This window comes from Mustela erminea, chromosome 19 (genome assembly GCF_009829155.1).
Source record: "Mustela erminea isolate mMusErm1 chromosome 19, mMusErm1.Pri, whole genome shotgun sequence".
Lineage (NCBI taxonomy): Eukaryota > Metazoa > Chordata > Mammalia > Carnivora > Mustelidae > Mustela > Mustela erminea.
Window position 1 is genome coordinate 3,156,380 of NC_045632.1, and position 138,877 is coordinate 3,295,256.

Below are 138,877 nucleotides of genomic sequence, written 5' to 3' on the forward strand. Positions count from 1 at the left end.
TAAAAGGGTGGGGTGGGAACCAAGGAGAAGATGCGGGGATGGGGCTGGGACCATGAAATGAGTCACAAGACGGGTGATGCCACTGATACCAAGAGAAATTGTGAGCAGCACCGGTTGACTTGGGATCGGCAATATTTTGATAGCTGGAAAATCTGGGTGAGTTCAGTGAGGAGGTGGTTCCTGCCATTAGGGCTGTTACTGTGTCATTTACCACATGAAAGTTTCCGGAGACTGAGTCCCCTGCAGGGGCCGTTAGGGAAGTTGTGAAAGGAACACATAAATCCTGATTCACTAATGGTAGGGATAGGGAGAGTTTTGTTGTGACGATCAAGTGGTGATTTGGGAGAGGTCTTTGAGGGGACGGTGCTCAGTCCATCTGCAACCATCCTGTTTCCAAATCAGGTCACATTCCGAGGAATTGGGGGATAAGATTTCAGCAAACTTTTTTTTTTTTTGGTGGGGGGAGACAGAATTGAACCCATAACAGGCCCAGAAACCACTGGAGTCACGTTTTAGTCTTGGGCGAAAGTGAAATTAACGATCGGATAAATTCATTCCATGGATAAAGTTAGCCTTCAGGTGCGAAGTCATGTCCTAGATGGCGTCCTTGTGACCTACGTGATTATAATCCTTCCCTAGATACCTGTGTCCCTGTGAGCAAGGGCTTGGGGTAGGTATTGGCAGAGAGTGAGTTCAGCAAGGGATCATCCACATTTTGGATTCAAGGGATATTGCAAGGGAAAACCACGTCCTGCAAATTAGCCTTCAGCGTCCGGGAAAATTAAGCAGGGGCTTCAGTGAACCCTTGAGCCCACCTGTCCCCGTGTATTGTTGACTTTCCCAGGTGAAAACAAAAAGATGATGAACCAGACGTAGAGGGATATGAATGTGTAGAGGAGGTGTTAAAGTGGGGGGTGCTGGAAGGTAGAGAAAGGCCAGGACGTGTGTGGAGTGGGAACTCTCGGGAACCTAGGTTTGACTATTTTATTTATGGCCTTCGGGTCTTGGACTAACCATATCCCCCATGGTAGTCTGGAGTTCTAGATGGGCAAGGCAGGAGTGCTGCAAGGGCCAGGAGCTGGGATTAGGAGACCCCAGGTGATGGATGGAGGCACCTGAAGTCAGTTTCAGGAAGAGCAAGAAGTTTCCATTTCCACTTTGAGAGAGGGTCAGCCTCCAAGATTCGCCCTATGTTGTTGGGGCCCAAAGAGAATCCAAATGCGGGGCAGCTGTGTCTAGAATATGTGGGCTGAGGGAAAGGTTGATGGGGTTTTGGGGGGAGAGGGAGGGAGCAGGGGAGTAGGAAGGGTAAGTTGTTAGATGGATCAGAGCAGTCTGGGACTTCCAGACATAGGCTCTCATGTGAACATGAAATCTTGACATTCTGGATTGAAAGAATAACCCTTCCTGAAAGATTTCATGGAGGAGTTTGGGTATAAACCGTGCTGGGTAGTAAGGGGGCCTGTGAGTCACAGAGTGACTTAGACAAGCGTAAGCACATGGTGAACTGTGGGATTCATCATAATCATTGCTGTGTACTGGGGCAGGGGGAAAGGGGAGGGGGGTGGATATTTATGGGGATGGTGTGGCCCATGTCTAAAATGGGGCAGGATACCCAGTAATGGGGATAATCTTTTCCCCCTGTGGCTTGAGGGGTATTTATAGGCACAGAGGAGAAAGCGTGCCAGGAGAGAATCCTTGGGGAGACGAAATCTTACCCCTCGAATTTAGTGTCCCTTTTCTTTACAGTCCCTACAAATGCCTCTGTCAAGATTAGGGTTGGCAGTATCTGATGACCCTGATAGGATGGGCTTTTTCCATCCCTGAGTGTTTAAGTTGCGGGACCTTAAGTGACATTCTTGGCTTTGACTTGCTCTGCCATGGCATCCTAATGGTGTTGCACTGCCTCATGGGATTCTGCAGTCAAGGCATTTCCCAGCTGACGTCATGAGGTTTTTAAAGATTTTTTTTTTTTGGAAGAGTTTGTTTATTTATTTTTGCACATGCGCGCATCAGCATGATGGAGGGAGGGGCAGAGGGAGAAGCAGACTGCCCACTGGGTGGGAAGCCCGCTGCGGGGCTTGATCCCAGGACCCTGGGATCATGACCTGAGCCAAAGGCAGACGCTTAACCCACTGAGTCACCCAGGCACCTATGGCGTTTTGGTTTTAAGTTATCAATTATTCATTTAAGTCATCGCTACACCTAACGTGGAGCTAGAACTCACGATCCGGAGATCCAGTCTCCTGCTCTCCCGACTGAGCCAGCCAGGAACCCCTACCATTATGTTTATGATCATATCTCTGACTTCCCGTCTCAGGGTGTTAACAAAACTGTTGGCCAAGATGGAAGCCGAGTGATTATTCAGGATCGGGCCTGGATAGTCGGTCCATACATTCCCTAGCTTGCCTTTGTCACTGGAGATGGAGTTGTCCCTCTGTTGCTTATCCTCTTGGATCTCAGACTAATCAGCATCAGTGGGAGAGGCATTCAGGATGCAGTCCGAGAGACTCCAGTATTTCCCAATATTATTAGCTCGAATTATGCCTTCAAGGCATTCTTGTTCATTTGGAGATCTTCACTGACTGAGGTTCTTCCTGGCTTTCTTAAAAAAAAAAATTTTTATTTGCTTACTTGAGAGAGAGCAAGTGTAAGAGAAAGAGAGAGAGAGAAAGCACTGAGGCAGGGGGAGAAGCAGGCTCCCTGCTCAGCGGGGAGCCTGATGCAGGGTTTGATCCCAGGACCCTGGGATCATGACCTGAGCTGAAGGCAGATGCTTAGCCGACTGAGCCACCCAGACACCCCTTTGAGCTTCTTTATTCAGAGCTGTAGCTCTGGAGCCAACCCACAGATGGACTAGGTGACATACAGCAGCAAGCCTCAGAGAGTAAGCTCCCTACACTGGCCTGTTTTTCCAGGCTTCAGGAAAGCCTTCATGGTGTGTAAGTCTGAGTGTTTCGAGAGACCTTGTTTAGGTGCACCCTCCAATCACTTGCCCTCAGCTGCAGGGTCACAAGTCTGGGTGACACTGAGGAGCTGGGGAACAGGAGGGCAGGGAGCAAAGGTGGAGAGATATTCGTTCTGCCTACAACCTCCAGGCCAGGATGAGGCTTGAGAAGTCAGCTCAGAAGACCCGCCTTCCTGACCCTCTGGCTCACTGGAGGATGCCCCCCTTCCTGGACTTCCCCACCCCAGCCCCACCTACTCTGGGTCATCACTGACCCCAGACAAGTCTGTCTCTCCACTGGATGATGCACCACCTGAGGGTAGGATCTGGGCTGTCTCAGTCACCACCGTGTCCCCAGCATCACCCAGGCCCCACCATAACAAATGGGTGAACCAGTCAATGCGCACATTTGGTGCATAGGGAAGTCATCCCATCAATTGAAAAGAAAACATTAAATATTGTGGATCGAGTTTCTGCTGTGTACCAGACCCGTGCTAATGGCATGTCGTTATCAGTAGTTATGTTAGAGGTGGCATGGGATTACTTTGCTCTAAATCTCCTTCCCTCCAGTCATGATCCTCCATCCATCTTCCCAGCCTGGCATCCTTCTTCCATCTGCGAACTCTTCTTTTCTCTTCCCTGTCCTTAGGCTACCCTTTGTGTCTTCCCCCTTCTAGTCCTCCCTCCAGATTTCCCACCCCAGTCAGTCCTCCTTCCGAAACTCCTCGGCCTTCAGCCTCCTCTCCCATGCCCCCTCCCTCCTGCCTTCTTCTCAGACAGTCCTCCTTCCAGGGGAACTCCGTCTTGGTGAACAACAGACTCCTGATAAGAGAGTGCAGTGTGGCCAGACACCGAGGCCATGGGGCCAGAGATGAGTTCGTTTTAATTGCTGGGGAATTCAGGTTGGAAATAACTACCCCTGACCCGCCAGGGACCCCCACTTCTCCCAGGGTGTGTCCCATCCGTTTGGGGCAGAAAGCCGCTTCTGTTTACAACAGTTCCTTGCTGAAATGGTGCAGAGGGCTGCTCTCCGGGGACCGGAGGACAGCAGCACGGGGCAGCCAAGACGGGAGCATGGGGCCTCAGAGGACACTGATGCGCTCGGCCAGCCCCTGCATCTCATGGTCCTGCGGCAGGAGGGTCCCTTCGAAGTCCCCATCAGCGGGCAGCCCAGGCCCGGGCAGCGGGTGCTCTGCCACGAACTGCTCCCAGCGCGCGTCGTCACTCTCGTGCGTGATGTACCGCTCGCCCATCTTCCCCTCCAGCTCTCGGAGGTCCAGCCATGTCTGGTACTCCTGGGCCCGGGAGAACAGGGGTTAGCTTGCAGAGCAGGGCCCACAGAGGCTGAGTTGCGCCCCACGTTATCCTCCCTGAAGCTGACAGGCCCGGGATCAATGAAGGTGAAGCCACACCCTCTGCAACCTGCCCAGCCAATAGATATTCAGCTCCGCCTCCTTCCACAGCCCAGCCAGTAGGAGGCTCAGCCACGCTCGGAGCCACGGAAAGTGCACCTGCAGCCTTCACTAGCTATAGAGCCAATAAGCCATCGGGTTCCACCCCTTCCTCCAACCCAGCCAATGAGACCTCCCTCCCCATCCTCTCTCAAGCCCCGCCCCCTGCATCACCTGTAACCAGGGGTGGCTGAGAGACTTGTCCACGCTGTAGCGCTTGCGCATCTTCACCTGCAGCAGGTTGTTGATGAGGTCAATGGCTGCGCGGGGAGGAGACGGACAGTTCAAGCCCTGCGCGGTAGAGGCCGCCCCTCCTGCAACAGGCCACTCCAGGCGACCTGCTACCATCCCGGCCTGCCTTCCGCACTGGCCCAGGTAGCTTGGAAGCCTCACCTGCACCAATTGCTCACTCACCCATTTCCTCATCAAATTACCATTTTGTCCACCTATCCTCCGACGCTGCACACACAAACTAGTTCCTAAGTGTCTTCACCAAGCCTCTCCCTCAGTTTCCCCATTCCTATGTCACCTCTGTAAGTTTTGTCATACAGAGGTATACACAGGTACACCTGTCTTATTCTTCACTTAGTGTTTTTCTTAAAGCCAGGGATGCCTTGGTGGCTCAGTTGGTTGGGCCACTGACTCTTGATTTCAGCTCAGGTCATAATTTCAGGGTTGTGGGATCGAGCCCTGCATGGGGCTCTGAGCTCAGCGTGGAGTCAGCTTGAGATTCTCTCTCCCCCTCTCCCTCTGCCCCTCTCCCTGCTCACACATGCTCTCTCTCTCTAAAACAAATAAATAAATAAAATCTTTAAAATATTATTTTTTTCTTTAAGCCAAACCATTTGTCCAAGATAAACTGTGAAGAGGACAAGGCAAGTTAAAAAGCACCATGTATAGGACACTACCACCTGTATCAAAGGAGGAAATAAAAGAATATATGTCAAATGCACGTATTTAAAAGACTTTGAATAGCCAATGCCTTTGGGAAGAATGGCAGACAAAGGAGTGAGAGAAGATTTTCACTGCAGACCCTTCTGTATATTTCAGAATTTGAGCCATGTCACTATTTGTATATGTGCTGCCAAAGCGAGTACGAGCCATGTCACTATTTGATCAAAGCAAAAATCGATAACATTTGGCTATAAATCACTTCATTTTTAAAAAATTCATTTTCCGGGGCACCTGGGTGGCTCAGTGGGTTAAGCCTCTGCCTTCGGCTCAGGTCATGATATCAGGGTCCTGTGATTGAGCCCTGCATCGAGCTCTCTCTGCTTGGCAGGGAGCCTGCTTCCCCCTCTTTCTCTGCCTGACCCTCTGCCTACTTGTGATCTCTGTCTGTCAAATAAACAAATAAAATCTTTAAATAAAAACATATTAAAAAAAATAAAAACTCATTTTCCCATTGAAAACCTTAAGGGGAAAATGAATTTATTTATAATGGAAATATCATATCACCCCAGTCAATGAAAATCCAAAGATCACTTGCTATGTCCACAAAAATAAGATGAAAATAAGCATTATTAGAAGGCAGTCAGTCAGAGGGAGGGAAAAATAAAACAAGACAAAACCAGAGAGGGAGATAAACCATAAGAGACTCTTAATCTCAGGAAAAAAACCGAGGGTTCCTGGAATGGAGGGGGCTGGGAGGGATGGAGTGGCCGGGTGATGGACATTGGGGAGGGTATGTGTTATGGTGAGTGCTGTGAATTGTGTAAGCCTGATGAATCACAGACCTGTACCCCTGAAACAAATAATACATTATATCTTAATTTTAAAAAAGAAGAAGGTAGTCAGTGGTTTCCTACAGAGTCTCAGAGATAGACCTGTTCTTTAGGAAGAGGAAAATTAGCAAGTATCAGGCATTCGAGACAAGCCGACACTCAGGAGAGACTGTCTCCTTGATCAGAAGCCTTGAAGGACAAGGCCTCACTGTGTGAACCCCTCTAAGTATAGGCCTTGTCCACATGGCCACCCTCACACACGTCGGTCTGCACCAAATTCACTCTCCTACACCCGACACACTTTTACTGACACTTCTGAGCAGGTCCCAAAAGACAACGCTGAGGACCTCCAGTATTACTCCAGTACGAATGAATCCATTCTTACCACTTAGTGCTTACCTCTCTCCGGCCCACTGCTGTCACCTTTTCCTGCACTAACCCTCATGTCAATCCCCTCTCCACCTGCTCCACGAAGCCATATCCCTACAGGGCCTTTCCCTGCTCTATAACCTTCTCCCCACATGACCTCTTCTCTCCAACTGTTCCCCAACCCTGCCCTCCGGTGCCACTGCTTTTGCAAGGCTAACCGTTTCAGGGTCGTAACCCCAAAGATTCCAGGCCCCAGCCCATGCCTTGGGAGGAAGGCTCCGCCCCCTCCCCTGGCCACCCCCAGCTGTATGGCTTCCACAGGTCCAGTAGTCCCTCTCCTGGTCCCACCTTAGACAGACCAAACCTCGCTCAGCCCCCAAAGCACCAGGTGCCTGTCTGTCTTTCTGGAGTAATTCGTTTTCTGTGAACTAGGAACCAGGCCTGACCAGCTTCATACACATCCCTGAGTCCCTGCCCCAAGGTTCTAGGTTCAAGGTACCTCACCGTTTAAAGGACCGCCCTCCCTGCGGCCCCACCCACCATTAGGCTCCACCCCCACACCCTAGACTTTCCAGGGCCCACCTCTCTATGGCCCCGCCCACTCCCCCCTTCACCCGCCCCCGACCCACCTCCCGAGGAAATGCGGCTCCAGGGGCAGGCTGGGTACATGAAGGCAGCGTTCTGGATCTGGTCTTTGATGTCCTCGTCCTCGTTGAAGGGGAACGTGCCACTGAGGCTGACGTACATGATCACGCCCACCGACCACATGTCCAGCGAGCGGTTGTAGCCCTGGTTGAGCAGCACCTCGGGCGCCAGGTAGGCAGGGGTGCCCACCACCGAGCGCCGGAACGACTTCTCACCGATGATGCGCGCAAACCCGAAGTCACACAGCTTCACCTGCAGGGGGCGTGGGGTGGAGGGGCCGAAGGAGCGTTGAGGGTGCACCTGCCCAGCAACGCACCCCTACGCCCTCTACAGCGTTTCAGAGAAAACCGAGCTTCGACTCTCACTAGTTGAGGAACCTGGGCAGTGACTTACTCTCTGTGCCTCAGTTTCCTCATCTGTATGAGGAGGAGGATCAAAACAGCACCTACCTCAAACGGTCGTCATGAGGATTACATGAGTTTCTCCATCTAAGGCTCAGGGGACCAGAAATGCCTCATACGTCATGAGCGCTTAATATATGCCACCTGTTCCTGTATTTCCGCCACACTGAACAGGTCTCTTAACATCTTGTGCCTCTATTTCCTCTTTTGCACAACGGAGATCCGAAAAGTCCCTACCTTAAAGGGTGGTTGTATGGATTGAATGAATAAATACATGGAAAGTGCTGGGAGCTCAGAATGAGCCTCACTGGTCTCAGGGCCGGGAGCTAACTTCTCCCAGCCACAGCGGCCTCATCTGTATCTCAGATGTTAATAGCAACTTCCTCTGGGGCTTCCCTGGGGATTAAATGGGATCCTGAGTGCAAACTGCTGACCGTGATGGCCAGCAGTCAGTAACAGGTGTTCGGCCACTTTTCCCTTGATGGTGGAGGCAGTCTAGGGTCACAGACAGGCTTTGGAGCCAGCCACACCGGGGTTCAAGGTCCTGCTCACCTTCCTACCAAGTCCATAGGCAGCACCACCTCTGTGCAGCCATCTCTGTTCATATATGGTTCCTCCCTGGCTCAAAACTGTTCTGTGGCTCACTTTGGCTCTCCAAACCCTTGAAGCCCCAAGTCTCTGTTGCCTACCCTCAAAAACAGCCACACCCAACCACTGACTCAATGTGACAGCCATACCATATCCTGTCCTAAAATCCTTTTCCTTTTCAAAGATCCACCCTTTTCTCCAGATGTTATAATGGAATATTACTTGGCTGTTAAAAGAAATGGAAGGACTGATCAATGCTACAACATAAGTGAACTCTGAAAACATGAACTTAGATGAAAGAAGCCAGTCACAAAGGGCCACATATGCTATTACTGAATGTGCTGCTTATACGAAACACCCAGAATAGGCAAATCTACAGGATGTCGATTCATGGTCGGGATGAGGGGTGTTAGGTTTGGAGGATGATGTCTAAAGAGTACAAGGGTTTGTTTTTGGGGTGATGAGATGTTCTAAAACTGATTGTGGCGACAGTTGCACAACGCTGTGAATACTAAAAGCCGCTGAATTGTACACTTTACTTTTTAGTGTGGAGCCCAATGTGGGACTCGAACTCACAACTCTTGAGATCAAGACCTGAGCTGAGGTCAAGAATCAGATGCTTAACGAACTGAGTCACCCAGGTACCCCTGAACTGTATACTTTGAATCAGTGAATTACATGGTGTGTGAATTATATCTTAATAAAGTTGTTCCCAAAAAAGTACAGATCACCTCGCTACAAAGGGTCTTTGCCAGGGCTGTTCCCACTGCCTGGAATACTTGCCCATCCAAAAAATGGACTCCTACTCTTTCTTCAGAGTGGGTTTTTTTTTCTCTGACCGTCCAAATGGGCTTTAGAGTTACGTGAGCTCAGAGAACCATGTCACAGAACACAGTACAGATATAATTCTATTTTTGTGACAGCATGATCAACATTTGCTCTTGATCTGTGATCTGTGCTGACCAATATGGTGGCCACTGGTTCCCTGTGGCTACTGAGCACTCAAATGTGGCAAGACAAATTAGTTTTTATTTTATTTAATTTTCATTAATTTACATTTAAAAACTGATCCTATGTTCCATCCCAGGCTGCCACTAACAACTGAGCGACTTCCAGCAGAAAGAAACCATGAGGTTGATATAAGTTGTTTCGACAGCAATTCTTAGTTGACTAAAATGAACCCCTGGCTTTTGAAATGAAAGGAACTCAGTGTTTGCAAAACACAGATCATAAAGCAAGAACTTTCCAGGACATGGAAGGGCTACATGAGAACCTGTAGCTATAGGTCCTTAAACACAGTAGGCACTCAATAAATTGTATCTGTTACAATTGTCACCCCTACTTACTCTGCTTCTGCCCCTGGGGGTGGGGGGAAGCATTCTCACCGCCCAATCCAAGGCTCATCAGAACTGTTTTCCTAACAGACCTACATTAGAAATTACCACTTGTCCCCTAATATCTGTTCTCCGCTCTCACCCTTAATAATAAAAATCTTGAATGGAATGGACCACATGGCCACGCAGAATAAAAACTACATCTCCCGCCCTCCCTTGCAGCCAGCCACAACCACGTGACCTTGTCCTGGCCAATGGGATACTAGAAGACATGCCTTGTAAACTTCCATAGGTTCAGAGAAGGAAGGGGGTGTGTCCATTTCCTCCACCTGTTTCTTTCCTCCTCCCCTCTACTATCTTGTCACCTGATGGGGACTATCAAGAACCATGACGGTCTAGAACATCATAGAAAGGCCAGAACAAGACATCCAGAGCCGAGTACCTGACTCTAAGAAACCGCTTTTTCAGCCTCGAAATGCTCATGCTGGACCCTACATGAGTGCGAAACCAGCGTCTGTTTTATTTAAGTCATTGTTATCTTGAGTCTCTGTGTCCAATTTTCCTGATTCATACAATCCCCACCCGCCTCCCAGGATTAGCTGCACTTCCCCAAATCAAGCTGCGGAACATGACTGACCTGAGGAAAGGGGTCGGCTGATGCCAGCAGCACGTTTTCCGGTTTCAAGTCACAGTGGACAATGTTCTTGAAGTGAAGGTGTCTCAGAGCCACCAGGATCTGAGGGGAGGAGATGGAGCCGGTAAGAAAGGTAGGAAGCTACCTGCCCCAGATTCTGCCGCCAGCCCTCCAAACCCCATCCATGCCCTTCTCTGCACCCCTAAAGATATCCCCCAGGGCCAGGGGATGCATTGGAGCCCCAAAACCATGACACCTGAGATAGGAGTTGGATAATTCCAGAAAGACTAGACTGGAGCAGTGGGTTTGGGAAGAGACGGAGACCCTCTGGCATGTGGTAAGCTGTGGTGACCAAAAAGAGCTAGGAGTGAGGTTCCTGGCTGGCTCAGTCCACAGAGCTAGCAACTTGTGACCTCCTGGATCATGAGTTTGAGCCCAACCTTGGGCCTGGAGTTTACCCTAAAAGCTGGGGGCAGGGGTGGGCTATTGGTAAAGTAGCATCCTTTAAGAAGGTACTATTGTGTGACTCCATTTTTTAAAAAGTACGTTTCATCCATTAAAATCTCTAAGATGAAACACTACAAATACCAACATGATCTACATTATATATCAAATGCAGTACTGGTTGGGGGTGGGGGGTGGGATTCTAGAGCAGGCCTGCCCAGGTGGAAAACGCAGCTCTACACTCACTAGCTCGTGGCCTCGGGCAAGCCACTTCAACTCTCTGGGTCTCAGTGTTCTCACCTGTAAAATGGGGGGGGGGGGTAATAAAAGTACCCATCCTCAGGGGTCGCTGTGAAGTTTAAATGTGTTGGGGCATAGAAAGTGTTTAGGACAGTGTCCAGCACAGAGCAAACAGGACATTAGCTATTACTGTTGTTGGTACCTGTTACTCTCCTCGGGATGGCCTGTGGATAAACATATTCCTGTGCATGTTTCAGATAGAGCTTTTCCTGCTCTGTTAATTCAAGAGTGTTCTAGGGTGGCAAGGTGAGCTGATTTACGAAGCAAAAAGCAAAAAATCTGGATACAATTTCCAGCTACTTTCTCTGGGGACACCATGATCTTCCTTGATTCTGTGTAATCCTCGGACTTCGGCCAGGGACACTGAGATCCACAGTGTGTAGGTACCCCTTTTTTCCACTTCCTGTTTGTTGACCACCTCCCTCCCCCACTAGGACAGGAGGAGAACAAGGAGGGCTGGTTGGAAGCTAGACAGATCCGAGTTCAAATCTCAGCTAGACCGCCACCTAGCTGTGTGACCTTGGGCAGGACATGGACCCTTCCTCTACCTCAGTCTCCTCATCTTTAAAATGGGGGTGCTGGTAATACCTACCTCGGAGGGCAGTTGTGAAGCATAAACAAGCCCATGAGGTAAAGGGCCTAGCACAGGACTTGGGGTGGGGCAGACAAGAGGCGGAAGGCAGAAATCTGCAGAGAGAGAGAGAGAGGAGCAGAGGCAAAAAGGGAGGGAGTGATAGAAGACCAGAAAGAGAAATCAACCAGTTGCTGAAGGCAGGCAGTTCCCTCTCCCCACCTTAAGTGTGGATGAGCCTGCCTCAGTGGGCTTCTCTCCTCACCCCACAAGTCAACCTGATGAAGGCGCAGTGCTGGGGACAGTGAGGGGGCAGGACCTCCATAAAGGAAGCACAGCACAAGGGACTCTGCATCCAAGAGAACAAGTCCCAGAATCAGGTGAGGGACAAGCTAGATGGGAAGGCCTTTCTAGGAAGGCTGTAAAACCCAGAAGCTACAAAAGGCAACATTTAACATTGTAAAAGTTAAACTCTTTTTTTTTTTTTTTAAAGATTTTATTTATTTATTTGAGAGAGAGAGACAGTGAGAGAGAGCATGAGCGAGGAGAAGGTCAGAGGGAGAAGCAGACTCCCCATGGAGCTGGGAGCCCGATGCGGGACTCGATCCCGGGACTCCGGGATCATGACCTGAGCCGAAGGCAGTCGTCCAACCAACTGAGCCACCCAGGTGTCCCTAAAAGTTAAACTCTTGATGGCAAATAAAAGCCAGGAATGAAATGAAAAGGAAAACAAATGCTGGAATAAAAAAAAAAAATTGAACAACACAAGTGACAAGGATCCAGTGTCCCTCATATACAAAGAGCTTTCACAATTCAACAAGAATAATCCAACTGAGAAATGGGCAATGGGAATAAAAAGCACAGGCCAATAAACATAGGGAAATACACTCAACCTCACCCATGATTTCTATTTTATTTTTTTCACCCATAATTTTTAAACTGCTAAATGAAGCCACATCTCCACCTGTAAGACTGCTGATTGTTTCACCCAGAGTTAGCTGCTGTTAAGAGCAGACCGAAGGGATTTTAGAGAACAGCTGGGCAGCGTGTTTAAAAAACTCCTAGAGCACAATTTCCCTGGACTTAGGAGTCTATTGTCTGAAACGTGTTCTTTGGAAATTCTCCCGCCAGAGCCCAGCAATGTGTGTGGACAGATATTCACCAGATGTTGTCTGTAATGGCGGAAAAGTGGTAACAACCTCTGTACTCAGCAATTACAGGATTTGGTGATATCCACCATGGGATCCAACTAAGAAAAAGAGGCAGCTCTGCTCACTACATATGGAAATAGAATAGCCTTCCAGAAGTACTTTTAAAGTGAAAAAGTAAAAAAAAAGTTAAAAAAAATAAATAAATAAAGTTAAGAAAGTAAGAGGCAGAATGACACACAGGTGAAACCAGTGATTTTGACCTTACTAGTTAAAAGCTCAGATCCTAGGGTCTGCTCCCACCAGCTGTGTGACCCTGGACAAGTTACTTAAAGTCTCTGAGCCTCGGTGTTTTCCCACTCAAAAACGGAATTGATCACAGCCACTACCACATGAGTTGCGATGCAGACACAATGAGTTAAAACATGGTTAGCATCCCCCTCCCCCACCCCACCAACTCTGGGAGATCACTGTCCAGTCCTGGGGCTATCTCGGTCACAGCTGTGTCCCCAGCACTGCTGGCAACAGAGCAGGGGAAGACCGAGAACTTGGCGAACCACCTAAGGAATGGATGAATGAGGTCCCCACAGAAAGGCCTCCCTCCCCTTCCCTTTTCCTACACGAATATAGTCAGGCCTTAGGCAACCTCATTCTATAAAGGAATAAAAATTATACAATCATCATTTCTGATTTTTCTATACTACTAATATAATTATCACTACTGCTCTCTCCTTACTGTTTTCTTATTTTCTACTGTTATTACTCTTATTACTCTACAATCTGTTCTATTATTACTCAATTATTTCGAAATTATCATTCTATTATTTTTTCTATTGTTATTATCACTATTTTTTATTATCCGCTAGGAGGACTCCTGCCAGTGTCTGCGGGAGCTGGGTTCAAGGCAGGTGGGGAGGCGAGTGGAGGCAGGCAGGGGGGTGGGGGGCAGGCGCACCTGGGTGATGAGGAACTTGGTGAGGCGCTCGGGGAGCCGGCCCTTCTCACTGGAGAGGATCATCTCCAGCATGTCCCCGTGCAGCTTCTCCATCACCACAAACACCTTCTCAGGTGTCTCAAACATGCAGTCCAGGTTCACGATCCCAGGGTGCCGCAGACTCTGGGGTAGGGGTGGGGAGGAGAGGGTGGCAGTCAGGGTCCAGGTCGCCTGTGAACTTGGGATCCCAGAGATGAGCCACGGGAGCAGACAGACAACAAATGAGGAAGATGTCCCCGGAGGGTCAGCAGCTCCTTCCCCAAGGCTGGCTCTGGGGGAGGGGGAAGGAGCTTCAGACAGAACCACATCCCCACACCACCAGGTATCTAGAAGGATCTTCATGTCATAAAGCTCTGTTGAAGGTCCAGGATTTTGCGGGGGTGGGGAGAGGGAGGGAGCAGAAGTATGGAACAACGGGATCTTTGTGCATCTCTATGTTGTAAATTCTCCTCCCTCTCCCCGGCACACCCTGCCTGGCCTAAGCCCATTTCTACCCTCCAGGTCTCCACCCAACCTCCTCCCTGGGTTCTAGGCTATGGTCCTACCACTTTCCACCCACCCTCTGGTGGCAGCCTCAGAGATCTTCTGAAGTACACACCCAACCCTGTCCTTTCTTTGCTAAAAATCTTTCCTGGGCTCCCCAGTACCCTCAGGAGAAAATCCATAGGCCTCCTCCCTGGCCTCACCTCCCACCACCTCCCCACACATAAACCATCTAGTAACCTCAAACTTCAAATTCCTAGAAGGGTTCATGTTCCCTCTTACCTCCAGACCTTTCTTTGCACAGGCTGGTCCCTTTGCTCAGAACACCTTTCTACCCCCTAAGTCTCAACATGCATGTTCTCTCCTCCAGGAAGCCTTCCCTGACCACCTCCAGCCTGGGTCAGTTGGCCTCTGAAAGGAGGAGGTGGAAAAGGAAGGTCCTTCCTAGGTGGGGCCTGAGCTGGGCCCCAGAGTCCGGTCACCTGCAGAATGGCCACTTCGTTCCGGAGCTGGCTCTCCTGCTTCGTGGGAAAACGCAGTTTGTCAATGACCTTTACTGCCACATCCCGGCCTGTCTTCCGGTGCTTTCCTGGGCAGGACACAGGGGAGACTGGGGATGAAGGGAGCAAGACCTTCCAGTCCTGGTAAGAGAGAACCTCGCCCCATCCCCCGCCAATGACAGAGACACATAGTTGAACAAAGGTAAGCAGAAAGCATCAAGATGGCTCTTTGGGGTGAGAGGCCTTGGGAATAAAGAATGAAGAAGGTAAAAGACAAGAGCTTCGAGGGAAATCTAACACATGGGAAACTAGATTTATGACCCATCAGAATCTAGGAACTAGCTCTGTGGCCAGAGTGCAGAATGCTCTCTCCTTTATTTATTATTTTTTTGAAGATTTTATTTGTTTATTTATTTGACCGGCAGAGATCACAAGTAGGTAGAGAAGCAGGCTGAGAGAGAGGGGGAAGCAGGCTCCCCACCAAGCAGAGAGCCCAATGCGGGGCTCGATCCCAGGACCCTGAGATCATGACTGAGAGGAAGGCAGAGGTGTAACCCACTGAGCTGCCCAGGCGCTCCTGCTCTCTCCCTATTACGAATGGGAGAAAGCCCATTGGCTTTTCCCAGTGAGAAAAGGAGAGGCTTGCAACCACCTGCCTGGAGGACCTAGCTTTCCAAGTCAACCAGAACAGGAAGTGAGCACACAGAAGGTCTGGAGCCCAGGAACCGCCGGGACCCCCTCTGGATCAGCTCAGAAGCATCCGTACCTCCATAGACCACTCCAAACTGCCCGGAGCCCAGTACCTCATCCGGGAAGATCTGGTAGACGGTGGCAATGTCCTGCATGGTAGGGATGGGAAGGGTTAAGGGGGCAGATGGAGCTCGGGCGCTGAGGAGACTAGGGAGGGCAGCAGGCTGCATGGGAGGCATAGGCCATCCATGGGACCATGGGGTGTGGGCAGTGTCTCACCACGTTCTCTTGGATCTGGCTGTTAGACACGGAGATGCTCAGAGAAGCCTGTCCTGGGAAGAGGAGAGAGGGGGAGGTGAGGGGAGCCTGGGCTCAGGACTGTCTTCACCCATGACTACAGAGGCAGCCTCTGGAGCCACACCATCCGGGTTCAAGAATGGGAATAATGACAGGTGCTTCCTCATAGGCCAGTGGGAGAAGTAAACGTGATGGGCTGACGGGACTGGAGAAGTGTCATGAACGATTTTACTGAGCACCGCACCCCAAGATCTCAGGGTCAAGGGATGCACACTGATCCCATTTTACAGAAGAGGACACTGAGGCTCTCTCAGGAGGAAAGTCCAAACGGGTTCCAACATCTTCCCCCTTGAACTTGCCAACCTACTACCCAACCGGAGCCACACATTTCCAAGGTTCTGAGCCTTCCACCGCTTGAACATCTGCCCCCTTCCCATTCCAGGCCTGGCCCCTTGTCCTCCTCCCTGGTCTCTCTGCCCCTGTTCTGTTCTCTCCTATTCACTGCACAAACCTGGGTCTGTCCTTCCCCTGCTCCAAACTCCACCATGGCTCCCCAGCACCCCCAGGAGGAAGCCCAACCCCCTCCCATGGCCTTCTAGGTACTGGTCCCTCATTTACCTCTTTGACTTCAACCACCACCTGCTGTGTGTCCTCCTGACAGCTGGCCTCCTTGCCGGGCCTCAGATACAGCCAAGTCCCCTCCTATCTCCTGCCTTTGTGCTTGCTGTTCCCTCTGCCAGTAACATGCGTCCCTTCCGCTGGACTTAATTAAACCCTCCCCATTCAGTCTCAGCTCAAACTTTCCTCCTGGGGCCACGTCATGTTCTACATTACATCTGTCATTCATGCAGGGTGATCTATCACACTGGACTATGAGCTCCAGAAGGCAGGAGCCTGAGACTTTCTGATCATCTTCTACCTCTGCTTGAAATCCTTCCCTTCTGTAATCCCCTCTCTCAGCCCTCCTCAGCTTTCTGGTCTCAGCTCAGATGTTGCCGCATCCAGGAAGCCCTCCTGGATACCCAGGCTGGATCAGCTATCCCTTCTGAGCCCCCACAGCTTTCTGGTCCCCTGTCCCAGCCCCATCACTCTGGGTTGTCACTGCTTGGGGACAGGTCGGTCTCCCTTACTGGACTGTGAGCCCCGTGAGGACAGGTCCTGGGCTGTCTTGGTGACGACTATGTCCCCAGCACTGCCCAGCATAGGGTGGGCACAGAGAAGACACTCAGTAAATGCCTGAATGAAACAGCCTGAACTCACAACCTGGAGGAGTTGTCACCACCCGGGACAAGACTCAGAAAAGAGAAGTGACATGCCCAAGTCCACACATCAGGTCTAAGGCTTAATGGAGATTTGGACTCATGCCAGTTGAATCCAGAAGCCACATTCCCCACTGTGCCATTCCCGGCCTTCTCCCTGGCTCTTCCCTTCCCTGGGAGCCCACACAAGCCATTCCAGACCCATGCTCTCAGGATCCGGGGCAGGGTGGGGGGAGGACTTACTGTGGGGTGTGTGGCCTGGGGCACTGGGTGCATCCTGGAGGATGACTGGCATCAGGGCCTGGCGGATGGCTGTTTCCCAGCCCCTGGCAGCTTCGGCCCCCTGCCCGCTGGGCCCTCCTGGGGCTCCACCAGGTGTCTCGCCCACAAAGTAGGTGACATTGGCAGTGACGATCTCAAAGCAGTGAGGGTTGGTGCCTGGTGGCACAAGGCTAAAGTTCTGGGCGGGCTCCACAGTGAGGATTTCTGACAGTGGAATTTCCTGGCAGGATACAAAACCAGCATCAGTGAGGATGCCAGGCAGACCCTGGGGCTCCCCACTTACTCAGAACAGCACACACAATCCAGTGGCAATGGGAAAGGGCCTGATTTGCATATTTGCATAGAGTAGTCAGAAAAGGCCTCCTGGCAGATGTTAAATGAAGCAAGAGATCAGAAAGGTAAGAAGAGGCCAGCTGGTGGAGGATGGTGAAAACAGCATGTGCAAAGGCCCTGAGGTGGGAAAGGCTTGTGTTCAAAGAATATGCTCTATTCCCATTACATGGGTGGTACCTAGCACACAGGAGATTTGCCATGTTTGGTGAACAAATGAAGTTAGGCCATGAAGGGCCTCATGGGCCACAGAGAGGAGCCTGGGCTTTGTCTCCAGGGCCCTGGGGAGCCATGGAAGGGTTTAGAGCAAGGCAGGGGTAGATGTCTGGCTGTGCGTGGAGGGTGGACAGGAAAGGATGGGACTGAGACAGGAGACCAGAAAGGAGGCTGAGAGGGCCAGGTGGAGGGGAGGGGACAGGGAGAGAAGGGGCAGGGTCTGTGCAGAAGGAAAAGAGCATGCTTTGAAAAGTGCTGGAAGAGAAACTCGGGGGTGGGGGGGCAGGACACATTTGCAGAAGGGAGAGAAAAAAATTAAAGTAAGGAAAGAACGAAACAGGGACAGACTGACACACCTTATAAAGGCAGGAGACAGAGACGTGGTGGGGGCAGCATCTAAGGGTGGCCGAGAATAGGGGCAGGCTGAGAAGTCACCCCCTCCTCCACCCCGTGGGAAGCCGCTGCGGAGCAGGGAACCCCGAGGCATCCGAGTTTTATTTTAAGGGCAAAGGGAGTATTCTGATGGTTTTCTCAGCCTCTCTGGCTGCTATGTGGGACAAGGCTGTGGGGGGAAGCGCAGAAGCTAGGCCCCAGAAGGAGACGGCCCAGAGCGCCTGGCGGCCATGACGGGTGGTGAGGAATAGGATAAATGATCCAGTATTTCATTATAAAGCAATAATGATAACAGCGAGCTCCACACAAGCCGGCCCTAAGCTAACCGCTTCGCGGAGGTGATCGCTGAATTAGGGCAGCGGCCCTGCGGTGAGTACTAGTCACTGAGGCCTTTTACAGGTGCCAGACGGGAGGGCAGAGAGGTCAGGTAAGCCGCCCCGGGTTCCCCAGACAGAAAGTGGTGGGCCCAAGTGGGCCCATTTGCCGATGACATGCAAGCAGGCAAGCAACGGGGAGAGGAGTGGGAGGAGGAGGTCTGGGGGAGCTGGCGGCCAGAAGGCCCACCTTGTAGTATCTGTTGGTCGTGTTGTTCTGGAAGAGTGTGATGCACTTGCAGTCCAGGCGCCAATAGTGCCGCTTCCTCTGTTGGGAGAGGTGCTCCAGAAGGTGAGGTGGTCCGTCCTTGGCGCAGTCGGGGATCCAGCTCTTCCCGGAGCCAAGCCCCGCCCCCAAGTCTAGCCCCGCCCCAGAAGGCCCCACCCCTTCCGTCTCTCATCGCCCGCCCTTCTAACTCTAGCTCCTTCCCCAGTAAGGCCCCGCCCATCTCTAACTGCAGCCCTACCCCGCCTGGTCCCTTTCTCAAATTAATCCCGCCCCTCCCGCCTTAGCTCACCCCACCTTGCCCCGCCCCATAACCCCTCTCCAACTTTAGGTCTGCCTCCAGCCACACTCCTTGGCCCCTAAACCTGCCCCACCCCTATCTCCTATCTGCCCAGACCCCTCCAGTATAAGCCCTCCCCACCTTTCATCCCAACTTCGCCCCACCTGGCCCTACCTTACTTCACAACCCCACTTAATTACCTCTAGTTAGGCCTCCAGCCCCGGCAAGCACCCCCCTGAGTCCATCCTCTAGAACCTGAGCCCCTCTCGGCCCTACTCCTAACTCCAGCTTCCCCGTTCTTGGTCTCACGCTTCCCCTGACACTGCCCTTAGCCCCGCGTCTTTCCCGACTTCTGCCCTACCCGTCCACTCTCCCTTAGAACCCATCCCTCTAATTCTAGCTCCGCCTCCAGATGGGCCCCGCCTACCCCCCCAACCCCACCCAGCCCCACCTCCTAAAGCGGAGTTTGCCCCGCCCCTAACCTTAGCTCCGCCCCACCTAGCCCCATCCCGCCCACTCACCAGCGTGTCCTTGTTACTGTAATGGACCACCCAACCCTCGCGCAGGGTGGTGCTAGATTTCCGCGTCGTGTGTCGCACCGACTGCACCACCCTCATTAGGGGGATGTACCCCAAAGAGCTGGGAGAGAGGGGGAGAGGAAGAGGCAAGAGGTTACAAGTGGAAAATACCCATTAGCACTAGGGGCCTCAGAGCGCATTTCTGGGCAGCCAGGAGTGGGGTTGTTTTTGGCCACACTTTTGTGGTTTCCACATTTCCCATGAGGAAGAGGACGCTAGATAGGGTCACATTACAAGGCTGGGGTCCGAAGTCACGTGGCCTGGTAAATCACCTAACCTCTAAGGTACCTCTGTTTCTCCATCCAAAGGGGTTGCTGTAAGGGGTGAAAACCTTTCTTAGGAGTTTAGCACAATGCTTGGCACCCAGTGGTCCTCCCATAAGTGCTAATCAGTACTGAGCCCAGTGACTGTGGAGCCAGCTGTGTGACACTAGGCAAGTGACTCAAACTTTCTGTACCTCATTGCCCTTATCGGTGCACATGCTATTATTACAGAGAGGAAATAAACGCTTAGAGAGATTCACAGACTTGCTCAACCACCTCTTGATCCCTGCACTAAGCCAGGACTCGGGTGGCTCTGGCACTTCCCTTTGCCTCTCTGAGACTTGGTTTCCTCATCTGTGAAATAGGCTGCCTCTCCCAACACCCCCACCCCACCCAAGTCCATCAAGATCCAACTCTTACAGCCTCTTACTCTGTTACTAAACACTTCAGGAAAGACCTGGCAGAAAGGGAACTTGAACTTCCAGGCAGCTCGAGTCAGGTAGAATCAGTAAGAAACTCTCTGTAATTATTGTGACTTGCATATCCATCTTTCCTTCAGGGTGGTCTCCCATCCCCTTCCTCTGGCCCTCTCTGCTCCAGCCACACCAAACTCAGTGTTGTTTCTGGAACATGCTTGGCCCTACCACAGGGCCTTTGCACTTGCTGCTCTCTTTGCTTGGCAAGCTCTTCCACCAACTATCTTCCACATGTCTCCTTTCCTCTCCTTTCTCCCGGCCCTCCTTCAGATCTCTTCAAATGTCAACTTCTCAGAGAGGCCCCCTTTAATGGCCCTAAAACAATGTATCTTCATTCTCTGTCCCCCCCCCCTTGCTTTATTTTTTTAAATGTATCTTTATTTTTATTTATTTTTTGATAGCAGTCATCAGTACCTGATGCTATGGATGCATTTGTTTACTGCCTGTTTCTCCAGTTAAAGTGTCGGCTCTATGAGGCCAGAGAGTTTTCCTGGTTTGGTTCACAGCTGGGTGCTTGGAAGTCCTAGAACCCAGCTGGTGCTCAATAAGTGTCTACTGATGCACCATGGAAATGGCTCACCCTCCTCACATCAATGCCCCCTTGGCCTCATGGGGTGAAGTCTCAGCTCCTTTCTCTTAGTAATGACCGGCTGAAGCCAGTAAACTTCAATCTTCTAACCTAGGAGTGGGGGTGGTGTTCCTTACATTCCTTCTGAGAAGGATTTCATTCAAGGATAAAGACTTACACATCGATGACGGCTTCAATCCACAGGTTACCCTCATTTACACATGTCTTACTGTATTAGTACAATATACCAATAATAGTGTGTTAATATTATTCTAAAACATGCCAAAAGAGCGAAAACATCTAAAAGATGAGATTAAAAGTAAAGAGAAATGGAAAGGCAAATATTTGTCCCCATACTCCAGAATGGATCACCTCCCACCCTCCGCGCTTTGGGGACTCAAGAACAGAGTACCAGGGAGGATTCTCTTTCCATCTGCTCAGAGTTTACAACCCAGCAAGCACTTGACCTGCGTGATCTAAAGGAATTAGAAAATCGCCCTACAAGACAGGTGGCATCATCGGCCCAGAGAACGTCATTCACTTCACCCTTAGGACAATCCGAAAAGGTAGGTCCTACTTTTATCCCCATCTTACTGACGAAGAAACTGAGGGCCCAGAGAGGTTAATCTCCTGCCTAATGTCATACAACAGATTCCCACGTTCTTACTCTTTGCTCTGTCACTTTGCAACAAGACTGTTTCTGGAAGGGCCTGCCAGCAGCTGATCCCAGAGACATCCTCGCGGGGGAGGAGCTAAGCAGCTGGGAGACGGGAAAGCAGGGAAGCAGAGGGTTTGACTACTGTTTGAATGACTGGATTAGCAGTTCCAAAAGAGAAATATACTCTAAATTAGAAATCCGCTTCTATGAAAGCTTTTCAAAAAATGTACATTTTGGGAGCGCCTGGCTGGCTCAGATAGTTAAGTGTCTGCCTTCAGCTCGGGTCATGATCACAGGGTCCTGGGATGGAGCCCCGCATTGGGCTCTCTGCTAGATGGGGAACCTGCTTTCCCCCCTCTCTCTGCCTGCCTCTGTCTACTTGTGATCTCTTTCTGTGTGTCAAATAAATAAATAAAATATTTTTAAAATGTACATTTTTTAGGAAAAAGGTATAATTTAAAAACAAAGTGTGAGTGCCTGGAAAATTTACAGGGGACATCAAGCTATTGTAGAGATAGGACGGGCCTTTCCCGGAGGGTGCCCCAGGTACCTCTCAGCCTTGCCTCCCTCGCCTTCCTCCTCCTCACTGGCGTGGAGGGCATTTTCTGAGTGGGAGCCCGGGATGATTCCTGAGTCGTCAGACTCGTCCATGAGGGAGCTCTTGTCAGCCTCGCTGAAATCGGTGGCCTCCTCCATCGGCACATCTAGCAGGATGAGGGCATCAGAGGAGCCTCTGCCCAGTACCGCCACCACCCCCCTCCACTTCCCTGCTCACCCCACAGCCTCTCACCTCCATTGATGAGTGCTTCCCCTAAGCAGTCGTTAGGGACGCGGGTGGCACAGCGCTTGTGACAGTTAAACTTGCAGTCTGGTATGACGACAGGGAGCAAGCAGACATGTAGGAGGGGAGAGAGACGTCACCTGTAAGGGTTGAACCTTAACTCCTAACCCCCAGGCCCAGAAGATTCTGCTTTTGCTGTTTTGGGGTTGGTTGTCTCTCTTTGAGTCTAGAACATTCGGGGCTGGGGAATCTCTTGCTGTTGGGGGCTGGTCTGTGCGTCATACATGTTTAGCGGTCATCCCTGACCTCTACCCACTAGATGCCACTAGCACATCCCTGTAAGATTCTATTTTTTTTTCTAATTCTAGAGTTCTAAGATTCCAAATTTCAATGTCCGACTGTCTAGAACTTGACACATCTATGATTCTACAGTTCTAAAAGTCTAGACTGCTAAGATTCCTTTATGTCCAAGGTTTTAGGATTATCGGTAACTTAAACTCTAGATATCAGTGACTCTATAGTTCTACAATTCTGGACTTCAAACCATCCAGAATCTGATGATTCCAAGGTTCTAGGATTCCACACACCCAAGATTCTAGAGTTTGACTCTTCTGATGAATTCTAGAATTGGACAGCTCTAAATTTTATGGATGTCAATGTCTGGTGTTCTAGAATTTGATAATCCAGAGCTCTGTGTTCTGTGTGTCTAGGACTGTAGGATCCCATGGCCCTAAGGGTATATGATTCTAGATTTCTAAGGTTTACATTTGATGCTTCTAGGCTTCTACCATTCTCAAATCTGATGGTTCTAAAGTTCCAGTATTCTGAGAATCTATAATCTGGGAGTTCTAGGATCTCCAAGTCTAAGGTTCTGTGGTTCTTTTCATGGACCCCCATAATCCAGAATTTCTGAAGCCTATGGTTCTAGTTATGTGGTTCCAGAATTCTCAAGTTCTACGGTTTAAGAATCCCATATGAAGTGGCTCATAGATCTAAATCTCTAAGGTTCTAGGATTCCAAAATTCCAAAGGTTCTAGAACACCAGGATTCAGGGCACTCTTCTCCTGAGGCTCTGGGCTCCTAAGGATCAAAATACTGGGATTCTTTTTCTTTCTTTCTTTCTTTCTTTTTTTTTTTTTAAGATTTTATTTTTAAGTCCTCTCCATACCCAGCATGGGTATGGAGAAATCACAAACCCAAGATTGAGAGTCTCAGGCCCCACCGACTGAGCCAGCCAGGCATCCCCAGAGTACTGGGAGTTTTAGTTCCTGCCACAAGCCCAGGTGAGAGAGGCCCCAGGTCCACTGAGTATGTGTCTGTGCGGGCCTTCTGACCCCATCTGTCTCCCCCAGGGGGGTCCCGCTGACCTTTGCACTGCAGGCCCTGGCGAAAGAGACCCTTGAGGAGTTTCTTGCAAGCCTGGCAGACGGTGGGCCGCGTGTAGCTGTGGATGAGGAACGTGTGCGGGACCTTCACCTTGGAGAGCAGCATCTTGTCCAGCTCGATGGGGCGGCCCGTGTAGGAGGAGGCAGAAGAGGAGGAGGAGGAGGATGGGGGGCGGCGAGGCAGGAGCTCGGTGGTACTGCGGCTCTATGGTCAGCAGGAATGGAGGGGACATATTAGTGCGCGGCCCCATGCCTGGGCCCTGTTGTCCGACCCCAACCCCCCAACTCCCCGCCACTAGCCCGCCCGCTCCCCAGCCCCTCACCAGCTCATCAGCCATGCAGGGCAGGGACTCGGAGGTGCTGAGGCGCACAGAATGGCCACTGGCCAGAGACGTGGACGACAGGCGCCTCTTCCGTGCGCCACTGCAGTTGTTAGGGATGCTGAAGGCACAGCGCTTGTGGTAGTTCAGTCCGCAGCCTGCGGGGGGCGCCAGACGATCAGAGACATCCTTGCACCAGTCCTGGGCTCTAAAACTCCGCCCCGCCCGCTTCCCTTTCTGTAGATTAGGAATACAGCAGCCCTCTCAGGAGAGCCCCCTGCGAGCGCCACTAAAGCCAACGAAAAACTACAAAAACCCAAATCGGGTAGAACCGCTACCGGACTAGAAGGTTCTGGGCCAGTCCACCAGGCAAAGAACCACGAGCAGGTGAGGCCCTTGCTGAGGTCCCGGGGAATGTGGATTCGGGGGCAGTAGCAGAACGGAGGGACCACGGGACCAGCTGCACAAAGGAGGCACATACTTGGCAATAACTAGTTCTTCCTTATCTGTGTGTACACCAACTATTTGTGCTTTCTTCCTTCTATCTCCCATCATCTGACATAACTTTTTTTTTTTTTAATATGTAACGCTTTAGGAATACATGTGTTATCTGTGCCCAGGGGCCATGCTATTATTCTCTGTATTGGCCCCATTTCAGTACATGTGCTGCTGAACGGAGCACTGTATTCGTATTTAAGTTACATGACATTATAAAAATAGAGATAAAAAAATTACAGGACATCGAAGGAAATGAGTGAACAAGCATCATCTCCTGGGGAAAAGGGTTAGCATGTTTTCAGTTGTACTTGGGACAATTCTACTGAATCAGATGGAAATATGACTCTATTGTCATTTCTTCCTTAATTTATCATTAAAAAAAAAAAATCCAAAATCCTCTTCCATGAAAGAATCAGACTCAGCTTGTTGTCTTCCTAGCAGGTTTCCTGAACACTTGCTCCCATACATCTCCAGAGATTCCAAATGATTCCAGGAAGGCTCCCTCTTCTGGAGTGAAGAATGTTCCTCCAGGCTTTGGAAGCTTCTTTGGGACTGCCTCATGGAGCCTATCTTCTGGCAGCCTGGCTGTCATAGGCTTTCCCAAAGGTGGTGGTATGAGAAGAGCTTCGGGATGGTCCACAACCTTTGCGAACAGGAAACACTTCCCAGCACTAGCCTTTGCTCCCTCATGTGTTTCACAGGACTTCAAAATCTCATCCGTGACTCTCTGAGTATCAAGGCAGAGTCAAACTCGCATTGGAAGATGTTATGAAGGCATTAAGAACAGTCATTTGGGGGTGCCTGGGTGGCTCAGTGGGTTGGGCAACTGTCTTCAGCTCAGGTCATGATCCTGGAGTTCTGGGATGGAGTCCCATATCAGGCTCCCTGCTCAGCGGGGAGTCTGCTTCTCCCTCTGACCCTCCCCCTTCTCATCCTCTCTCTCTCTCAAATAAATAAAATCTTTTTTTTTAAAAGATTTTATTTATTCATTTGACACAGAGAGATCACAAGTAGGAAGAGAGGCAGGCAGAAAGAGAGAGAGGAGGAAGCAGGCTCCCCGCGGAGCAGAGAACCCGATGCGGGACTCGATCCCACGACCCTGAGATCATGACCCGAGCCGAAGGCAGCGGCTCAACCCACTGAGTCACCCAGGCGCCCTCAAATAAATAAAATCTTAAAAAAAAAAAAAAAAGTCACTTGGGACTCCTTTGGAACCACATGAACGAGGACCATCATCTGTGTGGCTGAACCAGTGAAATCCGTGCTAAGGGTGCCTGTTAAAATCGACGATGCCAGGGGCTTCTGGGTGGCTCTGTTGGTTGAGTGTCTGGCTCTTGGTTTCAGCTCGGGTCATCTCAGGGTTGTGAGATCGAGCCCCGAGTGAGGCTCCTTGCTGAGCATGGAGCCTGCTTAAGATTCTCTCTCCAGAAGCGCCTGGGTGGCTCAGTGGGTTAAAGTCTCTGCCTTCAGCTCAGGTGATGATCCCAGGGTCCTGGGATCGAGCCCCGCATCCGGCTCTCTGCTCAGTGGCGAGTCTGCTTCCCCTTCTCTCTCTGCCTGCCTCTCTGCCTACTTGTGATTTCTCTGACAAATAAATAAATAAAGTCTTAAAAAAAAGATTCTCTCTCCCCCTCTCCCTCGGCTACTCCCCCCTTACCCCTGCTTGTGCATGGGCATGCATGCATTCTCTCTCTCAAAACAAAAAAACACAAAACACCTCCCTTTTATGACACCAGGACTACACGTCAGGATGAAGGTTACAAATGTCAAGACACCAAGAGTTGGATGTGGTTTGCGCACGATGGCAGTACTGACAACAGCCTTGAATGTGCTGAATTGGTTTTCCACAGACCCAATGTGGCTATCATCCCTCCAGCCCTTAAATGCCACAGGTCTCTTTAGGGCTGCATGGTAACAATCCTGGTCAATGCTGCAGGTCTTCTGGAACACAGGGTCCGTATGAGCGCCAATGCCGTGAAGCTGGAGATCCTTGGATGGTGGAACATTCAAGAATACACTTCTGATGGAGGTGTGGTCTTTGCAGAATGGATGGTCTTCATCAGGGAAGAGTGGACCTGCAGAACCTGACCCTTGGGCTTCACCTTGAGACACACTGGTGTGTTCCTTTATATTTTAAGTATGATCGAAGGACATGCGTGTGGGTGCTTGTTGTAGCTGAACATGTGTCCATCCCCCAAATTCATAGGTCAATGCCCTAACCGCCAATGTGACTGTATTAGACTTTAAGGAGGTAAATAAGGTTAAATGAGGCCTTAAAGGTGGGGCGCTGATCCAACGTGATCAGGGTCTTTACATAAGGGAGACACTTGAGAAACTATTGTCTCTCCTCACACCACGGGAGCGACACAGTGAGATGGCAGCTGTGTGCAAGCCAGAAAGAGGGTTCTAACCAGGAAACCACGCCCTGTCCGACTCGTGATCTTAAACTTTCCAAGCTCTGGAACCGTGAGTTCTAAATATGTGTTGTTTAAACCACTCAGCCTGTGGTATTTTGTTATGACAGGTCCTTGCACACTGAGGGGCCCAGTCAGTGAGGAGGGGACTCTGCTGGTCAGCTTTCTGTGTCAGCCCCAGTAATTCAGATGCTAATGTAGGGGTTGCTGTGAAGGTATTTTGTACGTGTGATTCAAGTGCACAATCAGATGACCTGAAGTGAGGGAGAGTATTCTAGTTAATCCGGGTGGGCCTGGTTCAATCAACTGAAAGGTTAGAAAGCAGAGCTGAGATTTCCCAGATGAAGAAACTCTTCCCTGTCCAGCCTGCCCTTCCTGACGTGTTGCCCTATGGATTTCAGAGTTGCTGGGCCAGCCCCCACACTCCTGTAAGCGAATTCCTTCCAAATATCCCTTAATATTTACCTCCTACTGGCTGTTTCTCTGGTGATTCCTGTTACAGACTCCACCTTCTTCCCTAGGCACCGTCCCCTTCTCCCCCAAGCTCTCTGCCCCCTTACCTCTCCCTGGGAGCTCTGCATCAGGCTCCACCTCCCGCAGCTGAGCCCCGCCCTATCCCCCCACCCATCACTCAATCCCCGCCCCCAACTCCTCCCCAAAGCTGTGTCTCTGGGCCCTTACCGCTCTCTCCGAGCCACACCCCTTATCCCTGAGCTCCACCCCACCCCGCCCCGCCCTCCTGACATTCCCCCCTTCCCCACCCCCCCGGCCCCGCCTCCAGCCCCTCTCCCCTCACCATCACACTTGAGGCCTTGGCGCACAAGACCGAAGAGCATCTCCCCGCAGTGATCGCAGAAGGCCGGCGCTCGGTAGGAGTGCACCGTGAGGGCGTGCGGGCGAATCTGGAAGTCCTCGAAGGTGGCCGAAGCTGCAGGCAGCAGGGAGGGGCGGATGTTTGAGGCGGAGCGGTGAGGGCTGTTCCTAGGTTTCTCACAGTCCTCCCCGCCGGGAGGTTTGATCTTGCCTGCCTTCATTTATGCGCATATTACATGGTACGCGGGTTTAAATCCCAGCGTCACCGCTGGGCAAGACACCTGTGCTGTGGACTGGGGAGTTGTTTAGTGGGTACAGAGTTTCAGTTCCGCAAGATGAAAACATTCGTGGAGACTGTTGCAGGACAACGTGAAGGTAATTAACATTACTGAACAGGAGCCTTAAAAATGGCTAAGATGGTACATTTTATGTTGTGTACATTTCACAATGAAACATTTTAAAATAAAATTTAAAAATACAGATGCCTGGGTCCCACCCTCACAGCTGCTGATCTGCTTGGTCTAGGATGGAGCTTGAGCGTCAAGAGAAAAATACCAAATCCCTATGTATCTCAGTTTTCTCATCTTTAAAATGGAAATACAACAAACACAGAGCATTGCCCTAGGTGTCAGGGACACCGCACAGAACAAATTCCCTGCCTGGCCTCTAGTAAGGGAGGCAGCCAACCAAAATAAAGAAAATAAATATTCTTATTTAACAATCACCCAGGGGTGCCTGGATGGCTTAGTTGGTTAGTCTGGTTTTAGCTCAGGTCATGATCCCTCGGGCCTGGGATCCAACTCTACACTGGGTTCCCTGCTGGGCAGGGAGTCTGCTTCTCCCTCCCCCTCTGTCCCCTCCCCCTGCTGTGCTCTCTTGCTTGCTCTTTCCATCTCTCTGTCAAGTAAATAAATAAATCTTTAAAAAATATAGATATATATGTCTATGTCTGTGTGTGTGTGTGTATATATATATATATATATATATATCTTTCTTTTTTAAAAATCGCCCAACCTAGCAGTTACCTAGTGCCAGGCACTGCTCCAAGTACTTTAAAATACTAGTGAATTCAGTTCTCTCAAGAGCCCTGGAAGTACATTGTTATTACCCCCATTTTCCAGATGAGAAGATTATAGCACAGAAAGGTGAAGCAACTTGCCCAAGGTCACACAGCTAGCAAGCTGTGGAACTTGAAATCGAATCTGAGCCAGTGTGGCTCCAAAGTTCATGCTTTCAGTACTGCATTTACTGCCTTTGGAAATGTTTAAGTAATAAAATATACAGCATATGTCTTCTATAATCAAATAAAAAAAAACTGTCAAGCAGCTGTTTCTTATCTCAATAACGGGACGAATATTTACAGAGAACCAACATAAACTGGGTTCTCTGGAAGACAAAGCCCGGCTGAAACACTTGCATGGTCTTATCTGATGTTCTTAGTTTCTATACGTGTCATTTTACATGTTTCCCTAGGGTAAGATTATATATTTATATATATTTGCACATTATGCATATACTATGCATATAAGTATACATATTTGTACAATTTGTATATTTGTATATAATGTAAATTATATATTATTATTATATACTATATTATCTATTATATATTAATATACTATAACATATATAACATGTTATATATATTATGTAATATATGTTATGTATCATTATATATCATACTATATATTACATGTCATTATATTATACAGTATATATGTGTTATATATTTATTTAATGTAAATATATATAATTTTATTATTTATTTATATATTATATTTATTATATATTTACATTATATAAATATATAATATTAAAACATATGATGTAAATGATATAAATATTTGCCCATTATATATATAAGTATATGCAATATATATATTCCAGAAATAAAGTACAACTCCAAAAAAAATATATACAGCAGACTAGAAGTCAATAAGTGCTTAGGAGAAAAATTAAGCAGAGAAGGGAAAGTGGGAAGGTACACGATGTACAATTTTAGAAGGTGGCTGAGGAGGGCCCCCTTCAGTTGTTGTTAGGGCAAAAGCCTGAAGGAGGCGAGGGTATGAACCATGCAGGTTTCCAGGAAAGAACATGCCCAGTATCATAATAGTAGTCTCTACAGATTCTTTCTTCAGGGCTAAATGCATTATTATATGGAAAGCTTTTAAGACAGAGTTCTTGGGGCGCCTGGGTGGTTCAGTGGGTTAAGCCTCTGTCTTCAGCTCAGGTCATGATCTCAGGGTCCTGGGATGGAGCCCCACATCTGACTCCCTGCTCAGCGGGGAGCCTGCTTCCCCCATTCTCTCTCTCTGCCTACCTCTCTGCCTGCTTGTGATCTCTCTCTCTCTGACAAATAAATAAAATCTTAAAACAACAAAAAAAAAAGGGGTGCCTGGGTGGCTCAGTGGGTTAAAGCCTCTGCCTTCAGCTCAGGTCATGATCTCAGGGTCCTGGGATTGAGCCAAGCATCTGGCTCTCTGCTCAGTGGGGGGCCCATTTCCTCTCCTCTCTCTGCCTGCCTCTCTGCCTACTTGAGATCTCTGTCTGTCAAATAGATAAAATCTTTTAAAAGAAGAAGAAGAAGAAGACAGTGCTCTTTATTTCTTATCTTATTATTTTTTTAAGATATTATTTTTAAGTCATCTCTACACCCAGTGTGGGGCCGAAACCCACAAGCCTTGACATCCAGAGTTCCATGCTATACTGACTAAGCCAGTGAGGTGCCCCATATTTTTTTTTAATTTTTAAAATTTATTTTTATTTTATTTAATTTAGTAACGGTTTTATCTATTTATTTGTCAGAGAGAGAGATAGGGCACAAGCAGGGGTAGTGGCCAGCAGAGGCGGAGGGAGAAGCTAGCTCCCCGCTGAGCAGGGAGTCCAATGTGGGACTCGATCCCAGAACCCTGGGATCACGACCCCAGCCAAAGGCAGATACGTAACCAAATGAGTCACCCAGGACTCCATAATTTTTTTTTTTTTAATTTTAAACAATGCTTTTTAAACAGAGCACATAGGGGTGCCAGGGTGGCTCAGTGGGTTAAAGCCTCTGCCTTCAGCTCAGGTCATGATCCCAGAGTCCTGGGATCGAGTCCCACATTGGGCTCTCTGCTCCGCGAGGAACCTGCATCCCGCCCACCCCCTCCCCCGCCTGCCTCTCTGCCTGCTTGTGATCTCTGTCTGTCAAATAAATAAATAAAATCTTTAATAAATAAATAAACAAACAGAGCACATAAAAAGTCCTCAATAAATATTGGCTTTCATTTTTCAAGTTTCATTTTTGCACTAAGCCTCATCCTCTTTCCTACCCTCCCCAACCCACCCCCGAATTTCAGTCTAATATTGAGCTATTGTCCTTGTTAGCGTGCACAAGAAAGGGGTTGTGCCCTTCTATGTGCCAAGCACTGCTTACACAGGGTAAAGCTATGAACACTCCGCTCTCAGTGGGCTGACATTCTTTTGGGGAGACAGACAGGAAACACATACACACACACAGAAGGAAATTTCAGACACTGGAGGAAATGGCATTGAAGCTCAGATCCAGCTAGCAAGAAGGAACTAGCTATGAGAAGAGGCGGGGAGGGAGGCACTGAGAACTAGTACACACACCTGGAGATGGGAGGAAGCTCAGTTTGTTCAAGGGACAGAGAACAGACAACCATGGCAGGAACAAAGAAAGTTAGGGGGATAGTGTAACAGGTGAATTCAGGGAACTGGCAGGGGCCAGATCATGGGCAGCCATTTAAGGCCATATTGAGGAGTTTGCATTTTATCCCCAGGGTAATGGGGAGCCATGGGAGGATTCTGAGCAGTGAAGTGTCGTGATCTGACTTGTAACAGTCTAGGCAGGAGGTGACCGCTGCCTGGACCAGAGGAGGCAGTAAGAAACAGATTCAGGAGGTATCTTAAAGGTGAGACTAATTGGTTTGATGCAGATCAAGGGAAAGGGTGAGAGAAAAGGAGGAGTCACCAGGATGTCCCCAGGACATGTGGCAAGAGCACCTGAGTGAATGGTGATGGAAGAAAGGAGGACAAAATCAAGATTTCTGCCTTGGACAATCCATCTCTGAGCTGCCTGCAGCTGCCAAGTAAAAGTGTCGGGGACAAGCTACATGACCAAGATTTGGATGTAGCAGAGGGGGAGACCAAGATGAATGAAAATCCAAGAGTAGCCAGCCTATGGGAGAGGATTTAAAACCTAAGTTAAGGTCACGAGGGCTATAAATGCAAACTTCAAATTGTCATCCGTCCATTCAACGCATTTTACTGAGCATTGCGCATGCAAGGACTGGGGGAGGAGACACAGCCAAGAATAAGGCAGGTAGTTCCCACCCCTCACCCTTCTAGAAGCATCCTAGGCTCTCTACTCCTCTGCAGTGCCAAGAGCTTCTCATCTCTAAAATGAGCCTGGCCAGTGGGTGACTAGATTCTGGCTGAAAACACATGTTCCCGGGCTTTCTCTGACCTTGCAGAGTCTCATTTCCTTTAGCATTTCAGCGGGAAGGACCAACGGGCATCAGAACATTTCAAACTCTGTATCAAAGTACAACATACATCTAGAAAAAGACGTATCCCCAGTGCCTGGTTCAGTGACCGGTCACACTGTACACACTGTGTCACCAACACCCTGATAAGTAAAGTGGCAGTTTAAATCAGTCCCCAGCAATCTCCCTTGTGCCCCCCAGGTGATGGTGGTACCCTTCCTGACCCCTGCTGAAGGCTCCGCCTTCCTCGCTCCTCACTGTATCCCTCTCTGGACTTCATAAAAGGAATTAGACAATATGTAGTCTGATGTGTAGGAAATGCCTTTCCGCGTTAGTTTTTGTGAGATTCACCCACGTGGCTGGACATGGCCTGCGTTCAGTGCTATGCGAATTTCACGGTGTGCACACGCCACATTCATGGTGCGCACACGCAACATATTTACCCATTCCCGGGCCGTAGCTTGTCAAAGCTCCATGCGTGACGCTAATTTGCGACCAGGGCTTGGAACCCACTAGCCCTGACTTTAAGAAGCATGTTTCTGGACCCACGTCTCCTCTCCCGGCACCATAAGTCCCGCCCCCAACTAGGGGCGGCGCCCCCAGGCGGCCCCTGGCTCACCCGACAGCACCACCTCCACCAGGTCGCCCTCCTGGATGTCTCCAACTGAGCGCACCAGCTGCAAGAGGTTGGCCGACGTGGGGTCATGTTTGAAGAGAAGGATCTTGTCGTAAAGGCCATAGAAGCCACACTCGGGGAACTGAGGGGCGGGAGAGAGAGGTGGTGACGGGAAGGCTCAGAGCTGCTCAGCGGCAGCGGTCTGGAACACTCCCAGGGCAGGGCCCACAGTTTCCCCCGGAAACAGAGACCCCACAGCCCTGCGTTTCCTGCCTGCTCCCTCCCAAGGGCAGCTCGAGCGAGTGAGTGAGCGGGCGGGCATGGTGCCAGGGCCCCAGGTGTGCTGGGAACGAGCGCCCATGGAGTTTGGTGGCTGGACCGGGAAACTGGAGTGGCAGGGAGAGTGGCTCTGGGAGCGTGAGCACCTAGAATTTTCCGTGGGGGTGGGGGGTTAAGTGAACACCCCCTCCTTTAAGCCCCCACCGCAGCTTCCTTCCTGGATCTATAGTCCTTGTAACCTGGTTCCAGGCCCAGCACTGGGGTGAGGCCAGTTGGAAGAAGGGGATTTAGGACTCCTGGGGGTGGGGGCAGGGAGGCATTGAAGGCTAGGACTCAAGGGAGATGGAGGTAAGGAGGGTGCCCCCCACCCAATGTCCAAAGGACCCAGGTGTCCCTAGTTGGGGCGGGGGGGGGGGGGGCAGGAAGTGAAACCCTGTAGAACAGAAAGTGAAACTGCCCAGGTGGAGCCGCGGGAAGGACGGAAAGGGGCCCCGCCACACCTGGACAGAAGACAGAAAACAAAACTGGGGTGAGGCCTGAGGAAGGAGGCCCAAGTTTGGGCACCGGACAAATTACACCCAGGGGGCAGTCAGGCCTCTACCCCACCCCCATCTGTCTTTCCAAAGAGCAGGCTGAGTTGGGTGTGACAAGTGGACCTCTGGGCTTGGGGGCTTGGTGGAGGACCAAGGAAGCCCCATATTGTTCTTGTCTGCCGGGAGAGGGTCCACAGCTCACAGGGACTGCCTAGGCCTTGACTGCCTTGGTAGTGGTGGTGGTGGGGTCTGTATCTAAGCTTCAGTTTCCCTGTCTGTAAAATGGGGGAGTTGGCACAGTTCCCCCATGTTTCTCTGAAGCCCAAAGAATTCATTTCTAGGGTTCTGAGAAGATGCTGGAATTTTAACATTTTGGGATTCTAACATGCTCACATGCTATAGGATACGGATATCTTAGGTTCCAGTGCATTATCATGACGTTTCAGGATTTCAACAACCTAGATCAGGAGCAATCTGGTATTTTCATGTCCTAGGACTCTAACAAACTGGGGTTCATTTGAATGTCTTACTATTAAAGGATTTCAACAACCCACCATTCCAAAATTCTAATACTTTAACATTCTAGGTTCCAACAATCCAGGAATCTAATATTCTATCATTTTAATGTTTGAGGATTCCAACAACCTAGAATCTAATGTTGGAACACTCAGAGGAGTTCGATTATCTAGCAGTGGCCTATCCGAACAATCTAGAATTCTAATTCTATTAGTCTAACATTTGATTGTTTTAGTATTCCAACAGCCTAGGATCCTAATGTTTGGACAATTTGTTTGTCTTTGTCTTTTTTTTTTTTAAGCAAGCTTTATGCCTAACATGGGGGTGGAATTCATGACCCTGAGATCAAGAGTCCCATGTTCCACTGACTGAGGCAGCCAGGTGCCCCCGGACACTTTGATATCAGAGGAGTTCGATTACCTAGCAGTGGCATAGTCGAATAATCTAGAATTGTAATATTCAACATTTTTAAAGTATAGAATTCCAACAATAGGAAAGCCCACTCTCCTAACTTTCAACATTCAATGCAGGCACTGAGTTCCACCTGGATTCTCCTTGCCATGATCCCCAGCTTCCCACCCTGGTGTCCAAAACTAAGAGTAGGGTGGGGTTGGGGAAGGTGGGTTTTAATAGGCCAGCATCAGACCTGAGGGGTGGGGACACTGTGATTAGGAGAGGGGACAGAGTCCCCAGAGTCTCTGGGGGTTCCAAAGAGGTGCCTGCCTCTTGACACACATCTCTGGCCTGGGGGAGGGTAGAGATTGGACTCGGAGACCTCACTTGCCCCTGGCAGCTGTGGCAGGCACCCACACCCACACATGTCACCCGATAGCCATGGCCAGGGCGGCTTCAATTTCTACTGTTTCCACCAAATGGGAAGTCGGGGTGGGCTTGAATGGAGAGGTTCCCCCATCTGCCCCCCTCCCCGACCTGTCCCTTCCTGCTCACTTCCACACCTAGCTGGCCCCTCCCTTCCTCCCTGCTGGCTGCAGAAAACAATAACACGCAGGGACACGCAATTTGGGGAGGCCTTTGGAGCACCCCGCCCCTGCCCAGGCCTCCCTCCAACGGGTAGTGGGGTCAGGAGCCAACTGGAGGCTAAACACCCCATCCCCATCCCCCCAGTCGCCCAAGGCTTAATCCTCCTTTTCTCCCCTTCCTCTATGCCAAGCTCCTGGCCACCTCTGCCGGCACCCCCACCCCCTCCAGACCTCTCCCCAAGCCAGTTGGGAGGAACCCTGCGCTCTCACCTTCTGGTCCACGATGGAGCAAGCCAGCTGCTTCACATGGGCCAGCTCAGAGGCGGTGGGGAGCAGCACAAACTCGCGGGTCAGGCCGATCTGGATGTGGAAGGAGACCCCGGAGCTCGGAGCTGGGACCTGGGCCAGTTGCGGTGGCGGCGACTGCAACTCCAAGCCGCCGGGGGGCGGAGGAGACCCCGGCCCGGGAGAGCCTGGGAGACCGGCGAGATGGGAGGGGGAGGCGGCCATGGGTGGGTCGGGGGGAGGTCCCGGGACTGGTTTCCCGGCGCCCACCCGGGATGCGGCTGAAGGAGCCCGGGGAAGCCGGGTCACTGGATCCGAGGGAGCCCGTAATCTGGTGGTGGAAGCGCGGGGATTCCGGGGATACGAGAAAAGAAACCTAGCAGGTTGAGGGCGCTCGAGGATGGCGAGACCCTGGGAAATTAAAGAAAGGCAATCCTGTGGGTCAAACGCCCGGGAATCATAAAGGAGAAATCTAATGGTTTGAGGGACCCAGCGCTTGAGAGATTCCAAGAAATCAAGAAAATCCAGTAGGTCGGGATCTCAGGGATCAGGAGAACCCAGGATCCAAAAGCCCCTTGGGGAGAGAAAGCCTTGAGAAGGCAGCAGGGGGAATCCCACAATCCAGTGGCTCTAAGACGAGAATCCAATTAAGAAGGGGACCCGAGGGATTCATCAGACCTTGGGGGTGGAGGACAGGAGTCTCTGAGTCGGTGATCGAGTAGATCCCAAGGATCCGACGGGCCCGGGGATAGGCAGAGATCCCGAGGGCCGGGCTGCTAAGCAGGGAATCTCACGGGTCTCAGAAGTTGGAGAAAAATTCGGTCGGGGGCCGCGGAGAAGGGGGCATTGCCCGCGGCGGAGCGGGGGCGGGGGGAGGGAGGGTCGCCCGGCGCTGGGCGCCCGTGGCTCTTTTTCCCCCCTCCAAAGTTTAACTCTGCGGCTGCGGCCCAGAAGGAAGTGTCTGGAGCGATGGCGCAGTCGGCCAATCCGCGCGGGCCTCGGTGACGTTGGAGAGGGGCGGAGCCTGGTGGGGGCCGGGGGCGGAAGGGGAGGGCGGGCCCGTCACCTCCGAGTCGGGGGCGTCACCAGCCCCGCCCGGGTCCGGGTGTCTGGGGTGCGAGATACCCGGTAGGGATCCGGAACTGATTCCTTCCCCCAACACACCCAGGTCTGGAAAGTTAACTATTCCCTGAGCTGGAGAGGAGGGGCGAGCCACCGGTCGCGGGGCCGGGGCTGAGGAGGCGCCTGGCCCTTTAAGGAAGGGGACCGTCTAGGCTAGCCTGGTCTGCATCCGGCGCCCACCGCAGGGGGAAAGGTGGGAAACCAGTGTCAGGTCCAGCCCGCTTTGCGACCTCTGGGTTCAGCCTGTCTCTTCGCAGAGCGTCGTCCTCCTCACTCCCCTACCCTGCGCAGGGGAGGCAGTACTGTAGGTGCTGTGATGTAGCCCATTACACGGGTGGGAAGACAGAGACCTCCTGATGGGCGGGAAGGACCTTGCCTCCCGTCTCTGGCAGCCTTGACGAGGTGCTCGAAGGCAACCGGAGGGGCCGGGGCTGGGTTATCTGCGCAGGGCCGCTCAGACACACGGCCGGTGGGGCAGGGGTGCCGTTTCCTTCAGTGAGCTCCCCACTCTGCCCCAGGCCTCAGAAGAGTGAAGAGCCACAGACCTGGGGGGTGGGGGGGGTAGCTGAAAGGGTCCCCAGGGAGGACAGCACACCCATCCCACCTTCTAGATAATTGGTTGTTGGCGGGGGGCAGTGTGCACGTGTCTGACTGTGGCTTTAGGTAGGTGGCTTCCCCTCTCTGGTCCGGTTTCTTAGATAGGACAGTGACAGGACTGTGCCCAGACGGTCTTTGGGGATTAATGAGATGGTGGCACAGGGCTTAAGTCCAGTAGGCGGTGGCCACCACAGAACCCTTTAGAGATAAAGGGGTGGGCACCTCAAGCTCTCAGGTGTTTAGGAGGCTGTTCGTTCAGTCATCCAGCCAGCCAGTACTGAATGCCGACCTACTACTATGTGAGGTGCTAGGCTTGGGCTAAAACAGCTCTTCAGCACGTTCAGGAGCCCCTCAGGCTGGATTTCTCCTCCCAGCTAATAATGAGAGAGCGGCTGCCGTTTAGTTTACATTCAGGAAACTGAACCCCCTAGGGACAAAATGACTTGTCCAAGATCACCACGAGAGCTGCTGCCAGGCCCACCCCCTTCACTGAGAGGTCAAGGCCTGGCTTTGAGCTTCAAAGGCATTCTGGCAGAGACAGGCCACCTGCCCACCTGGGTTCCCTGCTAGTGGGGGATAGGGGCCTAGAGAGGAGCCCCCCCTTCCGCTAAAGGGCTGCTGGGGGCAGCTGAGGTCGGTACAGTAGTGACTCTGCCACCACATCCGGGGGCTGGCGGGGGCTGGGGAAGGAAGTCTGAGGCTGGAGTGAAAACCCAAACCACCACCTGGGGAAGATGCTCAGAGCTCAGAAGGATGAGGGGGGAGTGGGGCCACGTGGAGCTTGTAGCTAGGATCCTATCAGTGTTCACCTGATGGCCATCTGGCCACCTGCGTCCTTCTTCAAATGTTCCCAGGGCCCTGAAAGGGGCCAGGTCCTATTCTGGGCCCAGGGGCACAGCCCCTGGCAACCCAGAGGGTGGGCATTAGCATCGGGGCCGTTGTAGAGGATGCTGAAGCCCCAAGATGTGCAGAGGGAGCCCCACGGGACTGGCTACAGATTCTGATGACCCGCTGGGGGCCCTGAGTGGCGCCTCCCCATCTCGTCTTCTGTAACTTGTGTTCCTGATCCTCACTTCCTGAGGTTGTTGTGAGGATCCAGTGAAGCAGCGTGTGAGGAACTGAGCACAGGCTCTGGCTCCTGCTAGTGCGGAACTGACCTGGTGGAGGGTAGGGGCTCATCAAGGCACCAGCAGCTAGGGACTGGGTGCCTCCATAGCCGGTGCCCTTGCAGCCGCTCCCCGAAGGGTAGAGGCATTCTGGGGGGCGGGTCTCGGGGTCTCCAGTCCCCACTCCATATGAGATGAGGCTCCACGGAAGCCCAGGCCCACATGGGGAGAGAAGGGAAGGTGGGGGGTGAAGTACTTGGGGCTAGCTAGCCCTTGGGCCTCCTACCACCCATCATATGGGGGGGGGCGGGTGGGGGGAAGGGGAAGGCCTTGATCTGTCACCTCACATCATCTGCTTGTCAGGGCTCTGTCCCCAGGCTGCTTCTGAGGTCCCTGGGGAGGGAGTACTTAGGAACAGAAAGGAGGGGCACGGGAGATTCGGTCCTGTGCCCCATTTCCGGGCCTCCACCCATACCCTGCCCAAACTCTGGGCCCCTCTCTTCCCGCCCCCCACCCTACCACAAAACCCCAGCCCACCATATCCCCTCCGTGAGCTCCACCCAGCCCAGGCAGAGCTCCAGACTCGTCTCCCAAAGTCCCGGCCCCCTCAGTCCCCTCGACAGTCAGCGCCACCACCCATCTTACTCCAAAGGGTTTATTGAGACGACTCTCACATCCAAGTCCAGGGCATGGGGGATGGGGGCTTATAAACAGGAACCTGGAAGGGGGCCCGAGGGCCCAGGGTGGAACCCAAAAAAGAGTGAAATAAATAGAGGAAGAAAGTGGAGGGCCAGGAGAGGAGACAGACTATCACACAGTGATAACGACATGGGGGTGGGGGCAGGGCTCCATTAACATCCCATTTATTTATACAGATATACAGGGAGTTGTGGGGGACCCGGGGGCCCCCTCCAGCCTCCATGCCCCAAGGAGGGGCAAGAGAAGGCCATCTGTCCCCATGGGTGACCCCATGGGGGCTAGGGGGCTGCCTCTGGAAGAGTGCTGGGAGCGGTGGGGGAGGTAGGGGTAGGCGCCTCCCCTGAGGGCATCACCTATTCCCCAGGCAGTTACTGGCCCTGGAGGCGCTGGATAGTGTCTGGAAAGCTGTGTTGAGGGAACTGGAGGGGAGGGTGGGAGACTGGGAGTGCTTCTGGGGTGGGCCAGGCTGGGCACTCCCCCTGAGGACAGCCCAGGGTCCAGCCAGCTTCCATGGCTTCCCAGGGTACTCAGAGTAGTGGCACCTGGGGCTCCTTCAAGCACAGCTCCCACTCAGGTCTGGGAAGATGGAGAAGCGGAGTCGGGGGTTCAAAGAGAGAACCTGGCACCTTCTGGCATCTTGGAAAAGTTGATCCCCCAGGACACCCAGCCTTGGCTGTGCTACACCCGAGACGGCAGCTCTGATACCAGGACTGGGCGTCAGGGCACAGAGAAGAAACTCCCTGAGGCCATCCTGGAGGGGGATTCCTGAAGGAGGCTGCTCCCCAGGCTGGATGCTTGGGGAAGGACAGGCCGTGGGGGATGGCCTCCTGGGGAAAGGGCCGTTAGCACCACCAGGTTCCCAGGCAGGCGGGAAGAGGCCGGGCCTCCAGGGAGGCTGGGAGTCTCCTGAGGTAGAGAGAAGGAAGGCAGGCTGGAGCGTGATGCCCCAGGTACCAGAGCTCAGGCCGCCTTGGCTACCCCCCACGATGCCCAGGGGCTGCTACCTCGATGATTCGCACAAGGTGCCTCAGCCACCACCCTGGGACACAGAACCCTTTAGAAGGGCCAAGCGAAGGGACACATGTGAGGTCCCACTTGGGGTGAGGAGGCGGGGGTTTCTACCCACCCAGGCCGAGCCTCCCTCCTGTCCCACCCCTCACCTCAACGCCACCTGCCCGGCCCCCTCCCCAGCCAGCGCGGCGGCCAGGGCGGGGCCAGGCGGGCATCACACGAAGACCTTGGCCAGGGCGTCGGCGCCAGCGCTGGCGATGAGGGCCTTGCTGGGGTGGCAGGCGACAGCGTGGATGGCCTCCTCGTGCTTCTTGCGGTGGGCTGTGATCTCTTGCACGCATGTTTTGTTGTCCAGGCTCCACAGGCGCAGGGAACAGTCGTGGCCTGTGCAGGTGCGGGAGCAGAAAGGGCTGTCCCCCGGCACGTACCCTGGCTCCTCTGACCCTCAGCCTCTGGACGGACCAGCCTCTTCTCCAGCCATCTTTGGATGCCCACCCCGCCATCCACCCGAGCATTCACTGGGCATCTGTGTACTCAGCCCTGGGGGGCACAGTGAACGTACCAGGCCAACCAGGCCAAGCTCCCTGCCCTGGGGCTGCTGACATGCCAGTGTGGCAGGGAGGAAACGAGACAGCAGAACGAATCCTGCAGGGGCTCAGCAGTGCTGTGGGCCCTGGTCAGTGTGACAACAGAATGGCCAAGGGGGTATCGGGAGGAAGAGCCTGGGAGACAGCGGGGTGGGCCAAGGGAAGGTTCTGAGGACTGGCGAGAGGTGGGTACGGCTGGCGGAGCCCAAGTAGGAGCACTGGGCCGGTGGGGGAGGGGTGGTCCGAGAGTGGGGAGCAGACAGGACTGGGCCTTGATGCACGAGCTATCTACGGACACGGCCTGACTCAGGCGTTAGAAAGACTGGGCCGGCTGTGGTAGAGGCTGGCTCTGTCTGTCCCTCACAGAGGGGCCCTGGGCCTTGTCCCAAAGCTTCTCCTTCCTGGACTCGATCTCACTGACCACTTCCTCTACCATCAGCTGCTACTATCACAGGACAGATGGAGAACAGGCCACAATGGGTCCCCATCCCGTGTGCTCACTCGTCACCTCCCACAGGCTCTGTCGGTGGGGACCAGAGGTGAGTGGCAGGAGGCCCCTTGCCCATGGCTTCCCTGATGAGCCGTGCACAAGCTTCAGCTCCCTGGGCAGCTACAGCCCCTTCTCCATCTGCCCACGTGCCACCCCATCCTTCTGGGGCCCGGCTGCACAGGAGTTGGGCTTCTGCGCCCGCATCCACACACAGCACATGCTGCCGAATGCTAAGGACTCCGTGAGGACCAAGACCCAGACCCCAACTTCACTTCTGCACCCAAGTCACTACGCTGTAACCAAAGTCTGTCCCTTTTGTGAACACGTCCACACGGCAGGCACGACACCCCCACCCGAGAGGGTTACCTGTGTGAACTGAGATGCAGGCAAACGCCTCTGTGTGCAGGATGCTTTGCTGAGAGGCCCCCTGCCCCCGCTCCCCCACCTCAGGGAGCCCTGGAGCAACCCTCCATGACCATTGCCCAAGTCTCCTCCTCTTCCACTCCCACACACCCTCTCCTTAGGAGCCCCGAGGGTCCCGACTTACTTCCCGACATCAGGAACACACCATTGGGGTCCACGGCCAGGCAGGTGACCGCGTCCAGGTGGGCAACCATGGAGTGCACAGATTTCCCTGAGGAGGAAGGGTGGGTGGCAGGTTACTGTTCCTTGCCACCTTGCCTGGGAAGGCAGAGGCCCAGTTTGGATGCCAAGAGCCTGCCACGTGGGCAGTCCCCCCAGGGGCATGAGGGAGCGGGGGTCGGGAAGGCGGGGCCTCACCTGTCCGGCTGTCCAGGAAGCGGATGCCTCTGTCATCATGGGCGGTGATGGTGAGGGGCTGGTTCGGGTGACTCACCACCTGGTTGATCTGGGTTGGGCCTAGAAGGCAAGAAGGGAAGAACATGGGGGAAATCAGGGAGACCAGGACAAAGACAAGAGGAGAACCATGGTCCATAGCCCTGCCCCGCCGCCCGGCGCTCTCCTGCTTGGGACCACAGTGCTTCATCTGCAAGACGCGCACCACGCCCTCCCAGGGGTGGCACAGGATAGGGAACAGCCACCCACACAGGCTACCCACTCCTCCAAGACGCCTGACAGGTAAGTCCCTGATGATCTCTCTTCCCTTGGCCTTCCTGAGAGCCCCGTGCTGGCCACAGTGGTGGCAGCTGGGGCTTTTCTCCTTCCCACCCAGATCCCCCGAAGCAGGTATGGAAACCATCCTCTGCTCACTGGATGTTGGGTCACCAAAGCCACAGGAGGGACTGAGGCCCTGCGGGCACTCAGACACCAGCCCTGGGCACTTGGGCCCCTCTTACCGCTGCTCCCCCGGGATTCCAGCGAGAGGAGGGCACTGCCAGCCTCCAGGTCATACAAGACGGTGTCGCCAGAGCGGAAGGATGCCACAATGTGGGCAGGCTCGGTGCTGGTGAAGGCCACTGAGGTGGGGATCCCATGATCTGAGGACAGAGGGAAGGGAAGGCTGCTTAACAGACCCAGTCCTGCCCTGGGGCTACAGGACAGGACTTGGGAAGCCTGCGCCCTCATGCTCCTGTTGGGGCCTCCAACTCTACAAGGCTCCTCCATGAGGTGTTGCCGTCCTTCCAGGCCTGTCCCACCACTCACCGCTGGCTGTGAGGAAGGTACAGAGACAGGCTGGGCTGCTGCTGGGATCCCAGATACGGATGGTGCCATCGGCAGAGCAGGAGGCCAGGCGCTGGGAGGCAGGACTGAAGGCTAGGCCCCATACAGCATCCCCATGGCCCTCCAGGACATGGCTCAGCACGCTTGGGTCTAGGCGCACCGAAGGGAGGAAACAAGCCATATCAGGTCCGCCAGCCTCAACCTAACCAGCTCTAGAGCACAACTCTACTGAGAACCAGGTGGCTGGGCTGGGGACCCCCCATTCGCCCAGCTTTGTCCCCAGCTTCCTCATGGCCTTGAGCTGTCACCATAGGAACCTGACCAGCCAGCTGCTCATACTCTGACCACTGGCGGTTCTGAAAAAATCTGAGGGCTCCAAAAGCAACCCAGGATGGAAGCTCAGAGCGTAGGGATGCCCCCTGTTTATTGCCAACCCCACAGGACCCACGAAACAGGCGCTTGGTACGTGATTCTCAGTTAAGGGGAGAAGGGACAATGGTAGCTCTGGGGTCCCCAGACCCTTTGCAGTCTGGACCCTCCGAGTTGGACCGGCCATGCTCCTTGCAGCCCTCCCCAACCCCCCTAACCACCCCCCTGGCCCGGCCCCAGGCACAAGCCCTGCCTCCCTGGTCACTCAAGTCCGCACAGACCGCTCTGTTCAGGCCCCGCCGACCCCCAGTGTGGGGCAGCTTGCCTAGCCCAGAGCGCATACTCCCTGGGACTGACCCCTGACCTTTCACAGGGTGGGGACCGTTTTTGAGGAAAACAGCGTAAGATCCTCAAGGGGAGATACAGACCTTTAAACTCCACCTGACAAAATGCCACACAGCCGTGTGTGTCATTAAGAGAGTTATTGAAAGAACCGTCACCAGGGACGGGACAGACACTGAACAGAAACGAGTGTGGTCACTTCTGCACTTAGCTGTTAAAGGTATACCAAGGATCGTGCAGATTCCCTACAGCCCCGCCCAACTAACTTCCCCTTTCCCTGCTCGACTTCTTGCTGCCACCTCCCTGCGCTCAGCCCCCAGAAGGCACCGCCAGAGCCCGCCGTGCATGGGCTGGGTAGCTCACCCCCCAGATCCCCTGGGAGGCAGTCCCCCCAGGCCATCTCTTTCCTGCCTCAGCCTGTCCGACCCCCATCACGAAATAAACACTCTGCTCCATGCTCCCCTGGGTTGGGGCGCACGGTCAGGCACAGGGGGATGCAGGGGGAATGCAGGGGCTCCCATGGACACAGTGAGCAGGTGGGTGGAGGGAGCTGTCCTCACCGTAACCATCGTAGGGGTCCATGTTGAGGTCTGGAATCTTCCAGCTGTGGATGCGGGCGTCTGCCCCCCCACTGTAGCAGCACTCACTGTTGCTGCCCATGGCCACTGCCAACACAGGGCCCCTGCAGGACGCACAGGTGGTGGAGGGGCGATGAAACACTCAATCTCACCCCTCCCCAGGCCCCCTGCATGGGACCTTCAAGCCCTATGCCAGATTTTTCAAGGATGGCCAAAAGGAATTCAGCATCTGGGGCTTTGGTTGTCCTCCCCCCAGGCCTGCCTTCCCCCATCTCCTCAGGCCCGTTTCCAACTCCAAAGGCTAGGCTGAGAACCAGCTATGGGGCACCTCAGTCTGCAGAGCACCAGGAGCAATGGGGTGCGTGTGCAGAGGGCCCCCCTGAGGTAGCAGTGGGCAGGCCAGGGGACAGACTCCCTTCAGGGGCACTGCCCTACCTGTGAGCCCGGAAGGCGTGGATAGGTTCCACATCGAGCGCAGCGTTCCTGCGGAAGGAAGCCCAGCGTTACCAATAGCCCCTCCTCACCCTGAACCCAGATCCCCCTCCCAGCCCTCGGTTGCACCCTCACTTCTTGGCTGTGACAGCCTTTTGCAGGTTCCACAGCTTGAGCGTGCCGTCCTCAGAAGCGGTGAGCAAGGCAGACTGGCTGTGGTGGAAAGCCAGGGAGCGCACGCCATCGTAGTGTGAGCGGAGAGTGAATTTGGGGTTCCATGTCTTCTTAAAGGCATCTTTGCTGTCAGAGAGCTGGGCCAAGGGGGGGAGCTGCCTCAGTGCCCCCACATTCCCGCAGACACAGACTGGCATCCAGGATGTCAAATCAGCCAGAGCCCCGTGGAGCACCCCCAAACAGCCTCCAGCCCCGGGCTCCCCGCCTGCAGCCCCCCTCGCTCACTGAGTCCTACAGAGTGCAGGCACGAGCTGCCTTCGGGGCAGACAGTCAGTTCAGAGGGGGCTCGGGGAAGACTGTCAGATCGGCCCCCCAGTGCCCGGGACTATAAACTCCGAGCAGCGCTAGGAATTAAAAACGGACCGGGAAGAGGTGCCCAAGCAGCCTGGCTGGCTGGCTCTGTGGCCGTCAGTGAGGCTTTCCTGAGAAGACACCAAAGGAGCAGGCCTTAACCAGATCAGGCGAGTTGACTGAGGAAGGACACCACGTGTGCCAAGTCCCCGCAGCTGCCAGCGCGGGTCTGGAGCCTGAGAGGAGGCCCGGGTCACAGAGAGCAAGGGAGCGAGTGGCCAGAGCTGAGGCCGGAGCTGCGTCCGGGAACCTGCATCTCACCCCGAGGGAAAGAGAGAGCCTAGGAGGGTTTAGAGCAGGGAAAAGACGCGGACCGGGGAAGATGTGGGTGGCTGAGGAAGGCTAAGGGGTCGAGAAAAGCCTCTCAGGGAAAGAGAAGGGCACGCAGAGCACATGCTGGGGAGTGGAAATGGGGACAGGTCCACACAGTGGGAGGAGAATGGGGAGCAGAACCAGTGACCTGCGGGGGAGGGGTGCGTGTGTGTGCCAGAGACACTGCCCAGGCCCTGGTGGACAGTGGTGGACTCTCTGGGGGGGAACCCAGGGGCAACCAGCTGGCAAAGAGGACGAGCACAATGTCAGGAGAGACTCGGTGTCCTGCCCCAACATGGGATTCACACCTGACCAACCCCTTCACGTGGACTCCACCCCCTACGGTCCCCACTTGTGCCGTCACCCCTGAGCCTCCGCCGCTGTGCGGGTATGCCCTCACGGGCACACCCCTGCCCAAAGCCTACACCCTGGAAGCCCGCCTTCCGGGCATCCCACAGCCGTGCCCCAACCTTGCTGGGGTCACCAAGTATTCAAGATCTGGCTAAGGGCTGTGGCAGCTGTTCTGCCACGGGGAAACACACACGCACACCTGACACACAGAATCCCAGATGGCCAGAGGGCCCGCTGCGGGTGCTGGGCTCCGAACACTTGGCCCTGACACCTCCTTCCTGGCCCTTCTGCCCACCGGCCCCGCTCGCACCTGCTCTTGCGGTTTCTGACTGCACAAGTCAGCTCAGTGCCCACCGTCCCCCACCCAACAGACCATCTTCCCTGCGCTGTGCCGCCCCACGGCCCCCTTCCTCAGATGCTGCCCCCTCGCCCTGCACTGAGCCTGTGGGGGGCCTGGATGCCAGACGCACATAAGCCGGGGTGGAAGGGTGCAGCACATGCAGGAGCCGGGCACCAGGTCCCGCACCTCAGGAAGCCCCTCAAGCCCTGCACCCCCCAGCCATGTCCACAACTCCTGGTAAACCAGGGCGAGCTGCCGAATGACCTCACAGCACCCTCCCACAAGGGGGCCAAGCGCAGGCAGGGCACCCAGTCAGAGCTCAGCGAGAGCAGGCATGATGCGGGACACCCAGTGAGGACCCACGGCGGGGGGGGGGGGACGACCCCAGAACTTACATCACAGCTGAGGTCGTTGTCGTTGGTAACGGTGAGATCTGCCAAGTCCCCCAGGCTCACCTCCCCGCCCCCGATAGTGTCCATGATGAAAACGTCTGAGGAGAAGCCAAAGGAACCTGGTAGGGGTAGGGGAGGGAGGGGGCAGAGAGGGGCAGGGAGAGAGAGAGAAAGACAGAAAGAGGCAGAAAGGGAGATAAGCAAGAAGTCAGAGAGACAGGGAGAGCACAAGATCAAGAATCACAGCTGGAAAGAAAGAGACAGGGAGAGACAGACGGACAGACAGGGCAGGACAGACGAGAAAAGGGAGACAGACAGACAGACGAACTTTTGCGACAGGGAGGCTGCAGACTAGAGGCCAGGCTCTGACCCTGAGGCCACAGAAGCTCTGGGCTTAGCTCTGCAGCCCCCCTCTGCCGTGGGCCCCAGGGGACCGGGCTTTGGGGAGGGGCCTCTTACCTTCGTGTGGCCGGGGCTGGGGTGTGCCAGGAGGGGGACCAGTCACTTTAGGGGGCAGCCCATCTACATCCCGAAGGTCGGCCAAAATGCCCTGGAGTTTGACCCGCCGGCTTTCTGGGGGAACAAAAGCAAAGGGCTGGAGTTGCCCACTAGCCCACCCCAGCCACCAGCCTCCCCTCCTGCAAATGTGGGGCAGCCAGGAAGGGCTAGTCCCACAGAGGGCTCAAGGTGGGAGTGGGGGATGGGCGGAGACGACAGACTGAGCTGGGGCTCTTGTCAGTCCCAGCATGGCAGGAGCCTTTCAGTCCCTAGCCATCCTACGTGACCACTGAGGGCCTCGCAGCTCAGAGTCACGGGGCAGGAGGAAGGTGCGGCCCTGCCCTGTCTGCCTCTCCCCACAGGGTCCTCATCCTTTTCCTCCCTGCAGGCCACCAAGGACTAGCCACTCTCAGGGAGGGCTGGAGGCCCCACTCCAGGAAGAGCTGGGCTGCTGCACCCCTGCAGGGATTTTCCAGGGAAGGGGTGAGGGCCTGGCCACCACGGTATGGGCCTCCTGCTCTCCTGGGCCAGCCTCCTCTCAGGAAGCGTATCCGTCCGGTGGAGACTCCGGAGCAGGAAGCAGCTGCCGGGGGCTGCGTGCGCCCCTACCTCGCCCGGTGAGGAAGGCTGGCCAGGAAACCCGCCGCTTACCCAGCTCGTGGTGGGTCCCCTCTCCAGTGCACCGTCGAGGGTCCGGGGAGCCCTCCCCCTCCTCTCCTGAGCCCAAGAAATCGAACTCATTGATGGCGTCTTCAGAGTCATCCTCCTCATCCTCGTCCTCCATCTCAGGCACCAGGGCCTTGGAGGGCAGCTGCACATGGAAAAAGCCAGACAGGTCAGGAGGCTCTGGCTGGGAGCCTGAGCCCAACGGGTTTCCAGGGCAGAGAAGCCAGGGCTCCCGGCCTTGGCTTTGCCCTGCTCAGAAGCGTCCTGCACCAGGGGCGGCCCCGCTTCCCTTCTCCCAGAGCGCCCCCCCCACCCCCTGCAGGGCCCCCCTCAGTACACTCAGGGCCGCGTGCTCCCCCTGCTGGGCGCCAGCGCTGCCCCCTCCCACAGGGCCCCCCTCAGTACACTCAGGGCTGCCGTGCTCCCCCTGCTGGGCGCCTTCAGAGGCAGCTCCTTGCCAGCCCCAGCGCTAGGAACCCATCCTCCCGAGTGCCTCGATGTGTGCACTGGGACCCCCGCTCAGACTTGGGGTTTTGGGGCGGCATGGCACCCGCACTTCCCCACATGGATGCCTTTCACGCACAGCCTTCCACAGTGACGTGTTCCGCCTGATGTCACCACATCATACACAAAGGGCCACCCAGGAGCTGTGTTCTCAGAACCTCAGAGACTGCAGAAAATGGCTTAAGGGAACCCCAGAATTCTCACTAACAGTTTCGAATGCTGACTTCTGCTTCAAGTGTTGGCTTATGAACATACCCCCTCCCTACACTGGGGCTCTGTCCACCCCCGCCTCAAACGCCGCCTCTTCAGGGGAAGCTTGTCCCTCCTCAGCGTTCCCTAACTGGACCGAGGCCCGGGTACCCCCAGGACCAGCCACACTCAGACCACAAGCTCCTCGAGGGCGCGGCTCACCCTCTCACAGGCTCAGCAGTCCAAGCCAGGACTGCAGAGGCCCGCCTCTGTGGGAGGACAGGAGGGAGAGGGACAGGACACAGTGACCTGCCCTTCCTTCCCCATGGAAGAGCCAGGGTCCAGGTTCAGCCACCATGCCCGGAGAGGCAATGGGGGCTTCGGGCTCAAGAGGAGCATGGCAGTGTAACAGGCATCCTCCCGGGTCCACAAGACAGGGTTCCTGAGTAACCCTGTTCTGCCCGCTGTGCCCGGCTCGGCTCACGCTGCCATCCCTGAGCACTCGGTGCAGCCAGACCCAGCGTAGCAAAGGGCGTTCTGGGCATGAATTCATGTTAATTAAATCTTTAACAACCCAGAGGCAGGGATTCCGAAACTGCAGCTGAGACAGAATCACATGCCCAAAGTGCCAGACCAACGGCCACTCTCACAGGCCTTTGGAATCAGCCTGATCACTGTAGCTCTGCAGGTGAGAGGGGGCCTGGGGAGGCTCGTGACCCCTGCACAATAAGCCACCCCACTGGGCCCGCGGGACAAGAACGGTGACAGACAAAGGCCTAAGAGAGCACGGAAAGCCAGCGATCGTCTCCACTGGGAGGAGCAGAGAGGAGCGGGCAGGCTTCCCAGATGAGGATGAGGTAAGGACTGAGAAAGGAGTGAAAATCCCAACAGGGGTGGGAAGGAGCAGGAACAGGGGTAGAGGCCCAGACTCAGCGCCATCCCGACTTTCCCATAACCCAGCTCTAGCACGCTGGCTCTGTGTGTTCCCTGAGCACCCATACCAGGCGGGACCCTGTGCTTAGCCATACTGGGGACACTGGAGACAGGGCTGGTCCCACACAGCCATGGGGCACCAGGCAGGGTGGACCCAGAGTGGTCTAGGTGAGAGGTCAGAGAGGGCTGCCTGGAGGAGGGGTGCTATGGTGAGGCGGAAGGAGGCAGGGAGGGGTTCTGATGGGAAGGCCACACACAGGGTCCCTGCATGGGCATGCCGCTGGCCACAAGCTCCGCCAAGCCAGGGACTGGACCTCTGTCTCCACGTTGCCACTGCTGGCTCAGGGCTAGACCCACAAGGCCCAAACTGACGCTTATTGGCCAGAGCAGCCTAGGCCATGCCTCAGGCTAGTGGCACTGAACAGCAGCAGCACGGTGGCTCGGGAAGCTGAGAAGCAGGGGTGAAGCACAGTGGAAGCCATTACCGTGAAGCCACGCTTAGATCTGCACTCTACCCTGCAGGGTGGCCCTGGGCTTAGGTCCTGACACAAGAGCAGACAGGACACTCGCGCCTACAAAGTCCCCATGGGACCCCCATCCTGGCCCCAGACTGAACCCAGGGCCCCGCCACATGCATTCTGGGTGCTGGGGAGAGAAGAGCAAGGAAACCCCCCAGTCGCTGCCTGGCAGAGCTCACGGTCTACTGAGGGAGAAGACAGAGAGCCACAGCCACACCAACAATATCTCAGCACAACAGTGATGAGGCTAGGCCAATGGAGCGCGCTGTGAGAGGGCAGCGCATGGCCAGCCCAGGCTGGAAGGTCCAGGCCTCTGGGGAACGTGTGAGCTGAAGGGAGGACCAGAGAAGATGGGTGGGGAGGGAGAGGCGGGCCCTGACACAGCACTGAGGCAGGGGCTTGGCCGAGAGGGGCCAGGGACCCTGGGAAGGTACAGAGTCAGGTCACACAGACCGGGCCATGAAGGGAGCCCAGAGAGCACCCTCAGGGGCAACTCTGTGCCCCCGGAGGGCAGAGGGGAGGGGGCGCACCTTCACCCGCGGCTTCCTGTGCTGCGTGCCGTCCAGCTCATCGTCCTCGTCGCTGTCCTCGTCCTCGCAGTTCTGCAGGAAGGGGATCTGCTCCAGCACCGAGCCACTCATGCGCTCTTTGCCATCTTTGCTGGCCGCATTCCTGCCCACGACATGGGGGCAGAGGGGGGCATTAGTCCCACTAGGTGTCAAAGTTCAGATGGGAGGGTGCCGAGGGGCCATGGCCAGAGCCTGGACTCCACTCTTAAGAGGGCTGAGTCACAAGGGCTAGACCCTTGTGACCCCACAGGAGCCTGGACCCCAATCACACAGGGGGCACCGGTCCCAGCCTCCTCCTGACACACACTCACCCCAACCAGAACACCCTCGCTCGGACCCCACACCGGGCCCCTCCTCCCTGGGCTCTGAGGCCCGGAGCACGAGCCCCCACCCGACCATGCATCCGTGGGCACGTGCTGAGCCAGTGCTGAGTCAGGAGAGCAGCCAAGAAAGCACCACTGACTTGACAGCCCACTTTCCCACGGCCCGGGCAAACCCCGGCGCAGGTCAGACAAGTGGCAGACACGCCCGGCGGGAAAGAGGAACTGGTCACTTCGCAAATGCTTGCGCCCCTACTGCCAGCCTCGCCGTCAATGAGCCTGTCCCCTCCTGACTGACAGATGGCCTCCCGTTTTCACTCCTGGCCGACTGTCCAATGCCTCCAACCGTATGACAAATCTTAGCAAAGGACATATCTGCCAAACCTGAGTCCAAGGTAGAAACGCAGGTGCAATTCGAAGTTCAGATAAATGAAACATCTATCTTTCTTGCCACTAGGTCGGTCCTCTAAACGGTTCCTGCCAACTGCTCACAGTCACTGCTCGGAGGACAGATCTCTCGGGTGTTCCCTCCCCAGCCACCATGCGCACAGCCTCCTGGCGGAGCACGTATGCTCAGGTCCCCCCCACTCCCCAACGCTGGCTGTGCCCACTCAGCCTCCTGTGCTATGCCTCCAGCTTTCAGATCCCACCTGCACGCTGGTGAACTGGAGGGGAGTTCAGACTGCAGCGCTCCCCCCACGCTCCCCGGTCGAGCTCCAGGCTGGCGGCTCATCACTTGTTCTGGGGGTGACCCACCACCACAAACCACCTGCCCCGGACAGGCCCCTTGCTATTCCTTCCACCCCTCACCCTCCCCACTGTAATCAACGCCACTCCTGTTGCTTGGACCAAACCCCAGAGCCACCCCCTCGCTTCCTTCCTTTCCCCCACATCCATTTCTTTAAAAAGCAGACCTGCGGAGAGGCCCTCCGCCACTCGCATCCACCACATCTTGCAGACACAGGAGGCTCCCGCTCTGGCCCCAGGGACCCTCCTTCTCCAAGCCAACCAGCACATCGGACTGTGTCACACCCCTGCTCAAAACCATGGGCTTCCCACAACTCGCAGACTCCAAACTGCCTATCGCGGCCGCTCCAGCCCCATTTGATCTGACTCCCGAGATTTCAACCTCACCACAGACCACAAGCCCCATGTGCTCACTCGCTGTGGGTTCCTAAACGTGCCAAGTAGAACCCTAACAATCATCACTCCTTCTGCCTAGAACATTCTCCTTCTAATACTTGTGTGGCCTCCTCTCCCCTTTCCTGTGGTTCTCTGCCCACTGTCACCTCCGTGAAGAATGCCCCTCACCATTGCCCATGTCCCTGTCCTTCCTCCTTTCCACCTTTCCCTGCAGCACTGAACATCAGCAATCATTAAATGACTTGTTTTGACGAGTAACAACTACGGAAAAGAGAAGGAACAAGGAAAAGCCCCTGGGCCGGCGGCCATGCATTTTGGCTCCCCACTGGACCCCGGCGCACTACCCAGGGCCGACCTCCGTGTGCTGAGACACTCCATGTACTAAGCAGCGTAAGGCCTAAGCCTCCGGAGGGGGGCTGGGCTGGGCATGAGCTGCGGCATGATATGGGCATGAACACGATGCCATGGGAGAGGACACGCAGGGGGACCCAGAACAGGATCCAAGGATCCCACAGCGAAGGGACTGAGGGCTCTGGAACAAACCAGCCCACAGTACGCTTCAGGAAGGAAGTGGCCACCGCAGCACCCGGGAGCACTGCTGACTTTATGACACTGGCCATCACCAGGAGGAGGGGCAACAGAGGACCAGACCTGTCAGGACGCACCAAGCGCTCACCTCTTGATCTGCTCTTCGATCTGTTTCACCAGCAGTGACTCCCCACCGCTGAGCCCCCCGGGACCTGGCGTGGCCCTGGGCCCCCCTTCGCTGGGCTCCACGGCCCCGTTGAGCTCCAACGAGCGGCCCAGGAGGGAGCGCACGCGTTTGGAGCGCATGTCCAGGATGGTGTCCGTGTAGCCCACCTCTTCCAGGTACCTGCAGGGAGACAGAACCAGGGCAGCTCGGGTGTCTCCTGGTTTCTTTATATCCGACAGGGGCTGAGGCAAACGGGGACAGGCTTTTTGGAGAAGCAATTTAAGACTACATGCCTGAGTTTTAAATAAGCACACCCCAGTCCCCAATGCGTCACTTTCAAGTCTATTTCCAGGGTAAACCTTTACATACAGGCACAATGCGGTCACACAGATGCCAGTGGGGATGCCGTACGGAAAAGCCAAGACACAGGAGCCACGCTACATGCCCACTGCGGACGACTGTGGCCGCAAATGACTGATGGGGACACGAAGCAGAAAATAACAGAGGCACAGGGCCAAGATGGCCACAATAAGCAGCTTAACAAAAATCCTGTTATGAGAGCCACACAATTCATGTTTATTTAAAAAACTAAAAAAAAAACAAAAAAAACCAAGAGTTAACGTGTGTACAAGTACAGGCCACACGCAAACACATATTTGAAACGTGCCCCCCATGAGGCCTGGAAAGATACATACTCGGTGCACCAGCAGTGACCTTGGACCTTTGGAATAAGGGATTAGAGACGTAAGAGCGACCTTTACAGTTCACTCTACTCGCTTCTACAAATGAGCATTTATTACTTTCACAATTTCAAACAATGAAAGCTAGCTGGGACAGGTCTAAAAGTTACAAACAGGGAAAAAAAATTAATTATGGATATCCGGCCCTTCAGAAGCCTTTTACATTTACCATGACCTGGTCCCTTTGGGACCCCTGAATCCACCTCTCACAGGCTGGAGCACACCTGCCCTCACCTGCTGTGTCACCCCGCGTGCCTGCCTGGGGCCGAGGAGAGGCAGGGGAACACGGTGGTGAAGAGCTTGGGCTCTGAGGGCCAAGTGCCCAAGGTCACATCTCAGACCCCCTCACTTACCAGCTGTGTCATCTCCTGCCAGCACACGCCCTCCCTGCCTTTCTGTGTTGGAGGGGAATACTGCTGCGTGGGAATTTCCACCAGGCATCAATGCACGTACGCAGCAGTAACAGGCACCCCGGCAAGTGCTGCCTATAGAACCGTTCCATCGTTAAGGCTGGCACACACCGTCAGCTAGCAAGCTTCCGGACACTTGGCTTAGGGAAAGCGGGAATAGGGACAAACACCTTCCTGGTGCTTGTCATGCTATGGAAGCATCTTCAATGAGATGATGTCTGAGCAGTGACTGGCTACGGAAGGTGACGGTCATCCATGGGACAGACGACCCCACAGCTCTTACGATGATGCAAGCTAACTAAATTATGTGGAAGGACGTCCACAGCACTTTGAGAAAACAAGGCAGTAGAAGACACAGAGAAACACACACCTGCTTTTATAAAACACACACACAGCCCCACCAGAGTCGCCAAAATGTTTACAGGGGCATGAGATTCCTTGGGTGGTGGAATTATGAGTGATTTTCTTTGTGTTTCCCAATAACTCTTGCATTCTCTAAAACACATGGGTCTCTTTAATAGTAAAACATAACACCTTTTTTTTTTTTAAAATGAGCGATATCTGGGGTCACTTCCCAAGAGTAGAGAGCCCCCCCACCCCCCACCCTGCCTCCTGCAGCAAGTGTGCCCTCCCTCCCAGGCTGGGCTCCACCCACAGTGTGACCAACAGGGGTCCTGACAGTCCACAGTCCCACCCCAAGGGGGGACAGGAAGGGCTGCAGAGTCTTCAGGCTTATCTCCAGCCAAACACGTCCCTCTCCCTGCCCCACCCCAGCACCCCTGTCCTGCGCACTCACTGTCGGAGAAGCTGCCGCCCCTCCTTCCACACCAGCGGGCTATTCTCCAGGGTGACCGACTCCACAGGGCCATTGGAGACTGCAGAGTGGAGACAGAGAGGCAAGCTGTCTTCGGGGAGCGCTGGGTACCCATCACCTCCTTCACCTTCCTCCCTTCAAACCCTCCTCAGTCACTGTCACACGTCCTGCCGAGTCCCTTCCTGAGGGCATGTGAAACCTACCCTCACCCCTCCACACCCTCTACTCTCCTGAAGTCATTCCCCAAACCACCCCCCAGCCTTCCTTCAGATCCCACCAGCTTATGTTACTCTGCCATACGGGGAGCTGGCCCCGTTCTGAGAGCGCAGGCAGAGCGGACTCTATGCTTCGAGACAGGCTCTGCCGCTCACCAGCTGTGTGACCTTGAGCAAGGTGGTTTACCTCTCTGAGCCTCAGCTTCCCCTTCCGAGAGGAACAGTTAATAACAGCAGCACCTAGCATTTAGGATTCTTGCGAGGATTAAATGAGATCATCTGTTCATTTTACTCATGAGCTACTTACTGGGCATTTACCAGGCACCTGGCTGGGTGTCTGAGCTACAAAGAGCCCTGCCCTCGTGGGACTCCCATCCTGGTGGGAGGGGTCTGATATGAAGAACAACATCCCTGTTAACCCAGCCCTGAAGGCCTTGATGGGTCGCCAGTCCCTCACCTCCACTGTCCTGCACTGTGTTCCAGCCACACCCAGTAACTCCCCATCCCCTAACACACCACCCTCTTTCCTGTTGCCACGCTTCTATACACGTGTCCCTCTACCTGGAACACCTGCCCTACCCACTTGTTGGTGAACAAGGAGCTTAGAATGTTAGGGACAGTGTCCATCTGTGTCAGAGGGACAGCAGACAGGACTGGCCTTCTTCATCACTATCTAGCCCCCTCCCCACTCAGGGGCCCTGCAGAGCAGCCCATGCAGGGGGCACTGAGAGTGAAGTTCACGCCCTCCCCAGCTCCCAGGTCAAGACTGCATTCTGTGGAGCACAGTACAAAGAGGTGGCCCAACTTGGCATGGCGCCACCACGCTGAGCTCGGTCTGGTGGGGTGGGCCAGATGGGCAGGTCTGGGGGTGGGCACCTTGTTCTGCCGGTTCTGATTTCTTCTCCCCTGGGTTCAGGTCCGTCCCAAACTTCAATTTATGGTATTTGGCCCTAGAAGAGCAGATGATTAATGATGACAGACGCAGAGGAATAGACAGGGCCAGCCCTCAAATCAGGGGTCCCAGATCCCAGGGCCTCCCACAGTCCGCTCCCCAACTGCTAAAGATGAGCCGACCCCCACCCCCCAACCCCCACCTTTAGGAAGCCACAGTGGTGGTAGAGGCACCACACACAGCATTATGCAGAACCCACTCTTCGAAGTCCGGCAGTCTGGGGTGCGACCCCAGCTCCAGAAGTCCCAGAAGAAGTCCTCCCCCTCTGGAAGCTTCCCCTGTCCCCATGAGGGGACTGGGAGGGGTCAGTGAGGTAATGAGTCTTCCGTGGGGCCATCAACGCTATGAATGTTGTTACTAGTGCCGATCCTGACTCCATCTACCGTGTCTTGTTCTGTCCCCCTGTGTTAGAACCACAGAGTACTGGGCGACGGGGAACGGAACGCCGGTTTCCAAACCTCCCCAGGCTGGAAGGCACTGCAGGCGGCCTCCGGAGCCTCCCGCTTGGGACTGACCCGGGGTGGCAGGGCTCACCTTTCCTGCTTCAGCGCGTATTCCAACATCTTGATCCGCCGCACCAGGTCCGTCTTGAGATTCTCTTGCCCTTTCCGTTCTCCCTGGAGGAAAGCCACCTGAGCCTGGGGGGGACAGAAGGGAACAGGAAGACAGCAGGGCTCAGGCTCACTGACGCGTGTCCCTCGCTCACGCAAGGACAATCAGCTCCAGCCCCCACCCCCACAATGACATGCAGCGGCCACTTCTTCAGGCGTGAACACCCTGAGCCAGGGTTCAATGGAGCAGCGACAGGGCATGCTGGATCTGTTTCCAGAGTCCCCTGCCATGTGACCCACCATGAAAGAGCTGAGGAGGAGTCCTTAACCCTTGACATTAAAATGGGTAACTTGGACCCTGCCTTTTGGGGAGAAGTCAGATAGGGGATGAAAGTGGGGGATGGAGGCACGAAGAGCTCCGGGCTCCTTCTCCCCCACCCCGAGGCAGGTGCTGTCCCCTAGGTTGCTGGTGGAGGTGGTGTCTCACTATTTCTACCAGAGCATCTGTCTCTGGGAGGCGTAGGAAGCTACTTCGGGAGCTTAGGGACAAGAGTGGGTGGCTCAGCTCAGCTCCCGCTCCAATGCAAAAGCTTTACCACCCAACCCCCACCGCGGGGACCAAGCGTCCCACTGGAGTCTGCCCAGGGTGAGCGAGACATGCCACAGACATGACCCAGGGCCCCTGCCAACCACTTCACACCGTCTGCTGGCATGGGCTACCCCAGTCTGCTCTGGTCCGTCAACAGGTCTTTTGGAGACACTGGGCCAACGGCCTTCGAGGCAGGATCCTGGCCCCTGACCATGTTCCAGAAGTCCTGTGCCAAAGCCCTGAGAGCAGGGCTCAACCCTGGCTTCTCCCCAAGTGCTCCACTGTTACAGGCTGGGACAGCCTGAGCTCCAGGCCGGGCTCGGCCACTTACTTGCTGCATGATCTGAGGCAGGTCATCGGCCTTCTCTGAGCCTCCATTTCCCCTTCTAGAAAATGGGGCTCACGAGAGTGCCTGCCCCTCATGTGTTAAGTTCTTCTCAGTCCGAGGCCTAGCACAGAAGAAGGGCTAATAAATGCCAGCTCCTACCTCTCCGCATGTTTCTTCTCCCTGTCTGTTCTTCCACAACACTGAAACAGGCCCAGTTTTTTTAAGACCCAAGCCCCATCCAGCAGAGATGTCCGTGGCAGGCAGGCCTCCTGCCCCCACAGGCAGCTGCATCTTCCTGGAGCCAATCCCCAAACACCACATGTTCACTGGCGAACTTCGGTAACTCTACCAGAAGCCCTGGGTCTGGCCACAGACCCCTTTTCCAGGCCGTGCCCATTTTCAGAGCCCGGCTCCAGGACTGCAAGTTCTCGGCAGCCTCTCAGATGCACACCTGCACTCTCTCCCTCTCCTTGAGGCTCGAAGGGCCCAGAGGACCTACCTGCCCTGGACACTTGGGAGTGTGGCACAGCTCTGTGCCTACAAGCCTCCTATGGCCTCGGCCCTGCTCTAGGGACCAGATCTCTCCCTCGGTTGGCTGAGAACTGAGCACGTGCTAATTAATGCCTGCCTCTGGCCGGGAACTCGGGAAACGGGCACTCACATACCTCTGGTGGGGGTCATACATCGATGCACCCTTCCTGGAGGGCAGTTCCGTCACATCTATAGAAATATTAAACACACACTCCCTTTGCCCTGACAGGTCCACTTCCAGGGACGTAGCCTACAGGCATAAGTGCAACGTGGGCTTCCTTCCAGAAAATAAAAAGGAGCATCCCTGCCTCAATGTAAGACAAAAGTATCATGCACCCATTCGCTTACAACACCAATATTTACTAAGCCCCAGCTCTGTATCAGGTACAGGTGCAGACAGAGGATACAGCACTCAAGACAGACTGCATTTTCCAGAGGGGGGTGTAGGACAAATAATGAACAGATCATTATATGTCACCAGGTATGGCGTTGGGGTGGGGGTGGGGGGACCCAATCTGTCCTTTGTGGGAATGGACTTTTTCCCCCTTCTGAACACCGTTTTCTCTCTACACTTTAAATCAACACATACACGCATAAATACCTAAGGCCAGACAGGCAGACTCACATGTGGTCACCACCTTAGCAGTCTGATTTTCTGTCCCTTGTGTATCATCTCACTCACCCAAAGCCACCCTGTCCAGTCCCTTTAGAAGGTGGGGGGAGAGGTGGAGAAGAAAAGGTCAATCACCAAACAGAAGCCCCAAGTTTCTACCTCCTCACTGTCCTCGCTACCCTCTGGGGCTTCCATAGTGAGCCCTGTACTTCCCAGCGCCGGAACAGCCTGCTGAACACCCACGTTCATTCAACATCCCGCACTGGTGACTGCCTAGACAGCCAGATCCCGAATGAGCCACTAGAGAGTCACGGAGAAGACGACTGGTTCCTGGCCTCAGAGCTCTCAGTGCAGTGTGGAAAACAGGCAGGAGCATCCACAACCAACAAACCATGTGACTGGGCACTGCGAGGGAACAAAGGGTGTTATGGGAGGAGAACACCCAACCTGCTCCTGGGGAGGTAAGAAGCACAGCTCAGCCAAGACCTGAAGGCTGTTAGAAGTTGGCCAGGGAGGGGCACCTGCCTGGCTCAGTGGGTTAAGCCTCTGCCTTTGGCTCAGGTTGCTGGCATTTTCGAGTCATGATCAGGTCATGATCTCAGGGTCCTAGGATCGAGCCCCGCATCACGCTCTCTGCTCAGCAGGGAGTCTGCTTCCCCGGCCCCCCCGCCTGCTTGTGATCTCTTCTCTGGCAAATAAATAAATAAATAAAATATTAAAAAAAAAAAAAAAAAAAAGGAAGAAGTTGGCCAGGGGAGTAGCATGTGCTGCAGGCAGAGGACAGAGACAAGAGCTACATGGCAGGCTTACGGAACGCTAAGAAGGCCAGTACAGCCGCATGAGAATGTGTAACAGGGTTAGCGAGAAAAGGCAGAGAGGCTTCTCGGGGTGTAGGACAAATAATGAACAGATCACTATACGTCACCAGGTATGGCGAGAAGGACCGAGAAAGGACCACAGACCAAGTAGGAGTTTGAAAGTTGTCCTCAGAGCATACAGGAAGCCGTGGAAAGGTTTTAAGCAAAGGAGAGATGTAGTCAGTGCATGTTCCAGAGACAATTGCAGCTATACTGCCGAGAACTGACGGCTGGGGGGTTGCTAAAGTCCAGTCCAGGAGGCAGTCCCAGAAATCCCAGGGAGAACTGACAGTGGCCCAGACCAGGAAGGGGGGCTGGGTTAGTGGATTTGCAGTAATAAGGAGGCAGGACTGATAAGACAGGTGACTAAGTCTGTGGGGAGAAGAAAGAGAAGGCAGGAGCATACCAGGCCCTCAGACTTGCTGGGCCTGGCCCCTTAATCTCCCTGCTATCACCACAGCAAGCCCTGATCTCCCTTCTAATTATGGTGCGGGAACCTGACTCAGCCCGCTCTGCTCTGTTGTCCCCTTTCCAGCTCCCCTGGCAAAGGGAGAAATGAAAATCAGAAACATGTGGCTCAAGTGAACCAACTGGGAGGAATCCCACAGAGAGGGGAAGTGTTGGCGGCCAGTTCCTCCTACCGCCGAAAATGCCAGCAGCCGGCGCTGCCTCATCTCTGAGTGCAATGGTGGGCTGGCAGGTAAGCCCAGGATCTGGAAGTTCTCCACCCACCATATCCACCCACCACCACTCCCCCCGGCCAGAATGTTAGAACACACACACCCCGGGGGACTGTGCCCAGGCGCAGCTGCGGCTTCACTGCGGCTGCTCCCTCTCTACAGCCAGGAAGCACTAAAAAGGCTTCCCGAGGACCCAAAGGGTCTCAGTCCTCCCAGGAGCAGACGGATGCCTCTCCCTATCTTACTGTGGACCCTTCCGTCCTGGCCGCCAGTCCTGTGTGTTTCTCTTCGGGACCACCCAGCCCTGTATCTCCTACGCTCCTTCTCCAGCAGCTCCTGGCAGGGATTCCTGCCCCCAAATCCCTCAGAGCCCCTGGGGAGGCTGGCAGTAAGGGAGGGGCCGGCCCCACACCTGCTCTGCCCCCACCTCGCTCCCTACATCCCCCATCACTGCTTCTCCAGGAATGTCCAGTTGAGATTCCCCTGAGAGGGTCCCCCATCCTTGGGGAGCTCCCCTCCCCAAAAGGGCCTCCTATCTATAAACTATATAGGGTTTGCATGTGACCTTTCGTGTTCATCCTGTGTTGTTTTATCTTAAATGTATAGCGTGCATATCTTTGAAATCAGAAATATTTATGACCTTAATTTACGTTTTCATTAAAATATCTTATGCTTACATCCAAATAATCATGGGGCTTCAAGCAGAGCCACACAATCGAATTACTCCCCTAGGGTGCGAGTGTGCCCAGTTCTCTGCAGGTTCTCGTGCAGACCAGCCGCCTCTGTTAGCCTCAAAGCTTCTGAAGGGCAGAAACCTCACTGCCTGCTTCTCAGAATCTCCCACCCCACAAAATCCTACTTATTGTTGATGGCATCTGAGCTACCTCCTTGCTCTGATCTCTGGGTACCTCCTGGCAGGACCTCATGAGGGGCTGCCTTCCCTGCCACGCCCCGCCACGCCCTCACCCAGCGCACCACCGGCGCAACATGTCCTGTGCCAGGAGCAGCCGGACTTGGCGATCTGGAGAAGACACATTCAGGGTTCCTCGCAAAGGTCTGACACGGGCCAAGCCTCCAAGGATCTCACAAGAGGAGTCACACCTCTGTTAAGCGGTGAGTGTTCGAACAGAGGTGTGTCAAATGAGGTGCCCCGGAAGGGGGTGTGTGGAACCGTGGGGGCACCCTGCACCGACCTCCGTTTCATGAGCACAGCTGTTCTACCCTCCCGCCCCCCAAGGCCGCTTTACACTCACACGGGAATATACAGACGTTCACTGCAGCCATTTCTGACGGGGGTGGAGGGGCAGGGAGGGGAGTCTGGAAAGAAGCTTAAAGTCTGTCACCAAGGGTCGACCAAGGGAGCTGCGGTATAAACATCCAGGGGAGTATAGCTATCAAAATAGTACGAAAGCGGGACACCTGGGTGGCTCAGTTGGTTAAGCAGCTGCCTTCGGCTCAGGTCATGATCCCAGCGTCCTGGGATCGAATCCCACATCGGGCTCCTTGCTCGGCAGGGAGCCTGCTTCTCCCTCTGCCTCTGCCTGCCATTCTGTCTGCCTGTGCTCGCTCATTCTCCCTCTCTCTCTCTCTCTGATAAATAAATAAAATCTTAAAAAAAAAAATAGTACGAAAGCTCTCGGTGCCGACAGGAAAGGAACGCCAAGACAGGTATGTGAAAGAAGTTGCAACATGATTTGTATGTGACCTCGTGTTTTACACACACAGAGCTGAACCCCTTTTCTAGCAGGAACGGTTGCAGAGATGAGCAGAAAAAGGACGGAGGGTGGCTTTCTCTTTTCACTCATATATACATAAACACACAGACACACACACACACACACACACACACACACCTATGAGACCTCTGTGTTCTTACTAATGTGACAGGACAAAAGGAAACAGCAGTACACAGTAAGTGATGCTGCAGCCGAGACCGGGAGAGCCTAAGCTCCTCTTTAACTCCAAGAGCCACTAGGTGAGGGCATAAACACACAGCTCTTCTCTTTTCAATCTCAAGGACAACAAGGTGGTACAGTGAGTGCTGTAGGGGGCACTGGTGTGAAATCCCAGAGACCAGGATTCCATCCCAGTTTTGCTGACGACTGCTTGCATGATCCTGAGGAGGCCACCAGGCTACATGTTCCTCGTCTGCACTGGGCAGTAAGGAGGTACAGAGAATGGACTTCTAAAAGCCCACAGACCAGCCCTGCCGCCCACAGGCTGGGATCCTAGCTCAGTCCCAGCCTGACTCTCCCTCAGAGCCTCCCTTTCCCCTCGGACTCTTTGAGTTCTGCCTTCGGCTCAGGTCATGGTCTCAGGGTCCTGGGTCAAGCCCCACATCGGGCTCTCTGCTCAGCAGGGAGCCTGCTCCCCCCCCCCCCCCGCCTGCCTCTCTGCCTACTTGTGATCATTCTCTGTCAAATAAATAAAATCTTAAAAAAAAAAAAAAAAAGCAAGGGAGAGAGACAAGGAAGAGGACCACCTCGCTCCCAGAATGTTGCAAGGATGAAATGATACCATGTATCTAAAGTGCTACACACAGTGCCTGGCACCTCCTTTGTGTCCGAACGAACAGCAGCTGCCAGCGTTACTGCTGAGTGAGGGCAAGGACACCTGCCCGGTCTCCATAATGGGGTCCTGGGATCAAGCGAGATGGATGCTGGGAAAAAGCGCCAGAAACAGAGTTGAACACAAAAGTGAGGGGTGCTTATGTAAGGATTCCTCTCCCACCTCAAGGCCAAGCCTCATCTACTACACAGCTAAGATCCCTATTTTTGGAGGAGGGAGAAATGTAGAATGCTCTCTTCATTCATCCTGTGGACAAAACTCTAATCAGTTCTTTATATGGGGTCCCCATATCAACTGGACAGGAAACCATGAACCAGAAGGGGAAAACTGGGCTGCTAAAAGTAGATACTGGCTTCTGCTAATTATATCCCAGCTCAGGAACCCTCAGTCCTGGTGGACCATCCATGGATCCCCTCAAATCCTCCCAGCTCTGATGCCCCATCCTCCAGACACTCGGCAAACAGACCCACACTTCTCAAGGTCACGAAATCAAGCCCAAACCCAGCCCAACTCCTCAGGCTCTAATAAACATCATCCCAGGGCACACTCCTCTCCCACGCTACTCCACAAACCATGGGGTCCTTCCCCAGAAACTTCCACAAACACATCTCCTCCCAGAGTCCTTCTGAAATGCTTCTTCAATGCTGTTTGCCTGCTCCGCAAAACCCTCTCCCTGCCACCCTCCAGGAACATCCCTCCAAGTCCTCCTGTCCCAGGTCCCTTTATCTCCATGTTGGACGCCACAGCACTACAGTTCAGGGTTCTCCACCTGACATCCTCTAAACACCTCCCATCTTAAGACCATTGCCTGCCCCCCCCACCCCCTCCGCACTCCTCCACACCCCCCAAACTGGAGTTTCGGCTCTGCAGCTCTTCCATACAGGCTCCTAGAGCAAGTCCTGGCCCTGTCCACGCTTCCACCCCTGGGACACCCCACCCTACACCCGATAGCCACACATGCCGGCCTCCCCAAAGTTTCCTCTTAGAGGAGAGGACATACATCTTCCTCCTGGGAACCCGCCCCCACCCTCTTCTCATCCCGAGTCCTCATATAACAGCCATCTTTCAATCCCCCCCACCTCCTTCCCCCGTCCAAACGCTCCGAAACACACCCGGTCCCAGGCTCCCTGACTTCCTCTCTCCACTCAGGCCAGTTCCCCGCTCGACTCACTCTCGCTCTCGGCGGCTCCCAAGTTTCCCCGACGCCCCCCCTCTCCCACCCGAAGCCCATTAGGTTCCACTTCCAACCCTCACCTGGTCGGGGACGGGGTTGGGAGGCCAGCGGTACCTTTCAGGCTTTTGCTCACTCCCAACAAGAGCCCCCCCACCACGAGTCCTCCCACCACTCTCTGCTGAGTTCTCCTGGGCTCCCTTCAGGGCCCGAGGTCCTCTCCAGGGAACCCGTCTGCCGGTCCGCTCACTCCCACTCCAGCTCCTAGCCGGTTCCGCTCCCCTGCGCCCCTCCTCTCGGCCGGCCCCGGTCGGACTCTCCAGCCCCGGGGTCTCCCTCCCACCTCCAGCCGCCGGGTGCCCTCAGGACCCCCCTCGGACGGCCCCTCACTCCGTCTCCGGGCCGGTCGCGGTCCCCTCCCGCCCCCCCGGCCGTCCCGGCGGCCATTGCTCCAAGATGGCGGCGGCGGCGGCGGCGGGTGAGGCCGGGCCGGGCCGGGCGGGGGGTCGGGGGTCCCGGGGCGGCGCTCACCTGCAACTCGGCGCGCTCGGCCTCCCAGCGGGCCTTCTCCGCTTCGAAGCGCGCCCACTCGTGCTGGATAAAGTGCAGGATCCCGGGCAGGCTCAGGGGCTCAGGCCCCGCCGTAGGCCCGGGGCTGCCTCCGCCGCCGCCTCCCTTACCAGCCGGGCCGGGCCCCGGGGCAGGGGCAACGGGCGGGGCCGCCCCCGTCGGGCCGGGGCCCGCGCCGGAGCCCAGCGGGCGGCAGGAGGAGGCGGCGGCGGCGACCGCGGCTGCCGCTCGCTCCTCCATCATGGAGGCCCCGGGGCCGGCCCGCGCGCCCGCTGTGCCTCGCGCGCCTGCGCGGCCGTACCAACAGCACCCCCCCACCCACCGCCCCGCACCGCCCGCGCGCGCGCTCGGCGGGGGCCGTGGGGGGGCCGATGATGGGAACGAGGCCGTGCGCGCGCCTCGCCCACCCGGGTCGACCCCAAAAGCGCGCGCGCGCGCGCGGGTGGGCGGGAAGGGGCGGGGCGGAGACGCGCGCCCCGAGGAGGGCTAACCGAGACCCAGGCGGAGCGCTGGGGTCGCGCCTGGGAAGAGCGGGACTTTGGGAGGAGCCGCTTTCTGCCCCTCTTCCTGCTTCGCCCCAAAGGAAAATACTAACTCCCTCCAGACCCAAATGTCACTCTCCATGACACTGTTCCTCTGAGAGAAAGGGCGACCACCAGGGTGGTCTCAGCAACGGCCCCATCCTCTCCCGTTTCCTGGCCCAGGTCGGTAGTCAGGGTAACCCTTCCCCAGCCTGGAACCCTCCCTCTTTGTGGTTATGGAGCCCCAAACCTCTCCTGTCCCTGCACCAGGAGGAGGTTGCTAAGGTAACTTAAGTCCCTCGTGGTCCTTCTGCCCCAACCTTCATCTGGTTACTATGGCAACCTCACCTAGCACTCAGGTAGAAAGGACCCCAGCCCCAAGGACACTGATTGCTGAGAGAACACCTCTTTCCCAACCCCTCCTCCTAGCCACCCAGCTGGCATTACCATGGTAACCATCCCCCCCCTTTCTCACCGTGGGAGGTCCATGGACCAAGCCAACCAGGTGTTTTTATTTAGAGAAGATGCTCTGCTGAGGAGCCGTTGCTATGGTTACAGGGCCTGGACCAGGAGGTAGAAACAGGCAAGGCCAACCCCTGGTTGCTATGGTAACCAGGGACATATAAGGATAGTGCCCTTTCCCGGGTCCCTAAAAACCAGGCCCACGAAGATAGGGGACAATTTTAAGATTGTGGCTCAGGATGGAGTGGGTCTAGGGAAGGGGTTTTTACAGTAATGGCTTTGGTCACTTCTAACCCCACCTTTCTGGGCACATATATAAGAAGGGATGGTTTTAGGCTGCTGGTATAACTGACATCCTTCCCACCCATTCCTGAGATACCCCAGGTGGGGCCCGAGCTCATGGAACTTCAAAGAGGAAGGATTCTCTGACCTTCTCATTGCCACTTTTGCAGGCAAGGTGAAATCGTACTCTGCTATGCAAAATTGGCTGATTTGGGGTTTTCTGGTTCTTGTTCCCTCAGCAGTGCAGCTGAGCTGGGCTGGAGCCGCCCATCCGGAGCTCCCGCAGGAACCTAGGAGGTAAGAAGTTCCTGAGTGTCACCAACGCTGCTGTGGAAACTGCCCTTCCCCCCGTATCACTCATTTCCTTTGCCTGTCACATTCCCATTCCACAGATGGGGCAGCCGAGGCTCAGTCCAGAGCAGAGCTCAGGCCAGGTGAACCTAGGCCAAAAGTGAACCTGAGTCTACTTACATTGTTTTCTGGGGAATGGAGAGACAAACTCTCAGCTTGACTGTCCTCTCCTCCCTGGACCACCTTTTCTCTGTCATACCCCCTGCCGGTTTCCTGACCCATCTGTAAGTTCTGTGTGTGGTTTTTGTCTTCCCACCTCTGGAGGGCCTGCCCAGTGACTGCTTCAATCTTTCCCTGTTCCCAGAACATGGTCTGGTGCAGAGAGTCCTCACTAGGTATCTTGTCTGTTGAGTTAATGGGTGAATTAATTCAGTAATTTGCCATATTCAGCTTTGAAAAACACCTGTCAGGTTGGGGCTGCAGAATGCTCAGTGAAGGTGGACAGTAAGCTGGGCAGTCTTGAGTGGACCTAAGAGAGAGCAGGAGCCAGGGTTGTGGGTCAAATCCTGAGTCCACCATTTCCCAGCTGTGTGACCTTGAATGAGTGCCTTCACTTCTCTGTGCTGCTTTGTCCTCATTTTTTAAATGTAATCAGAACATAAAAATGAAACAAGGTAATTTAAGTGCTTAGAAAAGGATCTGGCCCTATGGTGAGCAGCTAGAATTGTTGATACTATCATCATACTGCGATTCAGAGAAACACATACAGACCTTCAGAACCATCGTTTAAAACCCTTTGCCTCGATAAAGGAGTTTTGAGCCCTTATAGTTGGGGAAGCCAAGACCAACCGCGTCAGGGTACTAGGTGATTCCTTGCTCTTTCTTCTCTGGTCCCCTGCCCTGCTCGTCTGGCTGCCATACCCACTGGTCTCCGAGGCCCCGATTTCTGTCCTCTGTCCTGCCGGGCTCCTCGTGGCCCAGAGGCAGTCAGATGGAACATGCCGAGCACCAGGGCCTGGGAGGTAGAGACCGGGGTTTTCCCTCCATCCTTTCTGTCCCTGAGCTACAGTTTCCCCATCTGAACACCCAGAGTCAGTCGTTTGTGCCACACACATTTATTGAGCACCTAGTGCGTGCCTGGCACTGAGCTGTGCCCTGAGCGCACAGCAGGGAACAAAAGAGTAAGTCAAATCTACGAGCTAACGACTAGAAAAACGCAGGGATGAGGCACAGGAAATACATGGATGATAGGGAGATAGGTTTTGAAAGAGAGTAGCCAAAGAAAGGGCTTCCTGGACAGGTAACATCAGAGCAGAGATGCAAGGGTCACGAGGGAGGATCCATGCAGATGCCTGGGGGACAGCGTCCAGACAGAGGGCATCGCCAGTGCTTTGGCTGCTGTGCCCTGGGAGGATTTGAAGACTAGTGTTTGGCCAGCATGGCTGGAGCTGACAGTGGGAGAGACTGGGACCACATGGGGCCTTATGGGCCCAGGTGAAGACTTTGGCTTTTCCTTTGAGTTGTAAGCCACAGAAGGTTCGAGCAGATGCAGGACAGAATCTAATTTGAGTTTTCACACGATCCCTCTGGGTGCCAAGTGGGGAACAGCCCTGGGGAGGTAGGGGAATGAGGGCAGAGAAGGGAAAGGGTCTCTACAGAGTCTTTAGAAGATTCTAGAACCATCAGTGGTCTCTCCGGGGCTTCTGCGTACATAAGCTCTAAGAGTCTAAGGTTTTTAAGACCTTGAAGATTCTATGATTCCAAAGGTTCCCCCCATCACCCCCGCCATGCCCGCCTGTCTGCACAGTAATGTGAGGTCAGGATTGTTGTCTGTTGCTGTGTGCTGTGTGTCTGCTGCTGGGTCCCCAGTGCCTAGAACAGTGCCAGGAGTATTGTAGGAGTTCCACAGAGAGGGAAAAACTGAAGGAAGGAAGAATCAATCTAAGGTCCAGAAGGTGATTCCAAGGTTTTAAAGATTAAGAAGTTGCTCTTAAAGTGCAACTCAGATTCTTAAATGCCAACCGAGCTGGGTCACAGGAGGGCAGGCAGGCCTGGGATGGGTGAAGAGGGGGAGGAGGGCATTCCTGGTAGGAGAGAGAGGGGAGAGAGGAAGCAGGAAGACCCGGGGCCTTGAGCCACAGTACAATTTGGCTTCAGGAGCCTGAGGCCCTATAGACTCTGAGAACCCTGACCTGGGGGATCAGTTTTCCATCAAGTGCACTTTCAGTGCCCACCTGTGTGCCGGGAACACAGAGATGACTGAAGAAGCCCTGGCTTTACCCTCCCAGGTCTCAGTCTTGTGGAGCAGACACACCCATCACTGGATGGTGCCCAGCAGAATGCGCAGGGTTGGGATGGGGAGCCCAGAGCCTTCAAGAGCCCACAGACAACTTCTTGCCCAGCTTGGGGTTCAGGGAGGGCTTCCTGCAGGAGGAGGCATCAGAGCTAAGGCCTAAAAGCAGAGGCAGGAGTTCTGCAGGGGGAAAGAGGCATGGGGAGAAGGGGTGTTCGAGAAGAGCATCTTCTAAGCAGAAAGAACAGAATATACAAAGACATAGAAGTAACATCTGTGGGAGGAAAAGTCCAAGGTGGCTTAGGCCGAGTTTGGCACATGGCAGGAGGTGGAACTGGACTGATGCACCAGCAAGAGACCCAGGGTCCTCCCAGGCCTGGTGGGATGTTATAAGAAACTGAAACTTTTTCCTCAGGGTACTGGGTAACCATGGCAGGTGCTGAGCAGGGAAGGAGAGGTCAGGTTTGTGCTTTATGAAGATCCCTCTGGCTACCATGAGCAGCCGACTTGGTCGGGAGACCAGGGGAGGCTGAGCAGGGATCTGGGTGGACCAGGATTGAAGGCGAGATTGGCTGGGTCTCTGATGTCCCCCTTTATTGGAGGAGTAGAAACCTCCGGAAATCCTTCATGGGGAAACTTTTGAGTATTTGCTCAGAGCCCAACACCTCCTGTGCTGGAGACCAGCGGGAGCTTGGCGTTGCGTTGGGGAACTGGGAGACAGCGCCCTCTGGAGGTTTCTTAGGAGTGCAGCAGGTGAATTCAGGCCGGGGTGTGTCCTCGGGTCCACAGTCGCTTATCAGAAGAGGCTGCCCCCCTCCCCTTAAAAAAAAAAATCATTATTTTATTTTTATCTTTTAATTTCTTATTTGATAGGATGTGGCATTCAAAGTATTTATATTTTTTAATTTCAGGTTTTTAGTTCAATTCTAGTTAGTTAACACATATGATAAAATTGCCTTGTTTTTTGTTTTTTTAATTAGTGGTCAAGATTAAAAATTGGGATAGTTGTGATTTAAGAAAACACTTCTAGCTTCTCTTGCAAAACCAAAACGACCTGGCTGACCAGTGGGAAGGAGACAGCCAGATGGCCCAGGGTTTGAGGAAGTGAAAAGAGGACAGTGGGGGAGGGGCTTGGTGGGCCAATGCTGAGGCCAGCAGCTTCGTTCCTCCCCTCCCCTCACCCACCCACCCCCACCCCAGCCAGAGTGTGAGAGGACAGGAGAGACAGATGGGGGAGGTGGGGGGGCTTCCTGGAGGAGGGAATGGTGGAGCAGAAGGTGCAAACGGGGCCTGGAAATGGAGTGGGACATTTGTAACTGAATCCAGACCTGAATGAGAAGTTGCCAAAGAAAAGGATAAAGATTAGATGCAGTTGAACAAGGAAGGAGGGAGGGTGAATCATTTGGTAAAAACCTTGCTAAGCACCAGGCTCTGTGCTGGGGGGAACTAGGGACCCAGCAGTGACTGAAACAAGCTCAGAACCTGCCCAGTGGGAGGATACAGACCTGCTCCCACGAAGGAATAGCACAGAGTGGTGGGCTGGGGTGGGAGAAGCCAAGGAGCTGAGGGACCCCAGAGGGGATGGATGGAAGGTCAGAGAGCGCTTCCTGGAGGAGGGGAAGTCAGAGCTGAAACCAAATAGAGAAAGAGCTGGGATAGAAGGGCAGCACTAGCGATGGGGGTGTTGAGGGGTAGGAGGCTTCTGGCAACCACCTCCAGCCTCCCCTTTCGTTCCCCCCTCCCCAGGATGCCCCGGAAGCCCAGCTAGGGCCCGACTTTGGCCCCATGCGTCTCACCCGCTGCCAGGCTGCCCTGGCAGCCGCCATCACCCTCAACCTCCTGGTCCTCTTCTATGTCTCATGGCTGCAGCACCAGCCCAGGAACTCCCGGGCCCGGAGTCCCCGCCGTGGAGTGGCTGCCGGCCCCCGTGTCACCATCCTGGTGCGGGAGTTCGAGGCCTTTGACAACGCGGTGCCTGAGCTGGTGGACTCCTTCTTGCAACAAGACGCCGCCCAGCCCGTGGTGGTGGCCGCGGACACACTCCCCTACCCGCCCCTGGCCCTTCCCCGGGTTCCCAACGTTCGCCTGGCGCTGCTCCAGCCGGCCCTGGACCGGCCCGCCGCGGCCTCGCGCCCCGAGACCTACGTGACCACCGAGTTCGTGGCCCTCGTGCCTGACGGGGCGAGGGCCGAGGCTCCGGGCCAACTGGAGCGCATGGTGGAGGTGCTCCGGGCAGGAGGGGCACGCCTGGTGGCCGCCCCTGTCGCCTCAGCCAACCCTGCCCGGTGCCTGGCCCTGAACGTCAGCCTGCGGGAGTGGACTGCCCGCTACGGCCCCGCGCCCTCCGCGCCCCGCTGTGACGCCCTGGACGGAGACGCGGTGGTGCTCCTGCGCGCCCGCGACCTCTTCAACCTGTCGGCTCCCCTGGCCCGGCCGCTGGGCACCGGCCTCTTCCTGCAGACGGCCTTGCGGGGCTGGGCGGTGCAGCTACTCGACCTGCCGTTCGGCGTGGCGCGCCAGCCACCCCTGGCCACGGCCCACGCGCGCTGGAAGGCAGAGCGCGAGGGGCGCGCGCGGCGGGCAGCACTGCTGCGCTCGCTGGGCATCCGCCTGGTAAGCGGGGAGGGCGGGCGCCTCGAGTGGTTCGGTTGTAGCAAGGAAACCCCGCGCTGCTTCGGGACGGTGGTGGGCGACACACCGGCCTACCTCTACGAGGAGCGCTGGACGCCCCCGTGCTGCTTGCGCGCTCTGCGGGAGACCGCCCGCTATGTGGTGGGCGTGCTGGAGGCTGCCGGTGTGCGCTACTGGCTGGAGGGCGGCTCGCTGCTCGGGGCCGCCCGCCACGGGGACATCATCCCATGGGACTACGATGTGGACCTGGGCATCTACCTGGAGGACGTGGGCAACTGCGAGCAGCTGCGGGGGGCTGAGGCCGGCTCCGTGGTGGACGAGCGCGGCTTCGTGTGGGAGAAGGCCGTAGAGGGCGACTTCTTCCGTGTGCAGTACAGTGAGAGCAACCATCTGCACGTGGACCTGTGGCCCTTCTACCCCCGCAATGGAGTCATGACCAAGGACACATGGCTGGATCACCGGCAAGATGTCGAGTTCCCTGAACACTTCCTGCAGCCTCTCGTGCCCCTGTCCTTTGCTGGCTTCGTGGCGCAAGCACCTAACAACTACCGTCGCTTCCTGGAGCTCAAGTTCGGCCCCGGGGTCATCGAGAACCCAGAGTACCCCAACCCGTCCCTCCTGCGTTTGGCAGGAAGTGGCTGAAGTTCCTGCGCCCGCCCCGGGGGGGTCTGGAGAACACTCAGGCCAGGGAGTGGGGAGTGGGGGGTGGGGGGGGACCTGGCCTTGGCTATGGTGCTGCTGGCATTTGGTGGGCGAGTCGGGGATGCAGAGCTGCGGGGCAAGGCCCAGCACCGTCCTGCACTTGGAAGACATGCCCCGACCAAGATTTCCGAGAGCTAGGGTTTATTTGGAGCACAGACAGTTTTGTAAAGAGGAAGATGTGTACGTTCTGCGCCCGGACTGCTGCGATTATAACCCCAGCTCTGCCACTTCCTAATTAGGCGGGCCGGGTGAGTGTCCAGTTTCTCCAGGATTCAGGGAGTGTCCTCGCAGCGTCCCAAAAGCCCGCAGGACGCTTGGTTGCTGGAGCTGATTCCGCCACGAGAGGGCGCCTCTGTCCTAGTCTGGGGTCCAAGGCCCAGTCAAGCACCTAACAACTACCGTTCCCCGAGCTTCCCTAACTTGAACCTTTTGGTCTCTCCAATCCCCTGTACCTGGCGGGACAGGATGACTGTCTCCCTTCTTCCAGAATGTGACCTCATGGCCTCCTGCGAGCGCCCTGTGAATTGCATGCTGCTCTTAACCACATCTTGCAGAGGAGGAAACGGGTTCAGCCTTGAGCTGCCGCAGTGGGTAACCAAGCTCTGGATGCCAGAGCCACTCCATGTTAACTGCGTTACCTCGTCGTTTCAGCGCTCCGCACCTGGTAGCCCACTTGCGCGGCGGGATGAACAGCAATCAGAGCTCGAGTTACTCAGCTCATATGGTGTGCGCAGCGTCCTTCTCAGTGCTGGACGCGGAGAGACTGCTCCATCTCTCACTTCAACCCTCTGAGGCCAGAGCTGCTATTAGTTCCATTTTACAGGTGAGCACACTGAGACCAGAATGGCAGAGTCACTTGCCCAAGGTCAGACAGCTTAGAAAGCAACAGACCAAGGACTTGAACCCCGGCGGTCAGGCTGGAGCGCACACTGAATTTGGCTGCTGTGCCCCTCTCTAGTTATGCTACATGAGAGGGGGGTCCCCGGGAGTCTGCATCCCTTAGCTGGTGAAGCCATGGTGGCCTTCCTCCTATGCTCATGCACCCAAGATTAAATGCCATTTGAGCAAGTATCCCGAATATACTTATTTATAAATTATATACAGGTACTTCTATCGCTCTGTATTTTAGTAATAAGGCTTAAATTATTCCATTTTTAAAAAAGCAAAGAGGGTTTTGTTTACGTGGCTCATCTTAGTGACTTGTCCCATTTGGAACCACAGGCTCTGAGGCAGGAGAGGCCTGGGGTCAAAACCCAGCTCTGCCTCTTTCTCCCACTGGGAGTTTAGGCCATCATGATTCTGCCTCTCCAAACCTCTGCTCTGTGCCTGGGAAATGCAGGTGGTGAACGTTCCCCCCACGGGGGTGCTGTGAGCCACTTGAGTGGTAAAGGCTCAGGAATCAAGGCTGTGTGTGGCTCCTGGCCAACTTTACTTGTGATCTTAGGCAAGTCCCTTGACTTGCGACTCCCCCAAGTCCAGGGAGGCAGGGACTTGCCTGTGGGGGATGGGCGAGATTGCAGAAGCGGGAAGCCAGGAGGGGGAGGGGAGGAAGAAGATGATCAATGCAAATCTGGTCCCATCTCAAATGTGGCTCGACATCCAAAGTCTGACTTCTTAAATCACAGCCTCTGTTTTTAGCCACTGAACCTGCAAAGAGTTCCCAGAGACTGTTGGGTTTCCACGGAACATTCTGGAAACATAAGGGGATGATTTAGGTTATCAGCGTGATCAGGTGATGCGTAGCCCAGGGGTGGAGAGGTCATAATAGACAGGACCTCTCCACAGGGTAAAGCACTGACCCTTGTCACATACAGTTTTGAAAGCCCCTTTGGACATTCCTGAAGGGAGTGCGATGTTCAAAATCTTATGCAACTGGTACGGTGATACAAATTAATATATATGTCAATATATGCATCACAATGTGTAAATATTTCTTTTTTCTTCTCTGAAGGATGGAAACGATCTGTGTATACATATTTCTTTGAATTGTTTGCCAAGAACATGAGCTGAAACTCAGATCATTGTTAAATCATTCAATGATTTTGTTTTATTTAGAAACACTTAGAAATTGTTAGTGCAGTTTCTTGATTGATATGAGATATATATATATATATTCATTTATTTAATTACTTTATTTATTATATAAATATATATATAAAATAACCCTGGCTAGCTGTGATTTGATAAGAGAACCACATCAAGTGCTTCTGGCAACTTCCCATTAAACTGAGTACCATTAGGTGACTTGAGGTCTCAACAGATCAAGAATTTCTCTTGGGGCGCCTGGGTGGCTTGGTGGGTTAAAGCCTCTGCCTTCAGCTCAGGTCGTGATCTCGGGGCCCTGGGATAGAGCCCCACATCGGGCTGTCTGCTTACCAGGGAGCCTGCTTCCCCATCTCTCTCTCTGCCTGCTTCTCTTGTGATCTCTGTCTGTAAAATAAATAAATAAAAATCTTTAAAAAGAAAAAAGAATTTCTCTTAGCACCATCCATAGTGTTTTGGTGTTTTCTCCTCTATTCCTTGTTCCTGAATGAACAACAATGTACACTAAAAACGTTTGTAACCTTGGGGCACCTGGGAGGCTCAGTTGGTTAAGCGTCTGCCTTTGGCCCAGGTCACAATCCTGGAGTCTGGGGATCGAGTCCAGCATCGGGCTCCCTGCTTGGCAGGGAGTCTGCTTCTCCCTCTGAACTTAGCCCCTCTCATGCACTCTCGCTTTCTTGCAAATAAAGAAATAAAATATTCCCAAAAAACCCTAGTTTTGTAGCCTTTATAATCCTGCCTCACAGCTTTGTGTATTCAGTATTTTTATTCTCAACTAGGTAAATAATATGAGGGGAAACCTATTGTAGCAATTAACTTGAATTAACAAGTTTATATTAGGATACGTATCACTGAATTTCAGCGCTCGCTCATTGACTCTTGTATGATTAGCCAGCCAGAACGGAAGCTTTTCGGTATTGTAAAAACCAGCACATTCAGATTAGTGCACGTTAACTGAATTTTAGCCTCACTTGGAAAAACCTGCTTAAGAATTATCCAAGCCCCAGGGGTCCCCGGCTGGCTCAGTCGGAAAGAGCATGCAACTCTTGATCTCAGGGTCGGGAGTTTAAGCCCTGCTTTGGAGGTGGAGGTTACTAAAAACTAACTAAATAAATAAACTTTAAAAAATGAATAACATCAAATCACGTGCAGGTAGGTCATAGTATCCATGACCTTCACGTCAGCAGAGCCAAGAGGATTTTCCCAGAGCTGACACTCAAGCCAACACAGGCGCTGGTGTGGCCATGATGGTGGTTGAAACATGACAATATTACGTTGTAGATTACTGGTCTGTTGGTAAACAGTCATCACCATGAATGCCTCTCTGTGGGGACTCCCTGAACTTCTCCCCCTGCCCCAACTCCCCATCAGGGAAGAAGGAAGTTACATGTCCCCACTGCTGTTGGGAGGAACTGCTCCCTTTAACCAAGCAGTAAATATTTGTGTGTCCTCCCTGGGCATTACAAAAAGATTTCCATAGCAATGGGAGATCGATGGTAGACAACCCACCCGTGTACTGACACACCGTCTATACGAGAGCCCCAAACCAGAACCTGTCTGGTGTCCATTCCACGGGAATGGAGCCACAAACTGCTGCGCCCAGAGAGTGGCGTACTCGTCCATGATTAAAAACAAAAAGGAATAAACTGATAAGTGCTCAAACGTAGCAAAATCTCAAAGGTATTATGCTAGAGAATCAGGAGACAAAAAAGCAACCTGCTATAGGATTCCACTAATGGGAAATTCTAGGCGAGACAAACTAATCCTTGGCCATCCCAAAGCTAATCAGAGGTTGCCTGGGCCTGGGGGCTGATCAGTGGTTGCCTGGGCCGGGGGTGCGGAGGGAGGAACAAAATGCAAAGGAGCACCAGGCTATCTGGGGTGGTAGCAGTATCGTGTATCTTGATCGCGGTGGTTTTCACTAACTATGCATCTGTCAATTTTATCCACATACTTACTTTAATGGATGTGGTTTATTGTATGCGAAGTATATCTTAATAAGGTTGAGCCCCCACCTAAAAAAAGGCGGATTGGGAGAGGGAATCCAACAGGCCAAGAAACATTGTTGCGAGGTTTCGAAAGACAAAGCTGTCCTTACTCTGAGCTTGAGAGCCCCCCTTCCTGTTACTTTGAGTCTAGAATGCAAAGTCCAGACCCAATGCAGGGCTAGCGTGAGGACTCCGTCCCAAGCCAGGCTCCTTCGAAGGAGCAAAAGGGGTGTCCCCAAGACAGGGGTGGGTGGAGCCACGGAGAAAGGGAGAGGTAGGTGGGAGTAGGGCCCCAGAGGATGTCCGTCCAGGTGCTTTTCCTTTTGTTCTTATGTAATCTTCGCCAGTAACCTTGGAGTGAGGCATAACAGAGCCACTGTCACCAGAGGGTGAGACTCCGCCATGCTTACACTAGGCGACAGAGCTGGCCTGCAACAGAAACAGGATCTCGACCAGGTGACAGCCTCTTCTAGCCAGGCGGCTCTGTAGCTGAAGCCCGATCCATCCATTCTGCAAATATTTATTTTTTAAAGATCTTATTTATTTGAGAGAGAGAGAGAGAATGAGCAGGGAAAGGAGCAGAGGCAGAGGGAGAAGCAGACTCCCCGCCATGCAGGGAGCCGGACACAGGACTCGATCCCAGGATTCCAGGACCATGACCAGAGCCAGACACTGAGCCACCCAGGCTCCCTCTGCAAATATTTATTGAGTGTCTATGTACCAGGCACCATGCTGCGCTCTGGGCAGACCGTGGTGGATAGGACAGAGGTGGCTGCCTCTTGGAGTGCCCATCCTAGTGGGGTCCAGGTGTGGGAGTCCCTGTCCACACTCAGGAGGCTTGAAATGGTTCCAGACTTTTTTTTTTTTTTTTGACAGAGATCACAAGTAGGCAGAGAGGCAGGCAGAGAAAGAGGAGGAAGCAGGCTTCCCGCTGAGCACAGAGCCCGATGTGGGGCTCAATCCCAGGCTCCTGGGATCATGACCTGAGTGGAAGGTAGAGGCTTTAACCCACTGAGCCACCCAGGGTTCCAGACTTTTTTAAATGACCCAGATCAGCATCTTAGGCAAGTTAGTGGCATGTACCGAGCAAATCTTGAAAATGGAATAGAAAAATGGGGAAACTGGAACTTAGGCTAGTTATGGATTCCTCGTATGTACGTATATCGTAAATATAAGAAATGCACTATATTACACACACGTGCGTGAATCTCTTTAAACAGGCATCCTTCATAATCTAAATCTGATCCATTCCCCCAAAAGCATTAAAGTGAAAATCTGAAGATAAACAACTATTTTAAGTGGGGACAATAATGCACTCCCAGCTCCTTCCAACAACCCCAACCAATTTCCCCAAATACCATTAAAACTCTTAAAACACTCTTATAACCACCTAAGGATTTTGACATAATGGAAAGCATGAAAAATGCTAATTACTTCATTATTCAACACTTAATGAACTCATTAGTGGTTATGTTTGTATGCAATGCACAACGATTTTGCACCAAATCAAATATGAATTATATTTTTCTTTCACCCTGCAACGATCATGAGATGTAACTAAATAAACAACAACCAAAAAAATGCTAAAGATACTCAAGATACCATCTGTAATTGGACTCAGATTGGTGGTGCCTCCAGGCACCTGGGCAGGAGCCTAGTAGGGCCCTGGGAAGGGGAAGATACTGATCAGTAACGTGTAACATGTCTCAGCAAGGTACAAAGCGGGTCAGAGGTACAAGGATCGTTAGAGCCTGTGAGGCTCCAATGGTACCATCCACATCCTGGACTCAAATAGGACTTAAAAAGAGTTGTGTGGCGGCAATTTTATTCTAACGGCAAATTCAGGGTTTAAAAGAAGGGAGGGGATATGTCCCTACCGGCACTGTTTGGATAGTGAGAGTTCCAAGTATCAAGGAACACCCGCATTCCTTTGTTGGTTACACTGGAAAATCAATTTCTTCCCAAGAGTCGCCCGAAGTTTCTCAGCTGGAAGATGGGTCTACACAGGCTAAAAGGCACACATCTTGGGACGGCTGGGTGGCTCAGTTGGTTGGATGACTGCCTTTGGCTCAGGTCATGATCCCAGAGTCCCAGGATAGAGTCCCGCATGGGGCTCCCAGCTCCATGGGGAGTCTGCTTCTCCCTCTGACCTTCTCCTCGCTCATGCTCTCTCTCTGTCTCTCTCTCAAATAAATAAATAAAATCTTTAAAACAAAATAAAATGCACACATCTTAAGTTCACAGGGGAATTTTTCCAATGTATAGGTCTGTGTAAGCAACGCCAGTCTCAAGATATGGGACGGTTACCAGATCGTGAAGTTTCCCTGGGTCCCTTCCCAGTCACGAAGTCACCCTCATAGGTCATTACTGTTTGGATTTCTCTCACTATAGACCGGTTTAGCCTGTTCCAGACCCTCACAGAAATAGAACCAGGTTGCATGGTTTCCAGCTCCTTTCACTCCAAATGTTATCCGTGGCATGCATCCAAGAGTGGCTGTCCATCACAGAACGATTGTACTGATCTATCAACTGGTACATTTCAAAATTTTGGCACTTACAGGGAGAGCGGCTGAAGACATTTGTGTCCTGGACTTTGGGGGGACAGTTTTTTTCTCTTTGGTTTAAGTGGAAGTCCTGAGCTGTTGGTAAATGCACATATGTTGACTTGATAACAAACATCTGATGAGAAATGCTTGACAACTTTATTGCTCAAAAAGGCCCTTTGGAGTGACAGCAGTCATTGTCCTTGGTCTCCCCTCCCCAGCGGGGTCCCATGGAGTGTTTCTGTTACTGTGGAGGGAACAGAGGGCCTGGGGACAGGGTGGGATGTACCATAGAGTCACAAAACACACACACACACACACACACACACACACACACAGCTACCAAAATAGCCAGTAACCCACTGAACATTCATCCTCTCGAAGAGGGCAGAAGTCCACGTGACAACCGGTGCCTGGAGATGGGGAGCCCAGAAGACATTTACGCTATTTCTCCAACTTGTTTCCCAGCCATAGGTGGGAACACAAATCGAGGACTGGGGAAGTTTTGGGAAGAAACACACACATACACATATACCCCGGCACTGAGGCCTCCCAGATCTGATGCCGGGTCGGGGCGGGAGGAGCGCCTAGGGCCCCTGGATCCCCCAACGTGCAGACAGAGCCTCCAAAGCCCCAGTTCATAATCCCGATGTCCAGAGCCGCGCCCATCAGGGCAGGGAACGCCCCTATGGGGCTTACATAACTGATTCCTTCTCGCAGGTGTCCCCGTCCCCAGCAGGTCCAGAGCCGCGTTTGAGGAGAGGGTCCCCCTCCTCGGTGGGGGCGGGCAGCGGAGACAGGGGCATCTCGCTCTTCACTTGGATCAACTCTGGCACCGAGCTCCGTAACTCCGAGCGATCCACGTAATTTTGGAGGAGTCCCGCCCCAAAGGCATCGCCTTCCACGTTGAGGACGGTACAGGACCGGTCTCTAAAGGGGCAGGAGTGACAGGGAAGTGAGTGGGAGAGCCGAGGGTAGGGCCCAACCACCCTGCTTTTCCCCCCAAAGCCTAGAGTCCCCATGGCACCCTCCTTTGTGGAACCCTGCTCTCCTCCTAGACCCAGGTCATCCCTCCATCTTCTCAGGACCCAAATTATCCCTTCTTCCTAGAACCTCAAAGACCTTTTCATCCAGAGTCCAAGCAGCCCGCTACCTCTCTTCTTTCCCATGGAATCCCAAGGTATTCCCACACTTTCTCTGCCTCAGAACCCCAAAGATCTCCTCCCTCCATCCTCCCAGGAGCCCAGATGATTCTTCTTCCAAAAAAATCACACGGGGGCGCCTGCATGGCTCAGTGGGTTAAAGCCTCTGCCTTCACTTCAGCTCAGGTCATGATCCCAGAGTCCTGGGATTGAGCCCCATATCGGGCTCTCTGCTCAGCGGGGAGCCTGCTTCCCTTCCTCTCTCTCTGCCTGCCTCTCTGCCTACTTATGACCTCTGTCAAATAAATAAAATCTTTAAAAAAAAAAATCACACAATTGCTCCTCCTGGAACTTCAAAAAGTCACCCCTTCCTTCTCTCTCTCTCTTTTTTTTTTTAAAGATTTTATTTATTTATTTGACAGACAGAGATCATAAGCAGGCAGAGAGGCAGACGGGGCGGGGGTGGGGGGGGAAGCAGGCTCCCTGCTGAGCAGAGAGCCCGATGTGGGGCTCGATCCCAGGACCCTGAGATCATGACCTGAGCCAAAGGCAGAAGCTTAACCCACTGAGCCACCCAGGTGCCCCATCCCCTTCCTTCTCTTGGGTCCTCAGAAGACCCATCCACCTCTCCTCTTCCCCCTGATAGACTACTTTCTCACTGAGGCCTTTCTACTTATAATCTTAGATATCTCTTTTCACTTCCTCTTTATACTTTGTGTGTGTGTGTACATCCCATTTTAGAAAATTGAGCTATAATTCATATACCATAAAACTCACCCTTTTTAAAAAATAATTTGAGAGAGAAGCAGCGGTGGGGGAGGGGTAGAGGGAAAGGGAGAATCAGACCTCCCACCAAGCAGGGACTTAATCCCAGGACCCCAAGATCATGACCGGAGGTGAAGGCAGGCACTTAACTGACCGCACCACCCAAGCGTCCCCAAACTCACCTTTCAAAAGTATACAATTCAGGGGAACCTGGATGGTTCAGTTGGTCAAGAGTCTGACTCGGATTTTGGCTCGGGTCATGATCTTAGGATTATGAGAACGAGCCCTGCATCAGGCTCCACACCTGGCATGGAGCCTACTTAGGATTCTTTCTCTCCCTCTGCCCCTCTTTGCCCCCTCCCTCACCCATGCACATGCTCTCTCTCTCTCTCTCAAAAAAATAAAAGTACACAACCCAGTACTTTTCAGTATATTCAGTATATTGTACAACCATTGCTGCTATTTAATTCCAGGACATTTTCATTGCTCTAAAAGGACACCCCCACACCCACCAAGCACTTACCCCCCAGCCCCCGGCAACTGCTAATTTATGGTCTATAGAAGTGCTTATTCTGGCCATTGCATTGAAATGGAATCACAGACGCCTCGGTAGCTCTGTTGGTTAAGCCGCTGCCTTCTGCTCAGGTCATGATCCCGAGGTCCTGGAATCGAGTCCCACATCATGCTCCCTGCTCAGCGGGGAGCCTGCTTCTGTCTCTGCCTCTGCCTGCCACTCTGCCTGCCTGTGCTCTTACATGCTCTCTCTCCCTCTCTGACAAATAAATAAATAAAATCTCTCTCTTTTTTTTAAGATTTTATTTATTTATTTGACAGAGAGAGAGATCACAAGTAGGCAGAGAGTCAGGCAGAGAGAGGGGGGGAAGCAGGCTCCCCGATGAGCAGAGAGAGCCCCATGCAGGTCTTGATTCCAGGACCGAGATCATGACCTGAGCCGAAGGCAGCAGCTTAATCCACTGAGCCACCCAGGTGCCCCAATAAATAAAATCTTTAAATAAAATCTTTAAAAATAAAAATCTAAAAGAAATAAAATCTTTAAAATCTTTTTTAAAAAAATTATTCACTATGTGGTCCTTGTATTCTCCCTTCTTTTACTTAGTGTGAGATTTTCAAGGGTCCCACATGCTAGCATGTACAAATTTGTGGATGCTTCATTCAGTTTCACTGCTGAATGAAATTCTATTCTTACAGATATAGGGCATTTTAGGTAACCTGAAGCCCCAAACCCACACTTACACTAGCCAGTCCACAGCCAGGATCAAGGAGATGTCCTGGACGGGCAGGTTGACCGCCTCCAGGATGATGGCCAGAGTGAGGACACCCCCAGCAGGAATGCCCGCAGCACCCACGCTGGACGCCGTGGCGGTGACTCTGGGGGAAGAAAGCGGAGGTCAGGGACGGGGGCCCCGGGAAGCCTGAGGAGCTGGCTTCCTCCAGCCCATGTCGGTTCTCGGGGGAAGGGTCAGATGGGCCGGAGGTCCCGGCCGCAGCCACCCCACACTCACAGGATAGTGATGATCTTCACAAAGTCCAGGGATCGCTGGTTCAGCTGTGCAATGAACACCGCGGCCACACACTGGAAGAGCGCCGCACCATCCATGTTGACCGTGGCACCGATGGGGAGGATGAAGCGACTGATGTGCTTGGCCACGCCGTTCCTCTCCTCCACGCACTTCATCATCAGTGGCAACGTGGCGGAGCTGAGGAAAGGAGCTGCGGTCAGCGCGTGCCCCACCCCCTGCCGAAGCCCCACCCAGTCTACCGTCCCATGGGCCAATCAGCGCACTGCAGGCTCCGCCCACCAGCCTAGACCACCCCCACCCCCCCACCTACCCACCCCTACCCTGCCCTCCCCAGCCCTCCATGCTCCACTCTTCCAGAGCCAGAGGAGCCTGGGATCCTGCAGAGTGCCAGGATTCCAAAGCATAGGAGTCCTGGACCCCCTGGGAGAGTACAGACTGCTATCCTTCAAAATACACACAAAAATTCAAACCTAAATGCCTCGGAGCTCACTGACCCCCCCCTTCCTCCCTGCTCCACCAATAATAGATCCTGTCTAAGAATTGCTTTTCTGTCAGGAACGCTGCTGGGGAGAGAAGGCCGGGTTCTGAGGGCACAGGTGGACAAAACACCTAGAAGGGAGTGGAAAGGGCTCCTAAGGGATTAGATCCAGGGTGGAGCGCATCACCCCCCCAGGGCCAGGTCTTGTGGAGGAGGAGTGGTTCTCAGGAAGGAAAAAAGAAGAAATCTCTAAGACAGGGGTTTACTAACAGGGAAGGTGGGGGGTATTCCAGAACCTTACGAGAAACTCACAAAGTATGTCCCCTACACCCAGATCCAGTGTCTCCAAATACAAAATTTCAAGGGTGGGGCGCCTGGGTGGCTCAGTGGGTTGAGGTTATGTCTTCGGCTCAAGTCATGATCTCAGGGTCCTGGGATGGAGCCCCATATCGGGTTCTCTGCTCAGCAGGGAGCCTGCTTCCCCCTCTCTCTGCCTGCCTCCTCTCTGCCTACTTGTGATCTCTCTCTCTGTCAAATAAATAAATAAAATCTTAAAAAAAAATTTTTTTTCAGGGGTCTCCAGACAGCTGATGCCTACCGCAGGCCCCTTAAGCTTAGAAATCCTGCATGAGTCTCCCCTGAGGCCATACCTAGAAGAGGTCCCGAAGGCAGTGGCCAGCGCTGTCACGATGCCCCACAGGAAGCGGTAGGGATTTTTGCGGGTGAAGAAGAAGTAGATGAGGGGCAGCACCAGGAGCCCGTGGATGGCGTGGCCCAGCAGACAGCACAGGATGTATTTGCCGAGACTGGCAAACAGCATCCCCACGTCCTCCATCTCCACGATCTTGCCAGCCACCAGGAACAAGATGCCCACAGGGGCATACCTAAGCACCCAGGAGACAGATCGCGGCCTCTGACCATATGTCCACGGAAGCACCAGGCTTTGGGCTCAGTACATAGCCTGACCACAGCCTCCCTTGTGGGCAGGAAACACCTAGAGCAGCGTGTGCCAAAGTTTGGGCACCTTGCCTGCCATCCTCGAAGCTCTTTCCCCTTGCAGATAGGACAGCAGGGAGATAAAGAAGCCTGGGGGTTTCTAAAGCCACTTGGAGTTGAATCACTAACCAGATTCGGACTTGACCCGTGGCCCCCCAAGTGAATCATTTACATGTTCTGTGTTTGTAGGTTACAGTACCTATGGTGATTTAAACCAATACAATCTCTCACCGCATCATGAAAATTAAAAAGTCTGTAGCTCGTGTCTTAGTAACAACACCCAGACACGAAGCATTTATCTTGGGTTGAGCCCTGGAACACAATGGAATCTATACCACAATGCCACACAAGCTCCTATTTTAGTCCTCCATGGCCATAGTTGAATTAAAATCTAACAGGTTGGTAGGGGCACCTAGGCGGCTCAGTCAGTTAAGCATTTGCCTTTGGCTCAGATCATGATCCTGGGGTCCTGGGATCGAGCCCTGAGTCAGGCTCCCTGCTCGGTGGGAAGCCAGCTTCTCTCTCTCCCACTCCGTCTGCTTGTGTTCCCTCTCCAGCTGTCTCTCTCTGTCAAATAATTAAAATCTTAAAAAAATAATCTAATAGGTTTGTAAACAGGTACATTAAGGCTACTGGCCTCATAGGTATGTTGGGGGAAATGGGGTGCCACGGGAAGTGCCTTGAAAGCTCTTTGTATAGAGTAAGTGATCCATAAACTTCTGCTGGAGCTATTATCACCCTCTCCTGGAGTGACAGTCCCAGAGGGGCTCGTGTCCCCAGCCAGGAGGCCTCCCCCAAGACTGCCTTCCCAGTTTGATCCCTGTGGCTAGTTCTTGCCCAAAGCCTTTCCCCTCTTTGCTTAACAGAAGAAAGGCCCCATTGCCCAGTGGGGCCACGGGTTAAGTCCAAATCTGGCACAGCTAGGTTTGGCCAAATGCCCAAGCTCCGGCCAGTGGGAGGTGCCCAGAAGTTAAACAAGGACATGCTTGATAAATATTAGCTGATACTCTGTGGCCATGCTATAGGTCAGGCTTTGTCCCAAGAAGTTTACACTCATTTGTGTCTGATACTGTCAGTCCCATTTTCCAGATGGGGAAACTGAGGCAGAATGCGGTAAGTCACTTGTGATAGGGCGCACAGATAGGAAGTCATAATGATAATGATCATAGCTAAGAGTAGCTCAGGAGGTACTGGGCATTTAAACACTTCATAAGTGCTTGACCTAGACTTCCTATTACTCATTCCCTCTTCATGGTAACGCGGACATTGGATCCCGTTCAAATCTCTGCAGCAGAGATGCATTCACTAAGCTATGGCCACAGCCCGGCTGGCGTCAGTCTCAGCTCCCAGGGAATACAGGACTGTCCTCATCTTAGAATGAAGACACTGAAGCACAGGCAGGGTAGGTCACTCACCCAAAGTCACAACCAGGGGATGGGCAACACTGGGATGTGAATCCAGGCCATCTGGCTCCACTGAGCAGAGAGATGCGAGGGCTGCCCCGTCCCACGTCCCCCACCCCCCTGCCATCACCTACCACATGATCCAGGAGACCAGCACCATGGTGGCATCATTAAAGGAGTTGAAGAAGCGGATGAGGAGCTCCCCCTCGGGTCCCAGCTTCCGCAGGGCCACACCAAAGACAATGGCAAAGACCACCAGGCCCAGGATGTTCATACTCTCCACCTCAGTACCAACAGGCACCTTGGGGTAAAGAACAAATTGGGACAGGAGGATGCTCAGTTAACTTGCACAGTCACTAATGGCCCTGCTGGGACCCAACGTGGATGAAACAGCTCTTGGGGCTCATTTGTCCCTTCCTCCCAAGGCTCACAGTCCAGGTCCAGGAGACCTCCCAGGTCACCGGGGACCACCCAGAGTGACTGGAAGAGGGGAAACCCAGGAGAGTGTCAGAACTGAGTGGGGATGTCGGCTTGGTAGGTGGCGTGGCAGGGGAATCAAGGAGGGCTTCATGGAGGAAGAGGCTGAGATCTGGAGAACAGGAGGATTAACCAGGTAAAGAGACATAGTAGAAGATTCTGGAGAGGGGAAACAATGTGCAATAGTCTGGAAATGAGAGCCCCATGGGCATTCAAAGAACAGAAGGAAAGCCACTGGGGCTGGAATAGGCCGGCCAGAGTCAAAACACAAGGCTGGGTGGGTGGCTAGGTAGAAGCCTGAGCTCGCAGCATCTCGTAGACTGTGGCGAGGAGGCTGGGCTTTCTTCTGAGGGCACTAGGGAGCAGAAAGGGGCTCTGGGTAAGAGGGAAACAGGTCGGGTTTGTGCTTTGGGGAAAGACTACTTTGTGCCAGGCTGAGGGGAGGGGGAAGGGGGGAACCAGGGGGCAGACCAGAGAGGGGGCCAGTGTGGGTTGGGGACAGAGAGAAGCCTGCACCAGGGAGGGAGAAGAAAGGAGCAAAAATGGAGAGACCAGAAAAAATAGAAATTGGGCAGCGGCGGCAGAGTATAAAGCAAATACCACCAAATGTCGGAAGATGCCAGTGGTGGGCAAGCAAAGGCTGGGTTGGAACAAAAGAGAAAAACCCCACGAATGGGCGGAGGGATGGGTCCCCTTCTCTCACCTTCACCTTGGTCCCGTTGATGCTTCGTGTGTCATAGGAGGTACTGTACTGCAGGTAGGGGTGGGCAAGGTCAGTATCAATGCCAAGGAGGCCCCACCCCACCCCATCCTGGCACTAACAGTGCTCCAAGCTGGCCCTAAGCACCCCCTAAATGCAACCCCACCGAGGTGGCATTTTCCTACCATGTGCCCATTTTCCAGAGGTGGAAACCGAGGCAAGGAGAGGAAAAGGCACTTGCCCAGGATCACACACCTAGAACTAGAACCCCAAAGGGGCTCAGAACCCATATTCTCCTTCCTCGATGAGGGGCATGGATGGGTTTCACAGGCCACCCACAAACTCTCCAAGAGCATTCAACAATTCGTGAATGCGCGTGCTTTTCCAGAAACCACCCGAAAGCAGGCACCCAGGGGCTACCGCTGGCTGTGTCCCTCCCCGCCTGCCCCCCACCCCTCGGGACATAGCCCCAAGGACTCACTGAGCGGAAGGCTGCGGACACCAGGTTGGAGGGGAAGATATTTCTGCAGAAACAGACACGGAGGGCAGTAGATTATTAAATAGCCCAGGAGGAGCATGGGGGGGCGGGGGTCTGGGGGCTGCCTTGGCCTCTTGGGAGCAAAGAAACTTGGAGGCCCCACGGGCACCCAGCTGTGGTGCCCACCCATGCCTCAGGCTGGGTGTGGTCAGGCAGAGCTGGGCCCTGGCCCGCTTGCTTGTCCAGGGGGTGGGAAGTCTGAGCTGGCCTCCGAGGGCCCCCGAAGCCTGGCCTGCTAGCCTCGACCAGCCCCGAGGGATTGTGGACTGGAGGTAAGGAATGCTGGCTTCCCAGAGCAGGCTGGGGCAGGGTCACCCTGTGCCTCAGCTCCACCCCAAGCAGCAAACTTAATACCCAGGGCATCTTGCATCAGCCACTTCCTCCCTCAAGGCTCAGGCTTTGGTGCCCGGGCTGAGTGGGTGACAGGGTATGGGGAAGATCTGGGTGTGTGGGAAGGAGGTTAGTGAGAGAGAGTGACAAGGGATGGCTGTGTGTGTCGTGAATGTCTGTCTGGGCAGCAGCTTGCACTAGGGTTTAGAGCATGTCAGGGGGTGAGACAAGGCCTCTTGTGTCTCAGAGTGGGACAAAAATTCCAGCAAATGTGTCTACTGTAGTCCCTACAGTGCTTGACATAAATCCACTCACTCACTTATTTATTTTATTTTTTAAAGTAGGCTCTCCGTGGGCCACCTGGGTGGCTCAATCGGTTAAGTACATCTGCCTTCAGCTCAGCTCCGGTCATGATTCTGGAATGGTCATGATCCTAGAGTTGCAGGATCGAGTCCCGCATGGGGCTCCCTGCTCAGCAGGTAGTCTGCTTCTCCCTCTGCCCCTCACCCCGCTTGTGCACTCTCTCTCTCTCTCTCTCTCTCACTCTGTCTCCCTCTCAAATAAATAAATAATTAAAATATTTTTTAAAAAAATAAATAAGTAGGCTCCCCACCCACCATGGAGCCCAGCTCAGGGCTTGAACTCACGACCCTGGGATCAACACCTGAGCTGAGATCAAGAGTCAGACACTACCGACTGAGCCGCCCAGGAGCGCCTAAATCCACTCATTGGATCCTCACAACAGCCTTCTGACCCCCATTTTATAGAGGAGGGAACCAAGGCACAGAAAGGGAAAGAAACCTGCCTTGGCTAGGAACCCAGGCAGCTGGCTGCGTAGTTCTAGCCATGCCCCCCCCCCCCAATCTGGCATCCTCCCTCACCAATGATGTTTCTCAAGTGTTGGGATCGGGTTGGGGGGGTGCAGGTTAGTGGTCAGATCTGTGGGACGGTGTTGGTGCATATGGGCTCTTGAGCATGAATGTCTGGCAACGCTCAATGTATTGGAGAGGTCAGTGGCATCCGTGAGCGGCTGTGTCAAGGGAGGCTAGTTCCTCTGTGTGCATGAGGACACGTGTGACAACTGGTATAAGGCCATGTGTCAGTGTGAGAGGCCGCAGCTGTGGCTGAGCGCCTGTGACCAGCTGTGTGCCAATTGGCTATAAAGCCGTGTGGCTCCGAGATGTTCTAGCAAAGTCTCCGGAGCTGGCCAACTGCCAGTTCCTTCTATTTTGACACACAGGGGCAGCAGCGTGGACACATCAACAGCCTCCGAGTGGGCGTGCCCATTGGCCAGAAGGCCTGTACCCACCCAGGCCAGGCAGGGCTGGGTCAGGACCCCGCTAATCTCCCCCAGCCAGGAGGCACCCGCCCACTACAACTCTAGACATCAAGCCTGCCCCCACATCTCTCACCCCAGCGGACAGGGATCTCCCAAGCGGCTGGGAGAACCCAGTTCCGTGACTCATCATTTCCTCCTGTCACTTCCAGGAAGTCCCCCAACCAGCCTGGAGACCCTGAATCCGCAGGTCCCAAAGGCAACCCAGGGGTCTGCCCTCCTCAAAATGGGTAGAAAGAGTCGGCTGGATTTCTAACTGGCCCCTTTCTGAGCAACCCCGTGGAGGTTTGGGGGCGGGACAGGTGGAGAGAGAGCCCAGACGGGCTCCCCAGACAGGAGGAAATGGAATGGAAAGTCCTCGGAGGTGGCAGGGTTTAGCAGGAACATATAAAAGAGAAGCTGCCAGGGCCCAGTTGAACTAGGCGGGGAAGGGAGGCTGAGAAAAGAGCCTGGTTATGTCCAGGTGACACGTAGTGTGGGGAGCCCTGGGGCTGGAGGTCATTCACATCTCCTCAGGGTCTCCCATGGACTCCTTACCCAGGGGTTACAAGCCCTCTGACTCTGGACTCAAATCCTGATCCAGACGCCCCATCCTGAGGCCCTTAGCAGCCCCAAACCCCCTTCCAAGTCCCTCCGCCAGACCCTCTTATGTCCCCTCCCTCCCCACACAGTCCCCAAGCATTACTCGTTTTTCCCTCTCTAAGACGTCCTTGCCTATCAACCTTCTTGTAGGGTCCCCGCTTACGTCTCCAGGCGCCCACATCAGAAGCCTCCTTCCCGGGGGTCTGTCCTCTCCCGCTGTACACTGACCCTCCAGAGGCCACCCACCATCATCACCCCACACCATCCGGTCCTGTCTTCCTCCAGGCCCCCCCGGGATGCCCTCTCCTGTTCACGTGGCCAATCCCGCCATCCCTAACATGCGTTCCCTCCCTACATAGCCGGGCACCCCCCTTCCTCCCCCTCCCGCCCAACCCCGACTCCACCGGGCGGGCGGGGTCTGACCTCACGAGATCCAGGAACGAATCGAGGACTTCCTTGCTGGGGGCCTCTTCTACAGCGCCCTCGGTCCCGACCGAGGCGTTGATGGCGGCGAAGGCGGCGCCCGGCCGCAGGGCCAGCGCCAAGCCCACGCCGAGCACGGACGCCAGCAGCGTGGTGACCAGGAAAAAGAGCAGGGCCCAGGCGCCCAGGCGGCCGAGCGCGTTCGAGTCCAGGCTGGCGGCGCCGCCGATCAGGCTGCACACCACCAAAGGCAGGATGATCATCTTCAGCAGGCGCAGCAGCAGCTCGCCCGGGAAGGCGAAGGCCGCCAGGCGCTCGGGGCCCAGAGCTTGAGCGCCGCCGACCCCCGAAACCCCCAGACCCAGCGCCACTCCAGCCACCACGGCCACCACGGTCAGCAGCACCAGCAGGTTGGCGCGAAGGCAGCGGCGCACCCGGTCCCGGGAACGGCAGCATCCGCCTCCCGTCTCGCCCGGGTCCTCTATGGGGACCAACGTCGGGGCACCGTTCGCGGTGGGCTCAGCCGCCGCGAAACCCTTGGCGTCTCCCCGAGGCGGATCGGCCACCATGATGAACGCCCCGGAGTTCCTTAGCGCTGGAAGCTGGGCGCGCTTGGGACTCCTTCCTGGGACGCGGACGTTCCTTAGAACCGAGAAGTTTTATAACACAGCCTGGAGGCTGGAACTTTGGAAAGTTCCCCGGAGTTGGGAATTCACGCGCCTTGGTTCCTAGAGTACACGAGATCCCCAAGCTGGGTGCGGAGGCTCTTCTGCTCTCCCAGATTGTGTCTGGAGCCCGAAATCTGGGAGCGCTGGGCTCCTTCGGCCCTAGGGATGGGAATACAGGGGTTTATCAGGCTGGGACCCGGGGTCCTTGGCTCTGGAAGGCTGAAGGCGTCCAAGCGGCAGAGGTCCTCAAGAGGCCATGTCCTGGTAGCGCAGATCCGGGAGGCAGGGATCCGGGGTGCAGGGGTCCTGGAAACGGAGGCTGGGGAGCTGAATCTGGGGGGCGGGAGACAGAGCTCCGGGAAGAGGGGAGCCAGGTTTTTGAGTCCGGGAGAGTAAATCCAGACGCCTGGGTGCGGAAGGCGGCGGTCCGGGTCCCCGGGAAGTAACGGCGACGGACCCCAATGAAAACTCGCCGGCGCGCCGCGTGGCTCTGAGCCCACCCGCGGAAGCTTCCAGGATTAGGGGCAGGGGCGAGGCTTGAGAAGGCGGGGAACGAAAGGCGGGCGCCGATTGGCTGAGTCGCGCTCGGAGCCCTCCTGCGGGCGAGAGGTGGGGCTGAGGCCAGAGTCAGGCCAAGTCACCCTTAGAAGGCAGACTTACAGAGTCTGACTATACCTAGGGGCGGGGTCACCGGCGGGGCGGGGGCGGGGCCCGGCCGGGGGCGGGGCGTTGAGGGGAAACTTTTTTCCCGCCAAAGGAATCCGGACGTGGCTGGGGGCCGTTAACCTGCAATGGTTCTCGGGCCTGAGGGTCTCTAGAAAGTGCAAGTGAGCCTCAGGTGGTTCAAAACCCAGCCTGCAACGCCTCTAGCCTGAATTCGGTCTTTTGTCGCCTCTGTCTCTCTCGGAACTCAGATTCTTCTAATGTAAAATGCAGATTATTAAAGCTCATCCCACACATAATTGATGTAAGGTTTAAGTTACATGGAATTATTTATTTTAATAATGTTAATAACTTAAAAAAAATAAATGTTCCAGGGGCGTCTGGCTGGCTCAGTCTGTGGAGAGTGTGACTCTTGATCTCGGAGTTGTAGGTTGAAGCCCATGTTGGTTGTAGAAATTACTTAAAGATAAAATGTAGGGGTGCCTGGGTGGCTCAGTCGGCTAAACACTTGCCTTTAGCTCACTCAGGTCATGATCCCAGAGTTCCAGGATCCCGCCTGCACCGGGCTCCCTGCTCAGGGGAGAGCCTACGTCTCCCTCTGCCCCTCGCCTAGCTATTCCTTGCTCACTCTCTCTCTTCCTCAAATAAACAAATAAAATATTTTTAAAATAAGTAAATAGGGGCGTCTGGGTGGCTCAATGGGTTAAAGCCTCTGCCTTCAGATCGGGTTGTGATCCCAGGGTTCTGGGATTGAGCCTGTCATCAGGCTCTCTGCTCAGCAGGGAGCCTGCTACCCACCCCCCTGCCTGCCTCTCTGCTTACCTGTGATCTGTCAAATAAATAAATAAAATCTTAAAAAGTTAAAATAAAATGAAATAAATAAATAATAAAAACAATTTTAAAAAAATAAATGTTTCAGTTCAGAACCCAACACCTTGATAACAGCAGTTCTTAGATGGGGATTGTAATCCGCTTACCCGTTGGTATGTCATTCACAATTCACCAAGTTAAAAATTAGAATTCAGTGTAAGAACTGTTCTAATGATTTTACAAATGCTTTCCCCAAGTATTTCCCCATAGGGATGTTTTAAAGTGGGCGCCGCGCCCAGCATGGAGTCCAATGCAGGACTTGAACTCAGGACTCTGAGATCCAGACCTGTCGCTTAACGGGTTCAGCCACCCAAGCGCCCCGGTTTTTATTTTCCTCTTAAGGTAAAATGCACATACAGGAATCTTCATAACTCCTTGGTGAGGTGGGTCCCACTATTATACCCATTCTTCCAATGAGTAAAACTGGGGATCAGAGTCTGAAGAAGTCACGTGCCTTGAGGCCACACTTGAGGAGGCTGGAAGTTGCATGCTTGCCTCCCAAGTTCCTAACCCACTCTATTGGGTTGCCTCCCTAAATTCCTTCTTTGTCGTTGAGTCCTTTCCAGTGAATCAGTCACCATTCCCTACTCCTCCTCCCGGAGGGGTTGAAATCCTTATTCTTTGCGGGGACTGGGTGGCACAGCCGGCTGAGCATCTGACTCTTGGTTTCCACTCAGGTCATGATCTCGGGGTCGTGAGATTGAGCCCCACCTCCGGCTCTACACTCCGTGCGGAGTCTGCTCAAGATTCTCTCTCCCTCTGGTCCTCCCACTCATGCTCCATCTCCCTCTCTTTAAAATAAGTAAATAAATCTTAAAAAAGAGAAAAAAAGAAATCCCAAATCCTCCCCCAGCTGCTCTGTTCTCAGAAGACATTTCAGACATCAGCATTTGCTCAAAGTTGGTAGATACTGATAACCTCAGAAGCTTCCTCCTACAGCAGCTGCTGGGGCCTCAGGCAAGTCACAACCTCTGTGAGCCTCTGTCTCTACCCCTGTAAAATGGGAAGAAGAAGAGCAGATCCCAACTTCCGGGGTGTTGTGAGGATCAGAGATCATATGTTTAGAGCATTTAGACAGTGCAGGTCAGCCCTTTAAAAGGTTACCCAGGGGGCGCCCAGGTGGCTTAACTGGTTAAGCCTCTGCCTTTGGCTCAGGTCATGATCTCCAGGTCCTGGGATTGAGCCCCACATTGGACTCTCTGCTCAGTGGGAAACCTGCTTCTCCCTATCTCCCCCCACTCCTACGTGCTCTTTCTCTCTCTCTCATATAAATAAATAAAATCTTTTTAAAAAAATAAATAAAAAGTTACCCAGTACTATTCCTGTAATCACTGTTGTTATTATTATTGGAGAACATGGTTTGGGCTCGGACCAGCTCTGGGGACTGCTGGGCCCTGGTAGTGAGCTCTCGGTCCTGGTCACCGCCAGCCCCAGCCCCAGAGGCACATGGGAAGGAGCCTGAAGAACTTTCGGTGACATCCTGGAGGATCTCAGGCATTGACACCAGGCAAACTGAGTTTGCCCAAGCTCTGAAGACGAGTCACCCAGGCACACTGGAATGTGGTGTGGTCCTCCTCCCGGTGTCTCTCCCACACTCTCCCCTCCCAAGTCCTCCCTCCTCAACTACTTACTTCAGGAAGCCCCCGCCCTCATCTCACCCTTGTAAGCTGAGTCTTATTCAGTTACCAAACTCCCACCCAGCTCTCCTGTGCTTGGTTGTGGGCTAGAGAGTGTGGGCACTAAAGCTACACGGACACAGGTTCGAATCCTGACTCCACCACTTACCAGCTGAGTATCGGTTTTCTCATTTGTCCCGAAGACAACGTTAAGCATAAATTCGAGCGTGCACACAGTGACCGTCGATACAAAACCTGAGGGGCCAGTTCCTGAGCACTTGATTTGCTCTACAAATATTCCTTGAGATCTTCCTCAGGGCCAAGGGCTGTTCATTGTGTAGGGATTCAGCAGTGAGGAAAAAAAGAAAAGGAAAAAGGAAGGAAGGAAGGCAGACAAACTCCTTGTCAGCATTCTATCGAGAGGAGACAGGGAAATAAACTTCATCTACCTGAGGGTAAGTTCTGGAAAAAGACGAAACACTGTATGGCAGAGAGATGGAGTAGTCAGGATGGGCCACTCTGAGGCAGTGACATTTGCAGCAGGACCTGTAAGACAAGAAGGAGGCTTCACTATGGAAAGAACATTCTAGGGTAAAGAAAGGGCAGGTGCAAAGCCCTGAGGCGGCCGGAGAAGAGGCTTCCACCTTGTCTGAAATGCTGTCAAGACGTTATCTTATCTCCACTAATCCTTGAGACTTCACACTCTGCTTTCCCCGATTTGGAAGCAGCTGGGGACACAAGGTGTGTTGTGGCCCCAACCCTCTACCTGGGCAAGGAATTCAAACTCAGGTGTCCCGGACCCCAGCCTGTGCCCTCCACCCCTATTGGAAGCCACGGCTACCCCTGCAGTTGGCTCCTCCCCAAACAGAGGCATTTCTTTCAAGGGACCAGCATCTCTTCTGAACTCAGTGTTTGACCCTGTGATGGGCGGTACCGGGGGACAGATACATTCCTGGCCCTTTCCTCTGCGGACTCAGGACTCAGGGTACAATGAGGGAGACCACCAATTCCCAGAAGGGGATGACACAGAGTGAGCAGAGCAGGGATGGGAAGCCCAGAAAGGATGCTTAACCTAACCTGGAGGTCAGGGAGGGCTTCCTGGAGGAGGGGACATCTCAACTGGGATAGCAAAAGGTTGCACCAAGCCCAGGGAGGGAGTATTTCAGGCAAAGGGACCTGTACATGCAAAGACCCAGAGCTGAGAAGAGCCCAGAACGTGCCCAAGCATGGATCTAACTTGGTCACCCCGCCCTCTAAATGGCTTCCTTGGGGATAAAGTCCAAATTCTTCAGCTGGGCATCTGTCTATCCAGTAACTCCTTCCTTCAATCAGTCAACAAACCATGTCCACGGAAGACAACACAGAGACACGTCCAATAGAATGAGACGGATGTGGAACTGGGTGGAGGGCAGGTTTCAGTAACAAAGCAGGTGTCAAGAAATATTGTTAAAGGGGAACACACAAGGTACAGGAGGCGAGAAGCAGCACAGCACACCCTGTAATCTGCGGAGAAACGGATACGGACCAGCCTCTGTATCAGACTCTCTCTGTAAGAATCCACAGAAGAGCTCTCTCTCTGTCTCTCTCAAATAAATAAATAAAAATCTTAAATTAAAAAAAAAAAATCTATAGGAGGTGCTCGAAGTGGTGGCTTTCAGAAAGAAAAGCGTGGCTTTGAGTTTCAACGAGAGCCCCGTGGTTTGCTCAGCTGTGAGGCAGAGATGATAGTGTCTGGACTCAGAGATCCTGTTGTGGGGCGGGCCGGGGGATGAACCAAGTTCACGGGTATGAAGTGCTTTGGTTGGTAGCTAGCGAACTGCAGCCTCATGGTATTTTAAGCCGTGAAGGCTTCTTGAGATCCACATTTTATCTAAGGTGTAAGTTAAAAAGACAAAGACGCAGAGACCCACAGGCTGGTGCTCCTTCCCTCTCCCTGTTCCCCTCGACCCCCCCCCCCAGAAGTGTTCATGCTTTGGGGCCTCTGGGCGAAGGGAGCCTTGAGAGGCAGCAGGTGGGACCGTACAGCTGGGTTTCAGGTGCTCTGCCAGCAGGTGGAGAGGCTGGGGGCAGGGAAGTTTCTAGCAGCAGCCCCCCCCATAATCAGGGCCTTGGGTATGGAGAAGTGGCCCAGGCTTGTTGGGCAACACCGGCCTAGGGCAGCCTTCACATGGCTGCCACTCTCACATTTCAAGTGCAAGTGTGCCAGATGGGAAGACAAGTTGGAGGGAGGAGTCTCTGAGACTTAGGAGAGTCCAGAACTTTCGGGAAGTGTGGGATGGGTCCGGGCCAAGAGGGGAAGGTTTGAGGGTCCGGTCCAGGATTGGTCAGGAGCATCCCACCCCCTTCCCTCCTCCAGCTTTGGCTTTGAGAGCAAAGTATACCAACTAGTCTCAGCTGGCATTCCTCCTGCTCAGCCAAACCTCCTACCCAGATTCGAATTTCATCGTTGGAAAAGAAAAGGCCTGGGGCTCTTGGAAGGAGGTGAGAGGGGCCAGGAGGTGATTGGGCTGAGCAGTGTGGAATCTGGACTGCACAGAGCACAGAGAACCCTCTTGACATCACTTTGCCATCTGTGAAATGGGTATTGTTTGGAATGGTGTCCTCCATGAGAGGACCGGGTATTGGACAGCAGGAGGGACTGAGTTAACTTCAGGGCATCAAGCCTTCTCCATCAGACCTGTGATCAGGAGCTCCCAGAGGACGCAGCCTCTGCTCCTCCCTCAGATTTGCATTCATGTGTTCCACAAACTTTTTCTGAGCACCTACGGGGTCCCTGGCCTTTACTGAGGGGCACGGGGGTCCCGGCAGTGACGGAGACAGGCGTAGCTCCTGTCCTCCTGAGCTTATAGTCCAGTGGGGGAGACAGACTGTGACAATCCCCAAGTGCTAGGAAAAGAGGAGCCCAGGGTAGAAGCCTAGCCTGGGAAGGGGAGCTGAGGAAGTTTTCCTGGGAAAGAGGACATCTGAGCTGAGTTTTGAAGGTTGTCAGAGCTAACCAGCGAAGCGAAAAAGGACCTGGACATGGACGGAGGATGCAGTACGGGCAAAAATCTGGACATACGGAATTCGTGAAACCAAGAGTGGCTCCGTTGGTGAGAGTAAGAAGTTCAAACTGGAAAGTACCAGGAAATGAAGCTGGGGGCGCCTGGGTGTCTCAGTGGGTTAAGCCTCTGCCTTGGCTCAGGTTATGATCTCAGGGTCCTGGGATCGAGCCCCGCATTGGGCTCTCTTTTCAGCAGGGAGCCTGCTTCCCCCTCTCTCTCTCTGCCTGCCCCTTTGCCTACTTGTGATCACTCTCTCTGCCAAATAAATAAATAAAATCTTAAAAAAAAAAAAAAAAAAGAAAAGAAAAGAAAGAAAGGAAGGAAGGAAGCTGGAGCGATACATGGGAAGAGCACACACGACTCTTGATCTTGGGGTCGAGTTCGAGCCCCATGTTGGGTGTAGCGATTACATAAAAATAAAAATCTTCAGGGGCATCTAGGTGGCTCAGCAAGGTAAGCACCCGGCGTTTAATCTTGGCTCAGGTCTTGTGATTATTGTTTCGTGGCTTTTTGCTTTATCTGTGTGTGCACACCTGTATAGACACACGCTGTGTTGCAAATCAAACCCGCCTTCTGTTACCCATCGAGCGTCTTAAATTTGAAACCCTTTGGAAAACACTGGTCTGTGGAGCCCTACCCGGTCTGCTCCCCCCTGACCTTTGCAGCTGGTCCCTCCCCCCATCTTTTTCTCACACAACCCTCTCTTTGCTTAACCCATTTTCAGATTCTGACTCAGGGATCCCCTGAGTCTTCTAGAACTATCCAGGCTGGGTCAGGTGTCCCTCTAAGGCTCCTCCAGCTCCCGCCCACCCGGGCTGGTCACTGTCTGGGGATGGGTCTGTTCCCCTCCATTGGGCTGGGGGTTGGGGGGGTTGTCTTGACCCCCGCTGAGTCCCCAGTGTTGGCCTGTACCTGGCCCAGTAGGGACTCTGGGAATGCACATTGATTCCTTCCAAAGCAAGAAGGAGAGGAGGACACAGGACACTTGGGTATGTCAGAGCCAAAAGCCCCCCGGGGGTTTCAGGCATTGAGATCCGCTGGGAAGCTGCCACCTGGGGCCTTGGAGAAGGGCCCAGACCTTCCCTTCCAATCTTTCTAATTATTTATTTAAGGGCTGGCTTGTCTGGGCTGCTCAGCTTCGCCTCCCCCAGCTGTAGGACATCAGGTCCCTACGGCTTGTGGTACAGGAGTAACTCAGGTTTCTGGGCCTTGAGGCCCAGAGCAGGGGGGTCAGGCGCTGTCTTACCCCACTCTCCCCAGATGCCTTCAAGATCCTGGGAGCCCTTTCCACCCCCCACCCCCGCCCTGCACAGCCACCACTCCAGGCCCCGCTCTGCGGACCCCACAGCTGCCTCAGGGCCTGGGGGACCTGGGTAAAGGACATTTGATGCGTCTAGGGAGTCAGGATAGAGTAATGGTCAGGGTGCTGGGGAGTAGGAGCAGAGAGATGCGCCATCCCTTTTCTTAGTTGACCTTTTACCCCACCCCCAGATGGCAGGAGAATTCAATAAAACCTGGGACAGAAGGCCCTGCAAGGCAGGGATCTTGGCAATGTCATAAGAGACAAGTTGGGACGCCTGGGTGGATCAGTCGGTTAAGCAATCTGCCTTTGGCTCAGGTCATGATCTCGGGGTCCTGGGATGGGGGGGGGGTCCCAGCTCAGCAGGAAGCCTGCTTCTTTTTCCCTCTGCCTCTCCCCCGGCTTGTGCTCTCTCTCTCTCTCAAATAAATAAATAAAATTTTTTTTAAAAATTAAAAAAAAAAGATGAGTATATGGGGGGTGAGTATTACCATGAGTATTAACTTTCCCGGTCATACCAGGGGTGTGTGTAAGGGGGGGGGGCTCCAAAGGCACCCGGCCTTGTCAGGAGCCGGTTCAGAGGGTAAATGATCACACGGGCTGCTTAGGGTGACTGTGTGGGCGTCACCTCTGAAGGCCACCAACCTGAAGGACCCGAGCACTGTGAATCTGGAGAAACTGCAGCCCCCAGGCCATCTGAGGCTAGGGAAGCCCTTGAGTGTCAAGTCATCCCCTCCCCCACCCCACCCACACCTGTGGAGCCAGCTGGATCCCAGGAGAAATGTCCCAAGAGCCACCCTTTGCTTTCTGAGGGGAGTGTGAGGCCAGCGACCTGGCTTGGAGGGGGGTGAGGATGTGCATTTGAGCCTGAGATGACCGGGCATCTGAGTTAATCTGAGTGCTGATTAACAGATCCTGGGCAAAGTCCCTCTGGAGCTGCGGAGAGGGGGCAGCTGCTGTGGGGGTGCGGTGGGAAGGGCACGGGGGAAGTTGCCACCTGGGGCTCAAGTAATACTTGGGAACACACCGGAGGGTGCATCAGAGACCCTTGGGTACGACCCGCTCTTGGTACAGATGAGGAAACCGAGGCACGAGTTTCCACAGCAACTCACTGAAGGAACCAGAGGAGAAGCTGTGAGTGGGGATGGGGATGGGGTATGAGGCCAGGAAGAGGGGAGAGCACTCAGAAAAAGAGAAGCCAGAGAAGGACATCAAGACACATTCCAGGGGCGTCTGGGTGGCTCAGTGGGTTAAGCTGCTGCTTTCGGCTCAGGTCATGATCTCAGGGTCCTGAGATCAAGTCCCGCATCGGGCTCTCTGTTCAGCAGGGAGCCTGCTTCCCTCTCTCTCTCTCTCTGCCTGCCTCTCCATCTACTTGTGATTTCTCTCTGTCAAATAAATAAATAAAATCTTTAAAAAAAAAAAAAAGACACATTCCATCCATTTTTTCCCCCAAAGTACATTTTTTAACTTTTTAAAAAATATATTTTATTTATTTATTTGACAGAGAGAGAGAGAGAGAGGGAGGGCAGGCACAAGCAGGGGGAGTGACAGGCAACGAGACAGGAGAAGCAGGCTTCCTGCTGAGCAGGGTGCCTGATTGGGGTTGGGGGGAGAGCTTGGGACTTGAGCCCAAGAGATGAGGGAGCAGAAGGCAAGCCAGGACAAAGCAGAAGTTGACCCTCTGCAACCTCCCCTCCCCTTCCCCCTCCCCACTCCTGGGTGGGCTGTGTGTGACATTCTTCCAGGAAGTGCCCAGCCCAGCTGTCTTAATGGTAGTGCCTTGCTAAAGAGGAAAACAACCCTAACTTGACAATGGCCAAGGCCTCTAGGTATCTTGTAGGTCCTCTTTAACATATGAAAATTCTTTTGAAACCTTCCATGTCCTTACTTCCCCCAACCCCCAAGCCTATAATGGGCCCCTCCTCCTGTCCCCGGTGCAGCAGGGATCCTGTCCCCTGCCCTTTAATAAAAACCACCATTTTGCACCAAAAAAGTCTCAAGAATTCTTTCTTGGTCATCAACTTTGGACCTCACCGCCCCCCCAAAACCTCCCCTATATTCCAAAACCCCAACACCAGGACCCTGGGATCACGACCTGAGCTGAAGGTAGCCGCTCAACCAACTTGAGCCCCCCAGGAGCCCCCGAAAGTGCATTTTAAAAAATCATGTTTGAGGTGAAATTGACATAACATGAAAATGAATCCTTTTAAAACATCTTAAAGCAGTGGCCTTTTGTACAATGTCATGTGACCACCACGTCTGTCTAGTTCCAAAACATTTTTTTTTTTTTTTTTTGACAGACAGAGATCACAAGTAGGCAGAGAGGCAGGCAGAGAGAGAGGAGGAAGCAGGCTCCCTGCTGAGCAGAGAGCCCGATGCGGGGTCGATCCCAGGACCCGGAGACCATGACCCGAGCCGAAGGCAGAGGCCTAACCACTGAGCCACCCAGGCGCCCCTAGTTCCAAAACATTTTTATCACCACCCCCCACCCCAAGGAAAGAAACCCCGGTGCGCATTAAAGCTGGGACTCCCATCCCCTCCCCCAGGGGCCGGCCACCACGAATGAGCTTTCAGTGTGTCTATGGATTTGTCTCTTCTAGACACAGTTCGTGTCAATGGAATCCCACATTACGGGATTGCCGTGGTTTGAGTGTTTGTGTCTCCCCTCCCCCAAATTTATATGTTGAAATCTACCCCCTACCAGGTAGTGCTATTAAGAGGTGGGGCCTTTGGGAGGAGAGTCAATCACAGGGTGGAGCCCTCGGGATTGGTATAGGTGCCCTTGTAAAAGGCTCCAGAGAGCGCCCTCACTCCTCCCACCTTGCCAGGGTACAAGTCCTGCGGGGCTGACCCCCTGATCTCCCATGTCCAGCCCCCAGCACTGCAAGGAATACGGATTTGGCAACCCAAGAGACCAGGACGATGACCTCTTGCATTTGATTTCTTTCCATTAGCAATCACCTCGTATTTTGATGTAATTAGGCCAAATATTGAACACTTACCAAATCCTGGTTGCTGCTTCCAGCTCCATACACAAGTCTGGACTCGTTTGAGGTTCTCCACAAGCCTGCGACTCTCCTGTTACCGCCATCATTTCTCAGTCCGGGGAACAGAGGTTCAGAGAGGTAGCCAGACCCAGGTCACACAGCTGGTAAGCAACCAGAAGAGCCAGGATTTCTTTTTCTTTCTTCCTTAATTTGTGTGTGTGTGTGTGTGTGTTTTAAGATTTTACTCATTTATTTGACAGAGATCACAAGTAGGCCGAGAGGCAGGCAGAGAGAGAGGAGGGGGAAGCAGGCGCCCTGCCAAGCAGAGAGCCCAACTCAGGGCTCGATTCCAGAACCCAGGGATCATGACCTGAGCCACCCAGGCGCCTCTCTTAATTTAGATTTGATTTTATTGTATTTTTAGCATCTTCAGCTTCACTACTTCATGCTGTGGTTAAAATATACATCTCAGGATGTTGGCCATTTTTTTTTTTTAAGATTTTATTTATTTGACACAGAGAGAGAGAGATCACAGGTAGGCAGAGAGGGAGGGGGAAGCAGGCTTCTTGCTGAGCAGAGAGCCCGTTGTGGGGCTCGATCCCAGGACCCTGAGATCATGACCTGAGCCGAAGGCAGAGGCTTAATCCACTGAGCCACCCAGGCGCCCCAAGATGTTGGCCATTTTAATCATTTTATTTATTTTTTTAATTTAAAAATTTTTTTCATTTAATTTTTTTTAAAGATTCTATTTTTTTATTTGAGAGAGAAAGCATGAGAGGGGAAAGGTCAGAGAGAGAAGCAGACTCCCTACTGCGCAGGGAACCAGATGCTGAACTCAATCCTGAGACTCCAGGATCATGACCCGAGGGGAAGGCAGTCCCCCAACCAACTGAGACACTTAGGCGCCCCATATTTTTAAAAAATTTTTAAAGATTTTATTTATTTATTTTAGAGAGCGTAGCGGGGGAGGGGCAAATGGAGAGGGAAAATCTCAAGCAGTTGCCCTATGCTGAGCTCAGAGCCAGAGGCAGGGCTCCAGCCTAGGACCCTGAGATCACCACCTGAGCTGAAACCAAGAGTCAGATGCTTGACCGACTGCACCACCCAGGCTCCCTTATTTTAATCATCCTTTTTAGATTAATTTACTTATTTGAGAGAGAGAGCCAAAGAGAGCACAAGCAGGGAGAGAAGCAGAGGGAGAAGCAGGCTTCCCACCAATCAGGGAGACCAGTGCGGGGCTCAATCCCAGGATCCTGGGATCCTGACCTGAGTCCAAGGCAGACGCTTATATCAACTGAGTCACCCAGGCACCCCTATTTTAATCATTCTGAAGAGTGCAATCCAGGGACATTGAAGACATTCACACTGACTATCAGCACTACCTAGTTTCAAACATGTTTTCATCGTGCCAAAGCCCAGAGGCAGGATTTGAACACAGATTTTCTACCTCTGGAGCTGAAGCAGCTTTTCCCACTCTGCCTCTCAACAGAGGAATTCAGCAAGTGGGCAAGGACTTGTCCTTTCTTCACAGTTCGGCCTGCAGAGTGTTATATAACTACTGGGCTGTTTACCAGGCCCCTCCAGGATCTGGGTTCTAGCTCCGGTTCCCACCCGCACTGCGGCAGGCTCTTTCTCCACCTGGAACCTTACCTCCCCCTCCAGCTTATTGCCTCCCATGACCAGGGGAGGATGCAGGGAGAGTCTCTAAAGGCGGAGTCTGCCAGAGGGTGCCCGCATGAAAGAGAATGGAGCTGATGGGCCTCGTGGCATTGTTCAAACTCCTAGAGCCAGCTCTGCCTGAAGGCAGCCAACTGGATGGTTTTTCACTCTGATGAGCTCATCAATTCCGATGTTGCTGGAGACGGCTAAAGGAAGGATTTCGGAGCCGAACTGGGGTGCCTGGGTGGCTTAGTGGGTTAAAGCCTCTGCCTTTGGCTCAGGTCATGATCCCGGGGTTCTAGGATCGAGCCCCACATCTGGATCTCTGCTCAGCGGGAAGCCTGCTTCTTCCTCTCTCTCTCTCTCTCTGCCTGCCTCTCAGCCTACTTGTGATCTCTGTCAAATAAATAAATAAAATCTTTAAAAAAAAAAAAGGAAAGAAAGAAAGAAAAGGAGCCAAAGTGATCCAGTGGGAGTTAGTCTGGCGGTCAGGCTCTGGGAGTAATTTCCCCAAGAAGGGAAAAGTAGGAGGAAGCAAGAGTGGGCAGGGACAAGGCCCATTTCAGGGGACAGACAGCAGATTATCAAGGGGTCAGGGTAGGGCCATGACTCAACCTCCCAGTCTCCAGACAAAGGGATGACCTGACTTTGAAGGACCTGGACCTCTGGAGAATCAGCGGGAGGTGGGGGGGGCATGATGGGGGGCATCAAAGAGTTTAAGTGGCAGAGTGACACAGCCAAGTTCACGGTTTTTATTTATTTATTTTAAAGAATTTATTTATTTATTTGACACAGAGAGGGAGCACAAGCAGGGAGCCCCACGTGGGCCTTGATCCCAGGGCCCCCTCCCTCCTACCATGACCCCACCTGAAGACAGACACTCAACCGCCTGAGCCGCCCAGGCGACCCCAAGGTTACGGTCCTTACAGGAATTCTTTGCACTCTGACCCATTTGCCAGTGGGTGTGGAAATGGGCACAGCCTTCGTGGAGAGAACTTAGGCAACAATCATTAAGGTTATGACTCCCACACCTTTTGCTTTGTTCAAAGAACACAGAAGTTCTTTGGGGTTTTATTACACGGCTGTGGTCACACGCTGGAAATCACTGGTGTTGTTTGTGCCAGCAAAATATGGGAAACCTGCATTTCTCCATCAGGAGGAGGACAGCAGAATACCTACCAGCCCATCCACGCAAGGGAACCCTACCCAGCTTTAGGGGGGAGGGGAGCCAAATCTCTATGCATTACAACCGTGCTGATGAATGCTTCACCACCAGCTCTTTGTGGGAAGAAACAGCCCTGAGTTGTCAGGGTCGATGGGTTACCTACTCCCACCATTGCACATTTCAAGGCACTGGTTGACATTGCTGAATTGTGACATCGTTGAATGCAGAATTCAGAAAAAGAAAAGAAAAGAAAAGAAACAGCCCACTGGTAGGTTGTGTTTCTACCAGGTAGACACGGTAGGTAGGCGTAGGGAGCCCCTGGAGCAGAGACAGCAGTTAAAATGTAGTACAATCATTAGGAAGCGGTAAATGTTGACTACTTATTATCTTTGTGTTTCATACCATTTATTTCTCCGTAAATGTATATAATTTAATTTTTGGTAATAGCTGTGTGTGACAACTGGCTTGCAAAATTCCCAAAAGTTTAGCCATCGGCTCTCCCGAACCACTACACGCCAGTCCCAGCACACCACTGAGACATCTCAGAGACATTTCCCAGAGGAGAAAGCAAAAGTCAACTTGAGGACACGTCTCTGAGTGCAAATCTTGGCCCCGCTTGTCTCTTGCATTCCTCTTCCGCTTTGCAGCTCCTTCCTGGATCTGGAACACTTCAGACTCACTCTGACCTCAGGGCCTTTGCACTTGCTATTCTGCCTGCTGTTTGTACCCATGTTCCCAGACAGCCATGTGACTCACTTCCTTACCTTCTTTGGGCCTTTGCTCAAACATTCCCCTTTACTGGGGCCTTCTCTGACTGTTTTTAAAAAAAAAAAAAATAGAAACCTGCTTCCCCAATATTCTGCTTTCTTTGCCTGCCTTATTTTTTGTTATTGTTTTTACAATTTTTTAAAATTTATTATCAGAGAGATAGAGAGCACAAGCAGGGAGAGCAGCAGGCAGAGAGAGAAGCAGGCTTCCCACGGAGCAAGGAGTCCGATGTGGGACTTGATCCCAGGACCCTGGGATCATGACCCAAGCCAAAGGCAGACGCTTAACCAACTAAGCCACCCAGACATCCCACCTGCTTTATGTCTTATCAAAAGCACTTACCGTGCCATCTTACCTACTGTATAAGGTCAAAATGTACTTAGTTCATTTATCTACTGTCTCCCCCCACTAGAATGTCATCTCCAAGAAGGCTGAGAATTTTGTCTATTTTCTTTGCTGCTGTATCCCCCAGTGCCCAGAACAGTGCCCAACCACAGTAAGTGCTCAATAAACATGTGTTGAATAAACGAATATACTCTTTTTTTTTTTTAAGTAGGCTTTACACCCAATGTGGAGCTTGAACTCACAATCCTGAGATCAAGAGTTGCACGCTCCACGGGCTGAGTCGACCAGGCGTCCCTAACTGCACTTAAATTGGAAAAAAAAAAAAAAAAGAAAGAAAGAAAGAAGAAAAAGGTACAAACCTGAAAAGCACTTTGCCATCTGCACTTACATGTGACAGACTATCTCTGGAGAAAACCCAAGAAACTGGTGGGGCCCTGGGGGGGATGGGGGGACGGGAGAAGGGAAGGCTCTCACTGAGTCCTCTCCTGTACTTTTAGAAATCTCTGCCATGTGCCCTTAATTACCTATTAACATTTTTCAAGTGTTCTATAAAAAGGACTGCCCAGGGCTGCTGTGGGGAGCAGGGCTGGAGGAGGCTGAGGCAGTGACCCGAGAGCAAGGACTGGCCAGGGCTGCCAAGCCATCGTAGCCGGTTCCAGAAGGTCCCGCCATGGAATGTTCTGCACGAAGCCCTTAGAGGCTCTGGGAGGCGAGGCCTGTCCCTCAGACCTGGCCCTCTGGCCTGGTCTCACCCAGCCACCCACGGGGTCTCCCAAAAAGGCACCTTTGGCCACCTCCAGCCCTACACAAAAGGGTCATGATATGGTCTGGCCACCTCGGGCTATGCAGTGAACCAAAGCTCTGGACGCTTCCTACCCAGTCTAGAAGGTTAGGAGCAGAGTCACCTCCCTCCCCCCTCCCCTGTATCGCTCCCTCTCTAACTTCCCTCCCTCCTCAGTCCTCTGCTCTTTTTTCCAGCCACAAACAACCTTCCCCGGGGGCCTCTGAAACACCAGCTTCCTCTCTGCTCAGGCTGTTCCCTCTCCCTTCCCCCACCTCTTCACCAGACTGAGATTTATTCGGGAGATATTGGCTCCTTCCTTCACATGACAAAGGTTTGACATCCATCAATTTTGAGGGGCTGAGGAGGGTGCCTGCCAGGGATTAGGGAGCCAGAACTGAGGACAGGGGGCATCCTAGGTGACCAGGCAGAAAATAAAGGAGACAACAGAAAGTACAAATGGGACTTTTTTTTTTTTTTTTTTTTTTAAAGTTCAATGCTGCAAGAATAACTGGCCTACGGTCTGACTGAGAAGGAGCCCTCCAGGTGAGGAAGGGAGAAGAGAAAATCAGGCAGAAGGAACAGCAAGTACAATGGCTCAGAGGCTTGGAAATGAGCTCCAAGAATTCGAGAATCAGAAAGAAGGCTAGCACAGCAGGATTTAAGGGGATGAGGTAAGGTGTCATCAGATGCTGCCGAAAAGATAAGTGTCTGTGTGTTGTAGACTGTAAGGAGCTTGGTACCCCCTCCTCCAGGAAGCCCTCTTTGACTGCCTCAAGTGCCTCCCCTCCTAACCCTGTTCACTCTAGGGTTGTCACTCTCTAGTCACTGGCCCAACTCCCGCAATGCCCTGTGAGGACAGGGCCGGCCGGTCACCACTGTGTCCCCAACACTGCCCAGCACATGGCCGGGTACACAGCAGATACTTGGTACATGCCTTAGAAAGCTCTTCTTCTCTGCCTCCCTGACTCCCCTCAGCCTCACCCCTTCCTGACTCTGCCCTGCATTCCTGAGCTCTCCATATGGCTACTTTCTTTCATCCCATCCTCAAAAGCTTCGCTGGGGAGGATTCCCAGCTCCAGTCCCTCTCACGGGCTGCAGGCCCAGAGGTGAAGGCTCTGAAGTGGTCAGATCAAACACTTCCAGGGCTGGGCTTGGGCCGGGCCAGCGTGGGGAGGCTCAGAGGAGAGGGAGGTTCCCAGGCGTGGGTGTTCCGAGGGAAGAGAAGGGAGGGGGGGATGGGCAGGGCGCGCCTCCATCATCATGACATGACTTTCAGTTGCTCATTCATTTTGTGCCAGATGCTGGGCTAATCTTTTTTTATTTTTTATTTTTTTATTTATTTGACAGATAGACAGCAAGAGAGGGAACACAAGCAGGGGGAGGGGGAGAGGGAGAAGCAGGCTTCCTGCAGAGCGGGGAGCCCAACATGGGGCTCCATCCCAGGACCCTGGGATCATGACCGGAGCTAAAGACAGACACTTAACAATTGAGCCACCCAGGCGCCCCAGGCTAATCTTTAAAAATAATGTAATGTATTGGGGCACCTGGGTGGCTCAGTGGGTTAAAGCCTCCGCCTTAGGCTCAGGTCATGATCCCAGGGTCCTGGGATCCAGCCCCGCACTGGGCTCTCTGCTTGGCGGGGAGCCTGCTTCCTCCTCTCTCTCTGCCTGCCTCTCTGCCTATTTGTGATCTCTGTCTGTCAAATAAATAAAATCTTAAAACTAATAATAATAATAATACAATGTATTCATTTAAGTGGGTAAGATGTAGTCAGAATGCATGAATCAGAAGACTCAAAAGGCCTGTAGGGAAAATAAGTATTTCTATTTTGCAGTTTTGTTTTTACAGATTTATTTATTTGAGAGTGGGGGAAAGGCAGAGGGAGGGAGAGAGAATCTCAAGCAGATTCCCTGCTGAGTGCAGAGCCCAGTGGGGGACTCGATCTCATGACCCTGAGATCATAACCTGAGCTGCAATCAAGTGTCGGACTCTTAACCAACTGAGCCACCCAGATGCCCCTCTATTTTACAATTTTCAAAGGGTTGAAGACAGCACCTGTCATGTTGGGTGTGGGTAGCTCCCATTTTTAAACAATGTGTTTCTGCTACCCACCCAGTTCCTCCTCCTGAAGGCAGCTCTTATTACCAGTTTCACTTGAGATATTTGTTTTTAAAGATTTTATTTATTTATTTGACAGAGATCACAAGCAGGCAGAGAGGCAGGCAGAGGGTTGGGGGGGGAAGCAGGCTCCTTGCTGAGCAGAAGCCCGATGCGGGGCTCCATCCCAGGACCCTGGGACCATGACCTGAGCCGAAGGCAGAGGCTTTAACCCACTGAGCCACCCAGGCGCCGCTCACTTGAGATACTTGTTTAAAAAAAATATTCACTAGGCACCTACTATATGCCAGGCACGGTTGTAAGGACTAAGGCTATAAGGGTGAGTGACGGAGGGGGCTGGAGAGACTCAGTATGTTTTATAGGAAGGTCAAAGAAGATCAAACAGCTGTCTTGTGTGCTGGTAGACACAAGAGTCCTAGGTGTCAGAGGAGTCCTAGGTGTCAGAGGAGAAACAGAGGAGAGAGATGAGAATGGCTGGAATGTTGTCCATCCTGAGGCAAGACCGGAAGGTCCCCAGGCTTAAGAGTGTAGCCCGTCACCAGCAAGAAAGGTGTGTTTTCCCATGCAGCCACAACAATCTCTCCCATCCTGTATGCTCTCACAGTGTGACCTGGACGTTCCTCCCACTGAGTGTGTTCTGTGCGAGGGTGTGTTCCCTCCCCCTTGAACCTGGGCGAAACCTTGCGGCTGTGTGAACCCATGAAGCACAGAGGAGGGGAGGCTGCCAAGGCTCATGGTCAAGTGCCAGGCACTTCCCACCTGCTTTTAGGGCACTCGCTCTTGGAACCCAGCCACCATGGTCTGAGGCAGGCCAAGCAGCCCACCCAGAGAGGTCCCATGAAGGTACTCTGGCTGAGGTCCCAGCCAGCAACTGCCACCACCAGCTGCTAAACAGGAGTGACAACTCCTCCAGCTGATTCCAGCTACTAGATGGGAGTCGCACCCCTCCCCGCTCCCCCACCGAGGCTCCCATTCTGCAGCTCTCACCAGTGGAGGCCCCAGACATCAGGGAGCAGAGACAAGCTGTCCTTGCTGTGCTTCATTCAAATGCCTGCCCTACGGAATCCATGGAATACAGGGGTGTTGAACGGTGCTAAGCTTGGGGGTTGTTGGTTATGCAACAGTGGTGGATAACTGGTATACCAAGGAATAGAAAGAAAGAGGTAGATGGTAGTAGGAGTCTGCAGAAGTTTTATTCTAGTGGGTTCTCTTCTCTCAGTGACATAGGAAGAAAAGTCCCCGCTGAGAGTGGGCAAGAAGGGAGGAGAGGTAGGAGTTTGCATTGTCTAGGAAACAGCTCGAGTCCATCCACGAATGAACGCATAAACCAATTGTGGTATATCCACACAATGGAACATTCTTCGGGCTTCATCCTTCCATGCCTCCATAAAGCTGGTGTGAATGTCCCAGGGGATGCTCTCAGAGTCCAGGAGCATGAAGAGTGTCATCAAGAGAGGCACCTGCCAAGTTCTTATTAGGCCATGCTCCAGAGTCATTTTCCAGTTTCTAATTGCGATGATGAAGCTTGATTACACGGAAATCACTGGTGATCATGGAGCTGTGGAAATTGCTGCAAAACTTACAGACCCATCTCATTAGTTTGGTTTCATCGCACTAATAACCGCAGCTGGCATCGCGGACCCAAAGGAAGTAGAACAAAAACACGCAGGAAGGAAGATTCTGGCAGCTTTTTCCTAGAGATGGAATACTTACATACAAATAAAATACCTCAATGGGGGAAAAAATGAAATGAAATTCTGACGCACACTATGACATGGAGGAACCTGGAAAACATTATGCTAAGTGAAAGAAGTGAGACACAGAGGATAAATATTGTAGGGTCCCATGTCTATGAGCTATCCGGAACAGACAAATCAGTAGAGACCAAAAGATAGTGGGGATAGTTGCATAACATGCTGAACGTGCTTAAAGACTCTGAATTTGGGGCACCTGGGTGGTTCACTGGGTTGGGCCTCAGGGTCCTGGGATCAAGCCCTGCATTGGGCTCTCTGCTCAGCGAGGAGCCTACTACCTCCTCTCTCTGACTTCTTGTGATCTCTGTCAAGTAAATAAATAAAATCTTAAAAAAAAAAAAGACTGAATTTAACACTTTTCAATGGTTAAAATGATAATTTTGTTATGCTTTTTTTTTTTTTTTTTTTAAGTTCTGTCCCAACATGGGGCTTGAACTCACGATCTGGAGATTAAAAGTTGCATGCTCTGGGCACCTGGGTGGCTCAGTGGGTTAAGCCCCTGCTTTTGGGGCTCATGATCCCAGAATCCTGGGATCGAGCCCCACATCGGGCTCTCTGCTCGTCGGGGAGCCTGCTTCCTCCTCTCTCTCTGCCTGCCTCTCTGCCTACTTGTGATCTCTGTCAAATAAATAAATAAGATCAAAAAAAAAAAAATTTAGGTTTTGAAAGAGCAAAAGGGCTAGGGCTCAGACAGCCAATTTCTAGACAACGTTAGTGCCACCTTGAGGTCCAAGGTGCTGAAGTTAACATGAGACCTGGCGTCGTGGTTCCAGATTTTTCTCCAGCCACTCAGCAGAGCGGTTGCAGCCCAGATGAGGCAAACAGCTGGGTGTCTTCCTAGGAGACCAGTGAATGAGAGGGAGCAAGGGAGGTGAGGGCAGGGGACACAGGCTCTCAGCTGGGTGACGGCTGAGTGGTCATGAGGGGCCTGAGACGGCATCACGCAATTGGACTAATGGAATGGAGGTCCTGTTGGGACTGAAGGAGCTGGGATACCAGGTGCAATGAGAGGGAAAAGTCCAAATGGGGTGCTGGCGTGGGCTGTTAGAAGTTCGAAACAGTGGAGGAAGCATGTGGTTGTCAGTAGTGACAGGTGTCTGCTTTGGCCACAGGACAGAGGGAGGGACGAAGGGCAGGTGGAAGGCAAGGTCTTTGGAAGGGGAGAGGTCACGGCACTGAGGAGCCAGCCCACTGGAACAGCCATCTCTGCATTTTGAAACATCCAAGGGGCACCTGGGGGGGCTCAGTCATTAAGCATTGGATCCCTGATCTGGGGAGAGGAGGAGGAAGCCATGGGGGTGGGAGTAGGGGTGTCTGTAGTCATCAGGAAAAACATTTGCAATATTTGCTCTCTCAACAAATATTTACGGAGGGCCCACTCAGTGCCAGGAACTGTGCTAGCACCAGGGGCATAGTGGTAAATGAAATGGAATCCCAGTCTTCTTGGGGCAGGCATTCTCGCCGTAGGAGGAAGCAGATAACGAATAGACCAGCAGAACACAGAGAACAGTGCTGTCCAATAGAAACAGAGCGGGAGCCCCATAGGTCATTACTTTTTTAGTAGCCACATTTAAAAAAAAAATAGGCAGAATGAACGTTCATAATATTACTAAGGTAATCCAGGTAGGTAGAATAATGGCTCCCAAAGATGCCCACATCTTAGTTCTCTGGACCCATGAATATGTTAACTTACACACCAAGGGAGTCTACAGATGCAGCTACAGTGAGCTCAAGATGGGAAGATTATCCTGGATCATCCTGGGGGTGGGGAAGGGGTCTACTGCAATCACGGGTCCTAATAAGGGAAAGGGAAGGCAGGAAAAACAGAGAGAGGGGGAGATCTGATGACATCAGCAGAGGTTGGAGTGAGGCAAAGGGGGTCAAGAACCAAGGAATGTGGGCAGCTTCTGGAGGCTGGAAAAAGCAAGGCAACAGATTTATCCCAAGAGTGTTCAGAAGGAACACGGCTTGATTTTAGCCCTATAAGGATTTATAGGATTCTAGCCCTATAAGACTCATTTCAGACCTCCGGAATTGTAAGATAACAAATTTGTCTTCTGTTGAACCACCGAGCTGGGCGGGATTTGTTACAGCAGCAGTAAGGAACTAAGATACTCATTAAGCCAAAATGTTATCATTCAACATGTATTCAACATAGAAATTATGGTGATATTTGGCCTTCTTTTTCTTTTTCATATCATGTCATCACAGTCCAATGTGTATCCGGTACCTACAGCACATCTAAAGTTGGATTTGACATTTCCTTTTTTTTAAGATTTTATTTATTTATTTGACAGAGAGAGAGAGAGTACAAACAGGGGGAGCAGCAAGGAAAGGGAGAGGCAGGCTCGCTTTGAGCAGAGAGCCTGACGTGGGACTCGATCCCCAGATCCTAGGATCATAACCCAAGCCGAAGGCAGAAGCTTAGCCCACGGAGCCACCCAGGTGCCCCCATAGACCCTGTTTTACAGATGGTCAAACCAAGGCTCAAAAAAATAAAGCTGCTTAGCCAGGTTTATTCATTATGGTTCGATCTATTTCTAGTGGCATTTCATGTTGGAATTGGACCAGACGATTCTGGAGTTCCTGGAGATGGACAGGTGTCTGAGAATGGTCATTACTAAAGAGAGGAATGAGGGCTGACTGGATTTACCAGATAGGAAAGCCAGCTGCAGAGCTATAATAATCAAAGCAGTGGGGTTCCAGCAAAGGAATGGACAAGATGGGGAAAGAGAATTGAGTGGCCACGAGTGAATCCCAGCTGCACAGGAATTTAATCAATGGCAAAGGTGGGAAATCTGTGCAGTGAGATAACAAGAGTTTAACAAGTGGTTTTGACACACAGGTGAAGGGAATTGTACCTCTGTTGCACACGGCATTTTTTTTTTAAGATTTTATTTATTTATTTGAGATAGAGAGTGTGATGCAGGAGTAGGAAGAGAAGAAGAAGAGGGACAGGCAGACCAAGCACTGGGTGCAGAGCCTGACTCAGGGCTCCATCTCACAACCCTGAGATCGAAACCTGAGTCGAAATCAAGAGTCGGACACTCACCACCTGAGCTGTCCAGATGCCCCTGTTGCACATGACCTTAAAAGATTGGATCCAGGGGCACCTGAGTGGCTCAGGGGCTTAAGCCTCTGCCTTCAGCTCAGGTCATGATCTCAGTGTCCTGGGATCGAGCCCCACATCGGACTCTCTGCTCGGCAGGGAGCCTGCTTCCCCCTCTCCCTTTGCCTGCCTCTCTGCCTATTTGTGATCTCTCTCTCTGTGTCAAATAAATACATTTCTTAAAAATTAAAAAAAAAAAAAAAGATTGGATCCAGGAGTGTCTGAGTGGCTCAGTGGGTTAAGCCTCTGCCTTTGGCTCAGGTCATGGTCTCAGGGTCCTGGGATCGAGCCCTGCATCGGGTTCTCTGCTTGGCAGGGAGACTGCTTCCCCCCCGCCCCCACCTACCCGCCTCTCTGCCTACTTGTGATCTCTGTCAAATAAATAAATAACATATTTAAATAAATAAATAAATCTTAAAAAAGAAAGTGTTTGGTTCCAGAAAAATCAAAGATGTAAATATAAAAATTGCCAAGAGTTGGGACGCCTGGGTGGCTCAGTTGGTAGGGCATGTGCCTTCCTCTCAGGTCATGGTCCCAGTGTCCTGGGATCAAGTCACGTATTGGGCTACTTCCTTGGTGGGAAGCCTGCTTCTCCCTTTGCCCCTCCCCCTGCTTGTGCCCTCTCTCTATCTCTCTGACAAATAAATAAATAAAATCTTTTAAAAAAATGCAACAGTAGGGGGGCGCCTGGGTGGCTCACTGGGTTAAAGCCTCTGCCTTCGGCTCAGGTCATGATCTCAGGGTCCTGGGATTGAGCCCCGCAGCAAGCTCTCTGCTCGGTGGTAGGGAGTCTGCTTCCTCCCCTCTCTCTGCCTGCCTCTCTGCCTACTTGTGATCTCTCTCTCTATCAAATAAATAAAATCTTTAAAAATAAATAAATAAATTTTAAAAAATGCAACAGTAAAACCATACAAGAAAATACAGGTTACAACTATTGGGGGGGGGGCAGGAGGAGTACATTTTAAGACGGGAAACTCAGACATTAATAGAAAAGACAGACATATTTGACATTAAAACCAAAAAACATTTGTGTGGCAAGGAAACAACAAAACATAAACAAGGCGTACAGGCAGATGACAAATGGGGAGCGATTACTTGCAATGCTGACAACGTATAAAGGTTTAACATAAGTAATAAGTATTTGCAAACCAATAAGACAAACACTCCAGAAGAAACATGGACAAAGGGTTTGAATAGATAATTTGCAGAGCGGTAAAACGAACAGGCTAATAACATATATGAAAAGATATGAGAAGTCTCCTTCCTTTACACCCCCAAATGGTACGAATTTCAGAGGGGTGTACACATGCTGCTGGGTGTGGTCTATGGGAAAGGGCACGTTCCTCTATCACTGACGGCAATGAGAATTGTGACAACCTTTTTGAAAGGGAATCTGGCAGCATCTATCACAATCTATAACCTATGTCCATTGAAAGAAATGCATCTTTGCTCTTGACTCAGCAACCCTATTGCATCCCCTAGAAATAGTCTCCAGGGTGAACTAAAGGCATGGATGGGTAGGTTCTCACTGCGGGACTGGAGTAGCAAGAAGCTGGAAATCAGAGATGAAAAACTATCTTTGGGTTGAAAAAGTGGTGACTCACCTACTTTGTGAACTCTTTTCTTTTTCTTTTTTTTCTTTTTAAGATTTTATTTATTTATTTGACAGAGAGAGAGAGAGAGAGAGAGAGAACAAGCAAGCAGAGAAACAGGCAGAGAGAGAGGAGGAAGCAGGCTCCCCGCTGAGCAGAGAGCCCGACGCGGGGCTCAATCCCAGGATCCTGGGACCATGACCCGACCTGAAGGCAGAGGCTTTAACCCACTGAGCCACCCAGGCGCCCCGTGAACTCTTTTCTTTTTTAAGATTTTATTTGTGGGGCGCCTGGGTGGCTCAGTGGGTTAAAGCCTCTGCCTTCGGCTCGGGTCATGATCCCGGGGTCCTGGGATTGAGCCCCACATCGGGCTCTCTGCAGAGAGCCTGCTTCCTCCTTTCTCTCTCTGCCTGCCTCTCTGCTTATTTGTGATCTCTCTGTGTCAAATAAATAAATTTAAAAAAAAAGATTTTATTTGTGCATTTATTTGGGGGGGGGCGCGTGCGTGTGCCCCCAAGGGCAGGGGTGGGGGCAGAAGGAAGGGAGAGGGAGACAGAACCTCTAGCAGACTCCGCACTGAGCACGGAGTCTACTGCGGGGCTCGATCTCACCACCCGGAGACCATGACCCGAAGATCCCGACCGAGCTGTAACCAAGTGTCAGAGGCTTAAATGACTGAGCCACCCGGGGGGCCCCCACTTTATAAATGCTTCAGACAGCCATCCCAAAAGGCAAGCCAGGATCCATTCTAGAGGGCTTCCTCCGGGGCTCCTGGACTTTAGCTCCATAGGAGTATCTCCAGGGAGTGTTTAAAAATTCCAAACTTCAGGCCACACCCTAGAGCAGCCAAACCAGAGACCCCCCCTCAGGAACCAAGGGATCAGTATTTTGTAAAGCTCCCCTAAGGAAAGCCAAGGGCCAGCCAGAATGAAACCACTGTCTTAGAGGGATTTCCCACCGCATAAAGCAGAGAAGGGAGATGCTGGGCTGTGAGTAGAGTGAGCCCCAAGGAAAAACAGTCCGTTGTATATTGGTTTATTTATTTCTGAAGATTTTATGTTTAGGGGCGCCTGGGTGGCTCAATGGATTAAAGCCTCTGCCTTCGGCTCAGGTCATGATCTCCGGGTCCTAGGATCGAGCCCTGCATGGGCCTCTCTGCTCGGCAGGAAGCTTGCTTCCCTTCCTCTCTCTCTGCCTGCCTCTCTGCTTAATTGTGATCTCTGTCTGTCAAATAAGTAAATAAAATCTTAAAAAAAAGAGAGAGATTTTATTTTTAGTAATGTCCACACCCAATGTGGGGCTGGAACCTGCAAGCCCGAAATCAAGAGTCACCCATTCCTCCCAAGGAACCAGTCAGGTGTCACTGTATTGGTTTATTAAGCTACATGCCAGGCCCTCTTGGAAGCGTGTTATCCCCATAACAACTCAATGATGTGGGTCTGTAATTATCTCCATTTTACAGATGGGAAAACTGAGTCACAGAGCAGTTCAGGCACCTGCCCAAAGCCACAGGATATTAAGGAGCAGAGCTGGGATTGGAACCTAGGCCATGCAGCTCCAAAAGCCATGTTATGCTCTTAACTGCTAAACTTTATGTACGTATATCTGTATTCAAATATATATTCCTACTTCATGTATGGAGTATTCCTCTGTGTATATTTCTATAACTCCAGTCTTCCTATATTTTCTATATACAGTATTCACAAATATTCTATATACTTGCGTGTATTACTATAATATAGTTTTCCTATATATAATATTCCTGTCAGTTCTTATAAAAACAATGCTCATATGTATTCTTTTTTTAAACCAAACTTATTTAGTTATTTTAAATTTTTTTAAATATTTTACTTATTTATTTATTTGTCAGAGAGAGAGAGAGAAAGCACAAGCAAGGGAAGCAACAGGCAGAGAGAGAGGCAGGCTCCCCACTGAGCAGGGAACCCCATGCGGGACTCGATCCCAGGGCCCTGGGATCATGACCTGAGCAGAAGGCAGACACTTAACGACTGAACCACCCAGGCACCCCTAGTTACTTATTTTTGAGTTTTCTTTATTTAAGTAATCTCTCCACCCAACATGGAGCATGTGACTCTTAATCTCAAGGTTGTGGGTTCAAGCCCCACACTGGGTAGGAGGGTATTTTTTTAAAAACTTTGTAAAGGATCCAGATGAACTCCGAGATTAAGAGGTACTAGAGAACGTTCTGGAAGGATCCTGAGCACAGACACTTCTGCCCCTGTCGAACTGGGATGAGGCACCGTCCAAGAAGGTAGATGGGTTTACCAACCCTGAAGCCTATCAAAGCTTGTCATTTAAGAATTTTGTTTTAATAGAGGGGTGCCTGAGTGGCTCGGTGCATTAAGCGTCTGCCTTCAGCTCAGGTCACGATCCCAGGGTCCCTGGATCGAGCCCCACATCATCACTGGGAAATAAAGTGCTTGGCAAAACCATCTTGCCCCTTGGGAAAGAGAAGCCTCCAAAACTTAAGTTAAGCTTCAAGGGCAGCCTCAGGCCATATTTCAAACAAAATAGAAATCTTTCAGAAAATACGCCTACGGATCCATAGAAAAGGAACAATTAAACTTTCAGCTAAAAATAACCAAAACCACAGGAAAATGTCATTACTTTTTTTTAAGAGTTTTTATTTTTTAAATAATCCCTACATCCAAGGTGGGGCTCGAACCCACAACCTCGAGTTCAAGAGTCAGGCGCTCTGACTGACTGAGCCAGCCAGGCGCTCCAATTTTGTTACTATTTTAAACTCCATACAGTGCTCTACTAATATTGAAATTACTCATTTCTCCCAGATAATGAAAATGAATTCATAATTTCAGTCATGAGATTACTGTCGGCTTTCTTTTTCCAAATCCTCAGTATAAAATTTTCAAGTATGTTCATTGTGATTAAAAAGGGAAAACTGGGGGCACCTGGGTGGCTCAGTGGGTTAAAGCCTCTGCCTTCGGCTCAGGTCATGATCCCAGGGTCCTGGGATCAAGCCCCTTGTCGGGCTCTCTGCTCCGCAGGGAGCCTGCTTCCTTCTCTCTCTGCCTGCCTCTCTGCCTACTTGTGATCTCTCTCTCTGTCAAATAAGTAAATAAAATCTTAAAAAAAAGAGAGAGATTTTATTTTTAGTAATGTCCACACCCAATGTGGGGCTGGAACCTGCAAGCCCGAAATCAAGAGTCACCCATTCCTCCCAAGGAACCAGTCAGGTGTCACTGTATTGGTTTATTAAGCTACATGCCAGGCCCTCTTGGAAGCGTGTTATCCCCATAACAACTCAATGATGTGGGTCTGTAATTATCTCCATTTTACAGATGGGAAAACTGAGTCACAGAGCAGTTCAGGCACCTGCCCAAAGCCACAGGATATTAAGGAGCAGAGCTGGGATTGGAACCTAGGCCATGCAGCTCCAAAAGCCATGTTATGCTCTTAACTGCTAAACTTTATGTACGTATATCTGTATTCAAATATATATTCCTACTTCATGTATGGAGTATTCCTCTGTGTATATTTCTATAACTCCAGTCTTCCTATATTTTCTATATACAGTATTCACAAATATTCTATATACTTGCGTGTATTACTATAATATAGTTTTCCTATATATAATATTCCTGTCAGTTCTTATAAAAACAATGCTCATATGTATTCTTTTTTTAAACCAAACTTATTTAGTTATTTTAAATTTTTTTAAATATTTTACTTATTTATTTATTTGTCAGAGAGAGAGAGAGAAAGCACAAGCAAGGGAAGCAACAGGCAGAGAGAGAGGCAGGCTCCCCACTGAGCAGGGAACCCCATGCGGGACTCGATCCCAGGGCCCTGGGATCATGACCTGAGCAGAAGGCAGACACTTAACGACTGAACCACCCAGGCACCCCTAGTTACTTATTTTTGAGTTTTCTTTATTTAAGTAATCTCTCCACCCAACATGGAGCATGTGACTCTTAATCTCAAGGTTGTGGGTTCAAGCCCCACACTGGGTAGGAGGGTATTTTTTTAAAAACTTTGTAAAGGATCCAGATGAACTCCGAGATTAAGAGGTACTAGAGAACGTTCTGGAAGGATCCTGAGCACAGACACTTCTGCCCCTGTCGAACTGGGATGAGGCACCGTCCAAGAAGGTAGATGGGTTTACCAACCCTGAAGCCTATCAAAGCTTGTCATTTAAGAATTTTGTTTTAATAGAGGGGTGCCTGAGTGGCTCGGTGCATTAAGCGTCTGCCTTCAGCTCAGGTCACGATCCCAGGGTCCCTGGATCGAGCCCCACATCATCACTGGGAAATAAAGTGCTTGGCAAAACCATCTTGCCCCTTGGGAAAGAGAAGCCTCCAAAACTTAAGTTAAGCTTCAAGGGCAGCCTCAGGCCATATTTCAAACAAAATAGAAATCTTTCAGAAAATACGCCTACGGATCCATAGAAAAGGAACAATTAAACTTTCAGCTAAAAATAACCAAAACCACAGGAAAATGTCATTACTTTTTTTTAAGAGTTTTTATTTTTTAAATAATCCCTACATCCAAGGTGGGGCTCGAACCCACAACCTCGAGTTCAAGAGTCAGGCGCTCTGACTGACTGAGCCAGCCAGGCGCTCCAATTTTGTTACTATTTTAAACTCCATACAGTGCTCTACTAATATTGAAATTACTCATTTCTCCCAGATAATGAAAATGAATTCATAATTTCAGTCATGAGATTACTGTCGGCTTTCTTTTTCCAAATCCTCAGTATAAAATTTTCAAGTATGTTCATTGTGATTAAAAAGGGAAAACTGGGGGCACCTGGGTGGCTCAGTGGGTTAAAGCCTCTGCCTTCGGCTCAGGTCATGATCCCAGGGTCCTGGGATCAAGCCCCTTGTCGGGCTCTCTGCTCCGCAGGGAGCCTGCTTCCTTCTCTCTCTGCCTGCCTCTCTGCCTACTTGTGATCTCTCTCTCTGTCAAATAAATAAATAAAATCTTAAAAAAAAAAAAAAAAGGGAAAACTGGATGGGGCACCTGGGTGGCTCAGTCGTTAAGCGCCTGGGATCGAGCCCCGCATCTGGGCTCCTTGCTCAGCAGGAAGCCTGCTTCTCCCTCTCCCTCTGTCTGCTTACTTGTAATCTCTATCTCTCTGTCAAATAAATGAATAAAATCTTTTTAAAAAATTAAAATATAAAAAGGGAAAATTGGAGCGCCTGGCCGGCTTAGTCAGCAAGAGCACGCGACTCTTCATCTCAGAGTCATGAGTTCAAGCCTCATACTGGGCATGGAGCCTACTTGAAAAATAATAATAATAAAAAATTAAAAGGGAAAACTAGCTGATGTAAAATTCGTTTAAGTTAAAATAGGAAATGGGGCGCCTGGCTGGCTCAGTCCTTGGAGAGTGCAACTCTTGATCTCAGGGTCATGAATTTGAGCCCCACGTGGGGTGTAGAGATTCCTTAAAAATAAAATCTTTCAAACAAGAAAAAGAAGATGGGAAAGTAAACTGGGGAAAGAAAATAATGGTTCTTAAAGAGCTCTTGTCTCCAGCAGTTTTCCCCCAACACACACTCACACTCATGCTCACAGACACACTCCCTGGAGATGGGGGGGGTCACTCTTTCTGGTGACCAGCTCTATCCCAAGGCTATGTAGGGACCCCACACTAAGTCACTCCATTAGCACAAACTCAGGGGTGATCAAGAGGGGCTACTTTTTTTTTTTTTAAGATTTTATTTATTTATTTGACAGATCACAAGTAGGCAGAGAGGCTGGCAGAGAGAGAGGAAGCAGGCTCCCCACTGAGCAGAGAGTCCGATGCGGGGCTTGATCCCAGGACCCTGAGATCACGACCCGAGCAGAAGGCAGAAGCTTTAACCCCCTGAGCTACCCAGGCGCCCCAAGAGGGGCTCCTTATGAAAAGCAAAGAGGGGCAGTTCTGAGTGTAGGCTGGACTCAGGAAGTCCCCTGCAAGGACCAGAATATACCAGAACTAAAAGAACATCACTTCTGAGATTGGGTTATAAAAAGATTTCGCTTTCCACCTCGGGTTCTCGTCCTCTCCCTCATCAGGGGCTCTGGATGAATCCAGCTGCCATGTGTTAAAAGACAAACGAAAGCATATTAAACAGTTTAAAGTTTTGTCTGAGCAAAAACCAATGCCACTGGGGAGTGCCCCGCCAGAAGGGGTTAGGCACCCGCTCCAGGGACAGGAGGCAGGGAAGGACTTTTGTAGAGAAGACCTGGAAGCAATGCAAGGAAATTACCTGGTGGGCTGCAGCTGGGTGTTCACCTTATTTGGAGAAGCTGGCTCTGACTGGTTGTCCTTAGGGTTCCCAGTCTATTGCTTGAGGTTTAGGGCTGGGTTGGCTCATCTAGGCTGCGAAGGTGTTAGAGCCCCTCCAGTCTAATGGCCTCCTTGTTTGATTAAAGGGACACACGTCATGAGAACCTCAGGAGAAGGCCAGAGGCCCAGCCAACAGCCACGAAGGAACTGAGCCCTCCTACCCTTAATCACCTGGGTGAACTTGGAAGCAGACGCTCCACCTCCAGCGCAGTCTTCGAATGGTGGTCCCAGCAAACAGCCCAATTACCACCTCAAGACCGACCCTAAGACGCTCTTGGATTTCTTACCCCCCAGAAATTATGTGAGATCAATGTTTATTGGTTCCCCCGCACCCGGGTACATCCAGTCCGTTAAGCGTCGGATTCTTGGCATCAGCTCAGGTCTTGATCTCAGGGTTGTGAGTTCAAGCCCTGCATTGGGCTCCAAGTTAGGCCAAAAAAAAAAAAAAAAAAGTTGTTTTAAATTGCTAGATTTGGGGGTAATTTGTGATGCAGCAGCAGATAACGAATACATACCTGCATAAAAGTTTATTTAGAGAAGCAAACTTTCTATAGCTCCCCAGTACCTTGGGACAAGGCTCATGCCTGATTCCCTATCCTCCCCATTGACCTTTCCAGCCCTGCCTGTTCCCACATCCTTTGTGCTTTCTGAAGTACATCGGAAAAGCCAGACTTAGAGTCACACCGCCTGGGTGTGAATTCCCCTGTGACCAGTGAGAGTCTGCGCTGTGCGAGTGGCGGTCTCGGTCCTTGCATTCCCGATATTTACCTCGAGCATCTGCGTTCAGCCAGAAAGAAAGCAGCACGCACAAAGTGGTTTATTAAAGCAAAAGTACACGCGCAAGCTGGGAGGGCCAGCATGTGCGGCCAGGTGGAACCTGCCCCTGGGCTGCTTTGGGACTGGATCTTACCAGGTTTCTCCCGGCTGGGAGGAACCGGGACTTAAAAGCTGGGTGGTCTCCGACGGAGGCTGCGCCCAATCCTTTGGGAAACTCCTCCCACAGGTTGGGAGGGGGATATTGTGACCTCCCGAGGAGTGTCCTTGAACAGTACGCGCCGCCGTGCTCCAAGGTGCGGGGCCGTACCGCTACGTAAATGCATTATAACGAGTTTAGGGGTTACCCCGGGGCAACAGTGGCCGCGGAGAGTGCTAGTTCTGCACCTGTGGCTCCCGATCTGTCGGCCGCAAGGTCCTGGAAGGCACAAGGTCAAGATAGTGTAGCCTCTTTATCACGGTCGGGGTCTCCAGTTCCTGTCTCTGTCATTCCCCTTCAAGGACGTGAGACTCTGCCTTCCGGCATTCCTTCCAAGGGTCCCCTCTAGCTCCTTCTACCTAAGAGATCCACGGCTTGCAGTGGTGTGACCTTGGCAGAGTCATTTGCCCTTCCCCGTGTCTCCTATAAATCAGGGCCTCCCCACGGCGTGATGGGACTGGAAGGTTACGTCATAGGGTAACGGTGAGGAGTGAATGAGCTGGCAAAGTGCTTAGAAGGCCTGGGACACAGATGCTTTTTTAAGTCTTTGCTATTATTGTTCCCATAATACTCTAGCCACAGAAATACTCTATTTTCCCTGGGGTGACGTCACTTGCCCTTTTCTTCCTGATCTTTGCACATTTGCATTCTGGAGCCCTTGCCTTACCCCCTCTTCCTTCGTACTTGTGGTAATTCATCCTTTTTAGCTCAGATTCCCCTCCTCCAGGAAGCCTTTTATGATTTCTCCCTCCAGGACAGGTCCCACGCCCACTCTGGGATCCCCCAGCCTCCCTGGATCCCCTCTCCCTGTCCTGCCCCAGTCTGGGTCATCTCTGTTCAGAAATGGGTCTATCTCCACCACCGGACTGTGAGCCCCCATGAGGGCAGGGCTGGAAGTATCTTGGTCCCTTCTAAGTCCCCAGCACCGCCCAGCACAGCTTAGGGCCACAAGTACTCAGAAGTGTTTCTTGAGAAAATAAGTCTCCAAAATCAGGGTATATGGGTATGTGTGTGGTCTGGTGATAACAAAGCTGTTTTCAGTAGTACAGGACAATGTGTTATTTTTTTATCACCAAAATACTGATATTTTTGTCCTCTGATTTTTTTTTTTTTTTTTTTTGGTTATGTGCCATTAGAATCGTTTGGATCATTTTTCCTGAGCTCGCACCCAGAGAGTTACAGGCTCCTTCATGATTTCATATGAAACCAGGCTCACTTGTTCAGAAAGCTTTCTCCCTCACTGCTGAAAACCTTACAGGTTATCTTCTTGGTGAAGAGTACCTCCTCTCCTTGCTCACCAGGGGGCTGAGCTTTTCCGTCTGTATTTTTTTTTTTAATTTTAAACAATTTCATTTTTTATGAGAGAGAGAGAGCATGATGGGGGAGGCAGAGGGAGAGGCAGGAGCAGACTGCTAGGCTGGATCCCAGGACGCCCGGGATTACAACCTGAGCCTGAGCCACCCAGATACACCCTTCTATTTTTTTTTTTAAGATTTTATTTATTTATTGAACAGAGAGAGAGAGAGAGAGAGATCACAAGTAGGCAGAGAGGCAGGCAGAGAGAGAGGGGGAAGCAGGCTTCCCGATGAGCAGAGAGCCTGATGCGGGGCTCGATCCCAGGACCCTGGGATCATGACCTGAGCAGAAGGCAGAGGCTTTAACCCACTAAGCCACCCAGGTGCTCCACACCCTTCTATTTTTTTTAAATTAAACTTTTTATCCTGAGATAATTATAGATGCACATTGCAGTTTTAAGAAATAATGCAGAAAGATCTTGTGTGCCTTTTACTCAGTTTCCTCCGGTGGAAACACGTTATAAAACTATGGTACAATTGATTCTCTTCATTCGCCAAGTGATGTTCTATAAAGTTACCGCAAATGCTGAGTTAGCGAACACTGAACCACCACTGGGGGGTGGGGGGGTGCGGGGGGAGGGGAATGTACAGGGTTAGGTGCTGACAGCTTCTGATTACAACATGTTCATGGAACCATTAATATGTAACTTTGTTTCATGTGTGTTTCTGTTTAAAAATACTTTCATAATATCCCATTGTTGATTCCCTCACTCTGAACTCAGGCCAACAGTGCTATGAGCATGAAGCATCTCACGCCCACGTAAAAATCTTACCTGACTTTTTTTTTTTTTTAAGATTTTATTTCTTTATCATGTAGGCAGAGAGGCAGGCAGAGAGAGAGAGAGAGGGAAGCAGGCTCTCCGCCGAGCAGAGAGTCCGATGCGGGGCTCGATCCCAGGACCCTGAGATCATGACCTGAGCTGAAGGCAGAGGCTTAACCCACTGAGCCACCCAGGCGCCCCTTACCTGACTATTTTAATTTAATTTAATTTAATTTATTTATTTGACAGAGACACAGCAAGAGAGGGAACACAAGCAGGGGGAGTGGGAGAGGGAGAAGCAGGTTCCCTGCTGAGCAAGGACCCTGCCTGATGCGGTGCTCATCTGAGGGCTATTTTAAATGGAAAAATCACAAACAAAAAGTCCAAAAATGTGAAAAATGTGGCATTAAGTAGACCGTGAAAAGGACAGTTGTTTACAGTGTGGGAGCTGTGAGGAGAAGGCAGAGCGTTGCCTTGTTCAACCTCAGCTGGGAATGTGTGTGTCGGCAGCTCAAGTTTTTTGTTGTTTTGTGCATGTCTGGGAATGAGTCAGAAAGGGCCACCAGTATTGACTTTGGGGTTTTTTCCATATTTGCATTCAGAAACATAAAATCCACAAGTAAGGAGGATCGAAGTTCCAGTATCACAATCAGGACACCAACAGCGATAGTCAAGATACAGAACGTTTCATCCCAAGGGTAGCCACCCCCCCCCCCGCCCGTCCCCCCCCCCAGCCAACACCAGGTGCAGCCACTCCATTTTCTCTGCTCCCCCCCCTTCTGAGCCCCTAGTGACCCCTGATCTGTTCTACATTTCTAGAATTTTGTCGCATTATATAAATGCAATCACATGACACGTAACTTTTGAGATACAATTGTATCAGTCAATGGTTTTTGATGTACACAGAGTGTTGCTTCCGGAAATTTGATACAAATGGCGTCATACACTCTGTAGCTTCTGTGTCTGGCTTCTTTCACTGGACGAAATGTTTTCAAGGTTCGGCCTCGCTGTAGCATGGATCTGATCTGTTCATCTGTTGATGGATCTAATCGCCTGACCCGTATTTACCCATGCAAACCTCCCAACAGCTTTCTGAAGTAGGGACTGTTATTACTGCCCCCATTGGACAGATGAGTAAACTGAGACTCTCCCTAGAGGCTGTGTGGTGGGGGTGGGGCCCTAGCTAGGAAGATGGGATTCGAACTCAGGGCCTTTTGGCTTTAGTGGCCTCACTGTTGGTTGCGACTCTGAGCCATCCCACAGCATCAGAGTGAGTCAGCACCAAGGAGGTCACGGCATCACCTCCAGAGGTTGATAAGTCTGCGATTTTAAGATTTTTTAATGGGTGAAGATCTGGTGATTCTCAGGCTTGCCAAGGGACATTCAGCTGCATGATGGGACAATGGATATTTGCTTTGAAATACACACAGGTGTGTGCCATGGGTGGGGCACGAGGATACAGGGTCACCCAATAAGTTGATAAGGAAAATCAAGCAGCGACATATGGAATGAAGATGTTCAGTCTTTTGGCTCAGCCTCTCACACCGACCCGCCTGCAGCTCAAGGTGAAAGGATGGCCTGACCCCACACAGGGTTTGATCCCAGGTCTGCCATTTCCTGGCTGTGACCCCCAGCTGAGCAACTTTACCTGTGGGAGTCTCATGGCCCTTGCTTGCCCCACAGCGGGGACACCATCTGGACCCCATCGGAGAACCTGCATGTCCTGGGCTAAGTGCAGTGAGAACTTAACAGATGGGAGCTGGATGGTCTTGCAGGGGTGAGGTTGCCTGTCTGTGCCTCCGTCTTCTCATCTGTAAAATGGGAGAGTTAGAGTCCTTACCTTTTAGAGCTGTGGAGAGGATTCATTTGTTCATTCATGGACTATTTCATGAGCATCTACTATGTATAATTATTGCAGAACTACTCTTTAAATTTTTTCCAAAGATTTTGTTTATTTATTTGACAGAGAGGGACACAGAGAGAGTGGGAACACAAGCAAGGGGAGTGGGAGAAGGAGAAGCAGGCTTCCTGCTGAGCAGGGAGTCTGATGTGGGGCTTGATCCCAGGACCTTGGGATCATGACCCAAGCTGAAGGCAGACGCTTAACTGAGCCACCCAGGTGCCCACCACAGCTACTCTTTAGACATGGGAATACAGCCTGGACCAAGGCAGTTCTCCTTGTGCTGTGGAACTGACACTCTAGTAGCAACGTGATACACAAACACGTCAACTGGTGATAAATTGCACTGGAAAGAAATCAGGAACTAAAACAGATTCTGAGACAGATGGTGATATGGTATATGAAGAGAAGGATAACTATCTTTTTTTCTTTTTAAGTAGGCTCCATTCCCAATGTGGGACTTGAACTCACAACCCTGAGATCAAGAGTTATGTGGTCTACCAACTAAGCCAGCCAGGAGCCCCAGAGACAACTATTTTCTATGGTGAGGTCAGGAGGTGACATCTGAGCAGAGACCTGAAAGAGGTGAGAGAATGAGCCACACAAATATCTGGGGGAAGATTGTCCCAGGCAGGCAGGGCCAGTGCAAAGGCCCTGAGGCAGGACCGTGCCTCACTGGGTCAAGGAACGGCAAAGAGACCAGTGTGCATGGAACTCAGTGAGCCAGGGAGAGAGGGTAAGGGGGTGAGGGAAGAGAGGGGACAGAGGTGTCCTGAGTCCCCAGGAGGGATCCAAAGAGGGAAAAGACATCATGAACTTACCGTGAATGTATTCTGCCACATAAGAAACTTTCTGTTGGGGACTAAAATGGTAGCAGCAAGAAGGGGCTTGCAACAGCTAAGGGAGGAGATGATGGTGCTGGGACCAGGGTGGTAGCTGTAGGGGTCAGGCTTCTGATATATTCCGAAGGTTAAGCCAACAGGATTTCCTGCTGGCTGGGATGGGGGATGCAAGAAGCAGAGATGAGTCATGAATCCCTTCGAAGTTTCCAGCTTGAGTGCCCAGAAGGATGGTGGTTTCTACACTACTCAAGGAAACAGGCTTCTGGAAGCTCTTAGCATCTAGCTATACACCAGAAGCAGCTGGCCTGTGTTATGTCAATTAGGATGTTTTCATTCAAGTGCAAGCATCAAGGAGAAGCAAAGGCAAGGCTGACCCACCCTAGCTAACCTTGACAAGACTCTGGCAGTTGTTGGGCATGGAGCCAGCCTTGTCTCCTGCCTCCTATTTAAGCCCTCTGGGCTGGGCCAATCTCTCCCTTCCTCGTCAGAAAGAATTTCTTCCATCTTTACCTTGAACTCACTCTGAACCAGGTTAATGAAGTTCCCACACCCTTCTGCCAAGCCTATTTCGCTCACGTGGCTAGTAACTACAGATAGGCTACATCTCAGATGTTTCGCGTATGGTGCGAGGTAGAGATCTCCCATCCCGTGTGCATAACCTACCTCCTTCCCCACCTTCCAGACCTTCTGGAGCCCTTTTTCCCCTTCCTCTTCTGCCCACTGTTTCCATTCAGTTGTCTCATTCCTATTGATTCATAGGAGTTCTTTATGTATTGTGGACCCGAATCCCTCTGTCATTTACCTGTGTTGCAAATACCTTCTCACAGCTTGTGGCTCATCTTTTCATTTCGCTTATAGCGTCTTTTGATGTCTAGAAGTTTTACTTTCAATGCAGTCTTTTCTAGATAGCCCAGTGGGGATAACCCACATCCTTCCCCCATGATCTGAAAAGCAGCTTCTGTCTCCCAGGAAAGCTCCATGAATGTATGGGTCTGTTTTAGGCTGTCTGTTCTTCTCTCTTTATCTGCTTGTCTGATCTTATAAAGATACTATGGTCCCTCAATGGGCTGAGGCTGAATAATGATGATCTTGATTTCTGGCTAGGCAAGGCTTCCGTACTCTTCCACAAAACTATCTTGCCTATTCTCATAGTTTTGTTTTCCCAAATGTGTTAGTTTCCTGGGGCTGCTTTAAGAAAGGCCCACAGAGGGGCGCCTGGGTGGCTCAGCTGGTTAAGCAGCTGCCTCTTGGTTTTGGTTATCAAGGTCACGAGATGGAGCCCTGCTTCGGGCTCCTCAGCTTGGGACTCTCTCTCCCTGCTCTCCCCCTCCCCCCTGCTCTCTCACTCTCTCTCTAAAACAAATAAATACTAAAATCTCAAGAAAGAGGAGGAGAAGGAGAAGAAGATGATGATCTAGGGGCACCTGGCCGGCTTGATCAGTAGAGCACGCCACTTTTGATCTCAGGATCGTGAGTTCAAGCCCCACGTTGGACAGAGAGCCTACTTAAAAAGAAAGAAATACAATTTTAAAAAAGAGAGAGATATCAAAAGATCTAGCCCTCAGGGCACCTGGGTGGCTCAATGGGTTAAAGCCTCTGCCTTCAGCTCAGGTCATGATCCCAGGGTCCTGGAATCCAGCCCTATGTCGGGCTCTCTGCTCAGCAGGGAGCCTGCCTCCCCCTCTCTCTCTGCCTACTTGTGATCTCTGTCAAATAAATAAAATCTTAAAAAAATATATCTAGCCCTTCTGGACCCATGTGTCCACGTGGCAACAGCTGGCCAAAGTGGAGAAGCGGCAGGTGGGCTCCACCTTCAAGGCTCTGCATCCCCCACCATGGTGGTGGTGGTGAGGAGGTTACCTGCCCTAGTGACAACTGCCCTTCTCCCTCTCAGCCAATGGTCTTGCCTCCCACATCACTGACAAGATGGAAGCCATCAGAGAAAAAACCACTGTGAACTCTCATCACCTTCTGGACCCCCCACCTGCCTCAGTGCCCACCTACCCAACTTCCGAGCTGCGGTGCTCCTAGGAATGTGCTACTGCCTCCTGGTGGGCCCGGATTACCACCTCCCCAACACCCACGTTCCTGTGCCTTTAGGAGTCTCCTTGTCTATTGCATCATCCCATCCACATAAAACATGCTGGAACACTGTCCCTTTTCTTCCTTCTTTCCTCCCTCCCTCCCTTCCTTCCTTCCTTCCATTCTTTCTTTCAAGTGGGCTCCATGGTGCCTGGGTGGCTCAGTTGGTTAGGTGACTGCTTTGGGCTCAGGTCATGATCCCAGGGTCCTGGGATAGAGCCCCGCATCAGGCTCCCTGCTCAGTGGGGAGCCTGCTTCTCCCTCTCCCACTCCCCTGCTTGTGCTCTCTCTCTGTCAAATAAAGAAATACAATCTTAAAATAAATAAATAAATACATACATAAATACATACATAAATAAATAAAGTGGGCTCCATGCCCAGCCAACCTGGGACTCAAACTCACGACCCTGAGATCAAGACCTGAGCTGAGATCAAGAGTCGGACGTTTCAGTGACTGAGCCACTCCATTTTACAAACAATCCCCATCTCCCTGATCTCACATCCCCCTCCAGCTACTGCACTGTTCTCTCTTACAGCAACACTTCCTCCAAGGAGTTTCTAGGGGCTTGTGCCCTGATCCTCTCTCACAGGCTCTCCAGAAACCACTTCTGATGGGTCCGTGGAACGGACTCCACCCTCACCCCTCCACCGGCCCTGATCTGTCCCCCACTGACCCCGCTTTACCAAATCCAGTGGCCAAGTCTCTGCTCTTCTCGAATGTGATCACTCAGAAGCTTTTCTTTTCTTTCTGTTCCTCTTTTTTTTTTTTTAATTTTATTTATTTATTTGACAGAAAGATCACAAGGAGGCAGAGAGGCAGGCGGAGAGAGAGGGGAAGCAGGCTCCCCGCCAAGCAGAGAGCCCAATGCGGGGCTGGATCCCAGGACCCTGGGATCATGACCTGAGCTGAAGGCAGAGGTTTTAACCCACTGAGCCACCCAGGTGCCCCCTTTCTGTTCCTTTTTAAAACTTTCTTATTTTTGAATAATCTCTACACCCAACATGGGGCTCAAACTCACAACCTTGAGATCAAGAATTGCAGACGGTCCCAACTGAGACAGCTGGGCACCGCTCTTTGTTTTCTTTTAAAAACTGAGGTATATTCACATGCCCTAAAATTCACCTTTTTCAAGCGCGCCATTCAGTCATTTTCCGTATACACACAAGATTGTGCAATCACCATCACCCCCTAACTCCAAACCATTTCCATCACCCCCAAAAAGGAAAACCCCTTATGTGTTGAGCAGTGACCCCCCTTCCTCCCTCCCCCCAGCCCCTGGCAACCACTAAATCTGCTTTCCATCTCTGTGCACTTGCTGATTCTGGACATTTCATACCCATGGAGTCCTACACTATGTGGTCTTCTGTGTCTGGCTTCCCTCTTGCAAGGTTCACCCATGTTCAGTAGCATGTGTCCAGATTTCTTTCTTCTCTATGCAGTAACATTGCATTGTACAGATACTTGTTTGTCCGTTCATCAGTTCATCGGGAGCATTTTTTAAAAATCAGATTATTGAGGCAGAATTCATATGCACTAAAATTCATCCTTTTGGAGACGCCTGTGTGGCTCAGTCATTAAGCGTCTGCCTTTGGCTTGGGTCCTGATCCCAGGGTCCTGGGATTGAGCCCCGCATCGGGCTCCCCATTCAGCGGAGAGTCTGTTTTTCCCTCTGACCCTCCCCCCATCTCATGCTCTCTCTCAAGTAAATAAATACAATCTAAAAAAAACACAAACAAGCCAAAAGCCACTACAAATAGCCACGTGTGGGTTTTTACCCCTTTTGCAACTGCAAGGTCAATTTCATTTATTTATTTTAAAACTGCTTTATTGAGATAGAATTCACGTCCTTATGCCATTCACCTATTTACAGCGTACAGTTCGATGAGTTTTAGTATTTTCATAGAGACGTGCAACGATCACCACGACTAATTTTAGAACACTTTTGTCTCCCCAGAAAGAAGCCCCACACCCTTTAGCTATCAACCCCAACTCCCGCTCCCCCGAACTCTAGTCAACCACTCATCTACTTTCTGTCCATTTGGATTTACCTCTTCTGGAAATCTCATATAAATGGAATCCTATGACACATGGTCTCTGGGGAGTAGCTTTTTTTCACTTGGCATAGTGTTTTGCAAGTTCAGACATATCGTACTGTGGTTCAATGCTCCATTCCTTTTTAATGGCTGAAGACTATTCCCTTGTGTGGCTATAGCATATCTTACTTGTCCATTCCTCGGTGTGGGGATGCCTGCATGGTCTCCACCTTTGGGCTGTTATTAATAATGCTGTTATGAATGTTCGCATACAAGATTTGGTGCAAGCATAAATGTTCATGTCTCTTGGGCTCCTGTAGAGATCACATCCATAAACGTTCTTTCTCCTGGGTAAACAGGTAGGAGTGGGATTGTTGAGTCATAAGGTCAGTGTAATGTTTAACTTTGAAGAACCTGGCTAACTGTTTTCCAGAACAGCCAAACCATTTGGCCTTCCCACTAGAAACACCGAGCTCTGGATGCTCCAAGAGTTCACTGGTGTTTGGTATTTCTATTTTTTTTTTTAAGATTTTATTTATTTATTTGACAGACAGAGATCACAAGTAGGCAGAGAGGCAGGCAGAGAGAGCGGAGGAAGCAGGATCTCCAGGGAGCAGAGAGCCCGATGCGGGACTCAATCCCAGGATCCTGAGACCACGACCTGAGCCGAAGGCAGAGGCCCAACCCACTGAGCCACCCAGGAGCCCCGGTATTTCTAAATAAGCCATCCCAGGGCTTGCTTTGGCAGTGCACATGCTAGAAGTGGAAGGATCCAGATCAGTGTGGCCCCTGTTCTGATGAGGGGGGGATAGTGATCTGAACAGCACCCTCCACCTGAGCCCTTTTTCCCCTTGATTCAATCACGATGCCCTGGATGCTTTTCCTTCTTTCTCACTGGCTGTTCCTTCTCTGTTAAGCATCAATTTCTCCTCTTCCTCCCCCATGATCCATCGGCAAATCGCTTCTCTCCCTTCGTGTCTATCCCCCTGGGTGACCTCAGAGAGCTCCTGGCAATAAATATGGTCAATGCTGGGGTGACTTTCAAAAGTCCATCTCTGGCCCGGACATCTCTCCTGAGCTCCAGACCCCCGTAACCACGACCACCTCAGTGGAGACCCAAGAGTGCCAACTTGGCAAATTCTTCCCACTGCCTCTGCGCTCCTGGAAAAGGAGATTCTGGGGGTCCCAGATGCTCAGGCTGTCATATTGGACAGCCTTGATTTCTCACCCAGCTGGTATCCAATTGTCAGCAGGACCTGACCCACCTTCAAAAGGTGCCCAAAGCTGCTCATGCCTCCTTCCTTCCGTTGTCTTGTCCCCCACCTTGGCCCATGCCAGTGTCCTCTTTAGCCTGGACTCTAGGAATCACCTCCTTGGCTTCTTGGCTCCTGCCCTTGACTTCTTCTTCTTTTTTTTTTAGATTTTATTTATTTATTTGACAGACAGAGATCACAAGCAGGCAGAGAGGCAGGCAGAGAGAGAGGAGGAAGCAGGCTCCCCGCTGAGGAGAGAACCTGATGCGGGCTTGATCCCAGGACCCTGGGATCATGACCTGAGCAGAAGGCAGAGGCTTTAACCCACTGAGCCACCCAGGAGCCCCCTGCCCTTGACTTCTTGAAAGCAGATTTAACAGCTCATCGTCCCTCCTTGGCACAGGGCATTCCAGTGCCACATGGATGGTATGATTCTGTTTCAGTGGAATGTCCAGAACAGGCAAATTCACAGAGACGGAAAGAAGATTGGCAGGTTGGTAATTTTCCTAGAGCTGGGACAAGGTGATGGAGGGATTGAGGGGTGAGAGCTAATGATATTGGTTTCTTTTTGGGGTGATGAAAATATTCTAAAATTCACATTGGTGACAGTAACACAAGCCCATGAGTATACTGAAGACTGCTGAATTGTGCATTCAAAGTGGGTGATTTGTGTGGTATGTGAGTTATATCTCAGTAAAGTTGTTACTGCCCTCCCCCCAGACTCGCCAAACTCCTTCCTGTGGCTCTCGTCTCACCCACAAAAAAACCAGTGTCCCCACCACAGCTTGTCAGGCTCACTGCCACCTGCTTCCTCTCTCCCCCACCACCCACAATCCCTCTATTTTTTCTTTTCTTTTTTTTTTAAGATTGTATTTATTTATTTGACAAACAGAGATCACAAGTAGGCAGAGAGGCAGGCAGAGAAAGAGGGAGAAGCTGGCTCCCTGCAGAGCAGAGAGCCGGATGTGGGGCTCAATCCCAGGACTCTGGGATCATGACCTGGGCCAAAGGCAGAGGCTTTAATCCACTGAGCCACCCAGGTGCCCCTAATTCCTCTATTTTCTGAGCACATCACCTCCACTGCCTCTTTTGCCCACTCTGATCCCACCATGCTGTCCTATTTGCATGTTCTGCCTCAGGGCCTTTGCACCTGCTATGCCTCTGCTTGGAACATTCGTCCCCTAAAATCTGCCATGGTTCATTCCCTTACCCCCCCCTTTTTTTTAAGATTTTATTTATTTATTTGACAGACAGAGATCACAAGCAGGTGGAGAGGCAGGTAGAGAGAGAGGAGGAAGCAGGCTCCCTGCTGAGCAGAGAGCCCAATTAGGGGCTCGATCCCAGGACCGTGGGATCATGACCTGAGCCGAAGGCAGAGGTTTTAACCCACTGAGCCACCCAGGCGCCCTCCCTTACCCCTTTTGCCCTCAGCTCAGGGTCACCTCCTCCAGAGAGCCTTCCCTGACCAGCATCTAGAACAGCAGAGCCATCCCTGCCCCATTTTACTTGCCTCCACAACACTCCTGACTTTGTGACATACCCACAGTTGGCTTAATTAGGCATGGCCCCATCACCCTCAGGAGACCTATCCTGCTCATTGTGGTGCCCTCCCCACAGCTAAACAGTGATTGGCACATAGCAGGTGCCCAAGAAACATTTGCTGAAAGCACACAACGTCCCATGTGTCCTTCCCTCTCTGAGCCTCAGGCCCGGGTGTCCACAGGCCTCCTGATCGCCTTTCCTGGATGACCCGCGGTCTCTCAGACTCACTCTAGGGATTGAGGGTGGCGCCCTCCCAAAACAGGTCCAGACCTGGGGCCCGTGGAAGTGACCCTATTTGGAAAACGGCTCTTTAGGGATGTAATTATGTTAAAGGACCTTGAGCTAAGATGGCACAGATTATGCTGGTGGGCCCTAAACCCAATGGCCAGTGTGCCTCCAAGAGAAAGGAAAGGGAGAGGTACGGGCCCAGAGTAAAGAGCCTGGGAAGAGGGCGGCAGAGATGGGGGTTGGTGTGTGGCCCCCACTCAGGGCATGTCAGGAGGGAAGAGGCAAGGAAAGATCCCCTCCAGTCCTGGGAGGGAGCCTGGCCCTCCTGATGCCTTGATTTCGGACTTCGGGCCCCCAGGATGGTGAGGGGCTCCATTTCTCATTTCACGCCGCTGGTTTTGTGGTCATGTGTCATGGTGGCTGCGGGTAACCCACTTGCCAGGTCCTGATAACTGCAGCACGTTCCCCTGACCCACTCCCACCCCCTCACCCAGCTGCGTATCTGGGTCTCGTCCTGTGCCTCCAACCCCAGGTGGCCAGTCGCCTGTCCCTGTTGGTTGAAGCTGTAACGGGTTGTAGCGGCAGGAGAAACAGACACGCTGCTGTGACAGCCGTATCTGTGGAGGCGTCCCCTCTGCAGGCCAGATTCCCACGTCTGAAATAATCATCAGTGTAACTAGCGCTCGCTGTCCCCTTTTGGGCCAAGCACACAGCAGGCACTTAATGTCTGTGGAGTGAATGTGTTCTGACTAACGCCAGGCACCTCCTAAACGTTCCCAGCATTATCTTCATGCTCGATTGCACCCTGTGAGATCGAAACCGTTACCAACCCATTTTCAAGATGAAGACCGAGGCAAGAGGCCAGCTGTCCAGTCTGGGGGTTAAAAATAATGAAGCCCGGGCTTCGAACAGACCTGGCTTTTCACCATGCTAGCGACATGACTTTGGCAAGTCTTTTCCTCTTCCTGAACCTCAGTGATCTCACCTGGAAAGTGGGGCTCCTAACGGTCCTTTCCTTGGGATCTTGTGAGGGTTTGGGGAGCTAATGCTTGGGAACGCTTGGTGCCGTCAGGGGCTGGCAGGAGTGTTGTTATTTTAGTGGCCAATACCTAGGGTCTAAATCCGTCCCCCATTTCAGGCTCAGGGGCTCTCTAGGGGCAGCAGCAGGTTTGAGCACTCTTGGGTGGCCGGCCTTCCCCACGCCGAGGGGTGTTTGTCCACCGGCTGACAGACACCTCGATGGCAGGGCGTCCCGAGGGCCTGCAGCTCCTAGGTCCGACTGGCCAGCACTCAGAGACACAGGCCGGGCGGGACCACGGGTTTATTGGGGGCTCCACACACGCACTCACAGCGTCACACGACAACGGCACGGTTACTCGGTTCACACGAGGTGGCCTCCGCCCGCAGCCAGGCCCAGAGGCAGTGGGGTGCAGTCCCCTCCCCAGTGGCCCAGGCCCAGCTGGGGCCTTCCTCCTGGACTGGGGAGGGCAGGCGCTGGGCGGCCTCGGCCCGGAGAAGGGGGCAAGCAGGAGCGGGGGCCGGGCCGGAGGGGCTGGCCGCCCTCACTCCAGGGACTGGAGCATCAGCAACTGTTTCAGCACCTTCGTCTGGCTGGTCTCGCGGATCTCGCCAGCCAGGAACATCTCGTCCACGACTGTGTAAACCTGAGCGAAGGGAGAGTGTGGGGAGACCCCGGCATGAGAGAGGGGTACCCCCACCCACAACTCCAACCCCTGCAACGGATGCAGGTCTGGACCCCGGACACCCTGCCCTCCTGGCGCCCTCCTCTTCCCCAGGGAGCCCACCTTGTAGAAATTGAACACCAGGTCCAGCTCACAGACATTGTGGAAGTACTCGTTTAAGACCTGGGGGAGAAGGCAGAGACGGTGAGAGCTGGGCAGAGGGAGACGCTCTGGACGGGGGCCAAGGTCACCATCAGAAAGAGATGGCAGAAGACCAGAAGAGGGACCAAGAGGAACTGAGGGAGGGGGAGGGAGAAGGAAGAGACAGTGTGATGAAGACAGTCAGAGGCAGAAACAAGAACAAGGACGATCAGATAGCAGCCGAGGAGGGCAGAAAAGACAGACTGGACAGAGGAGGAGAGACAAAGAGGCACCGTGTGCGCACAGGGAAGCTGCCCTTGGCGGGGGGGGGGTGGGGGTGAGGGGGCTGGGCAGGGTCTGTGCATTCTGCAGGGAGACAAGGCATGTTCCTGGCACCCCTGGGCCCCGGGGAGCCCACCCGCACACCTCCACGAAGTTGTGGATGGCCTCCAGGTAGGCCAAGTTGTTGTCGTTGACGTCCACGCAGATGCAGAAGTAGAGGCCGGCGTAGCGTCGGTAAATGATCTTGAAGTTCCGGAACTGTGGGGCAGAGAGGCTGTCAGCAACGGGGCATGCCCAGGACCCAGCGGGCTGGGCAGAGTCCTTCACCCCACGTGTGGTCCCTGAGGCCCTGCTCTGTCTGGCCCTGTGTGGGGGACACAGTGGTGACTGACACAGGCCTGGCCCTCCCCTGCCGGGGCTTCCGGTCCAGTGGAGAGACAGTCATCCTCTGTCATCACTAGTGTGGGCAGCTGACCCAGGAGGGCTTCCTGGAGGGGGGTTGGGGGGCATCCGGACTGAGACCTGGAGAAGGAATAGGAGTGCTCCAGGCTGAGGGAACAGCTTATGAGAAAAAGCCCGGAGCTGAGAGGGAGCTGGGCTGTTCCATGACACCCACCATGGCTCCCTGCTTGTCGCCTCTAGAGAAAGTCGAAGTCCTTAGCCAGGAACTAACATGCCATCAACGCACAGACGCCACCTGTGAGGCAGGCTCTGTGCAGAGCAGTGTGGTCACCGCCTGGAACCAAGACAGGCCCAGCCCGACTTCGAACTGAGCTGTAATACAAAACAGAACTATTTCTACACTAACGAACACACACACAACCCAGGAATAAATACATACGGACCAAGGACGCAGACTCTAACCTTATGCACGTGGGGAAGAAGATTAAGAGACAGACATACAAACAGGCACTCTGGTTTGCTAAGCACAGTGTCTTTGGCTCAAATGGGCCAAGTCCCCCACGCTGGGTCTAGGCGAGAGCGCGTTTTGTCGCCACCTGGTGGCAACGGCGAAAGTCAACATTAGTCCCTGATGTCTAGGCCTCTTTTTTTCTCCCCCCAGCTCATTCTGTTAATTTCTGCACTTTGAGGAAGTTTTCTGACATTACTGTAGTAATTCCCCCACATAACCCGTGGACTAATAAGCATGTATCAGGATGCAAACTCTACTTTTTTTTTGTTTAAGGCAGGCTCCACACTCAACATGGGGCTCGAACTCATGACCCTGAGATCAAGAATTGTGCACTCCACTGACAGAGCCAACAAGAAGCGCCTTTTTTTTTTTTTTTTTTTTTTAACTGATACAGACACACAATAAAATGTTTGAAGGTCCCTGCTCTGGAGGAGAGGGTTTAACGCAGGCTGAGAGGACAGGAAAATTATCTGGAGATGCCACCACCGACCTTGACAATGTCACAGCTGACCCTGAGCAGCGCTCCATTTTTTTTTTAAACTTGAAATTCTCCCTCTCCCGCTATCACCCTCCCTGCTTGTCCCAACACCTTGGTTGTCAATTTGCGAGCTTCTCAGACCTTCCTGGCTTCTCTGGCTACATAGTCTCAGATAAGTCTCTTCCTGCAGGCTGGGGCAGGTCACCCTTCCGTCCCCCCACCTGCCATTGTGTCCATGTCCCCAGGCGTCACTGCCTGGGGATGGGTCGGTCTCTTCATTGGACTGTGAGCTGGGGCTGTCATCACTGTGTCCCCAGCAGGACCCTGCACAGGAAGGGGTCCATACCCTGATCCCCAGACTCTGTGGACGGGAGAACTTACATGGCAAAAGGGGACTGTGCAGGTGTGACTCAGCTAAGGATCTTGAGATGGGGGGGGACCCTGGATCTTCCAGATGGGCCCAGAGTAATCACAAGGGTCCCCATTAGGGAAAGAGGAAGACAGGAGAGTGCAGCTCAGAGAGAGAGGTTTCAAGAAGCAGGTGAAGGCAAGGAAACAGATGCTCCCCAGAGCCGGCAGAGGGAACCCGGCCCTGCTGATCCATTTTGGACACTTGCTCTCAAGAACCGTTTATGACGACGAATCCGTGTTGATCTGAGTCACTATGTTTGTTGTTATCAGTTAGCACAGCAATACAGGAGGTAACCGGTACTAAGGGGTGTGTACGAGTGAACAAATGAGAGGCAGAAAGTCTGGGTGGCCTAGGCCTTTCTCGCTGGCCACTCATCCTTTGGTTTTGCTCTCACAAGCCCTCTTCCAGGAAGCCTGCCCTGACCTCAGTCTTTTTTTTTTTTTTTAAGATTTTATTTATTTATTTGACAGAGATCACAAGTAAGCAGAGAGGCAGACAGAGAGGGGGGAAGCAGGCTCCCTGCCGAGCAGATAGCCCTGGGATCATGACCTGAGCTGAAGGCAGAGGCTTTAACCCACTGAGCCACCCAGGCGCCCCCTGACCTCAGTCTTGTAAGAGAGACATTATTTCGTGTCTCCTCCTCCTGACAGTCCCCAGTTCTCTCTTGTCCCCTGCAGCATTCCCTCCGCCGGGAAGCCCTCCTGGACCCTCAGGCTGAGTCAGGTGCCCTCTCCCCACCCCGCCACTCCATCCCAGCCCTACCCTCTCCGGGTCATCATGAATGAGTGATGGCCTGGCATTGTGAGGAACCTGAGATCTGCGTGTCAGGCCCCCATTGGACGTTCTCATCTAACCAGCTTGCCTCACTGACCCGCTCCTGGTCCCTCGGCACTCGGTGTAGGAGGCCACATGGCGCTGGCGCCAGGACACCCCAGCGCAGTGGGCCTGCTCACTCTGCCAGCTCACCCCTCCTAACCCTGCTCCCCACAAGGCCCCTCATTCCATCCTCCTCCTGGAAACCTTTCTTTCTTTCTTTCTTTCTTTCTTTCTTTTTAAGATTTTATTTATTTGATGACAGAGATCACAAGTAGGCAGAGAGAGAGCAGAGGAAGCAGGCTCCCTGCTGAGCAGAGAGCCCGATGCGGGGCTCGATCCCAGGACCCCGCGATCATGACCTGAGACAGAGGCAGAGGCTTAACCCACTGTGCCATCCCTGCTGGAAATCCTTTTCTCTAGGCTGTTGGGACCCCCCCCCCCCAGTCTGCTGGTTTTTCTCTACCTCCTCACCTCCCACCTCTAGACATGGCTGCTCTTCTCTCCGTTGCTCCCCTCTGCCGATTGTCCCTTCCCTCGTGAGTCCCACGGCCTTCCTTGTTCCCTGTGGACAGAATCTTCCACATCACGGCATCCCGCCCCCTCTCTGCACTCGGCCTCACTACCCCCTCCCGGCTTCTCAGCCGGGGTGTGAACAGATGCCTCACTCCTGGTCTTCATCCTCAGCTTGCTCTTCCCTAAATTGGCCCATGTCTTCCCTCTGCTCAAAAGACTCCCAAGGCTGCCACCTCACTCACAAGAACTCTGGTCCTCCCTGCAGCCCACGAGGCCCTCTGCCATCTGTCCCTGGTATCTCCTTGACTGTGTCAGCCCCCCTCTCTGGCTTACAGCACCTTAGCCATGCTGGCCTTCTTACTACTCCAGGAATGCCCCAGTATGTTCTCACCTCAGGACCTTTGCACTTGCTGTTCCCTAAGTCTGGGGTGCTCCTTCTCAGATATCCTCTCCTTCTGCTCTTCCAACTCCTTTAGGCCTTGGCTCCACTGTTACTTTTCGCAGACTTACTATAGAAATCACTCACACCTGCATACCAACCCCCCAGTGCACGCACCCCAGCCCCTCCATCTCCTGCAGCGGCTGCTTTTTCTCCCTGGCACCTCTCACCACCTACTAGACACTGTCTTTACTTTCAGTCTCCCTCCGACCAGAACATCAGCTCTCCCAGGGCAGGGACCCGTGCCTAGAACAGTGCCTGCTATACAGCAGACACCCAACAAATGTGTGTTGGATTTATGGGACAACCAGCCCAGCTGATGCCATGTAAATTAAAGGCAGAGCCTTCTTGATTTAAAGGGACCAGAGAGGGGCAGCTGGGTGGCTCAGGCAGTTAAGCGTCTGCCTTCAGCTCAGGTCATGATCCTGGAGTCCTGGGATAGAGCCCCGAGTCCAACATCGGGGCTCCTGCTCAGCAGGGAGGCCGCTGCTTCCTCTGCCTGCAGCTCCCCCTGCCTGTGCTCTCCCTCTCTCTGACAAATAAATATAAAATCTTAAAAACAACAACAACAACAGATAAATAAATAAATAAAAGCATGTTGAGGGAATGGACATAGGAAGGAAAGAGGGTCTGAGGGGTTGCATCGGTCAGAGGCCGGGCAGAGGAAAAAGGCAAGTGGGGACTGAGGGCAGGGCCTCACCTCCACAAAGTTGGTGTGTTTGGCATCTCGGACAGTGACCACGGCGTGCACCTCCTCGATCAGCTTCTGTTTCTCGTCGTCATCGAACTGCATGTACCACTTGGCCAGGCGCGTCTTGCCTGCCCGGTTCTGGATGAGGATGAAGCGGATCTGGGGGTGAGGAGGAGGAAGAGGAAATGAGAGCAGCCAGGACAGCTGCTGGCCCACCCAACGGCCCTGCCCAGCCCCGCTGGGTAAGTAGGGTCCCCACCCTCCAGCTCTCGACTTCTCCGCCAAGCCTGAGGCCAGTCCAGCTGGCTGGCCACCTACTCCCGCCCCAGGTCCCGACACCCCAGGGGAATGACTGCTTCCACACGTCAACTCCCCTGTCAGCTCCAGGGCCCTGAGGCCGGGGCTCCA

General features: G+C 52.7%; 5 protein-coding genes, 1 long non-coding RNA gene and 1 other non-coding gene across 14 annotated transcripts in view; 2 read left to right on the plus strand and 5 right to left on the minus strand.

Annotated features, from left to right (window-relative positions):
• Window positions 1-3,781: 3,781 nt before the first annotated feature.
• PRKD2 (protein kinase D2) lies at window positions 3,782-36,307 on the minus strand. 3 transcript variants are annotated; one of them, XM_032326166.1, is made up of 19 exons: window positions 36,009-36,307; window positions 35,316-35,405; window positions 32,741-32,879; window positions 27,618-27,749; window positions 23,913-24,067; window positions 23,572-23,794; window positions 22,214-22,291; window positions 21,974-22,127; window positions 19,402-19,519; window positions 18,565-18,642; window positions 17,023-17,281; window positions 15,503-15,555; window positions 15,300-15,372; window positions 14,516-14,622; window positions 13,512-13,673; window positions 10,097-10,195; window positions 7,121-7,388; window positions 4,573-4,658; window positions 3,782-4,242 (listed from the first exon to the last, which is right to left on the minus strand). In XM_032326166.1, the coding sequence occupies exons 4-19, from the start codon at window positions 27,655-27,657 to the stop codon at window positions 4,030-4,032; spliced, it is 2,166 nt and encodes a 721-aa protein (XP_032182057.1). In that variant the 5' UTR covers window positions 27,658-27,749; window positions 32,741-32,879; window positions 35,316-35,405; window positions 36,009-36,307; the 3' UTR covers window positions 3,782-4,029. The 3 variants fall into 3 exon arrangements, with proteins under 3 accessions (XP_032182057.1, XP_032182056.1, XP_032182058.1); XM_032326165.1 differs by having other exon boundaries at window positions 35,316-35,741; XM_032326167.1 differs by lacking the exons at window positions 32,741-32,879; window positions 35,316-35,405; window positions 36,009-36,307 and having other exon boundaries at window positions 23,913-24,146.
• On the minus strand, window positions 24,485-24,591 carry LOC116580355. Its single transcript, XR_004281612.1, has one exon. It is a non-coding gene; the product is annotated as a U6 spliceosomal RNA (small nuclear RNA).
• Window positions 36,308-38,796: 2,489 nt separating the features above from the next.
• STRN4 (striatin 4) lies at window positions 38,797-64,201 on the minus strand. 3 transcript variants are annotated; one of them, XM_032326171.1, is made up of 19 exons: window positions 63,869-63,970; window positions 56,921-57,038; window positions 55,984-56,087; window positions 55,374-55,447; window positions 54,265-54,343; window positions 52,301-52,498; window positions 50,123-50,264; window positions 47,434-47,593; window positions 46,744-46,857; window positions 46,288-46,403; window positions 44,440-44,615; window positions 44,308-44,355; window positions 43,855-43,976; window positions 42,566-42,733; window positions 42,259-42,399; window positions 41,723-41,821; window positions 41,490-41,576; window positions 40,015-40,249; window positions 38,797-39,760 (listed from the first exon to the last, which is right to left on the minus strand). In XM_032326171.1, the coding sequence occupies exons 2-18, from the start codon at window positions 56,927-56,929 to the stop codon at window positions 40,080-40,082; spliced, it is 2,007 nt and encodes a 668-aa protein (XP_032182062.1). In that variant the 5' UTR covers window positions 56,930-57,038; window positions 63,869-63,970; the 3' UTR covers window positions 38,797-39,760; window positions 40,015-40,079. The 3 variants fall into 3 exon arrangements, with proteins under 3 accessions (XP_032182062.1, XP_032182059.1, XP_032182060.1); XM_032326168.1 differs by lacking the exon at window positions 56,921-57,038 and having other exon boundaries at window positions 63,869-64,201; XM_032326169.1 differs by lacking the exon at window positions 56,921-57,038 and having other exon boundaries at window positions 46,288-46,382; window positions 63,869-64,200.
• On the plus strand, window positions 63,766-71,882 carry FKRP (fukutin related protein). Of its 3 annotated transcripts, none has more exons than XM_032326176.1 (3): window positions 63,766-63,815; window positions 65,412-65,469; window positions 69,503-71,882. In XM_032326176.1, the coding sequence occupies exon 3, from the start codon at window positions 69,542-69,544 to the stop codon at window positions 71,027-71,029; it is 1,488 nt and encodes a 495-aa protein (XP_032182067.1). In that variant the 5' UTR covers window positions 63,766-63,815; window positions 65,412-65,469; window positions 69,503-69,541; the 3' UTR covers window positions 71,030-71,882. The 3 variants fall into 3 exon arrangements, with proteins under 3 accessions (XP_032182067.1, XP_032182066.1, XP_032182065.1); XM_032326175.1 differs by having other exon boundaries at window positions 63,801-63,815; window positions 65,343-65,469; XM_032326174.1 differs by lacking the exon at window positions 63,766-63,815 and having other exon boundaries at window positions 64,275-65,469.
• Window positions 71,883-77,798: 5,916 nt separating this feature from the next.
• On the minus strand, window positions 77,799-89,559 carry SLC1A5 (solute carrier family 1 member 5). The gene is made up of 8 exons (XM_032325097.1): window positions 88,375-89,559; window positions 85,647-85,689; window positions 85,169-85,216; window positions 84,123-84,289; window positions 82,240-82,473; window positions 81,094-81,288; window positions 80,825-80,959; window positions 77,799-78,593 (listed from the first exon to the last, which is right to left on the minus strand). Exons 1-8 carry the CDS (start codon window positions 88,941-88,943, stop codon window positions 78,359-78,361), a joined length of 1,626 nt encoding a protein of 541 aa, XP_032180988.1. The 5' UTR covers window positions 88,944-89,559; the 3' UTR covers window positions 77,799-78,358.
• Window positions 89,560-94,586: 5,027 nt separating this feature from the next.
• Window positions 94,587-105,615, plus strand: LOC116579570. Of its 2 annotated transcripts, XR_004281325.1 has the most exons (4): window positions 96,954-97,669; window positions 99,564-99,689; window positions 103,674-103,813; window positions 104,736-105,615. It is a non-coding gene; the product is annotated as an uncharacterized LOC116579570 (long non-coding RNA). The 2 variants fall into 2 exon arrangements; XR_004281326.1 differs by lacking the exons at window positions 96,954-97,669; window positions 99,564-99,689 and adding an exon at window positions 94,587-94,672.
• Window positions 105,616-133,405: 27,790 nt separating this feature from the next.
• Window positions 133,406-138,877, minus strand: part of AP2S1 (adaptor related protein complex 2 subunit sigma 1) — a 9,614-nt gene continuing 4,142 nt past the window's right edge. Inside the window, exons 2-5 of the mRNA XM_032325473.1 lie at window positions 138,479-138,628; window positions 134,352-134,465; window positions 133,908-133,967; window positions 133,406-133,766 (exon numbers count right to left, since the gene is read on the minus strand). Coding sequence (XP_032181364.1) covers window positions 133,665-133,766; window positions 133,908-133,967; window positions 134,352-134,465; window positions 138,479-138,628 — 426 coding nt within the window. The 3' untranslated portion in view covers window positions 133,406-133,664. The remainder of the gene's footprint in view (window positions 133,767-133,907; window positions 133,968-134,351; window positions 134,466-138,478; window positions 138,629-138,877) is intronic.

What these genes read in the sequence shown, in the direction of transcription:
- SLC1A5 (XM_032325097.1), bottom strand. Translation starts at nt 88,943, where the DNA reads ATGGTGGCCGATCCGCCTCGGGGAGACGCCAAGGGTTTCGCGGCGGCT. An exon ending in TGTCCGCAGCCTTCCGCTCA is followed by an intron (nt 85,217 to 85,646) that starts GTGAGTCCTTGG and finishes CCCTACCTGCAG; the next exon opens with TACAGTACCTCCTATGACAC. An exon ending in GTGAAGATCATCACTATCCT is followed by an intron (nt 80,960 to 81,093) that starts GTGAGTGTGGGG and finishes TTCTTCCCCCAG; the next exon opens with AGTCACCGCCACGGCGTCCA.
- STRN4 (XM_032326168.1), bottom strand. Translation starts at nt 64,150, where the DNA reads ATGATGGAGGAGCGAGCGGCAGCCGCGGTCGCCGCCGCCGCCTCCTCC. An exon ending in CCAGCCCCGGCCACACGAAG is followed by an intron (nt 46,404 to 46,743) that starts GTAAGAGGCCCC and finishes TACCCCTACCAG; the next exon opens with GTTCCTTTGGCTTCTCCTCA. An exon ending in GGAATCCCGGGGGAGCAGCG is followed by an intron (nt 41,822 to 42,258) that starts GTAAGAGGGGCC and finishes CTTGCCTTCTAG; the next exon opens with GCCCAACCCAGATCAACCAG.
- PRKD2 (XM_032326165.1), bottom strand. Translation starts at nt 35,555, where the DNA reads ATGGCCGCCTCCCCCTCCCATCTCGCCGGTCTCCCAGGCTCTCCCGGG. An exon ending in GGAAGCACTCATCAATGGAG is followed by an intron (nt 22,128 to 22,213) that starts GTGAGAGGCTGT and finishes TCATCCTGCTAG; the next exon opens with ATGTGCCGATGGAGGAGGCC. An exon ending in CGACCAACAGATACTACAAG is followed by an intron (nt 17,282 to 18,564) that starts GTGGGCCTTCTG and finishes GTATCCTGCCAG; the next exon opens with GAAATTCCACTGTCAGAAAT.
- FKRP (XM_032326176.1), top strand. Translation starts at nt 69,542, where the DNA reads ATGCGTCTCACCCGCTGCCAGGCTGCCCTGGCAGCCGCCATCACCCTC.